This window comes from Emys orbicularis, chromosome 7, assembly GCF_028017835.1.
Source record: "Emys orbicularis isolate rEmyOrb1 chromosome 7, rEmyOrb1.hap1, whole genome shotgun sequence".
Classification (NCBI taxonomy): domain Eukaryota; kingdom Metazoa; phylum Chordata; order Testudines; family Emydidae; genus Emys; species Emys orbicularis.
The window spans coordinates 88,886,270-89,030,448 of NC_088689.1; the positions used below are offsets into that span (position 1 = coordinate 88,886,270).

Sequence of the window (144,179 nt, forward strand, 5' to 3'; positions counted from 1 at the left end):
CCTCTGCAGCTCCCCATCGACGGCGCTTACTCCTACCTCCCCTGGTGGAGTAAGCACGTCGATTCGGGGATTGATTGTCGCATTCCGACGAGACACGATAATTCGATCCCCGAGAGATCGATTTCTACCCGCCGATTCAGGCGGGTAGTGTAGACCTAGCCTAAGTATCTGTAGAATAAAGATGTGGTTTGCAGCTTTAAGAGGAATCCAACCTGACTTTAAGGGACTATATTGTTGGTCAAGCCATGTATTTTAATAGATATTACAAAAGAATTTGCAGTTACTGTAGTTAACATAGATGTCTATTAGTGTGGGTTGAGGGCTTCCGTTTTTCAGTGTGACTACCTCATAAAGTGTCTGAGTTGATTTTAAAATAGGCCTTCCTAAAGCAGTCATTGCTGTTTCAGCATTTTGTTTGATATAATATCTGGGCCACATGATTTCTTGACTTTGAGGAAAGTGGTGGCCTCATGTGGGGAAAATGTGCAATACATAGAAATAGAAAAACTGCAGCCAGCATATGCAGACATTTTCCTAACAAGCTCAGGGTCATAAATAGCTCAAATAAAAGGGACTCTAATGCCCAACAAGGGGGAAGGGAACTTATGGAAATGGCTTTCAGTTGTCTAGTTCAATGAATAATATACACTGTCCCCAAATCTTTCATGATTTCAAAAATCCAGGCATATAAACTTGAACTTCTCCTTGTGACCTGTTAAACTTTTAACCTTACCTCCGGCCTTACTCATTGCTGTGCATCACTGAGCACTAAACAATTAACAGTGAAGTGAAACATACATTATTTCACTGCTAGTGGCAACAGAACCATTTTAATAGCTTCTCTAAAGAAATTGGCACATAACTCATATGATCATCTTACATTAATTAGACTTAGTTTAACTATTTAAGCCCTAATGTGGCACTAGTTAAGAACTAAACATGACCAGTCATTACCAATGAATCACTGTTTTTATATAACAGAAAATCCTCAATCTTGCATTGAATGTACATGACACTAATAATAAAAAGCTAAGTACTCTAATGCGCCTTCTTACAATGTTACTTTTTATATAAATTTTGTAAAAGGTGAAACTTTAGAAGTGAGAGAGCATGAGTTGTATTGCCCTTTTCCAGTTTTAGTAGTGACCTTTATACCTTTCATCTACGCATGAAGGACTTCACAGGATTCTTCTATTCATGGACATGATCTGACTATGCTAGTCCCTTAATAGTGAATCTTTGAGCTGTCTTAAACTTCTATAAAATCTAAACTTTGAGGTCCATACTGATCCAGTCCCGTTAGGTGCTGAACTTCCTCAACTCGGAAACGAGGTTGTTTAGTGCCTCACAAGACTGGATTCTATGAGCTAAATTTTGATCTCTTAAATCAGGATTAACTCCACTAAAGTTAAGGGCAGGTGTAAAAATGGTTTGAGAAGAATCAAGTCCAGTGTAGGTAAACTGATGTCTCCTTGATAAAACTATCAGCTAGGTGCAACTGGGAGATGTTGAGATTCTGGACTTAGACTGAGCCTTGAAAGTGAGGTACCAAAACACATCCTGTCTACTTCAGCCACTAAATGGTGTTTCTCAGGATACATGATCACACACACGTCCACAGTTGATGATGGACCTCCCAGAAAAATTACTACTCATGTGCAGAAATGTATTTAATACTTAGTCTAATAAAAAAGGCCCTTGCTGGTCCCTGGAAGTAGTTGCAGAAGCTAGAACAATAAGCTGAAAAGACTGAGGGATACAGGACACGAGTCACCTATTGAGTAGGCTGTGTCAATTTCTCCTGCCAAGGAGAATCTAGAAAAGGCCCCCAGTCCTCCCTGAGGAGACCTCCCTTGTGCAGCGAGATCATCTTGAAGGACATGGACAGGGAAAAAAGGAAGGTAAAAATTCCATTACCATAATATAATTTTAAATACAATAGATTTAATGGATAGACAAAGGCTCATTTAGAGCACAAGCTATTTGGGGGCAAGGACTGACACTTTTTGTACAGTGCATGTTACAATGAGACAAGAACTCTTGGACAATACTGTAAAACCAAGTCTAAAAAGGCAAATTAAAAGTAGGCAGAAGCTAAAATACAATAATAGGTGAGAAAATAAAACCAAGAATAATACAATGAATCGAATTAAAGTAAGCAGACAATTTAAGAACAACTTTCAAGTTGTGTATTAGCTAGTCTAGCCAACCAAGTGATCTTATTACTGTTATCACTGGAACCCTTATTTTCTCCCAGTGCATGTTTAAACCCAACTGATCCATCTAATTTCAAATTAAATTGTAAACTTTTATGGGCAGGGAATATATATTGCTATATGTCTGCACTGCATGTAGCACAATGCAGCTCTAATCCTGGTGAAGACCTCAGGTGGTTGTTGTAATACAAACAAATTAGATGAGTATTTTGCTTTTATTGAATTTTATTAAATATTTGTAACTAAACACGTTGCTGGGCACTGCACATGTAAAAAATAATAATAATGATAAAAAATAATCCCATCTTGGTTCAATGGCCTAGCCACAGACATCCAACCCTTATCCTCTCCATGCATGTATAAGAAATTACTGATGTGGATTGGGTTAAATCTTGTTATGAGTCAGGTGTAAATGCTGTCGTTCATTTAAGATAGCTATGAGAGATGGTTAAGCAGCCCCTCATCTAAACAATGGCCTATGGGAGTCTGCCCAGGGATTTGAACTATGTGGATGGAGAGCTTTGGTTGGACATGGTTTGGGCAAGGGAGGGTGTGAGGGAAAGCAGACAAAGTCAAGCAGACAGTAACAGAAATGCTGATGATGTGGTCCTGACAGAAAGCTTTTTGGGTACAGAGTGCTGGATAGCAAGATAGACTTTTAACAGTAAGCAAAGAAACTGCCTCTTCCTGATTGATTCCTATTGTGTTCAGGGAAAGGGGACTTTATGTATAATCTTCTAAATAACAATGGATTTTTTTAAAATGGCTCTACAATGAATTTCTCATCCAAACTGGAACAACCAACACCCTGAATTTGGCTAACCACTTGGGTCCAAGGGGTAGCAGTATGATGGAAACAAGGGGGAGTTAAATGGTTGTTTGGGACAGTAGAATTAATTAGGACATGTTATGTAAACAGCACCAAAAATTCTACTGGAAAGTGACAGGATTCAGAAGAGTCCTGTAAATGAGGCCCAGCCTAAGAAAATGCCCTCTCCCTGACCCAATCTACATGGAAAATTTGGTATTCTGACCAAGCTGTTTGCTGCTGACTAGCAGGACACAGTACAAAAGATAGATTGTGGTTCTATCCAAACACTATCACACAATTCTCTCAAATTCCAATTTAGTGTTTTCTCTCTAGAATTATATTGTCCCTATAATAGCACAGGGTTTAAATTCAGCCAGAGCCCACCTGAGCAGAGCTCCAGTAAATATTTTCAAACCCGCAGGAGCCCTGGTGTCTCCCACGGGGTTTCAGCCCCGATGGGGAGTGGTGCCAGGGCTCAGGATTTCAGCCCTGCAAGGGGTGTTTGCCCCTCTCCATCCCCCCATGGGGCTAAAGTACAGATCCCCAAATTCGGGAGGAGGGGTGTTCCAGGATATAATTTTTGAGAATTTAAGTCCTGATAGTGCCAATCTACATATGTCTGCTATGTTGTGCCTTCCTACTCAATTGTCATGGTGCTCCCCACTTCTATATCATCTCCTTACGAGATATTTTTGCTCTCCCTCCTTATCATATTAAACACTGTTTCCTCCAGTGATATTGCTCTGGTTCTAACATTCGCAGCTTAATTTACTTGAAAGTTTCAATACCCTTTATTGTATTTAAATACCTCCTATCAGAAATGAATACCAGTACAACTCTATTAATTAGAAACACAAGTAGCCTATTGTCTTGATGAATCAGCTGCCCTGATTAAAGGCCATTACAAGAAGTCTGAAAATTCTGACAAAGTACTATACTGAGTAAAAATAATACTCGTTGCTCTTCATTTTCATTTGATCCTTCTTCCTGGGAGCTGCTGAACCACTTCAATAACTGGAAGATGCTCACCACCTTGCAGGACTGGGATTATTGTGAGGCTGGTGGAATGTATTGGGATTATGTCCATTAGGAAATTAGATCCTATTAGAACATGACCTGGGGGAGAAGGGGGTGTCATATGAAGTGCATAATGTTGAACAAGTCTTGAGGTTAGTGTTCTGTGAAGCTGTTTATCCTATCAGTTGGCTGCAGTTAACTCTCTGGTTCCAGGAGGGTTTACCCAGGATGAGCTGACAATGTTAAACATGGCAGTGTATACTGACTGCAATGTTTGTTTTACCTCATATTAATCAACACAATTTTGGCTGTGTTTTAACACTGCCTACTTCTCTAGAGAAGACAAGTAGGAAGAGGTTTGGGACTAAGGACTGGACTTGTAAACTTCATCTATTAACATCTGCCAGTTAACTAGTTGGTACTGGCTTGTTGGCTGCTCCTGTTAAATGAAGTTTAGCAAATGGTTTCCTTATTAGATATTGGTAACTGCTATTCATTATCACTAGGATAACTAGGTTCCATGGGAGATGTTCCAAATAAGCAAACATCCCAGTTAGTTTCAGCTCCTGCAAGGTGCTTAGTGTCTCCTTTACTACAGTAAAGGGAGGTGTAAGTGTTCAGCATCTTGGAGGATGCTCTCTGCCTTTTTCAGAATCATCCCTACTTGCATCCCATTTAGCTGAAGCACGCTGGGCTGTACCACTGGCTTCCTCAATATCCATGTATGCTTTGTTTCCTGATCTTGGTGTGAAATAGAAAATTTTAATGTAAAATCAAATATTCATTTAAATTTGAGCTGTGCACTGTTTTTAGTTAGGCCTTTTAACTGGGTAGGGGAATGATATATTCAATTAGTCATAATGTCTCTTGGTGGTTTCTTAAATGTATTGAATTAGTAATGCCACTACTTCCAAATGTTACTAGCAAATTTCAGATGTTTGTTATCCTTCTTTGATCATAGAGGTAGATAATGTAGCTACTAGACATTTGGGGTTTTTATCCTCTGTGGGCTGGCACTAGAGGATGGGATGCCTTGCCTGTAGGTTTTACAGACTTGTTGATGGCAGAGGAATGGTGAGACTTGGGGATCTTGGGTTCTATTCCATTCTCAAGGGGAGCATGCTATAGTGGACAGCTGTTCTGCCCAATCTCAATACTCTTCCCCGGACTTTCTCCTCATCTAGCAAGTCTCTGCTCCTCAGGCTTCTCATCCCAGTCTTCTTACCCAGCAAATCGGTCTTCCCCTCCAACTCCTACTTGCCCACTCATTCCCAGTCCTCCCCTCACTCTGCTCCCAGTCTTCTTGACCAACCAGTCAGTCTCTCCCAGCTCCTCATCCAGTCTGTCTCTCTACCACTCTACTAGCGTCCAGTCCCTCCCCCACCCCATTTCCCTGCCTGGCTCCCAGTCAGTTTTTCTCTTGCCCCCAGCCAGACTCAAATCTGTCTCCCTGCCCCTACCTCTTTGTACCAATCAACTCCCCGCCTGCCCTCTCCCTACTTCACCAGGTCCCTTCTGCACTAGAGTCAGGCAGCTCCCTTCTCCATGCTTAGGGTGACCAGATGTCCGGATTTTATAGGGACAGTCCTGATTTTTGGGTCTTTTTCTTATATAGGCTCCTATTACCCTCCACCCCCATCCTGATTTTTCACATTTGATGTCTGGTCACCCTATCCATGCTGCCTCAGTGTTAGCAGGGGGCCATTGAGAGCACAGGAGAAAAATGCTCCCTGCTCTCAGTTCTGGTGCCCAGCCACACCCTGTCCCAGCCAGAGCAACCATGACCGGGAAAGTCCAGTATCAACCTTGTAGCCTGGGGTTGGAGGAAGCGTGTTCAAATCCTCTGTGGGGATAGTGCATTTGCAATACTGTTACATGTGAGGCATAAGTGCGCTCAGTGTGCACACAATCTTTGGACACTTGAGCTGCCAAAATCTCTCTACTGAGTATGTACAGACTGTAATTTTTTAAAGGCTTATGTGGCAAAATTTGGTTAGATTGACACAGGAACAGCAGAAGTCATATCCCTGAAACAAAGGCCACCTCCTGCTTAATATAAAATACCTGCTCTGAAAGATGGAGGCACTAGAGTAAAGGTATCTAGAATTTCACATAGCAAAATTAATTTTTCTTAGCCTTATTCTTGGAAATGGCTGATGTTTTGGCTGATTTTTTTTTTTTTTTTTTTAAAAGCAGACTGTGGCAAAGATATAAACAACTGAAAGCAGGGTTTATAATGGGAAGTGTCAGGCAACCCTAATAGGTGGCAATACCAGCCCTGCCTGTAATGAGAAGCCATGTCTCCACTTTCACAAGATACAATAGAAAAGTGTAAAAACAGGCAAACTCTGATTGAAATATCTGAAATAAGCTTTTATAATACAACTGCTCCTTAATTTACTGTACAGCACTAGAGGGCAGCTCTCTAAAGTAGCTTCAGCTTTTGATATTGAATTGTTTGAAAGAGAACCAATGATCTTGTGCAGGAAAACCTAGATGATCTGGGTTTATTTATAATTCAAATGACCCACTGTACACTCGATACAGGAGGAAGTTGGCAAATGCTATATAGCAAGTAAGGGGCTAAGGACCAGACTGCCCATTGCCTTGCACTTCTACCAGAAGAGAATGATAGTGTTAGATTCACTCTGCTCAGATGTAAATGAATTCATAAGGCACAAGGCAGTGGAGCTTAAGGTCCAAACTCCACCCTGGTTTACACCCTGCGCAGGCCTAATTAAATTAATGGAGTTCCATGAGCTAAATTAGGGCTGTCTTTGACTATATATTTTAAAACTAAACAACTGAAGTTCTTGAGGGCTGGAGAGTATACCAACTCTTGGAAGATTAATTGTTTATCTGGCTATTCTATTACTTGTATTTTACCATAACTTACTAGAGTGGATTTTCACCCCCCCCATTAGTAAAAGCTGTATAATGCTTTACATCTGCAAACATCAACCCATGCATCTTGACTCTCCTGTGACATACCCTCACTCAGCACATGGGGAGAATGACTTGGCGGCTTTGTAAGTACATAAGAATGGCCATATTGGATAAGACCAATGGTCCACCTAGCTCAGTATCCTGCCTTCGAACAGGACCCAGTGCCAGAGCCTTCAGAGGGAATGAAGAGAACAGGGCAACTATCGAGTGATCCATCCCCTGTCGTTCAGTCCAGAATCTGCCAGTCAGAAGTATAGGGTCACCCAGAGCATGGGGTTGCATCCTGCACCATCTTGGCTAATGGTCTCCATGAGCTTATTTTATTCATTTTTTTAAACCCATTTATACTTCTGGCCTCCTTTAGTAAAGAATAAAATTGTCAGACACATAGAAGAACATAAATTGTTGGGCCAAAGTCAACATGGTTTCTGTAAAGAGAAATAGTGTCTTACTAATCTATTATAGTTCTTTGAAGGGGCCAACAAACATGTGGACAAGGGGGGATCCAGTGGACATAGTGTACTTAGATTTCCAGAAAGCCTTTGACAAGGCTCACCAAAGGCTCTTACGTAAATTAAGTTGTCATGGGATAAGAGGGAAGGTCCTTTCGTGGATTGAGAACTGGTTAAAGACAGGGAACAAAGGGTAGGAATAAATGGTAAATTCTCAGAATGGAGAGAGGTAACTAGTGGTGTTCCCCAAGGGTCAGTCCTAGGACCAATCCTATTCAACTTATTCATAAATGATCTGGAGAAAGGGGTAAAAAGTGAGGTGGCAAAGTTTGCAGATGATACTAAACTGCTCAAGGTAGTTAAGACCAAAGCAGACTGTGAAAAACTTCAAAAAGATCTCACAAAACTAAATGATTGGGCAACAAAATGGCAAATGAAATTTAATGTGGATAAATGTAAAGTAATGCACATTGGAAAAAATAACCCCAACTATACATACAATATGATGGGGGCTAATTTAGCTACAATGAATCAGGAAAAAGATCTTGGAGTTATCGTGGATAGTTCTCTGAAGACGTCCACGTAGTGTGCAGCGGCAGTCAAAAAAGCAAACAGGATGTTAGGAATCATTAAAAGGGATAGAGAATAAGACAGAGTATCTTATTGCCCTTATATAAATCGATGGTACGCCCACATCTTGAATACTGCATACAGATGTGGTCTCCTCATCTCAAAAAAGATATACTGGCATTAGAAAAGGTTCAGAGAAGGGCAACTAAAATGATTAGGGGTTTGGAATGGGTCCCATATGAGGAGAGATTAGAGGCTAGGGTTTTTCAGCTTGGAAAAGAGGAGATTAAGGGTGGATATGATAGAGGTATATAAAATCATGAGTGATGTGGAGAAAATAAATAAGGAAAAGTTATTTACTTGTTCCCATAATACAAGAACTAGGGGCCACCAAATGAAATTAATGGGCAGCAGGTTTAAAACAAATAAAAGGAAGTTCTTCACACAGCGCACAGTCAACTTGTGGAACTCCTTGCCTGAGGAGGTTGTGAAGGCTAGGACTATAACACCGTTTAAAAGAGAACTGGATAAATTCATGGAGGTTACGTCCATTAATTGCTATTAGCCAGGATGGGTAAGGAATGGTGTCCCTAGCCTTTGTTTGTCAGAGGGTGGAGATGGATGGCAGGAGAGAGATCACTTGATCATTACCTGTTAGGTTCACTCCCTCTGGGGCACCTGGCATTGGCCACTGTCGGCAGACAGGATACTGGGCTAGATGGACCTTTGGTCTGATCCAGTACGGCCGTTCTTATGTTCTAACATCCCCTGGCAACAAGTTAAACAGGCTGATGGTGCATTGTGTGAAGAAGTACTTCTTTAGATTTATTTTGAACCTGCTGCCTATTAATTTCATTGGGCGAGCCCTGGTTCTTGTTATGTGAAGGGATATATAACACTTCCTTATTCACTTTTTCCACACCATTCATCATTTTATAAATAATAAAATAAATTAATGGAGATATCCTATCTCCTAGAACTGGAAGGGACCTTGAAAGGTCAAGTCCAGCCCCCTGCCTTCACTAGCAGGACCAAGTACTGATTTTGCCCCAGATCCCTAAGTGGCCCCCTCAAAGATTGAACTCACAACCCTGGGTTTAGCAGGCCAATGCTCAAACCACTGGGCTATCCCTCCCTCTATTTTATCCCCCCCGCCCTTGTTAATCTCTTTTCTAAGATGAACAGTCCCAGTCTTTTTAATCTCTTCTCAAATAAGATGTTCCATACCCTAATCATTTTTGTTGCCCTTCTCAGTAACTTTTCCAATTCTAATATCTTTTTTGAGATTAAGCGACCTGAACCACACATAGTATTCAAGGTGTGGGCATATGCTTGTATGCTTTTCCTCTGAAATTCCCACTGACAGCACTGGTTCAGCTCCACTAGCGGTAGCAATGATTGGAGCACTAGTGCGGATGAGGCTCCAGGAGTCCTCCAGAATTCTAATGACCTTAGTCCCTTCTGCCACTCGGGTCTAGAGGTCATTTTGATAAAAATGTCAATGCCCTGTCTATGCCAGCTCTCCTGCCAGTGGAGCTGCACAGATGAGCTCAACAGGGAAGATGCCCAAAAAAGGCTAATCAGAAGTAGCAGTGAGGGATAATACAGATAGTAACAACCAAAGGTTAAGTAGCTTTCTTGAAGCCAGTACTCTAGGTAGAGGAGCAACTAACCCTGATGAAACTAATAAATGAAACTGCTTACTTTCTATTCATTACTGGCTGTACAGTGCAAAAACATCTAATGGTTAGAAGAAAGGACTAGGGATCACAAATTGAGTTAAACTCTCTCCATTCTACCAACAAATAGCTGTGACTAGGGCAAATTGCTTAACTGTGCCTCACTTTCCCCTTCTATAAAGTGGAGTAACATTCCTCCTGAGGGTGCTGAGGATTAGGTGTTTGATATCCCCAGCTGAAAGATGCTATACCTGTGCAGAGCACTGTTAGAAATGCTGTATTACTGTTAAAGTACTCCAGGAAGAATATTTGTCTGGAGCTCTGGTGTGGATGAAAGCTTACAGATAGTAAGATACTGTCACTGACCTGAAGGGCTTATAATCAAGAAGACTACAAAAATATTCCATGGGGTGTGGAGTAGATCAGTGGTAGGGATATTCTGAGAGTGTAATTTTCTGGGGTAGAGAGGACAGTTCATGCATATTTGAAAAAGCTTCACATAAGAAGGATGTTCTAAGGACAGTTTGAGAAAAAGGCCTGAACTGGCCTTATCTATCTTCAGCTGCCTTCCCCCCCCCCCCCCCCCCCCCCCCGTACATCCATTTGAAAATCAATTACACTTGCTGGAATCCTGCATCACTGCAGAGACAGGGTTTAATTATTCAGTTGCAATCCTTATGAGACAAGTGGCACAGCTCCTGTTTCACTGTTAAGTTCAGAGGGTAGCTTGACTGAAGGTTGGCGCATACTCTATCCCTGTCTCCGAGCAGAGCTCCCAGTGATATCTGGGAAATTCTGCAGAAATACTGAATGGCGAATAAGGGCCACTAGTGCCTAATCTTGCAAAGAATTGAGTACCCTCAGCCCTGCTGGTGTCAGTGGGAGTTGGCTATTGAGGCCCAAATCAGGCCCATAATCCACTCCCTGAGGGTAGTAGTGGAGAGGATATTTAATCTGAAACCCAAGAGTGATAATTACTTTGAGATCTGCTGGGTTTCATGAATGCCATAAGTGTCAGTACTGATTTTTGTATGGTTCCCTCTTGCTCCCAACTGTATTTAGCAATGCTATATGGTAACAAGAATGGCCAACAAAATTCCATGTTCTCTAGTACACCAGACTTTTGGCATAGACAAAGCCTGAATCACTTTTATTAATCCTCTACCATGCCTGTAATGTTGTCCTCAATGGTGCTTTGGCCACCACTGTGATGGTACATGCTCTAAGACTAACCATGTTTGTCCACCACTATATCAATATGTTCCAGTGGACTAACAGTGTAGATAGGAAGAAGTAGTATAGCAGCTACACTGGTTCAACTAGTCCTCCCAGTGGAATCCCACAAAACTCTTGGCCACGCTTCAGGCACTACTTTATAACTTAAAAATGCTTGGTTACCTGTCAAACTGGCTGCTACAGGCCTGAGACAGCTGTGGCTGCTCAGCTCTGCCTCCTCCTAACACTGTTCACGATGAGTCTAATCTGAGTGCTGCCCACGTATCAGGCTGAAGTCAGCTGCCCTGGGCAGCTGTCTCATCCTTCCCTGACACCTCAACCCAAAAATCAATAAAACAAATAAGCATAATAAACACAGCTTGGACATCTACCTTTTAAAAAACACATTAAAAATCTCTTCTCCTTTGAGATTGCACCAGAAAAAGCCAGGATGAAAATCAATGGCTGATAAGCAAACAAGACAGCCACTTACTCATGCACTCATTTCACTGGGGATTGCTGTAGCTGTCTAGGCCCACTGCCCCAGCAGTGTCTCACTTCTGAAATCTGAAAGTGAACACAACAGCATTGTCATCAAACATGGCACAAAGTCACTTAAATTTACCCTGCCTCCCAACTTTCCTCCTGAGAAGCAGTACATCCCCTGCTGCTCTATTGCATTATGTGGTGAAGGAGACAGTGACACTCCACTAGTTGATGGAGGTATGTGGAGCAATATCACCTGGAATCACACCATTCCAGTCTTTTCCTTAAAGAGAAACACTGGAGAAAGAAACTACTGGTATAGCAACAAAATAAAACACAACCTTCTCCACAAATAAAATAAAACCCAATTATTTTGGGGGGAAGAAATGAATTAAATCAAGCACTACACTTCAAAAACCAAGACCAAAAGTTGTCAGTGCTTGCAATGATCTACACTGGACCTCATGGCCCACAAGCAATCTAGCAAGTGGTCCAGAGGGAGCTGATGAGTTTTTTTTTCTATGGCATCTACTCTGCTGCATGCTTGTGCTTGTGCTTGCATAGTGGCTGACCCTGATGACACACATGTACTTTTTTTTTTCCTTCAGGAAAACTGACATGTTCAATGTAACAAACAATTGGCAAGAAGTCTAAATAGATAGTGGATATAATGTACACCCAACAGTGCTTCTGTATGTGGATGTGGTGCACTGTGCATCTGAAACAAAATGGTTAGTGTGGATGCTCTGCATAACTGCTGTTTGCAGTGGTTCAGTTAGTGTAGATGCCTGTTCCAGACACTCTTTAGTGTTACCTTTCTGATTGACATGCACAATGGTGGTGTTGAAGAGTTTGCCCATGTTGTTGTAGTTTAGATTTTGTGGCCCCCCCACCCCTTTTTTTTTTTTCTTGACTTGTGTAACTTTCTCCTTAGTCTCACTTGGCGAAAAACTTCTGGAGGGCTAGAGCAGGTGGATCCTAGGTGTTATGACTCAGACTCCTGGCTTCCTTGAACAGTATTATGCTTTTATCTCAACAAAATGTGTTTTATCCTTGGCTTAGTGGCTGGGTTGTAGTAAGTTCACACAGTTATCTTGATGCTATGAATTATTTTAATTAGAATACTTCCTTTAACACAATTTTATGCATGGGAGGTGCACTTACTTGTCCTGAGATGCAAATACCTTTTACATACTACTTGGAGGGGGGTGGAGGAAAAATAATCATGCTGACTTGCAGTAAATGAGCTTGTTACCCCCAACTACTGCTGGCAAGTGTAAATTCCACTTCCTGACCCAGTGGGGATGTGCTCCTAAAGGAAGATCAGGAATTTTTGCCTTCACACCCCTTAAGGATAGTGCTAGGTTGAACAGTCCTGAAGTGTGGTTGGAACATTGCAAGTGGAGGCTGCCTAGGCCATTACCCAAGCTAAGGTTGTTAAAAGCCCACTGTTGGATGGGTGGGTTGCAGGTGCCATGCACTGTCATTACAACCCCCCTTTCAGGAGGACATTCTACCACAAGGGGCCCTGGATCATGTTTGCAGAAACTGGTGAAAACTAAAGCTGAATCTAGCCCATTACATGAAATTTTGGCCCTTGTACTGCCACCCTGCCAAAGTACTTTTGCCCCAGTTCCAAAATCCTATAGACATGCTTTTGTGTATAGGCACCATTATTTTAGCATCTTTTAAAGGAAAACTGTTAGAAAATGTAGGTGCAATACTGCAATGCATGCAAGCTAAAGAATAACTTCACGTTTTGCTTCCTCTTCTATTCCCTTCCCCTATTCTATGCAGAATCTACTGGAAACATGAAACTTCTTAAATGCTATGCCAACCAAATCACTGCTGCCATAGTTGGTGTTCCTCACCCTTGGGATGGCCTAGGAATTCAACCACAGGCTCAAATGTGTGGGAGCGGTTGTGTGGAAGGACTGGATTCCACTCCACATTATCTTTTTTCATTTATGGGCTTGGAAATTGGTTTGGAATCTAGTTTACACCAACTCATTCTCTGCTTATTTTATTTCAGTAGACTTTAACTCATTATTGTTAATGTTGTATTTAATTTTCTTTGAGTTAACCACACTGATGACACAGGTGCGGCTTGTTCACCTGCACATCTACCAATGTGATATATGCCATCATAGAATCATAGAACATCAGGGTTGGAAGGGACCTCAGGAGGTCATCTAGTCCAACCCCCTGCTCAAAGCAGGACCAATCCCCAGACAGATTTTTACCCCAGTTCCCTAAGTGGCCCCCTCAAGGATTGAACTCACAACCCTGGGTTTAGCAGGCCAATGCTCAAACCACTGAGCTATCCCTCCCCCCCCCCCCTGTGCCAGCAATGTCCCTCTGCCATGTACATTGGCCAAACCGGACAGTCTCTACGCAAAAGAATAAATGGACACAAAACAGACGTCCAGAATTATAACATTCAAAAACCAGTCGGAGAACCCTTCAACCTCACTGGTCACTCAATTACTGATCTCAGACGCAATACTCCAACAAAAAAACTTCAAAAACAGACTCCAACAAGAAACTGCAGAATTGGAATTAATTTGCAAACTAGACACCATTAAATTAGGCTTGAACAAAGACTGGGAGTGGTGGGTCATTACACAAAGTAAAACTGTTTTCCCATGCTAATTTCCCCCCCTACCGTTACTCACACCTTCTTGTCCGCAGTTGGAAATGGGCCATCCTAATTATCACTACAGAAGTTTTTTTTCTTCTGCTGATAATAGCTCACCTAATAGCTCACCTTAATTAATTACCTTTGTTACAGTTGCTATGGCAACACCCATTTTTTCATGTTCTCTGTGTGTGTGTGTGTGTGTGTGTGTGTGTGTGTGTGTGTGTGTGTATATATATATCTTCCTACTGTATCTTCCACTGCATGCATCCGATGAAGTGGGTTATAGCCCATGAAAGATTATGCTCAAATAAATTTGTTAGTCTCTAATGTGCCACAAGTACTCCTTGTTGTTTTTGCTGATACAGACTAACACGGCTACCACCTGAAATATGTAAATTCTGCTACTTTGATTCAGCTAATCATGGTACTACTGTGTTTTAAAAATACACTTAGAGTAAAAGGGCCTGTTATCACTTCATTTAATGACACCACATTGGTATTATCCTTTCTAACCGTCAAATTAATCAGGATATTATATTTTGTTGTAGTTTGAGATTATTATGGTTCCACATCCAAAATGTCACTGCTTTGTGTGTACAGCATCCAAAAATCCCCATTTTAAAGAGAACTTGTAAATCTGAGGGCTTCTTTCCCTGTTTTTATGTAGCAATGTAAACTACAATATCCTGAGTAAAGGAAGTCTGTATTTTAAGTAACTCAGTTATCTTCCCTGCTCCACTAGGGCAGGGCATAAATAGAGCAATAGTTGACATTGCATCAGTGTTGCCTTCTGCACAGATGGCTAGGGACCTGAGAGTTCAGGAAAAGGGCAGCAGGATCTGAAACTTCCCAAACCACAAAACTACAGTAAGGTTCAGACAGGGAATAAAGATCTTTTTTTTTTTTTTTTAGAAATACAACTACAAAAAGAACAAAAAGCATTTAAAGCTGCTGCCATACTTTTCTCTCCTAGAGAAAAGGGTAAAAAAAGGAAGGGAAAGAGGCTGGGCTGGTGGAGGGGAAGAGCCCTCTCTGCCCACTTCATCTTCAAGGTTTGCAACAACTATAACTCTTCAAAAATCTGTCTAGAAACAACATCGCTCTACACCAAAGTCACTGCAACCTGGTAAATGGTATACATGTATCTTTGTAGAAACAAAGCAATTAATGCCCATTCAGTATTATGGAACCTACTTACTGAAATGAATCTACAAAAAAGGCATTCATTTGATAAAATCAATATACATTTGCAAAATACTAAAATAAGCAAATCATTGCATGAAAATCTTTGCAGCTGTAAAGAACACCAATAGAACTGTTGGACCCACCTGCCATATAGAAGCAGGCAGTGCAGATACCCATAGCACATGGGTTCCCAAACTTGGTTCGCGGCTTGTTCAGGGTAAGCCCCTGGCAGGCCGCAAGACACTTTATTTACCTGAGCGTCTGCAGGTACGGCTGCTCGCAGCTCCCAGTGGCCACAGTTTGCCTTTCCCGGCCAATAGGAGCTGCGGGAATTTCTTTTTTGGTGGTTCAGTTTCTGTAGTTTCTGCATCGGAGTGTTGCTCTTTTAAGATTTCTGAAAGATTTCATGAAAGCATGCTCCACACCTCGTCCCTCTCAGCTTTTGGAAGGCACTTCAGATTCTTAAACCTTGGATCGAGTGCTGTAACTATCTTTAGAAATCTCACATTGGTACCTTCTTTGCGTTTTGTCAAATCTACAGTGAAAGTGTTCTTAAAACGAACAACATGCTAGGTCATCATCGGAGACTGCTATAACATGAAATGTATGGCAGAATGTGGGTAAAAGAGAGCAGGAGATGTACAATTCTCCCCCAAGGAGTTCAGTCACAAATTTAATTAACAGATTATTTTTTTTACAAGCGTCATCAGCATGGAAGCATGTCCTCCAAAATAGTGGCCAAAGCATGAAGGGGCATACAAATGTTTAGCATATCTGGCGCGTAAATACCTTGCAATGATAGTTACAAAAGTGCCATGTGAATGCCTATTCTCACTTTCTGGTGACATTGTAAATAAGAAGTGGGCAGCATTATCTCCTGCACATGTAAACAAACTTAGTGATTGGCTAAACAAGAAGTAGGGCTGAGTGGACTTGTAGGCTCTAAAGTTTTACATTGTTTTGTTTTCGAGTGCAGTTATATAATCAAAAAAATCTACAGTTGTAAATTGCACTTTCACAATAGAGATTGCACTACAGTAACTGTATGAAGTGAATTGAAAAATACTATTTGTTTTTCACCATGCAAATATTTGTAATATAAATAATATAAAGTGAGCACTGTACATGTTGTATTCCGTGTTGCAATTGAAATCAATATATTTGAAAATGTAGAAAAACATCCACAATATTTAATAAACAATAAAATACCAATTGAAATTTAACAGTGTGATTAAAACCGATTAATCAGGATTAATTTTTTTAGTTAATTGCATGAGTTAACTTCAATTAACTGTATGAGGTGAATTGAAAAATACTACTTGCTTTTTACCATGCAAATATTTGTAATATAAATAATATAAAGTGAGCACTGGAATGGGTTACCTATGGAGGTGGTGTAATCTCCTTCCTTAGAGGTTTTTAAGGTCAGGCTTGACAAAGCCCTGGCTGGGATGATTTAGTTGGGAATTGGTCCTGCTTTGAGCAGGGGGTTGGACCAGATGACCTCCTGGGGTCCCTTCCAACCCTGATATTCTTCTATTCTAATCAATAGCCCTAATAAAAACCTTACATGCATTTTAAACCTTATTTTAAGTCTGTTTTGTGGTGGTTTGTTTGTTTATTGAGGATCTGCTGATCTTTGGATACTGAGGATTGGCAATATTGGAAATGTGATAAGATTCTATTTATCACAGATACATTCGAGCTAAATATTTTCCAAACCACAACTTAGGGGTGAGCTATTTACACAGCTATGTAAATCTCTTCATACAGTGTTACTTGCTAATAAATGTTTGAGTTTATATTAATATTTGCCCTAACAAATAAGAGTAAATGGACAGAAGGTAACTTGAAACCTTGTATTACCGTGGTAATCCCTAAATTTATACTAGCATTTGATAGAGTTTCTGTAAGTCACTAATTTACATACACAATGTAAACCTGACCATTTTTATACAGTGTTTGGGGTCCGAGAAAGATATGTTCTCCCTCCATTGCTTTCTTGTGAACAGTAACTTTCTACACAACCCAGAAGACTGCAGGGGTGGGTGATAATTAACTAATCTTGTTTGGTCAAGATGAAGGAGTGAGTAACTCTAGTTAACACATTTACCTTTAAAATGACAGCTTAGATGAAATATTACTTTTCAAAATGAAACGTTTGCATGGATTTAAATGAATAAAACAAAGTGTGTGAGTGTGTGTGTGTGTGTGTGTGTGCACTCACTCTCTCTCTCAACACAAGGCAGCAAGCCCAGAACTCCTTCACTAAAACACTGGTTCTGACAATGACTCCATCTACGGTCTTGACCCACTCACTTATGTTTTCTGCCTCAGTTTCCCCATCAAAATAATTCATAATTATCTACATAATCCAGCAGCTATGAGGATTAGTTCATGTTTAGAGTGTTTATAGTGGTCATCTTTGTTTTCTGCATTTCTTTCCGTAGACAAGGACGTTCTACTGTTTCTCATCTGCTTCTAGTCATTTTCATAGGGGTGTCTCATGTACAAGTTGCACAACTGCCATTAGTGGTTTACACACGGCAGGAGGAAGTTAAACTTAAAAATCCCCTTGAAACAAATCACACAGACTTCCATTGATCTATTGGATCAAATTGTGTTTTGAATGATCTAAATTCTTAAATAGCCCTCCCTATAATGTGGGAGAATCTTCCAAGCCTCAATTCGTCAATATAAAGACCCTCTGAGGTAGCAAAGTACTCCTCATTTTGCAGAGGTTGAGCTCGGCTAAAGCTATTAAATTGTCACAGAATCAGTTATGCCAGAAGTCTAATGGTGCTTTTCAAACCCAACTTAGTCCCGTTATACACAAACTTGCTACTAACTATTACCTACTTATTTCCACAAGGGGGCAAAGTCTTTGTTTTCCAAGGCTAGGTCTGTTTTTGGCAAAGCTTTACTTCACCCATATTCAATCTAGCAGCACCTATGTGAACTTAGTCTGCAAATATTTATTATTTGAAGGATTGACCCATGTTTACTTGATTCCTATATACTAAACTCCATGATAAATAATAAAACCACCCTAGTTATTGCGGCACCAGGGGAAACTAAAAAGAAAAGTGTCCACACTGGAACCCCTACAGCTGAAGCCCTTTGAATTCTGGGGCTGGGAAGAGCTAGCTCTTTCTGAGGTCCCTACTATACCATTCTGGGAATGTAGCCCTTTGACGGAGGGGAGTGTTACGATCCCTCTCTCCTCATGTTTTAAACACTGCCAGTGTGCAGCCTCCAGCTCAAAAGGGCACCTGACCAAAGGGGCCAGTTCTATACTTTGCCTCAATCCGCAGCTAAAGTTGCAGCCTGGATCTCCCGGCTTCCTTGAGGGGGAGGCTTGCCTTGGCGAAGGTCCCAAGGCACGGAGGGATCTGTGGCAGAGAGGGGAATGAACCCAGGTATCCCGGTGACCAAGTGGGTCGGGGCAGGGCTTCTGGTGCCGCCCGCGGCGCCTCAGTCTACATGCGGGAGGTGTGTGGGCCGCCGCCACAATAGGAGGCGAAGGGGGCGCTGAACTGGGGAGACCGCCAGGCGCTGGTTACTCCTCCCCTCAGCCAGGCAGGGGGAGTCTCTGGCGGACTGAGGCCGGGGCTCTTGGGCGGGCTCCCGGCCGCAGGGGGCGCTCCGCCCGCCTCGCTTGGAAAACAGTCACACATCGACCCACCACCGAGCTGCGGCTGCCGTCTGTTCCCCGGACGGACGATCCATGGTTCCCGCCGGTGGTTGTGGCCGCTTGGCCCTCAGCGTCCTGCTTCTGCTGGCCGGCGGTGAGTGCCGAGCGGGGGGTGGCTGGGCTGGGCAGAGCCCGCACACCAGGGCTTGGGGTGGCCCAGTGAGGGCTGCTCCTGGTGAACTGGGGCGCGGAGGTGTTGCTTCCCGAGGCGCTTGGCAGGGGCCGAGCGTGGGTGGGTGTCGACAGTCTCCAGGACAGACACCACGGGGGATGGGGGGGGGGAGAGGGAGACCAGGAGCCCCCCTCAGGCATCTTGTTGGGAATCCCCCTTTCAAACGCCACCATCCCAGCGAGGGAGCCCTCCCTAGCGCCTCGCTGGGGCTGGGCGCGGGGGAGCTAATTTCAGTGCTGCCGGGGGCTTGGTTTCGTTCTCTTCAAATGTCCCCGTCAGGGATACACTCTTCAGTCTCCCATAAGTATAGGAGAGGCAGTGACGGCAAGGCTCCAGCTACTGGCACCGCTGTAAAGGGGAATTGGGGGAGGTAACGGGGGAGAATCGTAAATACTCAGTATTTACTCAGCAGGAGGGACTAAATAAACTTTGTCTAGATACTGGAAAACACTTTCTCGACAGCGAGATCCATTAGATCATGGAATAGATTCCGTAGGAGAGAGCAATGAACACTCTAATAGCTGAGTCATTTAAAACTAGATGAAGCTTTGGAGAGTATCATTGGAAACAATCTTGCCTTGGCCGACAGGCTGAGAAGGAATGACTAGATGACTTATCAGGAATAGTAATGAACATATGTGTTCCTGTTTCAGGGGGATAGCCCTGTTAGTCTGTATCCACAAAAACAACAAGGAAGGACGGTGGCACCTTAAAGACTAACAGATTTATTTTTGTATGTGTTCCTGATTGATTTCTTAACAATATTGAATATTACATCTTCTCATTCTGAATTCATGTTGTGGCATGTTTGGTCCCAAACATTTAGGCATTAACATTAGATACAATTCCACCCCTCCCCCCAAACTGCTACTAATGTAAAAACCCTCTCCTGTCCATCCAGTCCAGTTTCCTGTCTGTCCGAATACATAGGAAGCTCAAATAGACCAGAAGCATATTTGCAAGTGGCCCTGGGGCTCTTCAAAAAATATACTAGCTGCTGTTGAGCAGGGGTACTTGCTCAAGATGGCTTGAGGCCCCTTTACCACGAGAATTAGAAAAACAAACAAAAATGTTCAGAACATCAAACAACTCTCTTTTTCAAAACTAAAAAGCAGCTGTCCGGTAGAAGGCTATGATTTCCCAAGAGAATGTTTTAGTAATATCATTGATCTTGGGGTGTAATAGTTTTCACATGATAAACCAAGATGCGCTTTACCTTGTGCTACCTTGTTACAGTGTTTTTTGGTTTGGGGTTTTATTTTATTTTTTTACAATGGTGGCATGTTCTGAGTAAACTACTGAGCTAAAAAAGTCACAAGGCTGTTAATGTCCTACCATGATCATATTAATTTGGATGAACTTCACAGTCACAAATAACACTGGTGACTAAAGCTGCTCTGGACTTTCTTGTTAAGATTTTCAAACATGACTAGTGATTTATGGGGCCCCATTTTTATTTTATTATTTTTGTTAGTACCTAGAAATCTTTAAAGGAACCCTTTTTCTTTAAAAAAGCGGGTGCTCAGCGCTTATGGAAATTGAGCATTTTCAAGGTAACGAAGATTGGGCATCCAAAAAAGTCAACGCATAAATGTCAAGGTTTACAAAATTGGTTTTAAATTTTTCATACAGCTCTAATAACAACCTGTTTCATGCAAAGAAAACTTTTGATCAAAGACATCAGGCATAAGTGGAAAATATTTACAGGAAAGGAGCTTAATTAGGAAGACTAGCTGGCTTGGAGCTCAGGAAAAAGTCAAAGCTAAAGGAGCCTCAGCTTTTCCTTTACATCAAGGTCGTCACTCTCAGTGCAAGTTAGTTCCGTTCATTTGAGGGGGGAGGGAGAGAGAGGAATATTCATAGATATGTTTTGAAGTTTATTAATCAAGTTAGCTATGACTTATGTCCATATTGACTTACTGACAGTATAATAAAACGTCTGTTGGGGTGGTCCTGGAGGAGTTATGGTAACAATTATGAATACTATACTGACATGAATCTGTTCTTGAACAGTAGCAATTGGTGATGGGACAATTCCCTGATAAGGAGTTTACCAATCAAGTAACTCAACTAAATTAGCTGATTGTTAGGTAAGAACATTTGGGGATAGTTGATGCAATTCTAAAAAGGAGAACTACCAATAGGCTTCCTAGCAGACATGCCAAACCCATGAAAAAAACACAGCAATTGGGCTTGTTTTTGGCTTAATTGGCTTCTGAGTTGCGTGTTGGCTAGTTTTTGGCTTGTAGCTTGTTGCTTCTTTGGTGTGTAGCTTGTTGCTTCTTTTTTTTGATAGGCTCCCGGCAAGCAGGAGCAAGGGTGGGAGAGAGTCAGGGGTGCACAGCGGGCCCACCACAGTCCCAAACTGCACGCTGGGGGGATCTAGTCACATAGAGTGTTGGGGTTCTTAGGGATTGGCTTGTTGTGGCCTTGTTTTGAAATGGGATTAACTTGATTTTTGGCTTATTGTGAAAGTCGCAGTGCTTATTTACCATGTGAAAGTTGGCAACTGTGCTTCCTAGCTGTTACGTTGACCACTTTATTACATCCCTTCTCTTCCCTCCCACCCTCACCTGATTTTAAGCTTTTCAGAGCAGGAACTGTCTTATATTTTAAAGAACACCTAGCACAATCTAGATTGTGGGCATTAGTGTGGTCTAAATAATTAGTAATGAAGTTGAGGACATTATCATTGACAGCTTAGTTTATCTAAACTCATTTGTCAATTAAATTAATAGGGCCTTGGGGATAACAGGGAGTTGAAAATAAATGAGGCTCATATGTAGTTTATTATACCTTGCAGTAAAAATAAACAATAAATTTACATTTTTATAGTAGTCCTTCCTGCAAATATGTTTCTTGTCTATTTTAACTTAGTATAGATTAGAATGTGCCTCTTCTGCCTTTATTTTAATACCCTACAATTTGTTTGCCTCTGTGCTCGGGCCTGTGGTAAGCCTGGATAAACGCTTTTGTTTTTGTCTTTGTGCAACACAGAAGTAATATATCTGGAAGCATCTTAATTGCTTTGCACTTCCTTATTTTAGATAGAGGAAGCAGAACAGTTTGTGATTTTGCTTCCTACACAAACATATTTCTTTATTTCATAAGAAAACTGTTATACCAGTAGGGAGATCATATGGGCACAATTTGCAGAACCACTGTGGAAGGCATTAGTAAACCAGAATTTCCTGTTATCTTTTGAATATATTTGAGTCTTCATATCTGGGTGGTGGTTTTATTTTTTGTGTTGGTACAGTGAACATAGTTATTTTTCAGAATTAGAGATGGATAAAATATTCAGATGAAGATTAGTATTGGAGAACCATGCAATGAGGGAAACAGAGAGAGGAGAGATTATTTAAACTACAGCAGAATCAGTTTAAAATACAACCGAAATAACTTCTTAATCTCTTAATAAAATATGTTAATTGAATATTTTAATATACAATAACTCAACATCCTTATTCAGAAGGTACAGACTGTCAGAGAAACAATAACACATGAAATAATTTGAGATCCTCAGATAAAAAGGTGCTTTAAGGGCAAAGTTTTCTACCATCATTGGTTAATTCACAATATGATATTACCCTTGGTTTGCAGATGGTAAACTGAGGCACATAATTTGTGATGTGCACATGGTTAAACAGTGAGTAAACACAAGTGTCAGGCAGGGAATAGAAAGCAGGAAATATTGTTCTCAGTTCCGTGTTGCAACAATGAGTCTGGTTACTCTCGTTTCATAGGTAATCTCTAAATCCCAAATCCAATCCAAAGGAGACAAACCTAAAACCATAAAAGTCCAATAAGGGGTTAGTCCCTACCATCTCATTTATTGCCATATTAAGTTGAGTGAAATGGGATAGCCACAGTTTCAATCTTTCAGTTATATTGTTCGCGTAGGTTTTTTTGTTTTTAACTACATTTATTTTAAATAACAGATCCTGACGTGGTTATACTGGATGCTTTAAAATATGGCTAATGAAAGTGTCAAAACCTTATAGACTATTAACAGAAATAAATCTTGAAACAAAAAAAATAGTTCAGTAACAAGGAGTTTTCTCCTCTGCCCACAAAATGTGCATCCCTGGTCTTCACACTAATACTTAACTCTAAAGTATGCTGTGGAACCTGATAAATTGTAAAGCTTCTTGAAATCCTCAGATGCAAGGAGTGAAGTATTATCAGCCTCCAGAATTTTATGCGCCAAAATATTAAAGATGACCTTAAAATGGGAAGGATGAACTGAACTGCCTTTTATGTATAAAAATGCGTAAAATGTGTGCAACTTTTTTTTTTTTTAAACAGTAGGTATGCAGGTCTCTTCTATCTAACTGTGAAATTGACTTCACAAGAGACCAGACTTAAAATCCCTTGCCTTCTCAAATACTTGACTTTAAGTTGGATCACATAAATTGCCTACCTAGCTCCAATGCTAAAAATTGGAGAGAAGTGATGACTTGGTTAAAGCTGAATCACCCCAAGCCTTCAGTTAAGCTATGAAAGCTCACAGCACACCTCTGAGACCCCCTAGCCAAAAGAGAGACCAGATGATGTCTTTATTATATTTCTAAAGTTAACATGCAGGAAAAAACATAAAATAAACCTTTCCTTCTTTATACATGATAGGGAGAAAAAGGAACAACATCAAACAAAACATAATATAAAATTCTTGCAGATCACCTTGAAAACTGGGGGGACCAAACACTGGATTCATTGAAGTCAATGAAAGATCTTTGTCATTGAATTCTGTAGGATTGGGATTTGCCCCAGTTCTTTAAAAGATACAGATCCATGTGGGCATCTGAATCTTTAGTACATGTTACTCTGATGCATCTTGTGCATCAAATCAAATACCTGGAAAAAATTTATTAAAAGTTTTTCTTTTAACACTGATTTTTAGAAGAGCGCTGATTGGCTGATAAATTTGGTACCATGATCCTTGAAAGTCATTGCTATATTTGCTAGCAGCCATTGTGATGAAAATAACACCACAAGGAATGTCTATAACTTTATTTTCAAGCAGTTTTATCCTTTATGTGCCTGGGAGAATGCTTGGAGAGAGCTAACCTATCTTGGGGCTTGTCTATACTTACGCGCTGGTTCGGCGGCAGGCAATCGAACTTCTGGGTTCGATTTATCGCGTCTTGTCTGGACGCGATAAATCGAACCCAGAAGTGCTCGCCGTCGACTCCGGTAATCCTGCTCGGCGCGAGGAGTACGCGGAGTCAACGGGGGAGCCTGCCTGCCGCGTCTGGACCGTGGTAAGTTCGAACTAAGGTACGTCGACTTCAGCTACGTTATTCACGTAGCTGAAGTTGCATACCTTAGTTCGAATTGCGGGGTTAGTGTAGACCAGGCCTTGGTTGGAGACAGCATATTATAAATGGAAAGACTGAAGGCTAAGAACTCACCTTAGCTCTGATGGAAATCATTAATTTAGAAGAAACAACTGAAATAGTATTTATTACATTCTGATATGATGTTGTGGATGACACTAAGCTGGGGGGAGAGGTAGATACGCTGGGTAGAGTTGGGGTCCAGAGTGACTTAGACAAATTGGAGGCTTGGGCCAAAAGAAATCTGATGAGGTTCAACAAGGACAAGTGCAGAGTTCTGCATTTAGGACGGAGGAATCCCATGCACCGCTACAGGCTGGGGACCGACTGGCTAAGCAGCACTTCTGCAGGAAATGACGAGGGGATTATATTGGAGGAGAAGCTGGATATGAGTCAGCAATGTGCCCTTGTTGCCAATAAGGCTAATGGCTGCATTAGTAGGAGCATTGCCAGCAGATCGAGGGAAATGATTATTCCCCTTTATTCGGCACTAGTGAGGCCACATCTGGAGTATTGCATCCAGTTTTGGGCCCCCCACTACAGAAAGGATGTGGACAAATTGGAGAGAGTCCAACGGAGGGCAACGAAAATGATCAGAGGGCTGGGGCACATGATTTACGAGGGGAGGGTGAGGAAGCTGGGCTTGTTTAGTCTAGAGAAGAGTGAGGGGGGATTTGATAGCAGCCTTCAAGTACCTCAAGGGGGGTTCCAAAGAGGACAGATGATGGCAGATGACAGAACAAGGAGCAATGGTCTCAAGTTGCAGTGGGGGAGGTCTAGGTTGGATATTAGGAAACACTATTTCACTAGGAGGGTGGTGAAGCACTGGAATGGGTTACCTAGGGAGGTGGTGGAATCTCCATCCTTAAAGGTTTTTAAGGCCCGGCTTGACAAAGCCCTGGCTGGGATGATTTAGTTGGTGTTGGTCCTGCTTTGAGTAGGGGGTTGGACTAGATGACCTCCTGAGGTCTCTTCCAACCCTAATCTTTTGTGATTCTGTGATACGACACTAGATGAGATGACAGTTAATGTAGATACATCTAAACGTGTTTGATTTTTTAATGTCTGTCTGTTGGTTATTTCCTTATTTTCAGCTTTAGGTGAATATTGTAGGGCATACACAGATTCTGATGGACGCACGTATTCTGAAAAATCCTGCCCACAGTTCTGCTGTGGAAACTGCATCAGCCGATATTGCTGCTTGGATAGGTCATATAAATTTGGAGAAGATGAACAATTTATGTGTAATGTGCTGGACGACAGGTATGTGACAAACTTCAGTGTGTGAGCTAGTACAACATTTTTTTCAGCATACCAAAAGATGATAGATAAGGGTATATGGTTTTGTGGTTAGAACAGAGAATTTGAACTAGGTCCCAGAACTGTAACTAAGCATTTTAGCGCTCAGGGCAAGCAAGCACGTTTGCACCCCCTACTGTTTTTCCACCCCATTTTTCCACCCTTGCGGCTTTGCGCCCTGGGCGGCTGCCCCACTCGCCCCGTACTGGTTACGGCCATGGTAGGTCCTTCAGGTTTTATTCCTAGCCATGTCACTGAATCATGGACTTCAGTAAGCCTTATTTCCTTAACAGCATTTGGTAGATGGGTAAACTGAGGCATAAACTCTTGCCTCCCTGACAGGATTGTAGAATTTGTTGAATGTTTGTTTGCAAGACTTATTGAGATCCTCAGATGAAAGCAGTGGAGAATTAGTCTTTTTGCAGTATAAACTAGTTGCATAATACTTTTCAAACATGGAGAAACTGGATGCTTAAATTTAAATTGTGACCTAGTGTATAATGTTTGTTGTAATGATGGCATAAAACAAAAAAAGAGAAATAAGCCATCGCTTTGCCAAGATCATTTTTAGGACTTTCCAGCCATTAAAAAAAATTAAGCTTGATTAATTGTAGAATTAAAAAATTAATCGTGCGATTAATTGCACTGTTAAAGAATAATGAATACCATTTATATAAATATTTTTGGATGTTTTCCACATTTTCAAATATATTGATTTCAATTACAACACAGAATACAAAGTGTACAGTGCTCTCTTTATATTTATTTTTATTATAAACATTTGCACTGTAAAAATAAAATAGTATTTTTCAATTCACCTAATACAAGTACGGTAGTGCAATCTCTTTATCATGAAAGTTGAACTTACAAATGTAGAATTATGTACAAAAATAACTGCATTCAAAAACAAAACAATGTAAAACTTTAGAACCTACAAGTCCACTCAGTCCTACTTCTTGTTCAGCCAATCACTCAGACAAACAAGTTTGTTTACATTTGCAGGAGATATTGTAAACAAGAAGTGGGCAGCATTGTCACCTGAAAGTGAGAACAGGCGTTGCAAGATATTTATGTGCCAGATGTGCTAAAGATTCATATGTCTTTTCATACTTCAACCACCATTCCAGAGGACATGCGTCCATGCTGATGATGGGTTCTGCTCCATAACTATCCAAAGCGGTGCAGACCAAGGCATGTTTATTTTCATCATCTGAGTCAGATGTCACTAGCAGAAGGTTGATTTTATTTTTTGGTGATTCGGGTTCTGTAATTTCCACATCGGAATGTTGCTCTTTTAAAACTTCTGAACGCATGCGCCACACACTTCAGATTCTTAAATCTTGGGTCGAGTGCTGTAGCTGTCTTTTTAGAAATCTCACATTTGGTACCTTCTTTGCGTTTTGTCAAATCTGCTGTGAAAGTGTTCTTAAAACGAACATGTGCTGGGACATCATCTGAGACTGCTATAACATGAAATTTATGGCAGAATGTGCGTAAAACAGAGAGCAGAAGACATACAATTCTCAGTCACAAATTTAATTAACACTTTTTTTAACGACCGTCATCAGCATGGAAGCATGTCCTTTGGAATGGTACCTAAAGCATGAAGGGGCATATGAATGTTTAGCATATCTGGCATGTAAATACCTTGCAATGCTGGCTACAAAAGTGCTATGCAAATGTCTGTTTTCACTTTCAGGTGATGTAAATAAGAAGTGGGCAGCATTATCTCGCATAAATGCAAACAAACTTGTTTGTCTTACCGAGTGGCTGAACAAGAAGTAGGACTGAGTGGACTTGTAGACTCTAAATTTTTACATTGTTTTGTTTTTGAGTGCAGTTATGTAACAAAAGAAAATCTACATTTGTAAGTTGCGTTTTCACGATTAAGAGATTGCACTACAGTACTAGTATGAAGTGAATTGAAAAATACTATTTATTTTGTTTATTATTTTTATAGTGCAAATATTTGTAATAAAAATAATGCAAAGTGAGCACTGTACACTTTGTATTCTGTCTTGTAATTGAAATAAATATATTTGAAAATGTAGAAAAACATCCAAAATATTTAATAAATTTCAGTTGGTATTCTATTGTTTAACAGTGCAATTAAAACTGAGATGAATCGTGATTAATTTTTTTGAGTTAATCGTGTGAGTTAACTGCGATTAATTGACCACCCTAATCATTTTGTTACTCCGTGCCAGTGTTTACTGCATGTGAGAGACTGCAAAAGATTAAGAATTAAAATAAGTAGACTTTTAATGTCGTGGCAAGGATGAAGATGGGTGCTATTGGTTTCATTTCCCTGATTCAGCTTTCAAAAGTTTGGGGAACAACTGCTTGGGACTATCCAGATTAATATGCACATCGCTGTGGCTTTTCACCATGAAAAGGATGATGCCTTTGAGAACAAGAATGCAATACTTCGTATCCGTCTGGCATTACATTAAAGTAACGTCTATCTCTGTTAACCAAGCCAGATCAAACTGAACTTGAAAATGAGAATGGCAGTTGTTAACTGGATTTCATCTGGCTTTATATTTTTTTTCCTGTTAGTGAGCTCAAGATATTCTCTTGAGCTATAGTACTCATGGGAGTAGGCATACGGTTTTTCATGTGTACTAGGAATTCCAGAGATAATACACTGACTTCTGAAGAGTGGAAACAAGTGTAGTTTTGGTTGGATTGGCCTTTCCCCTGTGAACAAAATGTCATTGAGAAGGCATGGAGTACTTGGTAAAAAGAACTTAAATTCCACTTTTGAGACATGTATTTGTCTTATTACAGGACATATCAACCCATCAAGGAAGAAACGTTGAAGTTGCGTTCACACTTCGATGATGACTGGGAACCTAGACCCAGGTAAATAACTTAAGGCTTAAACCTGTTTTTATCAAAGATACTTTATTAATGTGGTGTATACAACACATGCAAAATGAAAATACTAACAAGTCACACCACAACATTCTCAAGATTACTGTATATTTTAGTTTATATGAAGAAGTAGGAACTTGGAGATAAAAATTGTGTAATGTTAGTTTAGGCCATAATCTCAACAGTATGTAATTTTCCATCTTGTTTAGTGAATGAGAGTTTTTCTAAACCATTGTTATTCTTGTACTATATTTCTTTAAACATTGGCAGACTTTTTTAGCATATAGTGGCTAAATTTCAAATGCTTCTTTTGTTTTAAGAGTCTAATTATTTCTGACATTCTCTGTATATGGAATAGAGAACACTGATAAAACTGGTAATACTTCTCAAACTGGTAAAAGCTTTAAGAACACCTGCCTTAATAAATAGTTGTTTTTTTGCTTTAGGTTTATTTATTACAGTGCCCATAAGAATGTTAGGTATTGTGTGGTACAAATAAAAGACTACATTCTTGCACTGAAGCAACTAAAACTTAATTTTGGATATGATGACTAAAGGAGATAGAGGAAGAACAAAGGTTACGCTAATTTAGTGATGAGGACAGTGATGTCTGCCTTATACAACTATATCATGTGGTTTTCTAGTTTAAGTATGTGCACACCTTCATGGCTCCACTAAGTTTATCTAATATTACTTAAAATTGACTCTTTTTGCTTATGAGCATCATGGAAAAAAGAAGGGATTTGAATGAGTTAGGGTCAGTGATGAGGCCAGCAAGAAACTAGAAAGCCCAGAATTGGGAGGGCATTCCATGTACACCTCTACCCTGATATAACGCTGTCCTCGGGAGCCAAAAAATCTTACCACGTTATAGGTGAAACCGCGTTATATCGAACTTGCTTTGATCCACCGGAGTGTGCAGCCCCGCCTCCCCGGAGCGCTGCTTTACCGCGTTATATCCGAATTCGTGTTATATCGGGTTGCGTTATATCGGGGTAGAGGTGTATATGGAAGTGTGAAAAATAGCACAGAAATGATTCTGGGAAGAGTAGGCAAATGTACAAGAAAGCTGACATAGGTGGTGGGTGGGGACAACCATAATAAGAATCAGCTGGATATGTAGGCAGGGTGGAGTTAAAGGACTTGAAGATGAGGATGAAGATTACATTTGATGTGGTAGTGAAAGGCAAGCTAAAAAGGTGATGACATGGTGTGTTGGTTTAGGGAATCTGTCTGTATTTAACTTACAAATTCTGTTTGATATTGGGGACTCAGTTTGTCAGTGTTGGGCTGCAAGTTCCATTCTGAATGTAGGGCTAGTTGTGGTCCCTGTCTTTTTAGCTCTGTGTTGGATTGCAAGTCCCAGGGGTGGTGACACAAGGAAGGGCAGTCTACAAGTCTGTCTTTGAAAGGGTCAACCTTTAGCCCAGAAAGAGCAATGGGATAGCTGAAGTCTAGGGGGAAACCAGTTGTCACCAGCTTCTCAGTTTGGGCTGGGGTTTGGCGAATGGAAAATCCCCAGCCACAGAACAAAGTAACTAGGTATTGGTGGTAGAACTTACAAACTTATAGAGCAGAGGAGAGAAAGAGAGGGGCATGCTTTTGTAGCAGTGGGGGTCCTGTTTAACCATTAGCTCTTCTATACTAAATAACTCTGCTGCCCTATTGTACTAGTTTTCCTCTATTGCACCAAGTATTCAGTGCTCCTTAAAACCCACTCATGTGACTATAAGACTGTTGTAGAGTTGTGGAGTATATTTTGAGTGATATAATAAGTATAAACAAATAATTGATACTCAGCTCTATTAGTATTGAAAAAGAACTTAACATTTTTTTAAAAAGTCAAGGTTGCTAAATGGCAATTAATTTTACCCCTCATGTAGTTTATAGAACTTAAGCTCTCTATAAAAAGCCCCCCCAGAATTAAACTTAGAGCACTAAATCTTCCATTACCCATGTTATTAATTTAAACATTTATGCTTTCAAGGTACAAATAAATCCTTAATTCATCCCATGGTTTCTTAAATTCTGACCCGTAGGCTTTTTGGAAAGGGAGGTGCAGGGCTGGCTCCAGCATTTCTGCCACCCCAAGCAAAAAAAAAACCAAAAGCTGCGATCGGCGGCGGCAATTGGGGAAAAAAAAAAAAAGCTGCGATCGGCGGCGGCAGTTCAGCGGCAGGTCCTTCGCTCCTAGAGGGAGTGAGGGACCTGCCGCCCCTGAATTGCCGCAGGTGCCGCCCATCTCCCTTGGCCGCCCCAAGCACCTGCTTGTTAAGCTGGTGCCTGGAGCCGGCCCTGGGGAGGTGGAGATGGAGAAAGAGGGCCATGTTTTGTTCATATATCTTATTACCTTGATTTTGCTATCAATATTTTCTTAAAAGATACTGTTTAGTGGGGAATAAAGTTAATATATTAACTTACTTCACTAATATTTTGTAATTTATAATTCTAATGCGTTCAGAACAACTTCCTACCTGAACATTATTAGGAAAAATATATAACACTGATTTTAAAATATAGCTTTATGATGGAAGTTGGGTGCCATCTTACCTACAGAGAGGCTATTGCATCTCCATAATGATGCTTTGCTTTATTAGATGTCTGAACGCTTTGGAAAACATATCTTTTAAGGGTTCCAGCTCTACTGTATATATTTTTTTCTGTCACTATGTGCTATGATTCATAAAGCTAGTGTTAGTTACTCTGTGCAAGCCTCCTATTTTCAGCAAAAGAAAGTAAATAACTTGGAGGAAGTGTGCACAAAGCAGGAGCTAAAGCATTGTGGTTTGTTCTGAGCAGCTGCTGTATTGGAAAAGCAACAGTAAACTGATCAGCAAGATTAATGACCAAATGAGATGGCATATCCATAATTTCAGGGAAGCACTTTATATATTTCTTACATCTAAGGAGTGAACAGGGCTTTTGCTTCAAAAGATATAAAATGGAAGATGTTAACAGGATATTCAAGGGTTATTTTTTTTTCTTCTGTTTGTGATTTGTGTTGGGGTTAAGACTGAGTGATACTCATCCCGTGGCTTTGAGTGCTCTGTATCTAACAAGAAGGTGTGCTATATAGACTTCTGTTCTATTTGATTTTGTGTTCTTATATTCACAGTTCAGCTTTACAGTCTGTCTTCTAAGTTTGACCCATGAGCTAACTGAAATGAAGAAATTAGCTAGGGCTGATAACATTTTATATCAGGGATCGGCAACCTTTGGCACGCGGCTCGCCAGGGTAAGCACCCTGGTGGGCCGGGCCGGTTTGTTTACCTGCTGCATCCACAGGTTCGGCCGATCGCGGCTCCCACTGGCCGCGGTTCACCGTTCCAAGCCAGTGGGGGCAGCGGAAAGCGGTGGCCAGCACATCCCTCGGCCCACGCCGTTTCCTGCAGCCCCCATTGGCCTGGGACAGCAAACCGCGGCCAGTGGGAGTCGCGATCGGCCGAACCTGGGGACGCGGCAGGTAAACAAACCGGCCCAGCCCGCCAGGGTGCTTATCCTGGTGGGCTGCGTGCCAAAGGTTGCCGATCCCTGTTTTATATACTTAACTCTGAGCAGTACTTGCACAAAGTGGGGGTGTGGTGGTGATGGTGGAGGGAATGAAAATGCCAAATGCCATACTCCAACATCTACACCCGACTGTCTAGTACAGCTAGCAACTGTTTCAGAATAGCCTTAAAGCAGGAGGAAGTGTGCAGTGCATGAGCAGTATGAATGCTGTTAATCTGTGTTTAAAGGAACAACAAAAAGTTCACAAGAAACACTGCAAAGTTAAGTGGGGAAAGGAAGGCCAGGGACTTTGCACGTTTGTTTTCTCTCCATGGAAGCTTTAAGGATAAGATCTCTCTCCCATTAAAATAAATGGCAACACTCCCACTGGCTCAAAGTTCAGCATTTTGCCTTTCCTCACCTCAATTACTCCAAGATGCTAGGTGAAGGGATGAACCCTAGTTGTTTGCAATTCCATCTGGGCTTCTGTGAGCTTGATTTGTGGCTGGCTTGTAGACTAGGAGGCAATCCATTACCAGTTAAACCTTTTCCATGTCAGTGAGAGTTGGTTAAAGGTATTGGAATGGATTCCAAAGTTTTGAAAATTGGAAGAAACAACTTTTTTGCCTAATAAAATTCTTTCTGTGGATTTAATTTACATGATTCCTCTATAAATTAGGAGAGATCTGAACTATTCATTTTGGATGTAACTTTTGGCAATTGCTAACAGTCACATATGGCTATCAGATCAGAATTTGAATGAACAAGTATTTAAGGAAATTTCTTAAAGCAAATGGAATCTAATTTTAATCTTATGTCCACCAATCAGTCACAGAAATGGACATGTTCTCTACTAGTGAAACAAATGTCAGTTACAAGGCTGACTTGTTAAATGGCCACCCCCTCACAAGCTCTTCCTGAAATGTCTTAGATGGCAATACAAAAATATATTAGAACAAACAGATGCTGAACTTCAAATACTTAATACTAATAACCTGTAATAACGTATTAGCTCTCTTAAAAAAAAATTCTTAAATCCAGATTGGTGGACATGTAATTCAGAGAAAAATACGTTATTTGGCAAGATTAATCCCTTTCTTTTAGGATCCACCAATATGTGTTGTAAAAGAAGTGCCCTACCAGATGGCTTCCCCCCCTCCCCCCCCCCAACATTTGTTGGTATAAGGTACAGCACACAGAGCACTTCGCCAGTAAATTTTGTCTCGAATTGTCTGCAAATCTCAAAGTTGTGTATTTTTGACAACATAGCTGTATAACAGTATCTGTGATTGAATATGGCAAGGGTACTAGTACTGCAGAAACCATGTGGGAGGGAAGTTTAGTGTTCACCAGAGCCCCTAGCATGAAAATGCAAAATCTTGTGCTTTCCCCATGTTTCACTGTAGCAAAACTCAACAGGATAGATTAAAGGAAAAAGTAAACTGTACATGCCCAAGACATTTTTAACTTTTATTATTTCATAGCAACCATTTTTTCAAGCATGACAGACATTAGTTTTCATTTAGGACTACATACATGCTCAATTCTAAGACAAAGCCACTCTGTATATCTAGGGTTTTGAGTCAAAAAAAATATAAAAAATAAAAAAATCAGGAATTTGTTAAATAAAAATTACTCTTTACTAACTCTGTTTTTAGTGGAAAAATGTCAAAGAAAATGCATATGAAATTCATTTGGGTTGAAATGAAGCATTAAAAAATTCAGTCCTGAAAGTAACTAAGAATAAGTGTTCAGAATGTGTGTCTTACGTCATCATTAGCTATAAATGTCACTACTGTAATGGCATAAGGAAAAAATTATTCGTGTTCTAGTGCTATCACACAGGTTACTCCAGTTCACGATTTTGTGCAATCATCTCTCTTTCCTCAAAATTCTACTAGGTAAATTCTAAAAATTGAAGCATGTTTTATGAAGATTTCCAGTTCCTTCTGAAGAATTGAATCTTTAGCTTTGGTATTTGGGGTAATGGATTCAGGAATCCCAAAGTTTAATGCCTGTACCAGTAATCTCTCTAGTCACAATTATTATTCTACTTTGGTATAAATTGCCAGTGACATGTTTTCTATTACAAGTTCAGTTCTTAAAGGATAATATCTCCATGACTGTCATTCTTGAGTCTCAAGCCTCCAGTATAAAATTGGCAAAAACTCCCATAGCTGAAGAGTTTTGGAGGATGACACCTTTCACACCCATACATGACTATGTAGAACACTCTGATCCTGCTGTGTGAAAGGTGTATCCCAACAGTGCCCTTACTTGTTAGTTCCACAGTCACAGAAGTGGTGATGCACACAATGTTTCTGGCTATGTATACCCCAAATTAAAAAACATAGTAAGAGAAGCAAAAAAGAGCCACAATGGCTAAACAACAAAGTAAAAGAAGCAGTGAGAGGCAAAAAGGCATCCTTTAAACAGTGGAAATTAAGTCTTAGTGAAGAAAATAGAAAGGCGCATAAATACTGGCAAATGAAGTGTAAAAATACAATTAGGAAAGCCAAAAAAGAATTTGAGCCAAAGAATCTCAGTTAGCCAAAGACTCAAAAAAGTAATAACAATTTTTTTTCAGTACGTCAGAAGCAGGAAGCCTGCTAAACAACCAGTGGGGCCACTGGATGATCCCGGTGCTAAAGGAGCACTCAAGGACGATAAGGCTATTGCGGAGAAACTAAATGAATTCTTTGCATCGGTCTTCACAGCTGAGGATGTGAGGGAGATTCCCAAACCTGAGCCATTCTTTTTAGGTGACAGATCTGAGGAACTGTCCTACATTGAGGTATCATTAGAGGAGGTTTTGGAACAAATTGATAAATTAAACAGCAATAAGTCACCAGGAGCAGATGGTATTCATCCAAGAGTTCTGAAGGAACTCATATGTGAAATTGCAGAACTACTAACTGTAGTCTGTAACCTATCATTTCAATCAGCTTCTGTACCAGATGACTGGAGGATAGCTAATGTGACGCCAATTTTTAAAAAGGGCTCTTGAGGTGATCCCGGCAATTACAGGCCTATAAGCCTGACTTCAGTATCAGGCAAACTGGTTAAAACTATAATAAAGAACAGTATTGTCAGAAATATAGATGAACATAATTTGTTGAGAGGAAGAATCAACATGGTTTTAGTAAAGGGAAATCATGCCTCACCAATCTACTAGAATTCTTTGAGGGGGTCAACAAGCATGTGGACCAAGGGGATCCAGTGGATACAGTGTACTTAGATTTTCAGAAAGCCTTTAACAAGGTCCCTCACCAAAGGCTCTTATGCAAAGTAAGCTGCCTCGGGATAAGAGGGAAGGTGCTCTCATGGATTGGGGTAACTGGTAATAATGGTAATAGAACGTTTATTTATTTTAATCATAAGTTCCGCGTACAAAATCAACTAATACATATATGGTGTGCATCATAGTGCATGTAACATACTACACTGCTACCTCGATATAACGCGCCCCGATATAACACGAATTCAGATATAACGCGGTAAAGCAGTGTTTCGGGGGGGGCGGGGCTGCACACTCCGGTGGATCAAAGCAAGTTCAATATAACGCGGTTTCACCTATAACACGGTTAAGATTTTTTGGCTCCCGAGGACAGCGTTATATCGAGGTAGCGGTGTATTTAAATAATCACAAATAAAATTTAGCTGTAGAACCATATCAGATATGATTAACGATTATTTTTCAAAATTGTACTTTTTGCGCTTTTAATGAGGCAAATTCATCAATAATTGCATCAAAATTAATATTATTCACTACTTCATGTTCTATTGACAAGATGGACATATTTGTTAATCTCTCCTGACCTGTGGTTGCTCGAAGGTAGTTTTTAATTAATTTGAGCTTACTGAAGCTTCTTTCGCAAGAAGCCACAGTTACTGGCAAGCAGAGAAATATTCTTAATGCAATTTCTAAATTTGGATAAGATTCGGCCAAATTATATTCATGAATTAACTGGAGAAGGTCCAAACTACTTGCACATGAAACGTTTGGAAACAACGCTAACGCCTGTCATATTTGAGACTTAAATCCACTGCTGCTTTTTGAAGATTAGTAGTGTCCATTTTAACAAGCGAATCACCCGAAAGAAAATCGAAATCAGAAGATATCTCATTTAAAGTTTCATATCTCCAATTTAACTCAACTATTATGGTGTCAAATATGGTTTTTATTTGTACTTTGAAAGATTGTTCAGCTGATAAATTAGAAGATACATCTGCACACTCATAAAGTTGCTGCCTTTTTACTTTTCGCTTTCTGGATTCAATAAATTCTGCTGGTATTTCTATATTTTCAGCCGTTTTTTTACAATCTGTAAAAATATTGACCATATCGTTATTGCTTTCACGCATCTCTTGTAAAATATTTCATAATCCGTTGATCATTTTACAAGTCTGAGAAACAGTGATGCCTTTTGCTTGTAGGGCTTTATTCACTCTGTCAATATGAGTTATGATAATCCCAACAATACGTATAAAATGATGGGGTCTAAATTAGCTGTTACCATTCAAGAGAAAGATCTTGGAGTCATTGTGGATAGTTCTCTGAAAACATCCACTCAGTGTGCAGCGGCAGTCAAGAAAGCGAACAGACTGCTGGGAATAATTAAGAAAGGGATAGATAATAGGACCAAAAATACCATGTTGCCTCTCTATAAATCCATGGTACGCCCACATCTTGAATACTGTGGTTGCCCCATCTCAAAAAAGATATACTGGAATTGGAAAAGGTTCAGAAAAGGGCAACAAAAATGATTAAGGGTATTGAATGGCTTCCATATGAGGAGAGATTGATAAGACTGGGACTTTTGAGCTTAGAAAAGAGAAAGCTAAGGGGAGATATGATTGAGGTCTATTCAATCATGACTAGTGTAGAGAAACTAGATAAGGAAGTGTTGTTTACAACTTCTCATAACACAAGAACTAGGGGTCACCAAATGAAATTAATAGGCAGCAGGTTTAAAACAAATAACAGGAAGTATTTCTTCACACAACACACAGTCAACCTGTGGAACTCCTTGCCAGAGGATGCTGTGAAGGCCAAGACCATAACAGGGTTCAAAAAAGAACTAGATAAATTCATAGAGGATAGGTCCATCAATGGCTATTAGCCAGGATGGGCTGGCATGGTGTCCCTAGCCTCTGTTTGCCAGAAGCTGGGCATGAGCGACGGGATGAATCACTTGATGATTACCTATTCTGTTCATTCCCTCTGGGGCACCTGGCACTCGCCACTGTCAGAAGACAGGATACTGGGCTAGATGGACCTTTTGGTCTGACCCAGTAGGGCCGTTCTTATGCTTTCAGTTAGACCAGGTTCAGCTGTACCTATTTCTGATACTCTTTGATGGCAACTGATGGCTTTTGTGCACAGAGCTTATGTCCACAGAAGCCAGCTCCTCTCTGAGACTCCATACAGACAAAAGTGTGCCTAACCCCCACAGTACTATTAAACCCCTGTCCAGGTATGGTTACTGTAGTCAGCCTTGATGGTGCTAATTGAGCAGTAAGTACTTCTCTCAAGCCCTTTCCATGGTGAGTTGCATGCAGAGTACTTAATTTTTAACATGAATTACTTTTACACTTTACCTTTTGGTATGCTTTAAATGTTTTGCTTTTTGACAGGTGCTTTTAATATGTAGGTTAGCAGGTTAAATGTGAATGTCTGTCTGAATTTGCAATTGTTTTAATATCATCCATACTACTTGGGTTAACAGACTGAGATGTAATTATTGGAAAACAGTGGACAAATTGGAAGAGTCATGTTGTCTTCGATGTGTGTGCATAAACAGAGTTACCCCTGAACTAAGAGAGAGGCACTGTGCCTTTAAGAAGGCTTTTTCTAAGCATTGAGCGAGGTGTGTCTTTCAGCTGATGTCACTGAACAAAATCTGGAGGCATTTCAAGAAATGCAGTTCAGTTTCATTTCTCAGTGAGAGGGGAGACAGCCTGAAGACTTGCAAAGGAAGAATTTCAGGGAAAGACTTTGGATCAGAAGCTCTTAATTTAAATTAAAATGGGGTAAGCTTGAATCTTCCTGTGCACAGACACGATATGAAATGAGCCATGTGGATTTGCTGTATAACAACTGAGAAAGCAATCATACAGAGTTGTGTCATAGTAGCTAACCCATTATTTCAAAATTTCCAGCTGAAATTGATTCAACAAAAACAAAGCAAGGTCCGTGTATAAACATCAAACTTTTAACTTTTAAAATGGAAATATTTTTGAAGTGGGTTACTTAAGGATTCTTGAACAATGACATAGGGATTTTAACCCTTGCATAATGTTTAGGTTTAATGTAGATGGAGATAAGATTTCTTAAACAGTAACTTGTTTCCTGTCCAGAGTAAAGAGCACAAGTGCTCACCGGTATGACACACATGGGGGATTTATTTTCCTGTACTATCCATATATATTTGGAATCTCTAAATAGCTTAAATTGAAAAATGCAGAGTATGAAATTCTAATCTGTATGTACAATAGCTATGATAATTCAAGTATTGAACTCATAGAAATGAAGTTTGTGTTGTTTCATTAGTAAAGGTGTATATGTGTCAGGAATAAACTGTTCTGAATTTGGAGATTCAAATAATTACCTATTCTTGCCAATAATTACATTTACTGTGGGATATAATGTTTGAGTAGTCCCATTGAAATAAGAAATGTTCAAAGGTTGAAGTCAATGGGACTGGCACTAAGCATTACAACCCGCAGTAAATATTTGCAGGATTGGTCCATAATTTGAATTTGTTGCCAAGAAAATTGTCCCAAATTATTTTCATATGGCAGATCTTGTATGTCAAACAGATTTTTTTAGTCCTATTTTTATTCCCCATATACAACAGACAGAAATATTGTCTAAATATTTTAAGGCATGACATACCATACAGGGGATAACCATAACCTTTGGAAAAAAGTAAATGCTTTGTTAAATGTTGTTACTATTAGCTCTTCTCTTTTTCATTGCTTTGAGCCTGACTTTGCAGACCGATGTAGGGCCATACCCATTAGTATAAGTCAGTGGTTCCCAAACTGGGGTTCTCGGGGGGGGAATTCCCTAATGGCGGACAGAGCTGTCCCTAGGGACCCTGGGCAGCATGGGGCCAGCAGCCCGGAGCCCCTGGACTTCCAAGAGCTAAGCAGATCAAAGCAAGCATATCAGTCACACTGAGGAGATTTAAACTTCAAGACTCCTTATAAGAAATGGAAAGGGAGGTGGATATTTTTTGCTGTTTTTAAAATTAAATAGGCAGCTAGTATTTTTAAAATTATTATGAAGAACACGTTTAAGCTTTGTTGCAATGTGCGTTGTTTGCCTGGACTGCTCAAGACCTGAATGCTTGTGTAGGAGGAACTCTTTGAGTTGGCTTCTTACAACCTTCATGCTGTTTCACATCTGATACTCCTTGATGAAACATAGGAGCCTTGTCTTATAACAGGCTTATTCAAAGTGATACAAGCTACAAAAGTGAGATTATTGGAAGAGTGTTGCTGTTTTCATAATGTAATAAAAATACTGTAATGATAAATAATAATAATAAATAGTATGTAATAAGCATGTCATAAAAACAAATTTTATATTTCCAAGACCACTGCTTTTATAATTTATACTCAGGTAAAGGAGAAAATCCCTGGAAATATTAATTTTTAGGAGGGGGTTTGCGAGACTTGACATTTTAGTGAAAGGGGTTCACAGGTTGTTAAAGTTTGGGAACCACTGGTATAAGTAAACAAAAAGGAAAAAAGGAGCTTTTGGGGAAAAAAAGTCCTCTAAAGACACCCAGGGATAATATAAACATAACACATATCCCAGTTTACACCCGATTCTGATAACTGCTTGGAGTCCCTTACTTCCATGGACCCAGGAATCCTATCTGCCTGTCATGAGATAAAAAAAATAGTATGGGATATGCAACAGGTAACTTGAAGCAGATCTTCCTGTGCCCCACTTTGCAGTTATGGCTAATGCATCAATGGGCCTGATAAATCAAGATGCCATGAGCATTATTGCTATGGGGCATTTTTCTTGCAGTCAGAGTTATTACTTGATGGACACTCTTGGCTCAGAGTTGACAAACTGATCTGTGGACTACTGTTTGTCTGCAATGCCCTTACTCTTGCTGTCAGTCGTCAGAGATTGGCTGTTTACAAAATACTGATGCTCTTTCCAGCTGCTAAATTGGAGTATGACACACAAAAATAAACTTGCTTAGTAGCACCTCTCCAAGGAAGCAAGTGGCTGTACTTGCGAAAGGGAAGCTAGAGGATGGGAGAGGGAAGGTGTCCAAGACCACCTCTGTATTGAAAATATGGCCCACCCTATGAAATTCAGAACTCCTTTCACAGTATTGAGGTAGAATTATCAAAGTGACTATTAAGTAAATTAGATTAAAGAATCGCTTAACTGATCTGATCCCACTTTTCTCAGTTGTGTTTTTTCCCCCCAAGGCTTGGAAGGTGAATCTGCCTTAGGAAAATGGATTACTAGTGACTCTTCCAGTCTCTTTTCCTTTGTGTCATAATGGTTTTAAAACTTGACTCATGTCCAAATGACTTAGTATTTGTATCAAGCTGTTGTCCTGTTGAGTGTCTTTAACAGTGCCGGATGCCATCACAATTCCCAGAAATTATTTTTCATTTAATAAACATTACAGAAGCCTAAATTAGGCTGTGGGTGCTCTGCCATCAATTAAAACTATATACCAAGATTTTCAGAAATTACTAGTGAATTTTGGGTACCTGATTTGAGACTTCTTAAAGGGCCTGACTATCAGAGGATGGGTGTATCGCTGTCTGGAGTGGCTCACGACGATGAGTGCCAACCTCAGGGCAGACTATCAAAAGGCAGGGCAGAAATCCCAAACAGGTTGTATGTTCTATAATTAGATTTCACCAACCCTTTAAGTGTGAACTCCCAAAGCTCTGTAACAGCCTTGCCATGCAGTCACAAGACCATTCCCTGGGGCGTTGAGTCTATCTTGCCATCCTGGCAAGTTGGACTTAATGAGGGTCCCTTACACCCAAAATCACAATAATATTCAGGTTCTCAGTCCCAAAGGATCAGTCATTTACCCCAGGTCAATTGGACTCAGATCTCAGACCAAACACAACGCTTCTAGCCAATCCTGCAATAAACTAACTGTTGGTGTATTAACTAGGAAAAAGAAATAAGAGTTATTTACAAACATACATACACACAATTGAGTTAGTCTTAGATTTGAAAAGGTAATATAAGCTTTTATAATAAGCAGATGTGTATATATGCTTTAGAGCTGACCTGTGCCAAGCAATCTGGATATCTATTGCTTATGTTTTGGAATCTTTGTCCCTCAGAGTCCAGGCAGCATAAAGAACCCAGTTTCTCCTTGTCAGGGATTTTTACCCCCCTCCCTCCATAATCCAAGCCGATGGGATGAGTTCATGCATAGGTCTTCCCTTCCTGGAGGGAGTAAGGAATGTAATCAACAAGGCCTCTGTCCTTTGATGCTACCCAATGCTTCATTTGCCTTCATTGGGCCATCTTGTATGCAGTTCTGAGCATTTTACTTTAATGAATGCTTCTTTTCCTGTTTGAATTACACAATTGCAGAGGCCTACAATGTAAACACTCAATATAACTATACAGATGATATAAGTAGGATTAATACATGCAGCATCCTACAAGCATCCATAAAGTCTAAACACAGTCTTACAACACTAATATCTATTTTAACTATACTAAAGCACAGGTGAGTCAGACTGGTTCCCAACTATGCATTTGTCAGCGTTCAGTGAAGCCCTGGGCCGTGGTATGAGCTGGCACATGGTCTGCCAACATCATAGGGTGCCCAGCACTTCTTGAACATTAGGCTCTTTTAAAGTGTCAAGTTGGGCACCCAAAAGCACACGTCATAACAAAACTAAACTGAATCAAGGTTTTCAAAAAAGCTGCAAAATGCACCTGCATAAAACAACCAGTCAGGAAAACAAAGTGTATTATCTCCATGCCTTTAGCCTAACACAGATGTGTGTTAAAGGTGGGCTTTGCAGTGTGCTCTGATAGTTTATATACAAAAAAAGGCATTTTGTGCAGGGAGAGGGAGGTTTGACATTAGTTTAGGCATTCGGGTTGGAACTTCCTTTTTTGTACTGAGCAGGTTTCTGCCTGAGTGTATGTGCTGATCTTAATTTCAGTAGTTTAGCATAGGGGGAAGATGTGTCAAAGGCCAGCTTTCACACAGCTTAAACTAGCCGCTTTTACAAAATTCAGTCCAGAAAAGAGCCTCTCCCTGCTCCTTTCTCCCCCCAATCCCATGGGTGTCTCATGTTGTAGTGCTCTTCACAAACTACCAACGCTCCCTGGTCAAAATATTTTTGCCATGATACTGTCCCTGAGAAGGGAGAAAGGATGCTTTCCATTGGGTACAAACATTGAGACAGAGTGAATGCCTCGTTCCTCACCCCTTTATGGGACTCAGTCTCTCACCCAATTTTGCCCAGTCTGGCAAATTGTTCATAATTGGTCAAAATGCCACCCCACGTGATATAGTTGAATGTGTTGCTGCTTCCACAATTCATTCATTGTGATAATGTTACTTTCATATTGGGGATCGTCACAAATTGCAACAGGCTGGCCTGGACCATGAAGAGAACTAAATCAACCACTCTTTTTAGTACTTCAGAAGAGTAAAGTGGTCCAAGTAACCAAAACAAAAGAAGAGTCCTATAAAGACTCCATCCTCAGACAGATTCCCCCTCATTCCTGTAGCGGCAACTCCATTTCAGTGGCTTCATCAATAGTAAAAAGGAGAAGTACATAAATCTGAAGCACTGCCACTGCTGTATTTAGTCCTCTTATTTTTGGATGTGTCTGGGGAGGAAGGGTTCCATCTGTTAGTCCCTATATTTTAAGCAAGTCTTCTACCAACTGGAGGTTTTCCGTTTTTGCAATTATGATGTTCTTGACACTCCTTGCCATATTTGGTATTTTAACTTGATCAAAAGACAAGCTAGGAAATGATCCAATTTATTGTTATTACAAAATTTAAATTTTAAACATCATGGAGTTGAGGAGGAAGAGGCTTTCGGAGTTATGCATTTACAGAAATTCCATTGAAGTTGGCAGTGTTGCTCAGGATGTACAGATTTAATATCCCTTTATTTTGAGTGCCTCCATTTATTCTATATAAGGGTTTGGAAGGGTGCATTTCTGGGGACTCTTCCTTGGGAATGCATTATCTTAGTGATCTGGTTTCAGGTTTTGGAAAGTCTTGCACTTTCCAGGATGTGGAAGGTTGAAGTGTGTATAGGTATTAACCTTCAATTTGAGGGGAAAAAAGTTTTTCTCCCTTGCTGCTTGTTCCTGTGACTCAAAGATCATTTTGGATTTTCAGAAAAATTTTAGTCCTTGGGGTATTGCTTTGATATAGATGAATGTGTTGCTGCTTCCACTACTCATTCTTGGGATATAATACTGTTGTACAGAACTTTATCAGCTCAAGCTGTGGATCTAAACATAAAAAGGGTGACTTCTTACCTGAAGATCTGGTTATTATGACTGATCGACCTATCTTGAGACGCTCCTTTAGTATATTATGCTTTTTGAGGGTGAAATATGGACCTGTTGGTTAATATACTTTCCTTTCTCCCTCACTTCACATTACTTAGTGAATCATCACATGGGACATTGTGGGTAAGTGGAAGTCAACTGGAAGTCAAAAAGTCTACCTGAGTCAAAATTGTAACCGTCATAGTAATTTGCTTCAATGACTGGTTACATGCCCATAATTTATCACTTACCTATAAAAAGTTGTCATTTGTATTGGAAAACTTTTCTCTGTTCATAAGAGTGAGGTATCCTTTAAAATGCTTGTCTTAAATATTTTACATAATCCATAATTATGAGTTAAACCAAACTGCATACTTCTTAATTCTAGCTCTGTACTTATTTTGCTTGCATTCAGTCATGCACTCTCTAATCTCAGTAAGGGATTTCAGTTTGCACACTAGGTTGAACTAGCATGGTGACAGATTTCAGAGTGGTAGCTGTGTTAGTCTGTATCAGCAAAAAGAACGAGGAGTACTTGTGGCACCTTAGAGACTAACAAATTTATTTGGGCGTAAGCTTTCGTGGGCTAAAACCCACTTCCTTGGATGCATGCAGTGGAAAATACAGTAGGAAGATATATATATACACAGAGAACATTAAAAAATGGGTGTTGCCATACCAACTCTAACGAGACTAATCAATTAAGGTGGGCTATTATCAGCAGGAGAAAAAAAACGTTTGTAGTGATAATCAGGATGGCCCATTTCCAACAGCTGACAAGAAGGTGTGAGTAACAGTAGGGGGAAAATTAGCATGGGGATATAGTTTTTACTTTGTGTAATGACCCATCCACTCCCAGTCTTTATTCAAGCCTAATTTAATGGTGTCCAGTTTGCAAATTAATTAATTCTGCAGTTTCTCGTTGGAGTCTGTTTTTGAAGTTTTTTTGTTGGAGTATTGCGACTTTGAGATCAGTAATTGAGTGACCAGGGAGATTGAAGTGTTCTCCGACTGGTTTTTGAATGTTATAATTCTTGACGTCTGATTTGTGTCCATTTATTCTTTTGCATAGAGACCGTCCAGTTTGGCCAATGTACATGGCAGAGGGGCATTGCTGGCACATGATGGCATATATCACATTGGTAGATGTGCAGGTGAACGAGCCTCTGATGGTGTGGCTGATGTGATTAGGTCCTATGATGGTGTCTGTTAGAGGGCTTATTCCTTCACCCGCTCACTTCCCTGGTCCTTCTTGCATGAACAGAGAGTAACAATATCCGAAGGTGCAAACAATTCGATGTTTATTGGGGTGAACTTCCAGCAAGCATGATTCCAGTTTCCTTCCTCAGAGTCCCCCTTCCCAGCTCTGACAGCCTTGCCTGTGTCCCTGTTCCGATTTCCCCCCCCCTTAGCAAAACATGATTCCAATTCCCCCTCCCCCATTCCCTGTTCCCATTCCCCCCACCCCCTTACTTCCTGATTGACTGCAGACTATATAGTAAAACTTGAGTTCTGCTTAGCTATACCTTAACCAATCATTTTACTGAAATTTAACTAACCAATCCTAACACATTGTAACGTAATTTAACCAATTATATCCCACCACCTTAATTGGTTTACACCCAACAAAATTAATTATACAGAGACAGAAACAATCACAGAACCAGACAGAGATTATACAGACAAACAATAGGGAAGTGGAGACTACAGTGATAGAACAATACAGAAATGAGGATTTCACATCCCAGCTATTGATAAGTGACTTCTTGTCAGACAGGATGCTATCAAACTAAGTTTCCTTTTACATCTTCTAGGCTCTTCCCTTTATCTGGAGGTCATAGATCGGATCACCTTTCTAACAGCCCCAGATTGCCTTATTTCAATGTGACTAGTTTGGAATGGGAGGATGTGGCCGTTCACTTCCCAGTTTATGGCTGCCTCTGCTGCTTAGCCAAAGGCTTAGCCTAAGAACAGGGCCTCAGACTGTCACAGTAAGAGAAGGCCCTTACACCGGCAGACAGTGATTTTGATTCTTTTATACCTCTATATCTAAGAATTTAGGTGTATTCTTATCACTTAGCTAAAGTATAGGCCTTTGCAAGCAGGCCTGAATATCTATATCCTAACAGCGTCCCTTGAATAGATATGTGGACAGAGTTGGCAACGGGCTTTGTTGCGAGGATAGGGTTCCTGGGTTAGTGTTTTTGTTGTGTGGTGTGTAGTTGCTGGTGAGTATTTGCTTCAGGTTGGGGGGCTGTCTGTAAGCGAGGACTGGCCTGTCTCCCAAGATCTGGGAGAGTGAGGGATCATCCTTCAGGATAGGTTGTAGATCCTTGATGATGCGCTGGAGAGGTTTTAGTTGGGGGCTGAAGGTGACGGCTAGTGGCATTCTGTTACTTTCTTTGTTGGGCCTGTCCTGGAGTAGGTGACTTCTGGGTACTCTTCTGGCTCTGTCAATCTGTTTCTTCACTTCAGCAGGTGGGTACTGTAGTTTTTAGAACGCTTAATAGAGATCTTGTAGGTGTTTGTCTCTGAGGGATTGGAGCAAATGCGGTTGTATCTTAGAGCTTGGCTGTAGACAATGGATCGTGTAATGTGGTCTGGATGAAAGCTGGAGGCGTGTAGGTAAGTATAGCGGTCAGTAGGTTTCTGGTATAGGGTGGTGTTTGTGACCATCGCTTATTAGCACTGTAGTGTCCAGGAAGTGGATCTTTTGTGTGGACTGGTCCAGGCTGAGGTTGATGGTAGGATGTAAATTGTTGAAATCATGGTGGAATTCCTCAAGGGCTTCTTTTCCATGGGTCCAGATGATGATGTCATCAATGTAGTGCAAGTAGAATAGGGGCATTAGGGGACGAGAGCTGAGGAAGTGTTGTTCTAAGTCAGCCATAAAAATATTGGCATACTGTGGGGCCATGCTGGTACCCATAGCAGTGCTGCTGACTTGAAGGTATACATTGTCCCTAAATGTGAAATAGTTGTGGGTGTAGACAAAGTCACTAAGTTCAGCCACCAGGTTTGCCGTGACATTATCGGGGATACTGTTCCTGACGGCTTGTAGTCCATCTTTGTGTGGAATGTTGGTGTAGAGGGCTTCTACATCCATAGTGGCCAGGATGGTGTTTTCTGGAAGATCATCAATGGATTGTAGTTTCCTCAGGAAGTCAGTGGTGTCTCGAAGATAGCTAGGAGTGCTGGTACTGTAGGGCCTGAGGAGAGAGTCTACGTAGCCAGACAGTCCTGCTGTCAGGGTAGCAATGCCTGAGATGATGGGGCGTCCAGGATTTCCAGGTTTATGGATCTTGGGAAGCAGATAGAATACCCCTTTATCAGCCTTTTTGATTATGATATCAAAGTTGTTCCTGAGGCTGTGGATGTCGTTGTGTCCTGCACGGCTGAGGTTATGGGGCAAGTGATGCTGCTTTTCCACAATTTCAGCCCGTGCACGTCGGCGGAAGCACTCTATGTAGAAGTCCAGTCTGTTTCGATCTTCAGGAGGAGTCCACGCGGAATCCTTCTTTTTGTAGTGTTGGTAGGAAGCTTCCTGTGGATTAATGGGCTGTTCAGAGGTGTGTGGGAAATATTCCTTGAGTCGGAGACATGGAAAGTAGGATTTCAGGTCACTGCAGAACTGTATCATGTTCTTGGGGGTGGAGGGGCATCCGATGAAGTGGGTTTTAGCCCACGAAAGCTTATGCCCAAATAAATTTTTTGGTCTCTAAAGTGCCACAAGTACACCTTGTTCTTTTTGGGCTGAATTAGTTATTGATAACTTAAAATGCAGGACTGGTCTTAAGTAGACTCATACTACAACTATTGGATTATGTTACATTTGAGTAACACTTTTTTTATATATAACTTGCTTGATATTGATGAGTTAATTTTTCCTTGCTGTATAAAAGGTTAACTTTTAAAAAGTTGTAGTATAATTTTTGGGAAAAATTCCAAGGATCAAGAATCAACAGCAAAACAGAGTTGAATTCTGAGACCTGTATTAATGGTGGGTATATTTCATAAGGTAGGAAGCAACAAAGACTTTAAACAATCCACATCTCATTATCAAAAGTGAAGCTGCAATGTAAACATAGCAAGTAAGAACATATTTTACAATCAGGAGTGTTTAAAAAGAGGTCATTTTTATTGTAATACACATTTGACAACTCACCATGTAACTTCTTAAGTTTCAGGCATTATCAATGTTCAAAAAAAACCACTGAGATCTGAGTCTTTTACTTACTGTTACAAGTAGAAGTAAGATTACTACAGATTTATTTTTTTTAAATTTGATATACCTTGTGCTTTTGACAGCACTGCCTGTATCTGAAAATCTTAAGATGAGATTGACAACACAGTTACCCTTCCTTCTGGGTTGTTCACACAGTCAAAGCTGGGAGAGAAATACTTGTTTAAATCAAAATGTGGTTGCAGTATTTTAAAAAATTGGCAAGGAGTCTAGAAAGTAAGGTGGGCTTAGTCCCTGAAGCTACTTGAACTTTCTTTTATGGACCAAACAGAAAGTTCATGTCTAGGAACAATTCACATCTGAATTTCACTTAGAAAAACCTGCTTTATTTCAAATTAATCTGCATTAGAACTATCAGGCATGTCAGGACCATCTGGGGATATTCCTGTCAAATTGTGAACCATTTTGTTTTCACTACTTCTGACCTTTTTTGACTTTCATTGTGGATTAGGGCATCCATTTTGTAGCAGAGGCTTGACACCTATTGAACAGGCTATGTCTGAGAAGCTGTGACAGAGCAATCAAAGGCCACCAACATTGAATTGCTCTTCCCTACTGGGAAATGGGTTTTCTCTCAGCAGAGCCACTGACTTTAAATGTCTCTCTGGGCAGAAGCTGGTGCTTGGATCTCCCTGCAGCTTACAACGCTGGGGAAACGCGACTGAGTTGGCCTTAAAATGCATGCTTTTCTCAGCAAGGGAGGCCATTCCATTGCCAGAAGCAAGACTACCAGGCCAGAAGAGCTGCTGGGCCTAAAGATTGGGGCCAAACCCAGGACTCACAGTAGTGGTGAGGTCAGATGAGGGGATTGCATTCAGTTGTTTTCCGTAGATCTGTAATTCATGTCTATTTAAGAGTAAAGTGTTTGTGGATGAGAAATTGTTTTGCTAACCCTGTGTGCTTTGTTTTATTGCCATGTTGTCCTTGAAGAGCGTAACTAGGAAATCAGATCTCTGACAGCCAGGTGCATTCTCGGGGGAACATGTCTAAGCAACTGGGAGCTCAGAAGGAGAATTGCACTGGTTCCAGAGTCTTGGCAGCTGGACTATGGGGTCCCACTTCCCAAGACGTGTCAGACACTGGATCTGCACCTGGGAGTGTGCCTGATAGACCCAGAAGTAGAAACAGTGATCATTTGCTACTCAGACCCAGGGGGCTTAAAAGCACATGGGATTCAGCCACTAGAGCCAATCACAACAAACTGTTGTCCATCCAAAGAGTGGGTCTGGGTCAGGTTGTAACAGGTAAAGTCTAATTTCTTTGAATGTTGAGTTGTGAAGAAAAACAAAACTTTTCTGCTTTGTTTTATTTTTGTATTTTGAATCCTTTGAGGTACACCAGAAATAACTTCTTGTTTTTCATCTGGAGTTCAGAGAAACTACTTTGTGCCAGTGCAGAAGCTTGTTAGGTCTTTTTAGATACCTTAAATGTTGTAGCTGGGGTGTGCTCTCCAGAACTTAGTTGTCCGTACAAATGGTTGTGGTGTTGGTTTTTCTCATTTTACATTGGATTTAAGAGCATTTTGGATGATTAGGTGTAACAGACTCTCACTGCTTGCCTGGAACACTCCCCCTGTGAGCAGATGACTATCCTGCTGAAGAATGTATGGTTAGTCACTCATTTTTGGCAGGTGGCTTATTGCCCCACCTTGAAATAAGGGAAGTGGGAGTGCCTCTGTAGAGAAGGGACCTAAGGAATTGATTGAGCAGGCTTCAGAAAGGAATGCTAGAGAGAGAGAGACACTTTGGGGAGGAGGTTTAGTCTGGATTTCGTTCCATTTTGAGTTTTTTGGAAAAACAAAATCCCAAAAGGTATACTTTTTTCTGACCTATTTGTGTGAACTATATGGCGCAACCTTAGTGAGGAAACCACCTCTTCACATTAACACTTGAAGATGCAGACTTTTCTGACATGTACACGAGAGGTGACTCTATTTGGATATACATTCTTCTTCTTTTTTTTTTTTTTTTTTTTTTTTTTTATTAAATACTCACCCACTTACGCAGGTCACAATCTTAGTTTCTCTATGCATTTTCCTTCTGAATTGCTTTCTGCCTTTCTACAGGCCCATACTTATTGCCATCTTAATCCATGTTTTTGTCTGAATCCATAATTATGTGTAATCTCTATCATTCCATTAAAGTGTGGAATCATATATAGATCTATTAACTCTGTATTGTCCAAGCTGCACCTGTTAATGTCCATTCAAGACAGACTTCATGTTGCTTTATGAATATATCAAGGATAGAGAGAGTCTGCAAGTTAGAAATGTACCAGAAGATATCTGTGCGTAACATTCATTATCAATGTGAAAAGCATGTATCAGTTAAGATGCACTACACATGAAAAGTCATGTTTAATAGCTTCAGATAAAAATTGATTATGCTTCTGCAGTACATTAACTGCCTTATTAATCCTGCCTTGTCTGGAAATTATGCTTTTTGACATACCTGTTTACCATTAAAATTGAGTTTTAAAGCACTTTAGTGACAATTGCTAGGAAATAGGGCTCTATTTCCATTTATTAGTAAACGGTTCTATGGATGAAAGAAATACAGTAGAACTTCAGAGTTGCGAACACCTCAGGAATGGAGTCTGTTCATAACGCTGAAATGTTAGTAACTATGAACAAAACGTTATGGTGATTCTTTCAAAAGTTTACAACTGAACATTGACTTAATATAATACAGCTTTGAAACTTCATACAGAAGAAAAATGCTTGTTTCGCTTTATTTTTTTTGTAGTTTGTTTAACACAGTACTGTACTGTATTTGCTTCCACCAAACTTCCCTCATTGCTAACCGGTTACCCAGAAAATCAGTGTGTCCTTCCTGCATTGCCAAAAACTTGGTTTCCTTCAGATAATTCAGTAAATTATTGGCCACTTCCAAATTTGCTCTTTGTATAAAAGTTCCAGAAAAAGGTGACTGCAGCCCAATTGCAGAAAAACTTGTTGATTGTTCGTTCTTTTAAATACATGGATTAATTTATTTAGTCAAGTCTTAAATTGACAGCACTGGCTGCAGCCTGGGATGGTGGACAAAAGCACTGAACAAATTTTCACAAACTTTGTGAATACACTTCAAGTCTGAACTGCAACTCCCCTGCTATGCTATTAAGGAGCTCTTTTTTATAAGAATTTTTTAAGTGTAACTGCATAAATTCACCACCTTAATTCCACCTCACCATTAGGAAGTGGTGGAACATTTGCTAACATCTGAAAGTCTGAAGTTATTCTCATCTTTTTAAATTTAAGTTAATGTCTGCCTACTCCTCTGTGGGCTCAAACCCACTCTTCTTAATGCAATGAGTCCTGTCAGAATGAGTGTAGCATAAAGCTCTATATGTCGAATGCAGCTGCTAATACTTCCCCTTTTGTGTATTGTGTATATTTTTCCATAGCTTAGAAGTACGATATTAATTATCTGATCCACCAGCGTGTATATTGGGAGTATTCCTGGACACTGTCCTGAGAATGATAAATCTATTCACATCCACAAAAGAGTTCATGTAAACAGATGTATTTAGTTTCAGTTTTCCCTTTATAGACAAAAAAAGAAAAATATTTGTCTACCACGGAATGTGTACTTGCTGAGGTTCTGTACCAAACCTGCTGCCTCTTGATGTTCAACTTCCTGATAGAGTAAAACCACAAACTTCAAGAAATACCCCTTCCTACCCAGTTAATTGTCTTTGACGTAAAATAAATTGTTGTGCTGCACATGTTAAACATTATTTTATATAGTGTTACAAACATTTTAAAGAAATGAGTCTCTCTCTAAAATAGTAAAGTGTGTTATGAATTGGGCTTTTCTTTGTGTATATGAAAGTGAAGTCTACTATTTTGGAGGTTTAAATCTGGATAAAGTTACCCATATTTACTTCTCCTATATTTGTTCAAATAGCACACATTTAGTACATTATGTCATAGTGCTCATTTTGCACAGCCGGTTTGGGTTTGTTTGTGTGAGTGATACTGGCTCCTTTGCAATTGCAGCGTGTGTGTGTGTGTGGGGGGGGGGGGGTCCAATGTGTATGTTTCTGAAATAGCAAATCTGGTCGGTATATAATAATTTCCTTCTGAGTCCACATAGTCAAAAGTAATGGCTCCAAACTTGCTATGGGAGCTGCTCACAGTTAGGCAGCAGCAGGATGTTGTCTATTAAGATATGTAACTTTGCATCATATTCTCCCTGTATATCAATTAGTTCACTGCCTTGTTTCAATTTCTTGCTGCTACAAATTCTGTACTCTGTCAAACTACAGATCATGTGCAGATTATCTGAGTCTACCAGCCACAGACAATTCCAACATACAGATCGAGAAGGCCATTGTTCATACAAGATGCTTACCTAGAAACACATGGAATAAAATTTAATAGGATATGTCTAACTGCAGAGTTAATAAAAGAGGTAACTGAAGTGTAGGTAATCTCTAAGGTAGCATTGTTTGAGTGACAACAGTGACTGCAAAATAACACTTGGGCTGCTGTGTCCACACAGGTGCTGTGCTTGCACACCTGTGGCACTAAGACTTCCAGGGGCATACCCAACTGTTCTTTTTGCTGCAGTAAGCTGAGATACTCTCTAAAGTCTTTTCCAGTGAATTGTGGGACAGTGTCTGTCCTTTCTGGGTGCACAGAGAATTGTGGGAAGGCACTGAAGGACTATTGGCACTCCAGTGGCCTGCGGTCACACGCTGGAGTGGTTGTCTTACCAGCTGACTGTTACATTCTGGGATGCAATGCAGACCAATGAGGGGTTGTCACCACCTGCCCTGCAACCTTGGGTGCCTCACAATGCTCTGCTGTTGTGGCTCCCACCTGTGTTGCTCACAAACAACTTAACAGCATGCAGGTCACACATTGAGTATCTGTGTATAGCTACAGCCTGGGTCCAGCAACTCTGATCCCAGCAGCCTCTCAGCAACACACCAGCCATACTCTGGCTTCCAGCAGCCTGGATTACTACCTGCAGGGTGTTCCAACACAGTGTGTTGTGCATTGTGCAGCCCTCTCCTGGGCAGTTCAGATATTAAAGGTCCATTGCCCCATAAGAGGTCAATATGCAACAGCTTGCCACTTTACCTGGAGTTACCCAACAGTTCAGTTTAAACACAACAGTAGAATAGTTTTGATTTAAAAAAAAAAACAAGTTTATTTAACTACAAAGAGAGATTAAGTGGAGTACAAGTATAGGGTATTAAAGTCAGAAATGGTTACAAGAGAAATAAAACGCTTTCTAGTAACTAAAACTTAACAGTCTAGACTTGTTTCAAGGTAAAATCCTTAACATGCTCCTAGCAACATTGCTGACCAAAATCTCAAGACAGGAATCCTCCCACCCCCAAAGTCAAAATGCTGATTCCTTTGTCATCTTAGCTGAAGGGGGGGGGGGGGAAGGAAGATCCTGGGGTGTTTCTGCCCCTCACTTTTATAGTCCAGTTATCCTTTGAAATGCATTTTTCTGAGAGTTACCCCTAGATAAAGTTCCTTCCAGTTGTGAGGACAGAGACATAGGGTCTTGTGGTGAAAAAAGTTCCATGTTGTTGCTTACTAAAATGCAGATCGATCTATTACTGCCCCCCTTCATTGCCAAAGAATGGCCACTTGACAGGCAATTGCCAATCAACTTTGATGACACCTGGCTAGAAGCAATAGCTTGTCCTTGTGATGGGTTTCCCCCCGGGTGCCACTTGGAACTGGGGCACCACTGAGCCTGCCTGACCCACCAGCCTGGGCTCCCTTTACACTGTATTGCTGAGGCGAGGCAAGCCAGCCAAGCCTTCCCCCAGGCTTCAGACTGCACTTTACTGGCACACAGGTAGGGACACACCCAGCTGCAGCTATACACATAGATGCTGAGATCAGCTCTGCATGGGAAGGCTTAGCTAAGGAACTACCCAGTTAAAATGCACAACCCCTCTGGAGTGTACCATCTTGTGCTGCACAGAGAACTGTACAGCGTAAGTTCAGGAAATTCACCCCCTCCCTCAGTGTGGAGGGGAATATACACAGCTTTCTGCCCCAAGTTATGATCCCCCCCCCCCCCCACTGGTTTTAGACAAAACAAAAACAAGTTTATTAACTAGAAAAGATAGATTTTAAGTGATAGCAAACAGATCAAAGTAGATTACCTGAGTAAATAAACAAAACCACAAACTGAGCTTAACACACTAAATAGGTGGGATATGAATTAGCAAATTCTCACCCTGAGTGATAAACAGGCTCGCAGATTCTTAAGGCACAAGTTGCCTTGGCTTTCCCAGTTTTTCATATACAGGCTAAAAATTCTTCTAGCCTGGGACCATCACTTCCCACAGTTCAGTTTTTGTTCCTTGAGTGTTTCCAGATGTTAGGGGGAGTGAGGTACCATCATGATGTCATTTCCCCCCTTTTATATCTTCTTCCCACTTGCTGGAAAGCTTTTTTGCTGTGACCTGGGTCAAACAGTTCCCATTGTGTAGTGCTATGTCTGAGAGGTTTCTGTAGTACACAGTTCCTGGGGTAATCCTTGTGCTTGTGCGCATTTCCTCAATGAGCCATTAACATTGTTTGGCCTTTTTACTGTTGTACCTGAAAGGCTCCTTGTGGGTGTTGTTCAACCTCACAACATGTTTTAGTAACACATACATAGCCAAACTTCATAACTTCACACACAATAATAGCACTTACAATCTAATGAGATGTTAATGTCTAGCATATGAAGACTTTTAGAATGATACCTCGCAAGGCGTACTTTGTACAAAACACATCCTAATTACATGACAGTGGTGAATATTGGGGTGCCAGGGTGTCACAGTCCTTTCCTTGTTTACCTTTTCGCCAGACTTGTTTGGTAATCACATTTCAGTCATAATTTCATCTTATGATAATAATTTTATAAATAATGTTGCTACACATATTACACCATATTATTGACCAGTGAATTATTAGTTTTCAAATGATACCTCACAAAGCATATTTTGTCAAAGATTATTCTGATAGTGTGTGAATACAGAGGTGCATTCGGTGACACTGACTAGTTGTGTTAACTTGAACTTTAGCCTGAGCCACTGATTGGCCAGCCGACTTGAGTTAAAAGCACCATTATACTTGAGTGTGAGTTTTGTGTTTAGGGCTGGACTCACATTAGGGGTTATACTTAACCTGAGTTAGCTTTGCAGTAAAGACAAGCCCAGAGATGGGCAAATCCAGTAAAACAATGTGTTCTACTGTATTGCATGTTGTAGCATGATTTAAAAATTACTCAAGTATACACACCCTAATTTTCTTCCAGTAATGATTCTTTAGAGCAATTCCCAAGAACACTTTGATTGGAATACTTAGAAGTTAAGGACTGTGTGTCAAATCTACCACTTGTTTTGCCAACTGTTTCCTGCTGCTGCAGTGATGAATCTTGAGATACACTTTTCTAAACTGCAGTGAAAAATTGGGGAACCTTGAAATTTACAGCAGATGAATTAAGAAGATGGACAGTTGTTTGGTATTTATACAAGAGTAAAACTTGTATGTGGTACCTGGAAATGTGACTCCATTCAATTTTGAATCTCCCTGCCCCCAGAATAGTATTTAACTACTGGGAAGCACATTACTCTAAAACTGCAAAATCCGATGCTCCATCTGAAAGATCCTGGCTTGCAAGCAGTCCAAAATCATATTGTTTTATCCAAAAATTGTTCTAAATTGCTCCAGTTCAGTTTCCCAGTGGGTATTGAGACAATGTTCATTTGTCTGAATCCTGCAAGTCCATTTGTACACTGTTCTCAAGATTATACCTTGAGAAACTGGACAAAAATTATATCAAAACTTATTTCATTTTGCTCTTTGTTTTTAGCAACCGTACCCTCTTCTGGGCAAAATTAATTGAGAAAGTAGTAACCACCAAGCTCCAAATAACATGTCACATCAGCCAACATCCTGGATGCCTCACAATCAGGTTTCAGGCCAGGGCACAGCAGAGACTGCTCTACTAGCACTAAAAGACTGCATCTTCATTGCCATGGACAAGGGTAAGATCTCCAGGCTCGTACTACAGGATCACTTCAGCTTTTGGCACAGTGTGACCGCAAGATACTATTAACACACCTACATGACATAGCAGAAGTCAATGGCCCAGCACTGCAGTGGCTTCAGTTGTTCCTCTCTAGCAGAACTCAGAGGTGATAGATAACTGCTCTTCCACTCTAAAAGCCCTAACCTGCAGTGTCCCACAGAGATCCAGACTATCCCCTCTTCTCGTCAATGTCTCCATGAAACCACTGGGAGAGAGAGTGAGACTTCATGGGCTTTGACACTCAACTGATGCAACCACCACCACTACTACTAAAATGTCAGAATGCCTATAACAACTTGGATGAAAACCAGTTGGCTCAAACTGAACCCAGCCAAGACCAAAGTGATATTGGTCAGAAAAGAGAAGCGCTTTAAAGTGTTGGCCAAGATTTTGTATGCCCAGTGGAAAGTGTTGACAGCCCCTTTTGTCAAAGTGGTACAAAGCCTTGGGGTCCTGTGACTCCTTGCTTCACTTGGATAATGAGGTAACATCTATTTCCAAAAATGCATTTTCACTTCCAGCTTGCTCAGAAACTTTGTGCCTTCATCCTAGAGGAGAAATTTGGCACATTAAGCTATGCATTTGCCACCTCCAGGCTGGATTACTGTAATCCATTGTATCTGAAGGTGAATATGAAGATGTTGCAGAGGCACCAGCTGGTTCAGAATATTGTTGCAAAGCTTCTCCATGTTTCATGCTGTTGTGAGTGCAGAAGGCCTGCGTTCAAGTTCCTCCACTGGCTTCCAGTCAGCTTCTGACACCAGCTTAAGGCCTTGTTACTAATTTTCAAAGCCACTGATGGATCAAGCTCCAGCTACATCCATAGACAGTATTTTGATCTATGAATCCTTGTGACCGCTGCACTCCTCTGGGACCATGTAATTCACAAAGCCTGGAAAGAAGCATGTGAAAACTGGGACAAAGCATTCTCTGTCAAGGGGATCTAGCTATGGACAATCTTCCAGAGGAGAAGATGCAAATCTAGAGTGTGACCATCTTTAGGACATATTGCAAAACCTTCCTCTTTGAGAGAGTCTTTCCACCATAAGTGACCTTCACAAATCCAAGCCTGCACTGCCTCCCCCTCTCCCCGCAAAAAACCTACCCCAGAGTTCTGTCCTTGTAAAGGGGAAGAGAGTCAGAGATTCCATGAATTCCACTTGGGACTCTGCTATTGATTTTTACGAGGCAGGTGATCAGCCTATGCTTCTGGGCTGCAACATAAAACACTAAGATAGATAACAGCAAAATGAAGTTGCTCAGAAGCTCCCTGCTATTGAGAAAGCTGAGTGGATCATTACTATAACTGTTCTTGTATTCGTTTTACTGACTTACTGATGAGGGAGGGGACCTCCAAACACTTCTGGATCACTCTTGATGCTATTAAATGTGAATATTCATGAAGCACCTTGGTAAGGGACATTGTCAACACATTCCTTACAAAACAGAACAGATCCCAGAATAATTCAAGAACTACTTTTAGAAATTAGTAGTCTTGTTAGATGATTTTTTGCTGAATAACTATGGGTTTTTTTCCTTTTAAGGGCCAACTTGCAGTGTACACTATTGCAAATAAACTCCGCATGTGCATGATGGAGAAAACAGGTATACGCAGTTGGCTTTTATAGCAGGGGCTGTAATAAGCCAGTAAAAAAGGTGGAAAAGTCATTGATGGAATCCTTAAAGATAAGATCTGCCTTGCAAGAAAACTTGTAAACTGCCTTGCATTTCTATAGAATAATAGAAATATAGGGCTGAAAGGGACCTTTAGAAGTCATCAAGTCCAGCCCTCTGTGCTGAAGCAAAATCAAGTACATTTAAACCATTCCTGACCAGTGTTTGTCCAACCTGTTCTTAAACAATCCAATGATGGGGATTCCACAGCCTCCCTTGGAAGCCTATTCCAGAGTTTAACTCTCCTTATAGTTAGACATTTTTACTAATATGTAACCTAAATCTCCCTTGCTGCAGATTAAGTCCTTTGTTCTTGTCCTACCTTCAGTGAACATGGAGAACAATTGATCATACCCCTCTTTATAACAGCCTTTAACATATTTGAAGACTTATCAGATTTCCCCTCCACTCCACTTTTCTTTTCTCAAGACTAAACATGCCTAGTTTCTTTAATCTTTTCTCATAGGTCATGTTTTTCTAAATCTTTTATTATTTTTGTTGCTCTGCTCTAGATTCTCCAATTTAGCCACATCGTTCCTAAAGTGTGGCACTCAGAATTGGACACACTACTCCAGTTGAGGCCTCACTAGTGCCGAGTAGAGCAGGACAGTTACCTCCCATGTCTTAAATAAGACATCTCAGATTTATATTCGCATTTTCCACAAGTACATAACATTGTTGACTCTTAATTAATTTGTGATCCACTATAACCCCTAAATCCTTTTCAGCAGTCGTGCATTTGATTTTTTTTCCTTCCTAAGTGTAGTACTTTTCACTTGTCTTTATTGGATTTCATGTTGACTTCAGACCAGTTTTCCAATTTGTCAAGGTTGTTTTGAATTCTAATCCTGTCCTCCAAAGTGCTTGCAACCCCTCCCAGCTTGGTGTCATCCGCAGATTTTATAAGCATACTCTTCGTACCATGTTCCAAGTCATTAATGAAAATACTGAATAGTACTGGACCCAGGACACCCCTGTGGACCCCACTAGATATGCCCTCCAAGTTTGACAGTGAACCATTGATAATTACTCTTTTGAGTAAGGCCTTTCAACCACTTGTGCACCCACCTTATAGTAGTTTCATCTAGACCATATTTCTCTAGTTTGCTTTTGAGAATGTCATGTGAAACTGTGTCAAAAGCCTTATTAAAATCAAGCTATATCATGTCTACTGCTTCCCCTATCCACTAGGCCTGTAGCCCCATCAAAGAAGGAAATTAGGTTGGTTTGGCATGATTTGTTCTTGACCAATCTATGCGGGCTATTCCTTGTAGCCCTATTATCCTGTAAGTGATTACAAACTGATTGTTTAATAACTTGTTCTAGTATTTTCCCAGGTATTGAAATTAGGATGACTGGTCTATAATTCCACAGGTCCTCTGTTTCCTTCTATCAAATTTTAAAATGCCTAACAGTTTTGAGACTTTTTTTTTTTTTTACATGCCCATTTTCTCATCTTCAGTATTGAGACTGGTGTAATAGGCTCTAATTCATAATTTGTCCTTTTAAATAAATTCCTAAACACATTTTGAATAAAAAAATCAGTTTACCTTAATATTAAATGTAAACTACAACTATAGTTTAAGCTTGCCATATGTATAATGTTAGCCTGGAGAGACCCACAGGGTACACCAGTATTTCAAATTTATTTTTCCTTACTTGGTGCTATTGATCAAATTTTCCCATTGCCTCAGTAAAAGTGGCTATTAGTTTGTGTTCTGCTTTTAATTTTCCTTACTGGCAAACTGAGCACTTGTTTCTTGTCTGAAGGGAAAGAAACAGGAAATGGCAATGAATGAGGTCAAACTGTTCATAACAGTGTGAGGTTTATTTTTATACTTGAGCATGTGTTGCAAGAGACCATACATTAGTGTTTTAACTTAAAGATGGTTTACCTTACTCTGGCCATCCTGAATTTCTGAGTCAAAAGTCTTTGTTTGGAGAACTCACAGAACTAAAAAAAGAACAGGAGTACTTGTGGCACCTTAGAGACTAACAAATTTATTAAAGCATAAGCTTTCGTGGGCTACAGCCCACTTCTTCGGATGCTGTAGCCCACGAAAGCTTATGCTCTAATAAATTTGTTAGTCTCTAAGGTGCCACAAGTACTCCTGTTCTTTTTGCGGATACAAACTAACACGGCTGTTACTCTGAAACCTGTCACAGAACTAAGTTTTTGCTTGGCTAACCTTGCAGTGGAAATAACCTTAGTTAAGATAAAAAATTCACATTTGGCTTTTCTCCTATTCATAAAGCAGCTTAAAGAAACTCTGGATGGAAATTCTATTTAATAGAGACTTCTCCCTCCCCCCACCTATCATAATTCAAGAGGTGGAAACTAGACCTGAGCAAAACAGTAGCTTCAGTTTTCAGAGGCTTGAAGACGTCTTTATCTTTTTGGTCATGTGAATTATAATCATTAGCATTTCAGGTTTTAAACTCAGAAATGTGAGTGAAAACTCAGCCAAAAAATGCCAAGTTTGGTTTTGGGTAGAAACATTGTGAAGCCACCAGTTGTCTCATAGTTTTTGCCCAAACACTAAATTGACCTAGATCCACTCAGGGATTTGCAGATTTTGACAAACAGTTTGAGTTGTTTCAAGTTAATCAAGTAAGTTGCTCACCGTAATGGTAAAAATTCCTGTTCCCTAAAGAAAAAAGTAGTGTGTTTGGAAAATTATTTTAAACTACAATTTCCACTTTCAACCTTTAAGCTGGAACTGGCTGATTTACTAACAAGTTGCATGATTTGCGAATGTGGGGGGAAGAAAGATGGTCTTTTAAGACATTTGACTAGGAAATGCAAGAGCTGTTTTGATCTTGCTCTGCTTATGTTTTCCGGGTGACTTACCACAAGTCACGTGACTTCTTTGGTTTGCCCCATCTCACAGGAGGGTTGTGAAACTTAATTCTTGAATATTTATAAAGCTGTTTGAGATCTTCAAATGGAAGCAGCTATATTTTTTTAAGTGTATTTAGGCCCCTACAGTTCATGAGACTTTTTTAAGTTAAGATGTATTAAAACTAAAAACTCTTCTGACAAAGCAAATAGATACTCGGATAAAGCATCTCTGAAATATTTTAGCTTGGGACACCCATTCTGATAACATTGGGAATAGTTGGCACTACAAGTAGTAAACTCTGAAATACAATACTTAATTTTCTTAAACTGTTAGCCTATTGAGCTAAGAAAGTGGCATTTTTACTGTTAATTGAACACAACAATACATTTAATTAACTATAAAGATTTTGGGGAATGGTAAATCCAGCACTAAGTGTTTCTGACCCCAATTTATACCTTTTTTATGTCATGAGGAAAACCATTCTTAAAAGCTATTCCTGACAACTGTCGTGCCAGGGGTCTGGACAGGCCATACATTTTTTTTAAACAAAACAAAAACTTGACCTTGATTGCAAGGAGGATTTAAAAAATCAGCTTCTGCAGTTATGCCACATACATACTATCAAAACAGTATGAGGTTTATCATAAATTACTTTTAGTATTGGCAGACTGGGTTTATGCCAAATATTTAAGAGTCATTTGAGGTTAAAGGTGAGTGCATGGAGAGAGCCAATGTGAGTTTGGTATTCATAAGGGACTGAACACAAGTAACAGAAAAATAATTCTGGCACTGGATTAAGATGGCCAGGTTGTGCTGCAATTCTTACTACTAAACTAGTACAAAAATAGTACAGGAAGGCAACCAGAACTCTAGGGATTCGAATAATTAATTACTCTGAAAGCTTAGCAAAAAGTGGTGCATGAGTTACTTGAAAAAGGAAACTAGATGTTCAGAGTCATGCAAGTCCCTGATAACACTGCTCTACAGCCAAAATGCTTCTGAAATAAATGTAGTCAAACTTTACTAATTCTGGGTCACTGTGAACGAAAATGATGCTTAAAATTGTTGATTGGCTCTAGTTTTCAAGATATGCTATTGGGTCACTATATACAACTCTTGACTTGGGAATGGCGGAGGATAAGTGAGTTATAAAGGGAAGGGATCTCAATTTAAACCAGAAATGACTAAAATACATCTTTGACTGGATCTATGAATAAATCTATGACTGGGTTTGGACAGTACTTGCTTTTTAGGCAAAACAATGAATGATGCAATTTGAAGCTGGTATTGCGTCATACATGATATGAATTGCATCATGTTATTCCTAGAAGTCATGGATGATGCAATCATAACGAAGCTTACATCACTCTGCTGAACAAATTGCCCTATATCAGCTCTAGAAATCATACAGTGTCGTGCTCTCTTATTTGTCAGTGTTTGATTTTGCAAAGGGACACATTTCTGTTTAGCCAAAGTGAGCAGAGATGCCTCGTACTTGTGTGAACAGTGCAGATAACTTCTGCTATGTTTGTGGTGAAGTGACTTTTGCATCACAAAAGCGCAGTATAACCACTATGGTTAAGAAAGCCTATCACCTTTATTTTGGCTGCAAAATTGGAGATCAGGACAAGAGGTGGGCCCCACACATATGCTGCAACACTTGTGCAACAAATCTTCGCCAGTGGTTGAACAGGAAAAGGAAATCTATGCCTTTTGCAGTGCCAATGATTTGGAGAGAGCCAACAGATCATACCAGCAATTGTTACTTCTGCATGGTGCCTCCAGTTGGGAAAGGTGTGTCAAAGAAGAAAAAGTGGACTGTGCATTATCCAAACATTCCATCAGCTATATGCCCAGTACCCCACGGAGAAGGACTGCCGGTTCCTGATGCACCACAATCATTCTCACTTGAGTCAGACGAGGAAGAGGAAGAGGATGAAACTTCTGGTCCTGAACCATCAATGTCACAGGACCCACATTTTCTCCCATCCTCCTCCTCTGAACCACACCCCATAACACAAAGTGAACTGAATGACCTTGTCAGGGATTTGGAACTACCCAAGAGTAAGGCAGAGCTGTTGGGCTCCAGACTACAGCAGTGGAATCTCCTGGCAGGTGATGTTAGGGTTTCCATGTTCCGTGACCGTCAAAAGGATCTTGTCCCATTCTTCTTCATGGAAGGTGATCTTGTAGCCTGCAACAACATCGATGGTGTGATGGCAGCCCTCAACATCGTTCACGATCCAGATGAGTGGAGACTGTTCATTGATTCATCGAAGACGAGTCTTAAAGCTGTTTTACTGCATAATGGCAATGTTTTGCCATCAATTCCAGTTGGTCATGCAGTCCATATGAAGGAAACCTATGACAACATGAAACAACTTTTGAGGTGCATAAACTATGACCAACATCAGTGGCAGCTTTGTGGCGATTTGAAGGTTGTTGCTCTCTTGCTTGGTCTGCAGACTGGATACACAAAGTACTGCTGTTTTCTCTGCGAATGGGATAGTCGTGCAAGAGATTCCCACTACATCAAGAAAGACTGGCCACTCCGACAGTCATTGGAGCCTGGGAGGAAAAGTGTTCAGCATCCACCACTTGTTGAATCAAGAAAGATTTTGTTACCACCCTTACACATCAAGCTGGGTCTGATGAAGAACTTTGTCAAGGCCATTGACAAAACACAAGCAGCTTTCAAGTACCTCCGTGGAAAATTTCCAAGGTTAAGTGAAGCTAAGATAAAGGAAGGTGTCTTTGTTGGTCCTCAGATTTGTGAACTTCTTCGAGATGATGCATTTGACCATGCACTGCGTGGCAAGGAAAAGACGGCATGGAAAGCCTTCCAGTTAGTGGCAATAAATTTTCTCGGAAACAACAAGGCAGACAACTACAGGTTGTTGGTGGAAAACCTCCTCAAGGCATACAAAAGCCTTGGTTGCAACATGTCACTAAAGATACATTTTTTGCACTCTCATCTAGATTTTTTTCCACCGAACTGCGGAGCAGTGAGCGACGAGCACGGCGAGCGATTTCACCAGGACATTGCAACAATGGAGAAACGCTATCAGGGCAAATGGAGCCCATCAATGCTTGCAGACTATTGCTGGACAGTGACAAGAGATGCTCCATTTAATGAATACAAGAGACAAGCCAAGAAGCGCCGAGTAGACACTGAATAGGACTAAACTATGTACAGAATAGTTTTTTGCCTTTTGTTTCATAATAAATTTTATTTATATAACCCTTTTGCTGATTTTTAAAGTGTTACATAAACAGGACAGGTGAAATATTCTCATGTAAAGCAACCATAAACACATGAAAAGACCTAGGTTTACAATTTATGATTAAAACTCTACTATCTACACAATATACATAGATATAAAATGTAAAAACTTAAATATCTTAGAAACAGTAGCCAATCAGTTGTTTTAATTGTCATATTTGAATTCAGCACATCAAAATACATAATAAATAGCACATTTTATCTCTGAAGCAGACGACTTCTCAAAAATTGTAGACCAGTGTAACAGCCAGAGGATAAATGTTAAAAATTCATCTAAGCCAGTGTCCAGTGATAAAGAAATTTATGCCAAAATTCTGAAAAGAGCTAGCAGTAGGAATAACTCGAAAATGGGTTTTGGTTTTTTTTTTAAGAGAGATGGTATTTGACGGATAAATATTCATAGCAGAAATTTAGGCTGGTGGGTTTCCTACACTAAAATATATAATACTTTTTTATTTAAAAGCAATAGTTCAATGAGCCTACCTGCTGACATTGAATCTGCGAGTGGACTTCTTCTAAAGTGGAAAATAAAAATTACTACAGTATTTTTTTCTCACAAAATAAAAGAAAATGCTCATTTCTTGCACCCTCAACTGTTGTACAATTATCAAGACCAAAATTAAAAGCTTACAATATTTCAAAGTACACAACAGAATCGTATTGTTTCTCTTCACGTGCAAAAGTAGTGCAGTATTGTGAAATATGTAATTATCGGTAATTAGCTCACAGTTAAATAGAAGTGTTTGGCTTCATTACCTCTTAAACTGCCACATCTAAATCTGTATCATGCAACAGCACCTTTATTTTTCAATGAAGATGCTAGCAGACAACAGTAAGAATATACAAAGTATTTCATGGAGCCTGGTTCCTTCTGGACTTTGCTGGTTTTCTTTCAGTTACTTAGAAGTGGTCAGTGGTATAGAGCAATGGGGCATGTGCTACCTTCAGGAGCAGTGTATGCTGTTGCCAGGGCTGGATTAACTCTCCTGTGGGCCCAGGGTATTAAATTTTGTGGAGCCCCTGTATACAAGTCTTTTTCCTAATTTAAAACAAAATGATCACAATTATGGCATCAAGGCTATTAAATGCTACACTAAACTTGTCTTTTAATTAACATAAAGCCATTCTGTGGTTACATTTCAGTCTTAAAACATATAGAATATAGTTAAGTTAATTCAAAATAGCCTACTTCTTACCTTAGAACAGCTGTTATATTATTTTCTTTCTGGGATGGAGTTTGGGTGCAAGAGGGGGCTCCAGGCTGGGGCAGAATGTTGAGGTGCAGGAGAGGGTGTGGGCTGTGAGGGAGTTTGGTGCAAGAGGGGATGCGAGGTGCAGGCTCCAGCCGGGAGGTACAGCAGGGCTCAGGCAGGCTGCCTGCCTTCATGCCATGGCCCCACACTGCTCCCGGAACCAGCTGGCTGCTGGCACGTCTCTGTGCGCCCCTGGGGGCAGGGGGACAGCGTGTCTCTGTGTGCAGCCCGCGCCTGCAAGCGCTGCCCCTGCAGCTTCTATTGGCTGGTTCACGGCCAATGGGAGCTGCAGAGACGGTGCTGGGGGCAGGGGCAGCGTGCAGAGCCGCCTCTCCACTATCTGTATTCAGTTTCTTAATGTATTAGGCTTAGACTTGTGTGTTTTTGTTTTATTTTGCTTGTTAACTTACTTTGTTCTGTCTGTTATTACTTGAAACCACTTAAATCCTACTTTTTATACTTAATAAAATGACTTTTGTTTATTAATTAACCCGGAGTAAGTGATTAATACCTGGGGGAGCAAACAGCTGTGCATATCTCTCTATCAGTGTTATAGATGGCGGACAATTTGAGTTTACCCTGTATAAGCTTTATACAGAGTAAAATGGATTTATTTGGGGTTTGGATCCCATTGGGAGCTGGGTGTTTGGATGCTGGAGACTGGAATACCTGCTGTGTGGTTTTTGGTTAAAGCCTGGAGCATTGGGGGCATGTTTCAGACCTGGGTCTGTGTTGCAGCAGACTAGCGTTGTCTGGCCCAATAAGGCAGAGTTCTGGAGTCCCAAGCCATCAGGAAAAACGGGCTCAGAGGTAGTTTCAGCACATCAGGTGACAGTCCCAAGGGGTCTCTGTGACTGAACCTGTCACAGAGGCCTTTGCTGCTTCTGCAGAACATGGTTTCCTTTGCAATGTACCACTGCTGAAATTCACACAGTTTGGTGGGCAATGGATGTGTAAAAAATGCTAGCCTCCCCTCTGAGTCCCTTCTCTTCCTTTGCCACACGGCAAACCTCTTCCAGCATCAGTAAATGATTTTGTTTGTGCTTCTGCTCCTTTACTGACAACACACTCTGGGAGGATTCATCAGGAACATCAGTCATTTCCACTCTGTTGCTGTTTCTGACAGTGCAGGAATTCCAGAATAGTAAAAACAGTTACTACTTGCCATCCATAGATAACACAGTGCTTTATAATGGGAATTAATTATTAACCCAGCTTTATGCATGGGGAAACTGGCAAGTAACTTCATCTCTCTGCCTATGTCATGTACCAGGTTGTTGGCAGAGCCTTGGGTCTCCTAACTCCCATTCCAGTGTCTTACCTGTTGGAGAGAGTATGTGGTGCATACAAAGAATAGAGAAGGGAGTGGGTGAGAAACACAGGATTCCCACAATGAATTTAGAATCTCTAATGTGAATAATATTAGTTGCTTTTGTGATTGAAATGACAAAAATGCTTGACTGGCAGATAAGTCCACACTCAGGCTTTAAACTGTATGAGAAAGTTGGCATAAATTCTACATGTACCCCTTAAGAAACAGACTTCACATGTAACTTATACACCGGACCCTCGCTAGAACGCGAGATTTGGGATCCATGCCAAGTACCGCGTTATAGCGGGGACCGCGTTAAAATGAAATTACTGTATACAGTAAATGTCACATCCATAAAGTATAGAAACCCTTAGAAAATAAACTCCTACTTGAAGGAAACAATAAACGAGAAAAAAAAGTGTTGCTTTATTAGAGATTTAAAGTAGACATTACAATAAACTAGTCTAGTTTTTCTTAGTCAGTGAGTTGCTTTTGCTTCTTGCCGCTGTGTTGCTTCCGCTTAGCAAACTGCAAAAGACTACGTACTGTATATGCCATCTGTCTAAGATTTTGCAGTGTAGGGCATATCAGAGCAATTTTATATGCAGAGGAAAAACATCCACATCATTCTTTATCAGAGTGAATCAGTTCTTGTTCTTTGAAAGCTTCTATCTGAAGCACCATAGTACAGCACTAACATTCAGGCTGGTATTTCTGCATTGTTGGTTGAAAGATATTAGAAAGATATATCACTCAGCAGTGTTGGAAAAGATTGATTGTGTGAGCACCACAAGAGAATATGTGTAAGGGCATGTTTATATTGTGAGATTAGAACATAGCTGTTGCTGCATGTTTGCTAATATCTTTGTAAATACTTTTTGCAGAACTTAGGGAGACAAGGTAGGTGAGGCAACTTCCGTTGGTGAAAAAGACAAGCTTTCTAGCTTGCGCAGAACTTTTCTTCAGGTCTGGGAGAGCTATTCAGTGTCACAGCTAAATACAAGTTGGAACAGATTATTTAGCTTAAGGAGGTAACACATATTGCAAGAGACTTTTTAAGGGGACGTAGGTAGTTAACACCTCTGCAGTCATAGGACAAAGGAGGGTTAATGGGTTATAGATTGTTGTAATGAATCGTAAATCCAGTGTCTTTGTGTCCATGATTTGTAGTGTCTAGTAAAGTTATGAATTTAAGCTTCCAGTCTCGACTTCTGAAGGCATTGTGCAGGTTTCCATTGAGGATGAGGACTGAGAGGTCAGGAAGAGTGATCACTTTGTCAAATGTGTTTGCAGGTGATATAGTGTTGTCTTTTGTCGTTTTTCTATGTGAGTTCATTTGAGAGGGTAATGGGTGTATTGTATTCCTCCACATAGTTGTTACTGAGGCATTTAGTGCACTGGATGAGGTATACCACACGTTGTGATGGGCATGTGTAGGACCAATGGATCTTGAAAGGTGTATTGTGGGATGTATTGATTATCATAGCAGTGGAGAGGTGTCTGCAGGTTTTGCATCTGATGTTCTGGCAGGGTCTGGTGCCACTTCGATTTGGTGGGCCCTGAACTGTGGGGAGCTTGCTTCTGATGATGAGCATGGCAAGATTGGGGGGTTGTTCAAAGGCCAGTGGAGGGGGTATGGGAAAGATTTCTTTCAGGATGTGGTCCCCATTGAGTATGGGTCGTAATTATTTAATGATACCCCATATGGGTTGCAAAGTGGGGTGGTAGGTGACAACTAGAGATGTGTGATCAGAGGGGTTTTTTCTGTATTGAAGCATGTTCTCTGAATATTTGGGTGTTCCATTCCAGGATGCAATCTCTACTCTGGTGGAGTATCCTTCCTTGGTGAAGGCAGTTTTAAGTGTGTTAAGGTGTATATCTTAGAGTTTCTTTTCTGTGTGCCTGACTATAGATGAGATTGCTTTGTGTGTCTGGGGTTGTTGCTGGATTTGTGAGGGTACATGTGGTGGTCTGAAGGTTTCTTGTATATAGTTGTCTGTAGAGTTCCATTAAGTTGTGTCCAGGAAGTTGATGCTAGTGTAGCAGTTTTCTAGAGAGAATTTAAAGGTTGAGTAGTGGTTGTTGAAGTTGTGGTGGAAATCTGTTAAGGAGTTTAGGTTGTCTGTCCAGAGGATGAAAATATCAACATATCTCAGGGTTTGGACAAAGTGTTTGTTGAATGTAAAATTATGGGTGAGGATGAATTGGATGAGTTTGGCAATGTATTTCGGGTGGATATCTGAGTGTTATCTGTTGTCTTGTAGATATTTAAGGCAGGCAGTGATGCTGTCATTGTGAAGGATGTTGGTGTATAGGGAGGTGACATCCATGGTGGCAAGACGGTTAATCTGAAGGAGGTTGTTGATGTTAGTTGTATTTTTGGAGGAAACTGGCCCTTTGTGTGGGGAATGGTTTGAAGATGGTTTCTAGAAGTCCCAAAATGTTTGAATACATAATTTTTTGTGTGTGTTTTGTATGCGTGACTTCTGTCTGGAATGTCTACCAAAGTCTTGATAACACCGAGAAAAGTGATCCTACTTAATATGGGGAAAAGAGTTGCTCCCAACAAAACACTTTGACAGAAATAGCTTAAGTCCTGTGTTGTTGTTTGGCTGATTATTAGCACACCTGTTACGCAGTTACCTAAGTGACCAGGATGCTACAGCTAGTACTCTGTCAAAAAAATTGGACAAAAAGTTTATTACCTAGTTATTTGGCAATAGAACTTTGTAAATTAGCTAGTTGATCAAGTAAGGAAACTAACTTCAACTTAGTCTTCACAAACAGCAGCACATAGCAAACCAGCGTTTTATAAAAACAAATGTAATTTCCTTTTACAGTTAAGAGAAGCGACCATACAAGAATTTGTCACTTTTTTTTCTCCTTGGATTGGTCTGAGATACTACAATGTTAAGTTCAGTACAAGAATAGGCATATAAAAAGGAATCAAGATGTCGGGGGCAATCACAGGCAGGCTGCAACTTAGGTCTTGTCTTCAACACTAAAAAGGTGTGTGTTTCATGTTTTGTTTTGTTTTGTTTTGTTTTTAACTTCATGATAACCAAAACAGATGAGGTAAAAACATTGTGAAGACCTGGCCACTTCAGTTTTACCATGATGTAAACTTGTTGAGATCAACCTATGGAGGAAATATGGAGCTGTTTACCTTATGATAAAACTGAAGTGTCTGTTCTTTACTGTAGTTTTTACCTCAGGATAGTTCATTCATGTTAGTTACCCTGAGGTAAAAAACACACCTTTTTTAGCAGTGAAGACAAGGCCTTAGTTTAAGTACTATAATATGATGGTTTGGTGGGCAATGCAGCTGAACTGTGAGATATATCTATATCACAATGCTGGTAAGAAAGGCCATTGTAAGTCATATAAGCAAAGAGGACAACTAGACACAAGGGCATAATTTCGTCAGTGAAGACAATCTGTAAAATAAGAGCCAGAAATGTCTTTATTTTAAAGTAAGTTAGTTTCTTAAAAACATAAAACATGTAGCAAGACCATATGTGAAGTACTTAAATCTTCTTGTGCTGTGATTTGTGTGACTATTTCTGTATGTCCACAAACAAAATTATTCTCATGTATGAATCTTTGTGCACTTGACTCCTTTCCCTCTTGTTCCTTTGAGTATGTGCTTAAAGTACCTTGTAATGGGTCTGTGTGGCCCAGTCTTAATTTGCACTGGCCATTCACTTAATAAATAACAGTACAGAGCCTTTACTTCTAATTTCACTAGTGTTTATTGGCTGCCAGCCTATTAGGCTACTGGAAGACTGAGACATGAGGCCTCAAGAATTGGTAATAGGAGCACAGAGCCTCTCAAATTCAGGTCAGTCATTCAATTTGCCTGGGTTGTCAGTAGTGAAAACTAATCACCATCTGATAGCTATTCAGTTGCCAATGTGAAAATGGTTGTAGGCATACATATGTTTTATTTAAAACTGTGACAGGAAACAAGACAGGAAGAAGTCTGGGAAATACTTTAGGCAGAAGCTCAGCAATGAAGCAGAGGGCAGGATAATTCTAAACATAATCTTGTGTTCCTTATTAAAGTTCATTGTTAAAAAAAAGTGATTTCCTGTTATTGTTTTTTACCATTGTTGGATGATTATGTGCCAGAACTTCATTCATTTTGAACTAGCATAAAGAAGAAATATAAATGCCAAATTTAACTGTCCACAAGATTTTCAATCTAATTCCACAAAATAGCCTGAATGGAAGAAGTGCTTCATTAGATTTCATATCACAGAAAACAATAGCAGATCGGCTAAATGCATACATTTGAGCTACTTTATAATTAAAGCATAAAAAGCCTTTGCTTGAACAACCCAGGCATTGTGATGTATGTATCAGTAAAGAAGACTACGTAGGAAGTCTAAACAATGATCTTTCAGAAAAGCTTGAGGACCTGGCATGGCAGTAAAAAGGTCTGCAGAAAATGGGAGATGTCCACTAAGTATCTAACTCTCTAGACTGAAAAGGTAAATAATCAGGGGTAATAAAAAAAAGTTCTGAGACCCTATCACCATGTACTGTCTCCTTGGTTTGGTACTACTGAAAAAAAAGAAAACGCCAAAGCAATCCTTGGTTCGCCTATGTTGAGACTGCCAACAAGGGTGCTATCTGTGATGAGTATTCCTGTCTCTCAGAAATTGCACTAAAACCAGATGATCTAATGCAAACTACTAGATAGTCATTGGATAGTGTAATAACTTCTGGTTACATCCAAACTGCACAAGATCCAGATCTGGCAAGACCTGCATAACACAGGGTCTAAGACCATTGTCTGCAATCACCAAGAGGTCTGTGAAGACTTTGGAGTGGGAGAAGGCTTGGAAAAAACAAACAGTGAACACCTGGATTCTCACTGATTCAAGCATTCCATGTTTAATGGGGGATCCATAAATTTATTAATGAAAAAAGTGGTCTTGGGCTTCTGAACATTTGAGAACCACTGTCCAAAAATAGAAGATGTGACTAAAATGAGTTTGAAGCTTTATATCTCTGGTCTTGAAAGTACATACACACACACTAGAAGTCTGAAGGAATGCCTAACATAGTGAATGCTAATGGGAAGGGGGTAGGTTTAGCAGATAAAATAAAAAAAGAACAAGTTAAAAATCACTTAGAAAAGTTAGATGCCTGCAAGTCACCAGGGCCTGATGAAATGCATCCTAGAATACTCAAGGAGCTAATAGAGGAGGTATCTGAGCCTCTAGCTATTATCTTTGGAAAATCATGGGAGACGGGAGAGATTCCAGAAGACTGGAAAAGGGCAAATATAGTGCCCATCTATAAGAAGGGAAATAAAAACAACCCAGGAAACTACAGACCAGTTAGTTTAACTTCTGTGCCAGGGAAGATAATGGAGCAAGTAATTAAGGAAATCATCTGCAAACACTTGGAAGGGGGTAAGGTGATAGGGAACAGCCAGCATGGATTTGTAAAGAACAAATCATGTCAAACCAATCTGATAGCTTTCTTTGATAGGATAACGAGCCTTGTGGATAAGGGTGAAGCTGTGGATGTGGTATACCTAGACTTTAGTAAGGCATTTGATACGGTCTCGCATGATATTCTTATCAATAAACTAGGCAAATACAATTTAGATGGGGCTACTATAAGGTGGGTGCATAACTGGCTGGATAACCGTACTCAGAGAGTTGTTGTTAATGGTTCCCAATCCTGCTGGAAAGGCATAACGAGTGGGGTACCGCAGGGGTCTGTTTTGGGACCGGCTCTGTTCAATATCTTCATCAACGACTTAGATATTGGCATAGAAAGTACGCTTATTAAGTTTGCGGATGATACCAAACTGGGAGGGATTGCAACGGCTTTGGAGGACAGGGTCATAATTCAAAATGATCTGGACAAATTGGAGAAATGGTCTGAGTTAAACAGGATGAAGTTTAACAAAGACAAATGCAAAGTGCTCCACTTAGGAAGAAAAAATCAGTTTCACACATACAGAATGGGAAGAGACTGTCTAGGAAGGAGTACGGCAGAAAGGGATCTAGGGGTTATAGTGGACCACAAGCTAAATATGAGTCAACAGTGTGATGCTGTTGCAAAAAAAGCAAACATGATTCTGGGATGTATTAACAGGTGTGTTGTGAGCAAGACACGAGAAGTCATTCTTCCGCTCTACTCTGCTCTGGTTAGGCCTCAGCTGGAGTATTGTGTCCAGTTCTGGGCACCGCATTTCAAGAAAGATGTGGAGAAATTGGAAAGGGTCCAGCGAAGAGCAACAAGAATGATTAAAGGTCTTGAGAACATGACCTATGAAGGAAGGCTGAAAGAATTGGGTTTGTTTAGTTTGGAAAAGAGAAGACTGAGAGGGGACATGATAGCAGTTTTCAGGTATCTAAAAGGGTGTCATAAGGAGGAGGGAGAAAACTTGTTCACCTTAGCCTCTGAGGATAGAACAAGAAGCAATGGGCTTAAACTGCAGCAAGGGAGGTCTAGGTTGGACATTAGGAAAAAGTTCCTAACTTTCAGGGTGGTTAAACACTGGAATATATTGCCTAGGGAGGTTGTGGAATCTCCATCTCTGGAGATATTTAAGAGTAGGTTAGATAAATGTCTAACAGGGATGGTCTAGACAGTATTTGGTCCTGCCATGCGGGCAGGGGACTGGACTCTATGACCTCTCGAGGTCCCTTCCAGTCCTAGAATCTATGAATCACAATAGAAAAGATTAAACTATCCATGTTAGGGTTCAATCATGCAAAACATTTAATGCTTCCTAGGAGGTGCTGAGCAGCTTTCTGCTTGCATTGTCTTTCAGTAGATTTGAGTTCACTCAGGACTGGACCCTTAAACAGCTGTTTACTGTTCAAATATTTGATAGTGAACAATAAATGGTAATAAAAATAGAACTGGAACGACACACAGACTCCTAAGCATTTTTGCATAGCTGAAGAATGTTACTGTAGGTGTGTGGTAATGAAGCTGCATGAAAACCAGTGTGACTTTCAAGTGCCTCTTCTTTTTCAGTTTTGGGACCTTTGTTGCTATAGGGGTCACCCTCTTCGTGGTATTCGTAGTCACTGTCATTCTGTGCTTCACCTGTTCATGCTGCTGCTTGTATAAAACGTGTCGGAGGCCACGGCGTGAGTATTTGTTTATGTTTTTGTTAACTTTTATCTCTTTTCAGTGAAGTTTTGTTTTTAGTAAATAGCATCGTCAAACTAGCACAACTCCTCCTCTCCCCGTCCTTCCCACACACCATCCCGCAGAATACCAGAGGTAAGCATTTTGAGACACTTCAAACTCTGATGTAGTTATAGGAATCTCTGAATATTTTTGGACATAATTGTTTTTTCCTGTTTTCAAATGTTTTTTCTTTAGTGAGCAAAAGTTGGAATAATTGATTCCTTTAAAAATTCCTCCCTGTGGCAGTCTTCGCAAGAGAGGGGCCATGGGAACTATACCAAGGTTCAAACAGTGCAACAGTAACTGTGGTTGCAATTACTGAAAGGTCATCAGTGCCCGGAGATTAAACAAATCTTCAGAGAATGAGACTTCTTCCTCTCCATCTCATGCTACATTAAAACAAGGAATCTTGATGATTTGTCTTTTGGATTATCACTGAAGAACAGATTATCTAAATCATTTCCTGAGCTAGTCATATTAGGTCAATTAAAACAGGAAATTTTTGTTAATGGACAAGCTGTGTTGTGATGGCTATGACTCAAAGCGTACTGTACCACTCTATAAGTCTTAACTCCTAATTTTCTATCTAGACATCCCACTAGAATTCAGTTTGAAATGGGAATTATTTTAATAATTTTCCAGAACCTAAACTTTTAAAAACCAGAATGACATGAAGTCAAAAGAATGTTTGGAATGTCTGTATTTATATTGAAAATCTGTACTATTTTAAATACATCTATTTTACATATTAAAAGAAAAAACCCACACTTGGACCAACATGTGTGAAACTACTAGTATTGTTGACCAACTAGACAAGGGAACATTTTAATTAGAAATCTATTTTGTATTTAGTTTTGACTACATTAACAAGACCACTTTAAAATCTTTAATTGTTACCTGATTCCAGCCCCGCTACAGTGCTGCTTATCAAAAACTTGAATGTTTGCAGGTTATGAGGATAAAGTGGACTAAAAGTAGGTATGGTGGACTAAATCCTATGCTTAAAGAGGTCTTGAGTGGTATCCATGCTTCTTGAGTGGGGGGGCGGGAGGGGAGGAGGTAAAACAGGAAACAAAATGGTTGTAGTTGCTCAATTTAAAAAACAAACACGCCATTTAACTGTTGGCTATAGAGAGGAATGTATTTTACTGTGTGTAACAGGTCAGTCTCATAGCAAGCTGGCCTAGTGGTCAGGTGGTGACTCCACAGTTCTCTTCCCTCCGCTCATTCTAGATGGAACTCTGTTGGGTCGTATATGGCAGGCATCTCCCTCCTATTCATCCCTTCTTATCCACCTTAGGATTCTGTCATGACAGAAGGGAGGGGAAGTAGAAGAGGGGGGACCCAGGCCCTCCCATTCCACTGAGTTCTGATCCAGGGCTATAAAGGGGTGTTACAGTGTTCTGGACCACTCTTTATGCCACCCTAAGTTACAGTTCCCCTGAGTCACTCCCTACCAGACTGTGGCTCCTCTGTTTGGAGCATGGTCACAGTCTTTGCAGTATCAGCATAGTTCTGCTGCGGAGACAACATCCCCTCCTTCAGGTCCTCTCTTGGTTTCCCAAGTCAGGAAAAAGGGGGGTAGAGTTTATGGATCACCATTTCCACAGTGGCCTTACCAATACTGTGGTAATGCTTTCCACAACTTCTGGTACAGCCTGTAACTCCTTCCCTGCTGCCCATGGACTACCCAGGGCCCTTTTAACTGTCCCTCCACCTGGACCATGCCCTGCATCTGCTGAGGGGCAGGGTCACTCTGGCCCAGTACTGCCCCATGCCTTGCTATGTTTTAGTATGTGGCCTGTAAAGACCATCACACAGGGTTTATGAAGTAGATGGTAAAGCTACAAGGCCAATATAAAGTGGTGGTAAGTGGCACAGTAGAGAATTCAGTCGAGTACCCTTCTTTAAGATAAATTGGGAGACAATTAATTAATGGAGTAATTGGCATATCATGTAACAAAAGCAGTGAAAATAAGTGCCTATTCAGCCAATATGCTGAGTAACAGAACTGTCTAACAAGGATCAAATGTTGTTAGTGTTAACCTATGCCAGTAATTTAGTAACAAACATGAACCATGTACTTTGCTACAAATCTCAGTTAGACAAATATGTGCCAGCATGCACTGAAGAAACAGATTTAAAAAAAAAAAAAAAAAAAAAAAAGTCTAATGAAGTACAATAGGAACCAGTGGAAAACAATGCTCACACACGGAATTAAAAACTATCTGCCTAAAGAGAATCTAGTTAATTTCTTTGTTACCTTCTCTGCCTTAAAGTCATATGATTGGATGATGATAATCTGTTTTACAGAGGTTTGTGAGTAACTTCTCAGATGAGCTCTCAGTTTCTGAAGAGTCAAAGAATATTTTTTTCAGGCTCCTTTGTGGAGTAAAAGGAGGCGGTAAATTAACCATTGTCCTGGCTCATGATGGCTCTACTCCCATGGAAGTTGATGGAAGTTTAGTCATGGACTTAAATGTGAGGGCTGGGGGTACTAGTCTCTGAATATGTTGGAGAACTCTGAACTGGGGTTTCTACCTGGTGTGAATTACAAAGGCAAATCAAACAGTGATTTCCCTTTTGGGAATAGGAAAGAACATTCAAAATATTCCATATCTTCATTACTTCTTCTGGATGTCTGCTTGACGCATCAGTAGTAAATGCATCTTACTTTTGTATGTTTATAGCTGTTGTGACCACCACAACTTCCACCACAGTGGTCCATGCACCATATCCCCAGCAGCCCGGGATACCACCTGGTTACCCAGTGACACCCTATCAAGGATATCATCCTGTACCAGTCCAGCCACAACACGGAATGCCAGCAGCACCCTACCCAACACAGTATCCTCCACCTTATCCAACGCAAGTTTCAGGACCACCAGCCTACCATGAGACAGTGGCAGGTAAGGCCATAGCAAGGAGGGCAAACCACAATTGAAGAGAAACATCATGTTTCTTCTTTCTTACACTAAGCGCACTAGGAAGACAAATGCATTTGTAACAAATCTGTGTTAATTATACACATGAGCACCACCAGTCTATTTGTTTAATTAATCGAATCAGAGGGGTAGCCGTGTTAGTCTGGATCTGTAAAAAGTGACAGAGTCCTGTGGCACCTTATAGACTAACAGACGTATTGGAGCATAAGCTTTCGTGGGTGAATACCCACTTCGTCAGACGCATGACTAACACTAATACTTCACAAAGGTGATCTGTTCATTTGTATTTATCCAAATGGGATTTTTAAGTAAAATAGATTAAAAATGTACCATTTGAATCCATTCTAAGGGCATGTCTACATGACAAAATTAAGTCCACCTAATTTGCAGCGGCATATAGCCACTGCACTAAGTACATCGCTTCTGTGTGTCTACAATTTGCTCCTTGTGTCGGCAGTGCATGTGCTCACCAGGAGCACTTGCACAGACTGACCTGTCAGTGTGGGGCATTGTGGGATCACTTTTGAAATCCAGCAACAGTCGACGTAAGCAATGCAGTGTCTACATTGACACTCCGTCGACCTAACCACATCGACATTGACTCTGCATCTCTCATGGAGGTGGAATTAAGTTAGTGTAGTGGGTGAGTTACGTCAGCGGGAGCGAAATTTTAGTGTAGACACTTATAAAGGTTAATGTAAGCTGCCTTGTGTCAACCTAACTCTGTAGTGTAGACCAGGGCTATAGCTCCATGTACTATATGCGTCTCTTGCCAGTCACCACTGTTAGGATCATTTACAAATGGAAAATTACAATTTTTCTATGGAAGAAGGTTCACAGATGGCTTACAAAGGGGGCTTCAGCTTGCTTAGAGTTTAGAGGACAGATGCTCATCTTGCAAAGTGCAATTAGGCTGAAAATTCACTATAAAATATCTGTGGACCTTCCAACTAGATGGAAAGACACTTTATGTAAGTATGGATATATTTTCCTATCCTGAGTAGCATGGAAAACAAGCACACTTAGTAGCTCTTTCAAAGTACAATATTTTTAATTCAGGATGCTCAGTAAATAAAATAATTAAAGAAAAACAGCAGAAACAAAAACATCAGGAAGTGTAGAGAAAGGAGAAGAGAGAACTTGTGCTGGAACTTAGAATCGATTGGGCAGAGCTCTACAGAAAAGATGTTTCAGATGACAGAATCAGCAAAAAGCAGATTCTTCTGTACCATTCACAATGAAGTCGAGAGAGGAGGCCAGTGCTTAAAAAGAGGGAGCAATGAGTAGGAGGAGGAGAGAAGGTTTGGGAACTAGAATTAGAGTCCAAAGAGGGTCTTGAAAACAAGGAAGCCAGCCTTGAACTGGATTGTAAAATACAAGTTCTTCCAGTGGAGATGAAAGACTGAGATACTATGGTTGTGCTGCTTTGTACATAAGAGGAAGTGGGCAGCATCATTGAGCACAAGTCGGGACTTGAGGAAGCTGTAACAAAGGAATTATGATAATCATAGCAAAGGGAAATTACCTGAAAGGTAATGTCTGCTCTATGCTCATCATATTTCACAATAGCTGTGTTTCCCTGGGACAATTAAACTGTTAATATTAAGGATGAGTCTGAGTGCTGGAGACAGCTTACTCAACAACTACCCCATTACTGTGGAAGCTGTTTCTGGAAGACTTCAGAATTCCCATGAACCTCAGCACCTTCTGATAAAATAGAATGTCCACGTTGACATAACTTTATATAACACCAGCCAAAAAAGATCCTGCTGACTGGGGGATGTTAGGATATAAATATTCAGGCCTGTTTGCAAAGGCCTATACTTTAAGAATTTAGTTGTATTTTTATCACTTAGCTAGTTATAGAGGTATAAAAGAAAGAATCAAAATCACTGTCTGCCGGTGTAAGGGCCTTCTCATACTGTGACAGTCTGAGGCCCTGTTCTTAAGCTAAGCCTTTGGCTAAGCAGCAGAGGCAGCCATAAACTGGGAAGTGAACGGCCACATCCTCCCATTCCAAACTAGTCACATTGAAATAAGGCAATCTGGGGCTGTTAGAAAGGTGATCCGATCTATGACCTCCAGATAAAGGGAAGAGCCTAAAAGTTTTAAAGAAAACTTAGTTTGATAGCATCCTGTCTGACAAGAAGTCACTTATCAATAGCTGAGATGTGAAATCCTCATTTCTGTATTGTTCTATCACTGTAGTCTTCACTTCCCTATTGTTTGTCTGTATAATCTCTGTCTGATTCTGTGATTGTTTCTGTCTGCTGTATAATTAATTTTGTTGGGTGTAAACCAATTAAGGTGGTGGGATATAATTGGTTAGATAATTATGTTACAATGTGTTAGGATTGGTTAGTTAAATTTCAGTAAAATGATTGGTTAAGGTATAGCTAAGCAGAACTCAAGTTTTACTATATAGTCTGCAGTCAATCAGGAAGTAAACCTTTTGGGAGTACATCCAGGAGATCTTTATGGAGATGTCCCTGGAGGATTTCCACTCCATCTCCAGACACATTAACAGACTTTTCCAGTAGCTGTACTGGCCGCGAATGCCAGGGCAAATTAATCATTAAACACGCTTGCTTTTAAACCATGTATAATATTTACAAATGTACACTCACCAGAGGTCCCTTCTCCGCCTGGTGGGTTCGGGAGGCAGCCTTGGGTGGATTCGGGGGGTACTGACTCCAAGTCCAGGGTGAGAAACAGTTCCTGGCTGTCGGGGAAAATGGTTTCTCCGCTTGCTTGCTGTGAGCTATCTTCCTCGTCCCCAAAACCCGCATCCCTGTTGCATGCTACTCCATTGACGAAGTCAAAGCACAGGGGTGGGGTAGTCGTAGGGGCACCTCCTAGAATGGCATCATAGAAGCGGCATGTCTGGGGCTCTGACCCGGAGCGGCCATTTGCCTCTCTGGTTTTTTGGTAGGCTTGCCTCAGCTCCTTAAGTTTCATGTGGCACTGCTGCGGTTCCCTGGTATAGCCTCTGTCCTTCATGCCCTTGGAGATTTTTTCAAATGTTTGGGCATTTCATCTTTTGGAACGGAGTTCTGATAGCATGGATTCGTCTCCCCATACAGTGATCAGATCTCATACCTCCCGTTCGGTCCATGCTGGGGCTCTTTTGCGATTCTGGGACTCCATCATGGTCACCTTTGCTGATGAGAGCTGCACTCACCTGCAGATTGCCACACTGGCCAAACAGGAAATGAGATTCAAAAGTTCGCGGGCCTTTTCCCGTCTACCTGGCCAGTGCATCTGAGTTGAGAGCGCTGTCCAGAGCGGTCAGAATGGAGCACTCTGGGATAGCCCCTGGAGGCCAATACCGTCGAATTGCGACCATACTATCCCACACTACCCCAAATTCGACCCGGCAAGGTCGATTTCAGCGCTAATCCCCTCGTCGGAGGAGGAGTACAGAAATCGATTTTAAGAGCCCTTTAAGTCAGAAAAAACGGCTTTGTCGTGTGGACGGGTGCAGGGTTAAATCGATATAACGCTGCTAAATTCAACCTAAACTCGTAGTGTAGACCAGGGCTAAGTGTGAATATTTCTCATGTTATCGCTAGTAAATTATTCTCCAACACAACTAAAATGCAACCTAAGCTGAATCTTTGACTTATGCAATAGGAACTAGAGCTATCATTGAAAAGTAAGTATAGAATGAGAACATTAATATATGATACCTGTGTTTTGTTTTGTTTTTTGCAGCTGGTGCTGGAGTGCCCTACCCAGTCAATCAACCCCCCTACAATCCTGCTTACATGGACCCTCAGAAGCCCATCTATTGAATGGATTTTCTATTATGCCTCTGTGCATAACTTTTTTGTAAAGTATAACATGCTGTTTATACCATACAGCTGTAGCACATTTTCTTAAAATGCAGCAGTCCCTTGTTTCTCTGTAAAGAGAGAAATCTAAATCAGTAGCTTTTTAAAATACACTGAGCTCAGCAAGCAAAAGAATTTATCACTTGAAGTTCACTCCATACCTCAAGCAAATACAATAGGAGAACTTGTTCAAATTCCAGTGACAAAAGGGTGAAAAGGGAATAGTTCAGATACAAGAAGCATGGTAATGTGTTTTGTGCAATAATTTGAAGGGTGTTAGAAAAGAATGATCAGAAATAAGTTAAACAGTCGTAAGCACCCAAAGCTGTAGCATTCATCTGCATATTATTAAAATATAAACCTAATTGTCAGAAAACTTTTACTAAAATTTGATCTTCCTGTTTTCAAGTTAACATGATGAATTAAGCTACACTTAACTTAGTGATTTTTAAAGGGAAATTTCCTTTGCTGGAATATAATTGTGTTCAGAAAGGGATAGTGGAACATGTTCTAATAGCTTTTTTCCACACTGGTTGCATTTATTTTGTGCCCAACAGGCAGGGGGTTGATCTATTCCTTTCCGATTTTAAAGCTAAAAACATGTCAAGTCACTAGGTGTCTTTTTACTTCCTTTATTTAATTCTCTCTTATCCCTGGCAAAAAACAAACCAACCCTCCACTGTTCAATTAAATAAACATGTCAAAAAGCTGAAAACCTAAGAATGCTGCATGAGAACAATTGGATGAGAATTTGTTTGCTTCATCATTGCAAGTTTTGACTACGTTTTGATATTGCAAAAAACATTTCACCTTGACAGAACCATGCATTGTCCCTGTGATGAAAACACTGCTTCTCAAACTTGCAGAAGAGCAGTCTGACCCAGTTATAAATCCTGCTCACTTACGTGTGCAGTAGCTAATTTTAAGAGAAATGGAGATGTACCCCATGTGCCTGCCAGCAAGATCAAGCCCTGGACATCCTGAGTGTGTTTTTACGCTAAGACAGGAACTTTATAAGGAAGATACCTCTTCCAATAAAATTAAATATTGACTTCAAAAATACTGGGGGGAAAAAATCTCAACATGCTGTACAGCAAAGACCAAATCCTGCTATCCTTCCAATTTCCACTGAGTGTAATGGGAGTTTGGACTAAGTAAAGATGGCAGGATTTGGACCCAGAGATGCAAAGGAGCTTACTTCGGGGAGAATTGCACATGTACAGGGGAAAAAATTGTCTATCATAAAAGCTTTGTGTTAAAATGTTGACCTTTATAACCCATTATAATTGTGACCAATCACGGCATTACTTTCCATTTTAAAGCTTGTATTTACCAAACTAGTCACGATTTTAGACACACTGCACAATCTGATTTTTAAAAACCCTCAACAACTCTTCTCTAAAATTGAAATAGGCTTTTATTGTCCAGTGATGAAGCTAATCAGTTAACTATTACTTCAGTGCAGCTGAACTGATGGAATATTATGACATTACTCTCATTCTGGTTTCATTTGTTTAGAGATGTTTACAAGCTGCTTGTTTTTGGGTCCTGTACTTGTGATAGGTTAAAAATATATATATATCTCAAGTTTGTTTGTACAGACATGATCTTGTCACTGATAGTGTTGTTTATCTTGCCTCTATCTGCAGAATGACCGTGACTGAAACTAACTTTCAAAAACAGCTTTGTCCATACTTCAACATAGTATCAGACAGTGGGAATAGAAATTAAAAGGCAGTCTGTGCCTGGATTTTTCAACCTTTGTTTGAGATGGTCTTCAGGGAATTTCACAAACTTTCAGCAGTTGTCCAGCATTCTGATAGGAGACCCAGTGTCTGTCTTGCTACATAGCACCAAGGGGAGCACTTGTGCTAATAACATTAAATGGGTCCATGAAACAGGCACAAAGGGGGAGTTGTTATATGGTGCACTTTCTTCCCTGCTTCACAACCAGAAGATGGGGTAGCACCTCACTGTAAATACTGCACTTTTGGAGCTGTGTGGGAACAGCTGGAGAGGGAGAGGTAGACCAGCTGAGGAGTTTCTGCTGTGGTATGTTCCCCTAGAAATCCTGTATGTCTTATTTTCTGAAGTGTTTTCTGGCATAATTCCTTTTCTGTAGCTTCTACCTGTGTGGGTGGCTGGACAATTAGGAGTGCAGAGGCGCAGTAGAGGGGACCAAGATCATCACAGCAACCAGATTAGACAGCTGCCAGGGTAGAGGCTGAACAGAAAGGGGCAGCTGTTCAGCACAGATGACCTGAGGTCCTCAGAGTTGGGGCTGGGATTTTCCATAGTAGTTTGGTTCTGTGTGATTACAAAGCTGTGGCATCTGCATTTTTAATTGTTAATGGTGGGTGTAATTAAGAGCAGAAATTGGCCCATGAAGTCTTATTTTATGCATTGATAACATGTTAGTCAAAAGTAGCTTATACATTGCATGTTTCAAAAGTTGTTTGTTTTTATAAACTCTAAGTGCCTTTATTTCGAAAACAGTCTAGTGATTTAAATACAGTAGAATATTCTGTTGTACTAATTTACCATATAATTCTTAGTTTTTTTTCTCAATTATAACCTTGCTTTGTAAGTAGTTTGTAGTTACACGTGAGAAGTATTCAGAAGAACTGGAATAAAGTCTGTACATCTATTTATAATAAATGGAAATGTCTGAAGTATAGTGTCCATTTTGTTTTCATATTACTTTGAAAGCTGTCACATTTAGAAGTATGCATGGTTAGCTACATGTTGCTCCAGTGTGTTTGACAGTTCTAACATTTGTATTTCTAGTCATCTTGTATGGTGAATATATTGCTCATGGTTGCTGCCACTTCAGACTTACCTTTTAGACAAAAATGGACATGGCGGGGCAGGCCAAACTTCTCTGCTACCTTGACAATATTGTTCAAACCTAATCTAAAAGGATCATCTGTAAAGCGTTATCTGGATTAGGATTAAAAAGTGTGATATTAGAATGCATTAGCCAACACATTCCAACACTTTGGGAAAGTCTAGTATAGACAATGGAGTATACACTTAAACACACATTAAACTGATTGATTAAAGCTGATGCACCCCCATGCTTCAACTTGACCAATGTAGCATGTGTCAAGAGCAGTGTGCTTTCTCTTCCATGTTAAAACATTTGAGCTAACACACCTTTTACTCTAGTGTAAACAAGGCATAGTAGTAAGCTTTTCTGATTCTGCCTAGAAGAGCATATATCTGTCCAAATGAGGTGGTGATTTTGTAATATGGATACGGTGTACTAAAAATTGAATTTAGACTTCCCACTCATTTCATATAGGTTACTGAGAAGTCTTGAGTTAATGGGACACAGAACCCTTCAGTTATTATTAGAATATTGAACTAGCAGGCTCCCCTAATCTCTAATTTTAAAAAATTTGCTTTTAGGTAGGCATTTATTTACCTTGGAATAATCAGGAGTATTACACTGATCTCATTCCACCTTGAATGTAGCAATCTTTTGTATATACACCTCTACCTCGATAGAACGCTGTCCTCGGGAGCCAAAAAATCTTACCGCGTTATAGGTGAAACCACGTTATATTGAACTTGCTTTGATCCACCGGAGTGCGCAGCCCCGCCCCCCACCGGAGCACTGCTTTACCGCGTTATATCCAAATTCGTGTTATATCGGGTAGAGGTGTAATTTGATAATTAGTGTACACATGAAGTGTAGAAACTTTATTTCACACTGTCCTCTCAACTAAATTGCTCTTGATGTATTAGACAGTCAGTAGATATGTACAGTCCAATCCCAAAATTAATCAGACTGCAGGTAGCTAGTGTCATTCTTGTTTTGTAAACTAATGTCTAGGCTGGAAACTGTATCTGGATCTACTGAGATTGTAATAAATCAGTAAATTCAACCAATTTTCTGTCAACCACTTACCTACCAAGTCATATCTGATGCTTTTCTTCCTAACTCCTTTCTTTCATCTATTTTTTTCATAATTTTACAGTGGTTTTCTCTTTTGCCACATGACCAAAATTTGAAAGGAACGGGTGCTACTCAGATGGCCTCCATGCATGGAACTAGGAGGCAGGACCTGGTCCTTGGTTTATAAACTCTCACTGTCTTCCCTGACAGCAGTTCATTGTTTCAAAGAACCGTGACCTTCTAAAATGGATAAGCAGAATATTGTATAAAGGAGGAACACCTTGCTTCCAAATATGTTAGCCTCAAATATTGAAGGAGAAAGGTGAGGCATGTTGCACTTTTCACCATGTTGAAAGAGAAAGGTGAGGCTCTCATAATTTTAAGCAACTGTTCCTTATATTACATTCTGCATTAATTTTCCCATGGAAGAAGTTGGCACACATCTCAAAATCCATGGATGGGGAGAATGGGACACTGAGGTGAAAAAATCAGAGAAGCTATGCCAAACAAGCAGTTCTCTCCTATTTTCCCCAATGTGGAAAGTTAGTATCAAAACTTGGTATGTAAAATAACTTGTCAGTTTAAATTAGGCTGTGAGCTAGAGTCTGTTCCTCTCAAATCACGTCTGTTAAGTAGGGATACACCCTACCTCACAAAGTCTTACTGTTTAAACAGTTTGAGTTCCTTGGAAAAAAAAGACACTAAAATTAAGCACACTGGAAACCAGCTAGTGCAGATAACAGGAGTAAAGGTCTGACACTGCACCCCATATTGTATGATACGGTAATTATGATGCATCTAGTACAAGATGCAGCTTGTGAGGTGTCATTGGAAAAGTTATGATTTGCTGAATATGATTCTTATTTGTGTGCATGTATCATTTTTGTATCAAGTTATGAATATTGACAATCAGTATTTCAAATGTAGTTACACCTGGGTAATACCCACTAGGCAAGATGCTTCCAGTCTAGACAGTGAAGGCTCTATTCAAGGTAATGGGCCATTAAGGGAAACAATAGGAGAAGCTTATCCCCCACCTGGTGAGCCTTCCTGAGAATGCTCCAGACAACCCCTGAGTAATTGGTTGCTGTGATTCAGCAAGTGCATGTGACCAGACCACATGACACTGAACTCCATTTTGGTACCTGTACTTTTCCACAAGCTGAACTTGGAACTAGCGTGACCATATGTCCTGATTTTATAGGGACAGTCCTGATTTTGGGGGTTTTGTTATATAGGCTCCTATTACCCCCCAACCCTGTCCTGATTTTTCACATTTGCTGTCTGGTCACCCTATTTGGAACAAAGGGTTCCCACCATCTGGAAAAGCTATATAAGGTGGGGTGTGATATCTCTGGGACTCACTCCCCACACAAAAAAAACTCCTGGAAACACCTGAGGAACAATAACTGAACTGGAGGAAGTGCTGGTTCTTTGCTAAAGGAATTTCTAGCCTGTGTATGGAAACTTGGTGGACTGCTTGTATCATGAGTCAGGGTGAGAAATTGCTAATTCAGATCCTATCCATCTAGTATGTTAGGCTTAGTTTGCGTTTTTGTTTAGTTGCTAGGTAATCTACTTTGCTCTGTTGGCTATCACTTAAAATCTACCTTTCTATAGTTAATAAACTTGTTTTAAGCTTTATCTAAACCAGTCTGCCTTTAAGTGAGATGTCTGGGGGAAATCTCAGCTCTGTGAGCAACGGTTGTTGCATATCTTTTCCACATTTAGGGGAAGGTGAACTTTATTAATGAACTTATCTTGTACAGCTCCCTGTGCAGTGTAAGATTATATAATTCTGGGTTTATACTCTAGCAGGGGGTACAAGCCTGGGGGGCTGGGAAATTGGCTTTGCCGGGCTTTGAGTGGCTTAGAGTAAAGCACTCAGGTAATGCAGTGGGGTGTGTGGTGCCACCTGCTGTCATGTTGGGTGATGAGGGCCTGGTGAGGCTGGCTGTATCTCCAACAAAGCAGTGTGAGCAGGGCCATCCCAGCTGGGTGGTTAAAGGGGCAAAGTGGTTCCTATGGCTCCCAGACTGCACCCTGGGGAGGACAACCCATCATGCTCTCCTACAGGGGTAAGAGCCTGCAAAACATAGAATAGGTCCTCTGCCTGGATCCCAACAATCTATTGCACAGTATGCACCTGCATGCTTGGTGTAAGAGCCCCTGGAGGATGCCCTCTAATATCTTAGTTTTGGTACCTGCATGTTTGGCCAAGGGTTACCAGCAGGATGTAAAACAATTTCAGGAACTAAATATTTGAATTTTGGTTTAAGGTACAAAACCCCTCCCTCCACAGCACTGCTAGGGCACGAGCATGCTGCTTGGCAGAGCCCAGCACACTGAGAAGCTGGGCTGTACTCAGAGGTGGCTTGGTGAGTGGAGGAGCTGAAACGGGGCCGCTCCAGCAAGTGTTTCCCTGCAGGAACAGCTCAAGCTGTGAGGACACGTTTCAAATCTGTCCATGGGGGACTGGAACACAATTTACTTCCCTGCTGAAATCAAAAGCTCTACAGCCCTTTGGCGTACTTGCCAGCCCATGCCCGGCCATGAGGAAGAGAAGCTGCTATGGGTAACGGGGGAACAATTAGAGAGGGGTAACTGCATGGCAGTAACCACCTCTGCTACATGTGGAGGAGTAAGGGACTACTAGTATCCAACCTCTAGCACTAATGTAAATACTAACTTTATACCATTACCCCACCGAAAGAGGGCAGCGATGAAGGCCTTTATTTAAAATGGAAGTTGTGCCCTTACTCTCAGTGCGCCCACCCAGCATTTTAGTGTTAGAATTAGACCATGTCCCCCTGACTCTACCACTACCTATCTTCATTGCCTGTTTTTGAATGACAGGGTATAAGTATGACAACATAAATACTACTAAAGGGGTCTCTCAGCTGATGGGCAAGAAGCACCTGCTGAGTGCAATGCACTTGTCCTGCATAAACCTTTCTCCATTACTTTTCCCCACACACATACACACATTGCCCCTCCTTCTACCACAAGAGGGGGTCTGTGAACTTGCTTACCCCCCCACCCATCCTTACCTCCACCCACAGCCACCTGATTCCCTCATCAGTACCCCTCACTTCAGGGGTTTGCAACTGCCAGTGGTAAGTCAACTTCATTAAAACCATAAGCCTAGCTCCCCCAGCACAGCTTCCTCAGTTCTTTACTCTGCCCCCTTGTTCCTTCCCCCACTTCCACTCTTCTTTCCTCTCCCTCTAGGTACCTGCTTTCCCTCTTTCACCAGCCATGATATAAAGGCCACCTTCTGTCTGTCAGAGACCAGGCTAGGAACACACTTCCTACCCCCACCAAGTTAAAAGGCAGCAAAGAGATTCCTCTATCTTTAGCACTTGCCCCAGGCAGGTAAATGGACCTGGTTTTCCACATGGAGCAGGCTTTTCCCACTTTAATCTCCACAAAAATCAACAGTGTTATGTCTGTTGCTACCTAGAATATTCCCTGAATTTTTGGAATCGAGAAGATAAGTCATTAATGCCGCATCACATTACAAACAGAGATATGCCATTAAGTTTGACCTTACATTGTTAGATACACACCTCCACTGATTTAGCCTTGAATACCTTTTCAATTCTGTGCATGTTAAAAGGACTGGTAATTTAACTGTAATTCTTCAGGGGGAAGAGACGCATTTATTTCATTTTCTAAGCTCCAGGCTTGTAGAAGCTCTTATTTAAACTTCTGAAAAACATTTGTAACTATTTTGAGTTACAAAAACCACCTTATTCCATACAGTTTAAATTAAACAAATATATTCTAGCTCTAGGAAGATATACAGAATAAAAGCTGTATCAGAAATCTCATCTTTAAAGCATGTTTGGCACAGGTGATGCTACCACAATAGCATAAACCCTTTCCCTCCTCCCCCCCCCCCCCCAGTAAAGGTACAGTGGATTTGTACTGATTATAGCCACTGAATGGCTTCAGCACATATAAAAAGTTAAACAATGTTCCATTGCCCCACTAAGTGTTGCTAGATCATAGGATGAAGACTTAACACACACTTACTGCTGCAGATAGTATCAAATGTTGCAAAAGAAGCAATGCACACACATGATGAATCCACGAGAGAAATCATTCTTCTGCAAAGTAGGAAAGAAGGATTTTTCCCAAATCTACTGCCTCATATTTGCACCCTCAAACAAGAGGACATACTGTTTTTTGTTTTTAAAAGGTTTGAGATTCACTGGTTTCACCTTGCCACGTCCGTGTTCCTAGATTTTGCCCGTTACGAAGTTCAGAAACATTGATGACTATTAGTCATAGTTGCAGGGGCAGAGTAGGTTTTAATACCTTTTTTCAAGGCAAAAGTTGTCAACTATGTAAATGCAATACATATATTTTAAAATCAGAGTACTAAAGTCATCTACCAATATCAGAATGAGCAAATTCTTGAAGTCTGTCAAACCCAAAATAGAGTAATTTAGACAAAACATTGAATAAAAATATGAGAAAAAACACACTTTTAAAAAAATGTCTTGTGTTAAAAAGTTACAATGATCTTGGGACTCAGTACATTCAACACCATAATGACTTAATTAGAGTTAAGTGGAAAGTGTTGTGACAGTTTGAAGTTTTGACTTCATTCACAGCATGTTTGTGCCAATTTTAGTTCCATGTTACTTATAAGTATTTTCAAACTGCAAAAATACATAATAAAACAAAATTAAGTTTAATTCTCTTCTTAGTATCAAAAGATTTTTGATATAAAAATATTTTATAATGCTAAATTTAGCTGGCAATTAAGTAAAATGAGCCATGCTACACTTAAGTGACAGTAATTGATCTTTAGCACAACATTAATTTAAAAGTTTACCACAACACAGGTTATATTTCACATGTATATTGGCAACAAAGCTGAGAAACAAGAATTCAGAGGGGGGTGGATTATTGCTGAATTACTAGCTGCAGTCCATTTCTTGATCATCTACTTCTGGCTCAGGAGGATACAACTCATCCAAAGCCAACTCTGAAACAGAATATCATTTTACAAATGAATGTCAGAACATAATTTTAAACATCAGATTCCTCAGTTAATATATTTAAACATAACCAAAATTAATATGGTTAAGAACACAAATACGAGCATTACATATTCAAGGAAACAAGAATACTCTGCTCTGGAAGTCCCCTCCTCCCACTCCAAGAACACCTTTTAAAGGACTGCTATCCTGGCAGAGTTCAGAATGTTTGATCCAGTAAAGGGGGGGAGGGGGGTGTAAACTCAACCTGAGGCAAGAACCATTAGTTACCTGTTGAAAATACTACCTATTTATATAGTATCTACAGTATTTTAGGGCTAATTTTCATAGTTTACAAAATAAAACACAGTTACACCTTCTAAAAGCCACTACCCTGGCAGCAGAGAAAACAACAACAGACAACAACAAAAACACAACTTTAGTTTCTGCCAGGACCTTACCTTCAGAGGCCTTCAAATTTAGAGTTTTTTTGAGGATGGCTCTGACACCAGGCATGGCTTCATCATATTGATGGAGAACTTCCAGGCAATGTTCATGAAACAGTTTATCTTTTTGAGATAGACTATGCAAGAGCAAAACAGTGTCCCGTAAAAACTGAACAATTCGTTCTCTATACGCACTCAAGTTGCTCTCAGATCTTCTAACCTTCACCCATTGTCTATGCAACATTATAATAAGCGCCTTGACTACCTGCAGAAGAAAAAAAGAGAGAGTCATATAGGAGATTTACATATTAGAAAACATTTTGTTTTTCTATTATTTTGTTATGACTTTTACTGGAGTCAGTCATAGAAAGTGTCCAAGTTTCAGGACACAGTCTAGCAGAAAAGAGTCCTGTGGCACCTTATAGACTAACAGATGTATTGGAGCATGAGCTTTCGTGGGTGAATACCCACATCGTCACCCACGAAAGCTCATGCTCCAATACATCTGTTAGTCTATAAGGTGCCACAGGACTCTTTGCTGCTTTTACAGATCCAGACTAACACGGCTACCCCTCTGATACTAGTCTAGCAGAGAAATTCAAGCTTCATATTAGAAGGCATCTTTTAAACACTCCTAAATCACAATGTATGTTGTTACTATAACAATGTTAAGTGGAACTTGTCTTCTTTAATATGTTTAATTGAACAGCTCTAGTTACATACCTCGAGGCTGCACTGGCAATCTGTACCAAGTAGTAAAATTGATGGACTGGAGCAGCGCACACACTTAGTCAGGAATCTAACAGTCTAATAAAAAAACATGCAGATTGTGTTACACTGAGAACTAGGATTCTGGAGATTAAGCAAACATGATTATACTGCAAATAAAATGGGAATGGCATTTCATTACTAGTTTCAAAGATTCCTGAGTTTTTTTATAACTAATGTTGTGTAGATTTTTTTATACAAATCTAATATAAACAGTTTTCCAATGCTACTTTACATTTTGATCCTCCTTCTGACTAGCAAGCAAAACTTCTCCAACACTTCAGAGAAAGGGTGCCAATGTTTGTAAGTAGTGGTAAAACAGAATATATTCTATCTTCACAGTGCACAAAACCCAAACCCCAGCTGCCTTGAAAATTAATGTTAAAGCTACATTGACAGCAGTACAATCAAAAAATAAGTAAGGACATGCTGAAGTTTAAGAACAGGGTTCAAAGTTAACTGTTTTATCTCAAAGAAATGCCAAGAATTTACAATGCTAAAGGAATGAGGAACAGTAGCCTACAGAGCAAGCCATTACTGTACATCAGTACAGCAAGTGCTTCAGCAACAAATCAGAGGCCAGCTTTTCCATATTAGTATTTGTACTATTATGAACAAGTTTGTTTTTCACTTTTCTGTACGGGGAACTGTTTGTCTGGCACAGACTGATTCTATTATATATAATTGCATAATAAAATATAAGGTTAGACTCCAATAATCTGAACTCATACCACAGTGAATAACATTCTGTAAGAACTTAAACAGAATAGAAAAAAAAAAATCAGTCATTGACACACACTGAGGAAAAGGCAAGTATTTTCTGAAGCAGTTACAGATCACTATGAAACTCATTTCTCTAGCAGAATAAAGTTCCTGAATGCATACAGCTGTTTTAAAAACTTTCCTACTCACACTAATAGGCCAACAAGAACACGACTGAGTACAGCTGTAAAAATAGTTACAGCTTAATTAAAAGTTTCAAATAGCTCTGCCTGAAAACAAAAGTTTAGTTTCTTAATACAAGGGCAGATAACTTCAGTGTCACAACCAAATCAGCTACAAGGCTGATTCTTGGGCAGTACTGGACACCTTCTCCATTATCAGGAAACAAGCAAGCATGTGTGAAAAGAAAGTCTTTGTTTACCTCTTGTTCCAGCTGAAGCCAAAGCATTTCAGATGCAGATTTATCTGGTCTTGAAGTAATATACATATACAGTGCAAGAAGAAGACAGCTTTCTGAAATAATATTTAACAAATTTCATTAATTCTTCTATTAAGTAGTTTGTTTGTTGATACAAATCTTTTCTCCTGGGCAGGGAGGATAGCCCAGTGGTTTGAGTGCTCCTGGGGACTTGTGGGCTGGGACGTGGGTTCAATTCCTGCATCCTTTATGATTTTCTGATGGATTAATCTTAACTGGAGGTCTAAGAAGCAGTTCAGAGCATTAGTTAAACCTGCTTCCATTGGTTAGCAGAGAATAACTGGCCTAGTTCCACCCTCCCCCCACAACCCCTCAATTGTGTTTACTTTTTTCTGGGTAAGAAAAAAAAGCATTTTGGGTGGGCCTGGGGCAGTGCATGCGTTGGGGTCAACCTAAAGGGAGATGGCGTGTTTAATTTGGATATATTGTCACTCAGTTTCTAGATTGACCAACGGCCAATTTACTGGTAAAATGATACCTTCCTCCCTTTGAACCTCTCTTTTAATATTATAAATCTCCCTTTTCTAAGATGTGGGTTTTTAAGAGACAGCTTCATTTCGCGTCAAACCAAGGATGTTTGTTATTTGTCTGTTGCCTTTTTAGCTAGTCCATTACAAATTGCTCACCAAGCCAGCAGTTCCATGAATTCTAGTCCAAAGCTAGACTAAAGGGCGGATAAAAATCTACAATTAAAAAAATTGGATTTTTTGACATTTAAAATTAATTTTTTTTTTATTTATATTAAATGCAAGGGTTTTTTTAAATGTAATATTAAATTTGAAATTGACAATCTGCTAACACAAGCTTATTATAATTCTATTACAAGAATTTAAATTAAATATAAATATAACGTTAAGCAGCACATGTTTGCGGCTGAATTTTAAAGAAGGTCAAGCCACTAAACTGGTGACAGTGATTCCAGGGGCTTAGCCAGTAAGAGTTTGTTGATGTGCTAAATCAGCTTTTGATAGCAGTAGCCTCTTCTGCAGGTGCAGAGAGAATATTTTCTTCATTTCAATTTATTAAACTAGTTTAGTGCAATGACTAGATCATTCAAAGTTAAGAAATCAACTAGGAGTTGAAAAAGTAGGAAAGCTTGTTTTCCCTCTTCCAATCCATGAATACAAACTAGGTGTTTGAGGATGAGATCTACTAGTTCTAATATCTTGAAGTACATGGAGACAAGAAACAATCAATTCAATTCACTAACTACAGATAATAATTTTTGTTTAATAAATCAGTTAGTTTTAAATGCAAAACACGCTTTGATAAACATTTTTCTTAGGCATCCAGCACATTAAAGATCATTTTAATTAAAAAATGAAAATGTTTTTGCATTTTTAATTGAATTTGAACTTCCATCCAAATAGAGCTTGATCAAAATTGGAAGTAAAGTAGCAGCCATCTTGTAAATAAGAAATGTATCATTCACCAATTTTCTAACATAATAAAAGATGGAAAAATTAAGAATCTGAGTAGATTTAAGTTAAGCTACGTAATTGCTTAAATAAATGTGTATAGGTATAGTGCAACCTCCTAGTTAGGAAAAAAGCACCTAGTTTACCATAAAGGCTACATTTAGTTGCAAATCAGTATGTTTTAATGGTTACCAACCAATGAGAACCAACTTTTCTTTCGGGAAAAATAAATATATCAATGCAAAACACAATTAAAAATAGATTTAAACTGAGGTTTCCTGCTTGGTTTTAATCATGATTAAAATCAGTCATTTAAATCAATCCACTCTGATACAGCTACCTTTACTAAGCATTACATAAGAAATACTAGTTCAGTACATTATGCATTCGACCATATATGTCTGTTGTAGTTTTCAATAGTTAATTTATGTGGCTTTGGGGAACTGCTATTCAGAATCCCACTATCAGGTAGACTCTTAGAAAAAGACCTTCTACTTGACATTGTGATGTGTCTAGAGTCCCAAAGCCCCAGAGACCAACAGTGTCATTTAAGGTCAGGTACCAATTAGAGGGAAATTGATTTTTTACTTCTCAGTAGCACTTTTCCATATTAGACTGTTAACATCTTGAAAGTAGGCCTGGAAAATAGCCAAGAGAAATCCACATGGTTATTAAAATTTCAGATTGTTGAAAACTAGCACCAGCTGGCAAGTTCTCAGGTAATACTGCATAGTTTGCTTTTCTGAGTTAATAACTGGCGCAAGACTTATGCATAACACCCATAATTCACACCTATAAAAATACTAACATTTTCCACTAAGCTTCATAAATAGGTTGTTTAAGAATGATGATGATTAGTAATTTCTCTCTTACCTGAATGACAACAAAGTTGAGCAGCTAGCTTCTGGTGATGTATAAGCATGGCCAACAGCCGCACAGTCAGATGGACAGCAGACAAAGGGGTCTCAGGACACACACAGCGAAGCAGCATCTGGCTAGTTAGCAAGTGCCAAAAACTTTTAAAAGGAAATCAGAGTTAGAAATTGGAAACACGATGACTTTAGGAAGCAAATCATTTTACTCAGGATTTTAAAAACATTAATGTGGACAGGAGACTCTAGCCTAGGGGTGGGCAACCTGCAGCCCGCGGGCCGCAGGTTGCCCACCACTGCTCTAGCCAGACAAAACACAGGTCTGCTATGCAGCTATTCCTCAAGTTTGGGAGAAAAGCTATTTGTCAGAAAAAAGAAAAACACTCGAAGTAAATATACTGACTCAGTCAGGTACATTTTCAAAGGGGCCTCTAATCCACCCTCTAAAACTGAACCTGCAGTTATGCATACAATCACTTGCAGGTCAAAAGGTCTTTTAGAGGTTTACTACATTTATTAAGTGGGATTTTGTTCACAAATCACATAGCAAGATGTCCTCGTTCTGTACATACTTACCAGTGACTCTGATCATACAATGGAACACATTTAGGGGCATTATGACTATAACAAAAGCTTGAAATTTTTTCACTTGCCAGTGACAAATGGGATAATTTCCTCCTGCGGCAACAGCAGCTGTGAAGTGTAAGCTTAGCGGAATCAGTTCAGTTTTACTGCTTGTGGGCACCTATCATGTTCATGAGTAATGGAGGCACTGGTGTGATCCTCAGTTGCTATTAGAGGTACCTGCAGAGAGGAATCTGTGATCCTCTCACATACATAACACATTTTGCTGTAATCCGTGTGAATCACAGTTTTGAAGAGGAAAATAGGAATTGTTTGGGAATGTAAAACAAAAGGCATGGAATAAATTTTTTAACATTCTCGAGCCGTCTTTTACCTTATTAGTAACTCAACTGTTGAATTCTCAGCTAGTTTCACCAAAACCTTTAGGCTTTGATTCATGATACTGTCGGTCTGGGAACCTGTTGCTGTAGAAGACAAAGCTAACAGCTGAAGCAATTTTTTGAACAAAGAATGTTGGGATTGGTCATTATTAGCAGCATCTTGTGGTTCTACAGTTTGGCCTTGTGGTCTGGAATTTTCTTTTTTATCATCAGATTGATGATTGCACACCATGTTCTTCTCCATCTCAGACACACTTTTCACTTCAGAAGATAGTAATATATAAACAACATCCCAGCTGTAATATACCAAGTAATAAAGAACACCTAGAGATGTAATTGTAGTCTCTTGCAGAGTAGATCTAAAATCCTCGGTACTTGATATTATACTTGAGTTAGTTCTAGAAGAACTAACTGATTGATTTTCAGGACTGTTTCTCGACTTTGCTGACAACTGCAGAGCTTGACAGTATGCACTGATATGGTATTCCACTAGAGGTAGAAGATGCACTGCACCTGGGATCTTAAAGCGTTTAAGAAGGAATAGTCCTCTCTCACTTTCTGTCAGGTCTCCCTTGGATGATCCTTCATCCATAGCAATCAAGTTCAATCCCGTTATTGCAAGTTTTTGAGCTTCTCTTAAAGCAGCAAGAGAAGAAGGAGTTCCATCCTGAGAATAAGTTGTCCTGATGCTGGATATTCCTGTAGATCCTCTAGTAAAAAACAAAATGAAATAGTTCAATACATGCAATGTACCAAAGACAGCAAAATGACCATGTATATCCTTTGATCCTCTGGCTACTCATGTTCTGTACGTAATATGAAAAATGAATTGTGTTAAGATGTCCAATTTCAAAATAAGACAGTTAAGTCACTGTTTTATGCACATGTGGGAGAAAGAATGCTCTACTAGAGCACCCTTCCCTACCATGCAAGCAGCATAACTTGACAGTTGACCTTACCTTTAATCCTCCCAGTAGAATTGCTGCTGGAAGGCCATTTTTTCATTGTCTCAGTCAGCTACATGGTGAATAAATGCAAGTCTGTTTTATTTAAATTGCAAAACAGAAAATAGAATATTCTGAAAGATCCCTTACTACTTTAGGCATTTAAAAAAAAAAAAAAATCTACTATTACTGTTTTATCACTTGCATCCTTAATCTGTTGACACTGGCAATGGGACTTTGAGACATTTCCCCCCCACTGATTATGTGGGGAATTAGCGTGTACATTTATTTTATATATAACTCTCTCTATTGTACATTTTTTTTAAAGTATGGTAAATGTTCATTAGATAAACTATTTAGCAGGATTGCCGGTGAAGCTCAGTAAAATTAAATGGCTGCATTGCTCATTTATTTCCATTGTCTTTGGCAGAGGAACAATTTACATTTAAACTCTATGTAGGTGTCTCCTGGCTTTAGGAGATATGGTAACATATGTAACCAACTAGTCATTTTCATTATTGCACACACACAGAGTTTTCTTAAAGTGTAAAATACACCTTAGAGAGTCATTTTTGTACTTTTAAATCTATAGTACTTCCTGTCCCAAGTTTGTCCTGACCAGATGATGATGCATACCAGTACTATGATACTGTCATGCCCTCTCTTCAGAATGATCGGGTGGCGGACAACGCAATGGATGCTAACATACTATGAAACCTGAAATTCCATACAAGCATTTGCATGGTTTCAGCTGCTGGAGTACTTCAATTGTACAAAAACTGAAGAGCCTTAAAAAAAAAAGCTCTGCAATAATGAGTGTAACATGGAGATAATTTCTTAAAAGGAAGAGGAGGAAGTCTGGACTATCACACAAATTAATTGCACAAGGAGTAAGAAAGCACTCCTGGAAAAGTTTTATTTATTGAGGAAGTGGTGACCAGTCAGAAAAAGAATCTGGGATACAAGATAACATGGATTTTTCCCAGGTTTTTGTTTTTTGGCCATAAGGAACAGCACAAATGGAACATGGATACTTGGCTTGTGCATGAAGAACCCTAGTCTTCCCTCCAGATACACATCATAGCATTAATACGATTGGAGTCATGCGGTTTTCATCCATCCGAGCTATAATCCTCAGCAACCTTTTATGAGCTATATATGCTTAATGCCCTGATCTAATTTTACGTAAACGCACACACAAACCACCACCAGTTACCATTTCAATAGAAGTAAATAAATGAGAGAAGCAACAGCTCATCTGCGACAGTGAATAATTAAAGATAAGTATCACAATGCAATTGTTTAAGAGGCTCTTGCTGCCTGGAAACAAATGAGACATTTAGTGACGAGACTATGTTAGCTTTAGTTATAGGGCAAGTCACCAAGTGATGAAAGGGTTTAAGACGACATCAAAGCCCACATTGATTTAGAGGAATCCAGCACGATTTCTGGGAAGAAAGGTCTTGTAATATTTAGAAGCCATAAGTGAAGGGCTAAACACACGCAAACAATACATATTTTCCAAACAATCTAAGAGGCAGAATTATGGTATTGTAGGCAATCTGATGCAATGGAGAGAAAACTGGTCACAGGAAATGTAGTAGGTAAGAACGAACAATGGCGAGGCTGGGGGGAAGCAACAACAATGGCGGCTCATAGAAATCAGTTGCACAGCCTTTACTTATGTAAATAGTTAGGACTATGGTATTGAAGACAACTTGGCTTGGAACACTATATCTGAAAAGAGACAAAGCACTAGTACTTTTAGAGCAAGATATCCAAGATTAAGATACTTTAGAAGCTAATCTAAGTACAGGAGAAATTGATTTCTATACAATTAAAAGTCAGAGTGATGAAAAACCAAAAAAGGTGTTAAAAAAAATTAATTTCAAGATATGCCCCCAAAATACAACTGGATGTAAAATGATCAGTCCTTTCAGATCCAGAGATACAATACACATCAAAGAATTACTGTAGATCCTTTAAAGTTGAAAATGTATAGGTCATTAAGTACTTATATGGCATCTAGTTATAGTATTAACATTTTAGAACTTATATAACTGCTTTGACAGTTGCAGTGCAGAGAAGGCTCTTAGGCCTGGTCTACACTAGGAGTTTATGTCGAATTTAGCGCCGTTACATCGAATTAACTCTGCACCCGTCCACACCACGAAGCTATTTAGTTCGACATAGAGGTCTCTTAAATTCGACTTCTGTACTCCTCCCCAACGAGGGGAGTAGCGCTAAATTCGACATGGCCATGTCGAATTAGGCTAGGTGTGAATGGAAATCGACGCTAATAGCTCCGGGAGCTATCCCACAGTGCACCACTCTGTTGACGCTCTGGACAGCAGTCCGAGCTCGGATGCTCTGACCAGCCACACAGGAAAAGCCCCGGGAAAATTTGAATTCCTTTTCCTGTCTGGGCAGTTTGAATCTCATTTCCTGTTTGGACATCGTGGCGAGCTCAGCAGCACTGGCAACGATGCAGAGCTCTCCAGCAGAGATGGCCGTGCAATCTCAGAATAGAAAGAGGGCCCCAGCATGGACTGATCGGGAAGTGTTGGATCTGATCGCTGTGTGGGGCGATGAGTCAGTGCTTTCCGAGCTGCGCTCCAAAAGACAGAATGCAAAGATCTATGAGAAGATCTCTAAAGCCATGGCAGAGAGAGGATACAGCCGGGATGCAACGCAGTGCCGCGTGAAAATCAAGGAGCTGAGACAAGGCTACCAGAAGACCAAAGAGGCAAACGGACGCTCCGGATCCCAGCCCCAGACATCCCGTTTCTACGAGGCACTGCATTCCATCCTAGGTGCGGCCGCCACCACTACCCCACCACTGACCGTGGACTCTGAGGATGGGATATTGTCGACGGCCGCTTCCTCGGACATGTTAGCGGACAGGGAAGATGAGGAAGAAGATGAGGAGGACGAGGCAGTCGACAGCGCTTACAAGGCTGATTTCCCCGACAGCCAGGATCTCTTCATCACCCTTACAGAGATCCCCTACCAACCGTCCCCAGCTGTTAACCCGGACACGGAATCAGGGGAAGGATCAGTCAGTAAGTGTTTAAAACATCTAAACATTTATTTTTTACAGAACAGGAATATTAACAATATTAACAATGGGTTTTGCATGATTACTTTGCCCTAGGCGCTTAACGGTTCAGTCCCTGGCAGTGCAACTACAAAAAAAAAAAAAAAAAATCTAACAATGTCCGGTTTAGCATGATTGTTCTGCCCAAGCCGCTCTACTGTTTAGTCCCTGCCAGTGCAGCTACAGTAAAATCCTGTCTATATGTCCGGGGATAGAGCAGAAATCCTCCATGGACATCTCCACGAAGCTCTCCTGGAGGTAACTGGAAAGCCTTTGCATCAGGTTCCTGGGGAGAGCGGCCTTATTGGGTCCTCCGTAGTAGCAAACATTTCCGCGCCAGGAGACAAGCAAGTACTCCGGGATCATTGCCCTGCAGAGCATGGCGGCATACGGCCCTGGTCTTTGCAGGCTTTCGCGAAGCATACTTTCTTTTTCCGTCTCTGAAATCCTCATCAGAGTGATGTCGCTCATGGTGACCTGCTTTGAATTAGGTAGGGGAATGTTAGTATTGGGACTGCTTGCCTGTTCCTTTACAGAACTGTAACCAGCAGTTTACAGCCACGCGGTGGAGACGGGAGAGAGGCAGCATACAGGGATCTTTCCCTGGGACAGCCGCGAGGGGGTGGGACAGGGGCAGAGTTCATGCTTGCCGGATTGCTGGCAGCACGGACTGGCATTGCTTTCAATGTGAAAGGAGGCCAGTGCTACTATTAAAGTTTTAAGCAGCCACAAGTCTACGGCTTACCATGTCGGCCTGCTACACAAATTCCGGTGTCCTGCCCCGCTTCTCTGATGTGCACTGCAAGACCCCAGGCACTGAATGCGAAGGCCAAAAATTCGACCTTGTCCTGAGTGCGCATGTGATAGGTGCTGTGCATGGTCTTGTTCACAGAGAAAGACTATGTTCTTTGTTCACAACTAAATTTATCTTTCTGAGGAATTCACTCCCTTTTTCCCATTCCCACAGCTGCGACTGTCTCCCAACCCAGCCTGGCATCACACTCCCAGAGGCTAACGCAGATTAGGCGGAGGAAGAAGAGGACACGGGAGGACATGTTCTCGGAACTTATGGGCTGCTCCCGAGCCCAGGCAGCCCAGCAGACCCAGTGGAGGGAGAACTTGTCCCAAATGCACCGATCACACATGGAACGGGAGGAGAGGTGGCAGCAGGAAGACCAGCAGGCGACTCAAACGCTGGTTGGACTAATGAGGGAGCAAACGGACACGCTCCGGCGCCTTGTGGATGTTCTGCAGGACCGGTGGCAGGAGGACAGAGCCCCGCTGCAGTCTCTCTAACCGCCCTCCCCAGCCACCAAGTCCCATACCCCCCTCACCCAAAGTCCAAAGAAGGAGGGGCGGCAGAGTCCGGGAAAACTCTCACTCCACCCCTGCAGACTGCTCTACTACTAGAAGGCTCTCATTCCCCAAAATTTGACAAGTCCTTTCCTTCCCGCCTCACCCAAGCCCCCGTCCAAGTTTCACCCCCCAGTTTCATGTGTAGTTGCTAATAAAAAATACGTTTCTGTTAATTACGGTTTCCATCATGTTCTTTTAGAGGAGAGTCTGTCTGAAGGGGGGGGAAGGGGGTTGGTAATTGGACAGGACAGTCACCTTTACCAGGGTACAGAGGCGGGGGCAGGTTCAGCAGCAGGGCACACACACATTGCAGTCACTAGTTACCCTGGTCAGTCTGGGAGGTGGTTTTAGTGTTCTGTGGTGGGTGGAGGGTGCTCTGTGACTTTGTGGCGGGGGAGGGCAGTTACTGATCTTATGCAGCTGTCCTTATCCTGGATCACAGAGCCACGCAGCAGGGGATCTGTAACCGTCCTCCCCCTGCCACAAAGTCACATAGCCCCCCCACACACGGAGTCCCTAACAGGAGGGGTGGCAGGCTCCGTTGAAACCACCAGTCCACCACTGCGGAGCCTGTCATTCCTGGAGTTTAGAAGCGTCATTTGCATCACTACACTACACCCGCTCCCCACCACAGTCTGCGTCCCAGTTTCACCACTTTCCCACAAAAACAGTAATAAAGAAAACGGTGTTCATTAACAAAATTCAAGTGATTTTATTTTTAAACGTGGGTTGTAAGGGGGGGAACGGGGTATGTAACTGGAGAGGATACTGAACATTTAGTGGGTAAAGAAACGGGGGCAGGTTCAGCTTCTCTGTACACAAACTGAAAAGTCACAGGTTACCCTGCTCACTCAGGAACCTAGCTTTCAAAGCCTCCCGGATGCACAGCGCGTCCTGCTGGGCTCTTCTAATCGCCCGGCTGTCTGGCTGGGCGTAATCAGCAGCCAGGCTATTTGCCTCAACCTCCCACCCCGCCATAAAGGTCTCCCCCTTGCTCTCACAGAGATTGTGGAGCACACAGCAAGCTGCAATAACAATGGGGATATTGGTTTCGCTGAGATCACAGCGAGTCAGTAAGCTTCTCCATCTCCCCTTGAGACATCCAAAAGCACACTCCACCACCATTCTGCCCTTGCTCAGCCGGTAGTTGAAGAGTTCTTTTTCAGTGTCCAGGGTGCCAGTATAGGGCTTCATGAACCAGGGCATTAGCGGGTAGGCTGGGTCCCCGAGGATGACTATAGGCATCTCCACATCCCCAAGAGTTATTTTGTGGTCCGGGAAGTAAATACCTTCCTGCAGCAGTCGAAACAGACCAGAGTTCCTGAAAACACGAGCGTCATGAACCTTGCCCGGCCATCCGACGTTGATGTTTGTAAAACGTCCCCTATGGTCCACCAGTGCTTGCAGCACCATTGAAAAGTAGCCCTTTCGGTTGATGTACTGGCTGGCCTGGTGGTCCGGTCCCAGGATAGGGATGTGAGTTCCATCTATAGCCCCACCGCAGTTTGGGAATCCCATCTCGGCGAAGCCATCTATGATGACCTCCACGTTTCCGAGGGTCACTACCTTTGAGAGCAGTAGCTCAACCATTGCGTTGGCTACTTGCATCACAACAACCCCCACTGTAGATTTGCCCACGCCAAAGTGGTTCGCGACTGACCGGTAGCTGTCTGGCGTTGCAAGCTTCCAGAGGGCTATGGCTACTCGCTTCTGGACAGTCAGGGCTGCTCGCATCCGGGTGTCATTGCGCTTCAGGGCAGGGGACAGCAACTCACACAGTTCTAGGAAAGTCCTCTTCCGCATGCGAAAGTTTCGCAGCCACTGGGATTCATCCCAGACCTGCAGCACTATGCAGTCCCACCAGTCCGTGCTTGTTTCCCGGGCCCAGAATCGCCGTTCCACAACATCAACATGACCCATTGCCACCGTGATGTCCTCGGCGCTGGGTCCCATGCTTTCTGACAGGTCTGTGCTACTCTCAGACTTCAGGTCCTCACCGCGGTGCCGTAGCCTCCTCGCCTGATTTCTCTGCATCTGCCTCTGGGAAAGGTGGATGATAAGCTGCGAGGTGTTGATAACGGCCATAACTGCAGCGATGGTCGCAGCGGGCTCCATGCTCGCAGTGCTGTGGCGTCCGCGCTGTCACTGACCAGAAAAGTGCGCGAACTGATTTCCCGCCGGCGCTTTCAGGGAGGGAGGGCGGTAGTGACGGACGGATGACGACAGTTACCCAAAAGCACCCTCGACACATTTTTTTCCCCAGAAGGCATTGGCGGCTCGACCCAGAATTCCAATGGGCAGCGGGGACTGCGGGAACTGTGGGATAGCTGCCCACAGTGCACCGCTTCCTATGTCGACGCTTTCCCCGTTAGTGTGGGCTCACAAAGTCGAATTACTGTCCTTAGTGTGGACACACACGTTCGACTTTGCAATATCGATTCCACATATTCGATTTAAGTAAAATCGAACTACTCTCGTAGTGTAGACATACCCTTAGATAAATTTCCTCCATTATAAGCAATATTGATTAGAAGCATAATTTGACAAGACTTTTATGGTGACTCAATTTTATATGTACTAAGAGACCTCTCAATAATTACATCAAAGAAAACATTTGCAAGGTACAAAAAACCGCAAATATCAGCAAGATCTAGAGATTGTGAGCAAACATGTTTGGCAAGACACTTAACAAGAGTAACACACAGGATTGTTTACCAGAATAATTAAGCATAGGATAAATTATTTTGAGACATCAAGTGAAAAGAGATCGATCTACAAAAAGCAATTAGGCAAACAGAAATGAGCAAAACACTCTCGTAAGCCATGCCGCAAGGCCTATGCACGTAGGATTTTGTCCCACATTCGTATTTAAATAAACTTAAAATGTACTGTAAATGTACTCCCTGTAAAGAGTACAATTTATCTCTAAAGAGATAAATTATTACCATTATCAGCCTTTTACAGTTAAAAACTTACGTGTTGAAAAAGTTAGGCTGCAAGACAGACCCAGGTAGCACTTCAGAGTTACTGCTAAGAAGATGACAGAGTCCTAGTAATGACCCAGGGGCAATCGGCTGTTTCATCAGTGCATTTAGTAAGACGGAACCTGCAAAGATATATAAATGCCTTAGGATGTTCTTTTCTATCCATTGGAATGTGAAACTAAAAGAGACTCACTGAAACAAGGAATCTAAACTCCAAACAGACTTCACAGTATTTGTGGTACACCTAACAAAAATGTGAATTTAAGATTTATCTAGAATTTTTTTTTCACCTTAATTAGGGAAACAGATCTCCAAACATGAATTACATTTTTATGTCAATAGTCATCACCACAGAAACATATCCATAGATTCCCTATCACATCTCAATTTAGTAAAATGCCTTATCCAAAGGCCTAGTAACACACCTACTCTATCTATAAATGGAGATATCCTATCTCCTAGAACTGGAGGGGACCTTGGAAGGTCATCAAGTCCAGCCCCCTGCCTTCACAAGCAGGACCAAGTACTGATTTTTGCCCCAGATCCCCAAGTGGCCCCCTCAAGGATTGAACTCACAACCCTGGGTTTAGCAGGCCAATGCTCAAACCACTGAGCTATCCCTCCCCCCAAATAAGTAATCTAGTTACTTATTTGGCCCCCAGGACAGTATCCAAGAGCCAAACTAGGTGTTAGCAGATATAATGCCACTCTGACCTCAGAATAAAATAGTGTACTGGTAGCTTCCTAGTGTTGAAGGCTTGGAGATGCTGCTATACTCTTACTGCATGTACTTATATTTTAAAACAAACAAACAAACAAACTATTCTTTCCTCTCTTCTACATCTTTTTACAGTGAAAAGCAATCATAACATCAATTGATTTAGAGTCAAAGAAGGAAAGAGGTGGCCATATAATTACACCACAGAAATTCTTCAACCCATATCTTTCCACTGGTGCCAAAGTAAATATTTTTTTGAGAAAGGTTATAGTAATATAGGATAACAATATCTTCCTACAAGTTCTAGATTAAGATCTCAGTCCTAATAATGAAAGCATTATTCCATCACCACCTTCCTGAACAATAATATTGTACTTTGTACACTACATAATAATGTTGCTTAATAGAAGCATACCCAGTGGTCCTTCGACAACTTCTGGCTCTGGTGCCACCTAATTTCTCAATTAAGAAGATGGAGTTACCTTGGGTGTTTTGTCTTTGAACAAAACTGTAAGACACATTTCTCTCCAACAGTTCTTGCTTCACAAGTTCGATTTCAGGACAGGGGGTCTTACTGTCTGAAACAAAAAGGGTACAGTGATGCAAGAAGTAAAACCAGCTCCTTATACATTTGTAACTGTATTTAATCGGCATGCATATTCAATCAGATAACAGGTGTGATATAGCTAGTAAGTACCTGGAAAAAAAGTGTGATTATGGATTACGTTTCTTTGCCTTAACTCAGTTATTTCAAACAGAGTCTCAAGAGTTAATGCTGATGTGGCAACCTTAATTCATCCCTCTGCATTAGACAGTGAGAAAGTCAACAGAAAAAGTGTGCCTTTGCTCTACAGCAGTGGTTCCCAAACTTTAACAACCTATGAACCCCTTTCACTAAAATGTCAAGTCTTGCAAACCCTCTTTCTTAAAAATGAATATTTCCAGGGATTTTCTCCTTTACCTGAGTATAAATTATAAAAGCAGTGATCTTGGAAATATAAAATTTGTTTCTGTGACATGCTTATTACACACTATTTATTATTATTATTTATCATTACAGTATTTTTATTATGTTATGAAAATGGCAACACTCTTCCAAGATCCAAGATTTCGTAGATTGTATCACTTTGAATAAGCCTGTTATAAGACAAGGTTCCTATGTTTCATCAAGGAATATCAGATGTGAAACAGCATGAAGGTATGTAAGAAGTCAACTCAAAAGAGTTTCTCCTACACAAGCATTCAGGTCTTGAGCAGTCTAGGCAAACAACTCACGTTACAACAAAGTTTAAACTTGTTCTTCATAGTAATTTTAAAAACAATACTAGCTGCCTATTTAATTTTAAGAACAGCAAAAAAAAATATCCACCTCCCTTTCCATGTCTTATAAGGAGTCTTGAAGTTTAAATCTCCTCAGTGTGATAGATATGTTTGCTTTGATCTGCTTAGCTCTTGGAAGTCTAGGGGCTCCGGGCTGCTGGCCCCGTACTGCCCAGGGTCCTTAGGAACAGCTCTGTCTGCCATAAGGTAATTTTTTCCCCGAGAACCCCCTGTAACATTTCGCAAACCCCCAGGGGTTCACAAACTCCAGTTTGGGAACCACTGCTCTACAGTTTAGTCATAGGCTAGTTCAACATTACCATTCCACAGTGATTTTTTGAAAAAAAAAAAAAAAAAAAAAAAAAAAAATTTGTTAGACAGTCAACATTAGTTGTCAAGGAATGAGGATATAAGTGAACTTAGATTTTCAGAGTGACCATGCAGTCCTCAACAATACTTAACATTTTAATAGTTCTTTCCACTTGAGGATGTCAAAGTACTTTACTATGTAATCAATGACACTCCTGGAACTCCTTGCCCAAAGTTACAATTAAGACCAAAACCTTAGCCAGATTAAAAAAAAGATATTAGCCATTTATATAGATAACAATATTGAGTGTTGAAACAGTAATTGCTAAAAATCCAGTGTTTTGAAATGGATGTGTAAGTATTTATACTTCACAGCTATTGCGAGGTTTCTTGCACTTTTCTTCTAAAGCAGCCGGTATTGCCCACTGTTTGTGACAGGATACTAGACTAGATGGACAACTGCTCTGATTCAGCATAGTTGTTCCTATAAAGGTTAGTTGATCGTTTGGCCATTTGCAGATCTAAGCAGATGTCTGAGCTTTATTGTTTCCTAGCATTAATCTGTGACTCTGCCACATGTGCATTACTTCACTTTACACCACTGTATTTGTTTTCCCAGCTTCAAATTGCCTTTTAAAGTATTCTTTATTTATCCACATCATTTTTAAAATATTTATTTTTGAGAGATAGATGAACTATTACACCCTTTTGGCAGACTTTTGCAATATTACCAACCTTCTAGAAGAGATGAAATTTTAATTGCTGTTTGGGTGTATGGACCTGATCCTGGACCCCTTACTCTCAAAGAATCTAATGAGTAATTCCATTTACTTCATTGAGAGAATCTTGCAGTCAGACATCTCAAAGAAGGGTTCTCCAATAGTCATGTACTCTTCCAGTGTCCAACAACTGAAACAATTTTATTAATGGTATTTAATCCCCAAATCCATTCAAAAGTAATAACTGTGTAAACAGTTTTCCAAATCCTTCATTAAGGGTAAACACATAGAATACGTACATCCCTTCCTTTTCGAAGGGAAAGAAATATTAGGCTATTAAATGACAAGAGGTACTAATCCAAAAATCCAGAAAGAGATGTTAAATAAGGTAATTATTCAAGAGGAAAGAACTTGGTTTTTTTTGGCAAGAAACAGAAAATGTGGGGTTTTTTTTAAAAAAGCTAAAAATTACTAAAACAGCACAGAAAGCTTTTATGCAACGTGCACATTTAAATCCATGCCTTTCAATATAAAACTCCCACTAGTGCTAAAAGAAGTTTCATAGTTGACTGAGAGCAATATACATGCTCCTGAGACTGTACATGAGGGCTAAAGCAAATTTCAGCCAAAGGGAGTTAATACAACTAGCTGCAAAGGAGAAGAGAATTTTTGAGTGGAAAGCCAGAGTATGTTACTGTGGTAAGTGAAGAAAGGCCATACAAACTGTTCAGACATACAGTACAAGATGAATACAAGCAACAGTGAAACCCAAAGCTTTACATCTAGCTACTTTTTGGATGCTATAAGAACAGTGCCTTACCCTCCTTGTTGAAAGAAGTCTCAGAAGGCAAATTTGCTACAGAACAGGATACTTTAAGGGACATGTCAGCGCTGAAAGTCTCTTTTGTAGGAAAAGATCTTTTTCCAGTCTGAAGAGAACATGCTTCCAATTTTACAATTCTGGAGGGACTCTTCCTAGGGCTAAAAGATTAAATCAAATGCTTGGATAAAGGACTACTTGTGTTGTGCTAATTTCTGAATGTTACGAATAAGAAGTATCACACTTTTTTTTTTTTAATATACATCAGTTTCCATTAATTCTGATGTGCCAAAGGTATTGCATTATGTACTAATTTACTCAAAGACAAAATTGCACATTTTGAAGTGTTTGCTAACTGTCTGTGAAATCAAAACAAGTTATTTGACAAAATACAAGAACATACTATATTTCCACCTGTATTTACAGTATTGTTAGTGTATGTTATTTACACCTGAATTACTTAACTAGCTAGGGCATGATCCAGCTCAAAATACATATAGCTTTTGGGGCAATGCAAGATGCAGAGGCTGGCTGAAAAAGTCAAACTTATTTTGTTGGGGAAGAGGTCAGCTTATCACAAATCAACAGAAAAAAAAAATCTGTTATGACAGGCACAGTGGAAGAGTTCACAGGAAAGCGTCTCGTCTTCTGTGCTCTACAACTTCCTGTTATGGATCCACTGTCTCACCAGTTATGGCTGTACAGGCATGTAGTATACTACAAGATTAAGGTTAAAATAACCCCCCTCAAGCAGATCCAAGAGGTAAAACATGTGGGTCCTGGTCCAGCTCTCAATTTAAGAACCAAACAAGGCACAGGGAACTTTAAAATCCCATCGTACAAGTATCTGGGACTGGTGGGGGCCAGAGCAAAAACGAGACACATCCTCCTAGGCTAATGGAGGACAAAGGAACCATGTTAGGTGAACTTCTGCAACATAGAATCATAGGACTGGAAGGGACCTCGAGAGATCATCTATTCCAGTCCCTGAACTCATGGCAGGACTAAGTATTATCTAGACCAGGGGTCTCCAACGCGGTGCCCGCGGGCAGCATGGCGCCCGCTGGGGCGTCTAAGTGCACCCGCATACTGGCTGGCGGACGAGCATCCGCCGAAATGCCAAGAAGCAGCGTCATCCAGAGGCGTCGCTGCCAAAATGCCACCAAACGCCTCTGGATGACGCTGCTTGTCGGCGGCGACACCGATTGCCATTGCCACTTGTCGGCGGATGCTTGTCCACCACCACGGTCCTCCGTAGCTCATCCTCTGGCGCCCGCCTGACGAAAAAGGTTGGGGACCACTGATCTAGACCATTTCTGCTCTTAAAAATCTCCAATGGTGGAGATTCCACAACCTCCCTAGGCAATTTATTCCCGTTCTTAACCACCCCGACAGGAAGTTTTTCCTAATGTCCAACCTAAACCTCCTTTGCTGCAATTTAAGCACATCTTGTCCTATCCTCAGAGGTTAAGAAGAACAATTTTTCTCCCTCCCCTTGTAACAACCTTTTATGTACTTGAAAACTGTTATCAAGTCCCCTCTTAGTCTTCTCTTCTCCAGACTAAACAAACCCAATTTTTTCAATCTTTCCTCATAGGTCATGTTTTCTAGACCTTTAATGATTAGAGTTATCAGTGCATGCACTATGCTAAGAGTTTGAACCCAAAACATTGAAGAAATTTTCCATGCGTTAAGTGAAAGAGTTCTCTTTGATCTTACGAAAGACCCTGGAGAACTGAACAGTTTTTAATCTGAGTAATAAATATTTTAGAGCTGTATCAAAACTATGCTTTGAATAAACCTGAAACACAAATGTCAATAAATCTAACACTTTAAAATTCACAGTAAAGGACACATTTTAGCTAGAAGCAACTTTACAATGAAAAGAGTCTAAATCAGAGGTTTACACCTCAGTCTTTAGCTTTGTTATTTTATACCCTGGGAAACTAATTTTCACACACTTTATTTGTTCATATGATGTTTGTGCTGCATTTGACAAAAGAATGCTAGTGTACTGCAATTTTCAACAACCTTTGATCTTTGCATTTGTATATGAAGAGAGACATGGTCAGATTCTCTCCCAGCATAAGTTCACTGACACCAATGGAGTTATGCCAGTAGAGAAGTTGGTCTGCAATGTTTAATGAAATTTGAATTTTCTGTCTTTCAAAACTATTTGGTACCTGGCGTTTGTAACTGACGGAGTAATAGGCTTAGTTCTTTCACAGTTCTGAAGTTTTGCTCTCAATTCATTCATTTCAGCATCTTTAAACTGCAACTCTGACTGTAATGACTGTAACTGAAAAAGGAATACAAGTAATTTTACATTAAACACTATATAAATTGGAAGAGTAACAAAACACAGAATCATAGAAATAGAGGGCTGGCAGGAACCACAACAGGTCATCTAGTCCATTCCATCCCCTGCTTCCCTCCTCCCAGTGGTGTGGCAGAATTAAGTATACTTAAACCATCCTGACAGTGTTTGACTAATGTATCCTTTAAAACCTTCAATGATTGGGATGGTATAGCATAAGTTTGTTGACCTTTGACGCATGACTTGAGCTCAGATCAGGAATAATCATTTCTATCTTAACTCTTTCTAAGATGTTTGCTAAATTAGTGCAAATGAAACTAATGCTATAATGCAGACAGGAATAAACAAAGAAACAAACATTTTGCAGTGAGTCAGATTCCTAGTATTTAGCTTATGGCCTACTGGTATTAGCATAAGGCCACATTAGGCCTAATACAAGTTAGCATTAGTAAGTAACCTTGGTCATAAAATTTAACAATATATTTTACAGTTAAATTGACTAGACAGCAAAGGTTTATTTAGCCAGGCTTCCTTAATGGAACTGCATACAGAACATTCTATCGGTGCAAATGCTTACAACAGTTGTCCCAAAAATGAATAGCAGGAATGGCAAATATAAACAAAAAGACAAGACTTAATCAAATATGGTCTTGGAAATAGGTGGATGTAAGGAATACGTGGCTAAAAAGGGAATCATACCCAGCCCTCAGCAGGACCTTGGGATAACAGATTGGTGACCACCTTAACGCTAAATCTCATTTTAAGGGGAACCCACAGATTTGCAGATTCATGAGTATACATGATGTGGATTCTGCTGTCGTTCTTGTTTTTCTAGTTCTGTGATTTTGCTTATCTTGATCATGCTATTAATAAAACTAATGTCTCTATGTGTGCATCTCACCAATCTTCTTAATCTATAAGTAGTCACCAAGGAGCAAACCTATGAAATGACAAGTGCATTCTGTACCTCCAAATTAATCATAAAGTTTCAACTGCTACTGAGAAGCTTTAAGATAACCTTCCCTTTCAAGTCAGTGTCAAAAGAAAAGGGCTTTGCTATAGAGATACTTGTTTATCCTAATAATTTACCTTTTGCTCAGCTACCACCAACCTTCTCACACTTACATATAGATTACCATATTACTATGCCAAAACTACAATTATTAACTCAATGCAACCTAAGCCAAACACTCAGTTCACTTGTACGCTATCCCAGCTGAGAATCAGATACCATACAACACAACCAAACATTGGTACAATAAGGCAAACTCATCATGATAGTTACAGCAGTTAGTTGCTACTCAAGGGAGGATTGCACTAGAGGACCTGAGTAATGGAGTAAGCAGCAGTAGCAGCAGCAACCTTTCACAGTGCTTTGGGGGAAAACTGAAGATACAGGAAGTTGGAGTTTGGCTGTAAAAACAGAGATACAATGCTTTTTAAGTTTTCAGTTATGGGGCTGTAATTCTAGTTTGAACGTTCCAGGTTCTTCCAAAAGCCACCTGTGCAACACTCCTATAATTTGTTAGAAGAACATCACCACTATCCCCTATGAGGAAATTATACCATAATTTGGTAGCCTGTTTTTTCCTATATGTAACTTTGCTGGATAAAAAATTAGAGGAAAGTTTGCTTTAAGTGCTCTTCTCTTGATTAGGTAATGATTGTGACTTAAGCAAAATAGTAATCAATTGAGCTTTTCCACATAAGGAGTTAGACAGCTGTCAGGGAAAAAAAAAAAAAAAAAAACCCACACACACGCTACCTTTTTGGAGAACTCCTTTTCTTTTTCACTTAGTGTCTGATCTTTTTCCTTTTCCAGTAGCATGTATGATCTTCTCTGTTCCTCCAAAGTGCATTCCATCTGCAGCATTGAGTCCCGCAAAATTTTAATTTCTCCATTTTTAACAAGGATTTCATCCTGTATTTCTTTCAGCTGTAAGCAGAGCATACCTTTAAGAACTGTGGATTTACACCACTGATATTATGGATTCAATCCACCCAAAACCAACAGAAATCACAATTTGGCCTAGAGTTGTTCTCCTGAAGAGTAAACTGCTTTGTTTTTTAAGCAGACTGACCTTCTGCAGATCCAGGTATCATAAGCAAGGTGATTAAAGATACCTTAAACTGGACTTAATCCAAAGGTCACAACTAAAACCACCACCAAAAATTGCTATAATAAACAGTACACCAGCAGATTAAAAAAAAGAAAGAGGCAATTAACCTTTTGCTTAACTTCTTCATGTTGTGTTTGCAGTACTTCAAATCCAAATGTGTCTTTAATTCGAATATCTTCAGTGCCATTTCCTGGTGAAAAGAGGGAATTCTGATACCAACTCCACTTTGAAGTATGTAACTAGTTATTATTGATAACATTTCAACATCTCACCACATATATTCTAGTTTCTAAGGATTATATTTTTATTGGTAAATGTCAGTAAATGTCCATTTCACTGTATACTTGCAAACCAATGAAAAAATACTTCTGTAAATCAAAATTTACAGACCGGGAAAATGAGAAAAATGTTGTTTGGGAACTCAGTTTGATTTAAGCATATTTTCTTTGTATAGTTTGAAATGTGATGTTGACAATTTGTGTTTTAATAGTTATAAAGCTTTAACTTTTTGAAGGTCAACATCTATTGTCATTAAATAATTGTCTGACCTCACCCCCACAGTTTCCCACAACTGTGAAAATTTAAATCGATTAAAATTGAAAAAATGCTTTAAAATAATCTGTCATCCACTGAAAATTATAAAACAAATAAAAATCAAATTCTGCCAAGCCTCTATATACACACAGTATTTTGGCACCAAGTCAGGAAATTGATACTTCTATTTCCACAATAACTTTACTATAATGAATCCATTAGGATTTTTTTACTCAAAAAACAAAAACCCAGCCAAAAAATTTGTAATGAGGGTGGATAAAATCAACTTTGTAACAATTTAAGATTTTTATTTTGTCATTTAAATTATGAGTGTTTCTTTAAAAAAAGTAAGCCTATTTAAAATGAAATCTTAATTTAATACAGAATATGTTAAGGCCTAAATTTATTATAATCTCAAAACATTTAAATAAAATCGCTGAATCCAGAAGCCTCTATCAAATATTTGAGTCCAAGTGTGCTTTTTTCTACATAAAGAAAAAAAATCAGGGGGAAAAACGTCAAGTTTTCAAGGTCAAGCTTTATAAATATGGCACAACAGGTTATGTAATGTATTAAGGACTTGTTTGGTTTAATAAGAATTAAATGTATGTGTTTTGTGTGTTTAATTAAATTCCATTTACCATCCTAATGCAGCTTGACAAATCATGAGCACAAAGTTAATTATCTGCTAAATAAGCAATGTATCATTCATTTTCTAACATACTAAAATGTACAATTAATAAAGAAGAATCTGAAAATATTAAGGTATATCACTGCTTAAAATAATGTATATTATAGTGTACCCTCCTAGGGAGCAAAAAGATGCATCAAATCTAGGGTAAAGGCTCTTAGTTGTAAATCAACATGTTTTAATGGTTATATCAACCAATAAGAATGCACCTTTCTTTAGAAAATAACTAAAGTACAAATGGAAAAGTTGATTAAAATCAATTATTTAAATCAAGGTTTTCCACTAGGAGATTTAAATCAATCCACCCTATTTGCAGTACCTTAGACTACTGAAATAATTGGCCACAGGTTGATTCTCCACCACCAAGAACTTTTAAATCAAAATTGCATCTTTTTCTAAAAGATATGCTGTAGAAATTATTTTGGGAAGTTCTATGGTTTGTTTTATACAAGAGGTCAGACTAGATCAGGGGTGGGCAAACTACGGCCCGCCGGCCGGATCCGGCCCACCAGTCATTTTAATCCTGCCCTCAACCTCCTCAGACCCCGCTCCCCCGTCGGCTTGCCCCGCTCCAGCGCTCAAGCCAGGGAGCAGGGTCAGGGGCTGCTCCACGCGGCTCTGGAAAGCAGCAGCATGGCCTCCCTCTGGCTCCTAGGCGTTGGGGCAGTCAGGGGGATCTGCTCCGCACACTGCCCCCACCCCAAGAGTCGCCCCCACAGCTCTCATTGTCCGAGAACCACGGCCAATGGGAGCAGCAGGGGAGGTGCCTGCGGACAGCGCAGCGCGCAGCAGAGCCACCTGCCCACGCCTCCGCATAGGAGCCGGAGGGGGGCCATGCCGCTGCTTCCAGGAGCCACTTGAGGTAAGCACCACCTGAAGCCTGCATCCCTGTGACACCCCCCCGGACCCCAACCCCTGCCCCAGCCTTGATCCCCCTCCCGCCCTCCGAACCCCTTGGTCCCAGCTCAGAGCACCCTCCTGAACCCCAAACCCCTCATCTACAGCCCCACCCCAGAGCCTGCACCCCAGCTGGAGCCCCCACCTTCCTCACACCCCACCCTCCTGCCCCAGCCTGGAGCCCCCTCCTGCACCCCAACCTCCTCATTTCTGGCCCCACCCCAGAGCCCGCGCCCCCAGCCAGAGCCCTCACCCCCTCCCATACCCCAACCCCCATTTTGTGAGCATTCATGGTCCGCCATACTATTTCTATACCCAGATGTGGCTCTCGGGCCAAAAAGTTTGTCCACCCCGGACTAGATGATCATAATGGTCACTTCTGGCCTTGGAAACTATGAAATTAGAAGAATTTAAACATCTAGTTTACTTTTTGATATTTATCTTGATCGTTTGCTTTTTGAATTCGTCCTCAATGAAAGTTGACTAAAAACAAACAAACAAAGATTCTATTTTTCTTTTATGTTCCTTTCCACTTTGACTTGTCTGGGTTATAAATATTACTGGATTTCTAATTTATGCAATCACTTCTATTGGTCTTAAGTTAGTAGAAGATTCTTTTCTCCTACCCCATTCTCAGACACGCCACATGGATTTTAAGCCAAATTTAACAGAAAGTGTCCTTTAAGCGTACACATTGTTATCACAGATAAGCAATGAGCTCAGAACACCGGGTATTCTCCAGTGCCCACCCATCAAATCTTAAACTAGCATAAACCTGGGCTCTGAACTTGTGACTAGCTCCACGGACCAGCACAGAATTTTGCCCACAAAACAGAAGCTTCAGGGTTAAGGATCAATTTAGCTTTTATAAATTCAGACACTGACTAGTTAAGGCTAAATTCCTAACAATTAAAAAAAAAATTCTTTTCCATTACAGCTTACTAGGACTCAACTGGCAGACACTCATACTTGAGATATTTTTCTTTTGTTTGTAAGGTGCTATGTAAACTATGCATATAGCACCGATCAAACACAGCCACATTCAGCATGCTGTACAGCTTTCTGGGGGGGGGGGGGAATTGGGAAGAGAGGGAGCATTTTGGCCAGGGAACGGGCAAACTTCTACTTACACAAATGCTACAGGACCTTTCACATACTGGCCGAAGAATCAGGAACATGGATATTCCTGTCTTATCTGAAAGACTCCATATACAATCAAGTCGCACAAAATTCAATTTACGTACTCCAAAAGGATGTAAAGCTGATTTAAACCCTGCTAGGATTTAAAAAGTGATGTTTCAGGGAAGTGAGGTATTTCATAACCAGTGCTTAGACCACTAGTAGATTCTCATTAAATTACAAATGTTATAAACAGTAGTGCAGATAACAATTGAGGTTTGTTTTGGCCAGAAAAAGTTATTGATCAACGTTTACAATGAGTAGAAGATCCTATCCATTCAGAGGATTCAAGTTTGTTGCATGATATTTATGAACAGGTCACCTTCCCTTCTCTCCCAAAAGGGAATTTAAAAATCACTTGTGGGTATGACAGATACACCTCTACCTCGATATAACACTGTCCTCGGGAGCCAAAAAATCTTACCGCGTTATAGGTGAAACCGCATTCTATCAAACTTGCTTTGATCCACCGGAGTGCGCAGCCCCGCCCCCCCCGGAGCACTGCTTTACTGCGTTATACCCGAATTCGTGTTATATCAGGTCGCGTTATATCAGGGTAGAGGTGTATTACACAATCACATGTGTAGCCTAGTGGTTAGAACTGAAGTCTGGGAAGCCAGGTCTCCTGCTTTCTAATTCCATTTCTGCCTCACATTTGCTGCTTGTCCTTCAGCAAGCTACTTCACCTTATTGTACCTCAGTTTAACCGTCTGTAAAATGGGTACAGTAGAACTTGGTTCAGAGCCATTATGTGACTGAGTTAAAGCTTGCTAAATTGGCTTACTTTCCTTAGATAAAGCGTTGCACACACATAAAAAACAGTGCTATCATATCAAAGTGTGATCTTTCCAAATGATCACACCTATTTGGAGCACAGCTTCTGGGTACTTCTTACTTAATGCTATTTTATCACATGTAGTCATACTATTTGCCAAGCTCTATAGCTAGTTCTTTAAGACATGTCATTAGATGTACATACCAACTCTGAAATGTTGACAGTTAAGTTATCCAGGAACTAAGATTCCCCTGACGATTAGAACAATTTCCCCCACTAATTCTGGTAACTCAAGATAGCTTCAAGAACCTAAATGAACATTTCAGCAACAGTGAAATTTACTTTGGAGCTGAGATTAAAGAATCTACTCAAAAGATAATTACTTTAGACATTTTTCTAGGAAGAACAAGTTCAGCATGTCAATCCCCTGATCTGAAAAATAAGGAGACACCAAAGCAATCACATCCCCAATTATACTCCCATATTCCAAGACTACACATACCGAATTGGTCTTTCATATTTCTTTCTGCACTAGAGGCAACACTCCATTGTTCAATATTCGAAGACTTTTGATTGGTGTTGTTTGGGGTTAAGGATGGTCTGGCATTCTGTTCAGGTTTCTGGACGTGTGTTGTTCTAGAAAGAGTATTTGAGTCTAGAACTTGTGATAAAGCCTGTGAAGCAATTATATCTATTTCTTCCAAGTCATCAGCTGTGAAGTCATCATTGTCTCCAAAAGGATCTTCTGTTTGCTTGGACTTTGACTCAAAGCTTTTGTAACGCTTGTTTGGGGGGAAGCCATCGCCGTGGTTCCCAATACATCCTCGACTAGTGGATTCTCGATAAACAGAAGATGAAGCCATAATCTGTGCCTGATCCACACCATATAATATGGAGTTATTTCTCTTCTTATTCCCAAATAATGAGTTCACTGACATTCTGTATAAATATTTACCCTGTGAAACAAAACAAAACATTTTAATGCTCAAAGGACCTTTTTCCAAATTAAATTTATTCCACAAAATACAAACAATTGAATTTATGAAGAAACAAGTGTGCTACCACACAGTGATCTGGGTTCAAGAGTCTCCAGCACAGTCCTTCACTAACTGACTGGAAAAGATGAAGTGATATTGCAAGCTCCAGAGTTTCCCATCCATTTGGAAAGGGATTTTGGATCATTTAATGTAGAGCACCATAGAAACGTAAGTTTTTCGTGCCATCAGAAATGAACAAAAGAAACAATTGTAGTTTTGTTTATATCCGTAAGAAAAATGTCATTCTACAGATTATTATTTAACACCATGGAAATTTAACTATAGGACTCCAAGAGGAGCCTATCCATGAATCAGAAGGGCCAAACACACTTTCAAAAACTGCTCTGGAGAAGGCGAGAAAAAGGAGGAGACATGCCCCTGTTCATGCCCTTGAAATTCTGCACTTCAAGTTTTCCAAGAGCAAGACACAACATGGTCTTATTTTTAGGGTCTCTGTATAAGTTAAACAAGAACATAAAACTGTCACAGTAAGCTTAAAAACAGCAACATATTTTTTGAAGTTGCATTAGATTCTAGAGCAATCTTGTGTAAAAACTAGCTGATACATAGGATCAGCTAACAATCTGAACAAAAGAATGCCTTATAACACCATTACAGTTTTATTTTAATTCCCCCAATTAGAAAAGCAGCTTTCTGACATATGCATAGTAAAATACTATCTGTATATTACTCTGATAAAGTTTAGAACACACTAAAGATGTTTAGTTTCTTGATAGTTGTCCCCTTGGCATCAAAGTACCCATATATGACATACATCGAGTGGTACAGACTTCTGCCAGTCCTGCCAAGATCTGTTTTAGAAAGCAACATTTAACTCTAAGGCCTGATTTACAGTAGGAAAATAGGTCGGTATAACTATGTCGCTCAGAGGTGTGAAAAATCCACAATCCTGAGTTACGCGGTTAAACCAACCTAACCCGTGGTGTAGACAGCACTAGGTCAAGGGATTAATTTTCCCATCAACCTAGTTACCACCTCTCAAGGAGGCCGGTTGATGCAAATAGTGTCTTCACTGAAACACTACAGCGGTGCAGCATTTTAACTGTAGACAAGCCATAATCATCACATGTTCTTTAAAAGGTTTGTAAAAGTTGGGGGCCTAAGTCATTCTCCAGTGTCTCATTAAATAAAGAACTACAAAATTAGTCTGAGTATCAAAATATTTCTATAAAAACTATAAAATTGGGTCTCCTAAAGGAAATGCTAGAAACCTCATTCTGTTTGGGACATTCAAAAGTACCCCTCCACCCAAAAAAAAACCCACAAACCCACCACTATAGACAAGAGTGTTTTTAAGTAGATAACCTAAAAGGTTTTTAACATCTCTGAGTTGAAAATAAAGTACTACTCAGATAATAGACATATAATTAAACTGTCTTTGACATAAGTTTTGCTTTGATACTTTCTTGATTGCTTTTACATTAACACAAGTCAGATCATATCAAGATTATGTTATGCTCTCTAATGCAGGGCAGTAAAGGTGCATTACTCAATTCCGTTACATTACACAGAAAAGTAATTCAGGTAGAAATTAAGACGACACCTGTCGCCATAAACAATATATTTCTAACCACAATCACTGGTTTTGAATTAACTCCGATTATCTCCAGCCGGAGTCCGCTCTGATGCCATATGAGACAAACCAAACAGAAACACTCCTGCAGCTCTGACGGATGCCAAAACAAGCTAACTGGGGAAGCAAAACCCCGGCTGGGCGCTGGGGTCCGTCTGTCCATATTCAAGGATCAGATCCTCTATGACCACGCAGGGCTCTTGTCCTACAGCTCTTCCTTGGACATGCTAGCGGGATGGGGACCCTCATGAACAGCGAGCAGAGCTTAGCGTAGCTTGCACGGTGTCCCGAGGTACCTGTGCGCACAGCCCCGCCCCTCGCACCCCCTGGCCCGGCGGTTTGTGGCTCCCACCCCCGGACAGTCTCGAGAGCAAAAGCTCCGAGCACAGTCCCCCCAGCAGGGGGCTAACGCTGTCCGATCCCAGCTGCCCGCACTGCCTCCCCAAGGCAGCCCCTGCGCCCCCGCGGGGCGACAGGCGGGTCCGTTACCGCGCTAGCTTCCGCTTCCTCGCCGCTCACACAAGGGCCAGGAACGAAATTCCGCCTCACCGCTGTGGTCCTGGCATCACGGCCTTCCCGAAAGGGTGCGCACCCCCACCACCTGCCTTCCCACCCTCTCTAGCCCCGCCAGCCAGCGCAGCCAATCGGCGGCGAGCAGTTATTCCCACTACCCAATCAGAGCACGGCCGGCTAGCATAACTCGCGACGGCAAACCTGGAGGATCAGATAGAGAGGGGCGTAGAGCTGCTGGATGTAAGAGTCTCAGCGATTGGCCAGCTCTGTAAATTTGTCAGTGGTTGGTCACGCGCCCGCGTGAGGGATAAGGCCTAGAACAGCAGGCCCCATTTCCTGCCTCAGCGCCCCGTTGTTTCTACGCCCTAGTCCGGACCCCTGAAGCGACCCGGTACCAGCTGCGGTATCTGGAGGCTCCTTCGTGGGAGAATGACATGGATAAAATGTGGGGATAAAGAACAAAGCCACCCACCTCCGGAACAGTGTGGCCCCTGACAGAGTGTAGCCTGTTAACCTCACAGCCTTACCCGGTGACATCACAGCATATGACATGGCCTGGCCTGCTGACATCACAGCTTGGCACATGACATGGCCTGGTGATATCATAGCACATCACAGTACCTTGCTTGGTGACACCACAGCACATGACAGGATCTGACTGAGTAGCATCACAGTGCTCTGGGTTGAAGCACCATGGTGCAGCATGGCATGTCATAGCTTGATTTCTTGGTACAAAGACATAGCTTGACCTGATCTGGCAGCATTATGGTGTCATGACACACCAGGGCCTAGACTGACAGTATCATGGCATTATGACATCGTTTGGTAAAGCAGAAGCACCATAATGGGTTCTGGCATTGTTTGCCAATGTTGTGGTGCCATGACACTGTGACAACATCACAGTGCCATAATACATCATAGTGTTACATGTCTGTATTGTGATGTCTTGGTGTTTTGTACACACATTCCACCCTTATTTGATTATATGTTCTTTCTATGGTGGCTAATGCCCTGTATCAATTCAATAATATATGGGAGTGTACACTTTATACTGTATTTCAGCAATAATTGTGCAAAGAAGTATACATGTTATGAATTTAAGATTGTGCAGGAAACATGATTTGTGTCCCACAAATGGCACATTGCTCTTTAAAATTGTTATCCTGTATTTTTCATATAGTTTTTCATTATTCATTATTTCCATTAAACATAGATGGTCACCCTCTTTGTGACTCCTAGCTCGATTGTTGTGGAGGATCACCTTGAGACTATCTAGATGATTACAGAAACATTGGGTCTTGTGGTCATCCTAGCAGAGCAATTTTCATTTCTATGACTTCAAAACTGAGGGTGTAAGGCCTTTGTTTGGTTGGGTTTTTTTGGTTAGAATAAACTGCAGAAAAAATAGGTGAACATGATGCAGCACAGAATAACACTTTGATACTAGCCATTGGTATTGTTATTGCATCAGCAGCATAATATGAAGGGTGTTAATCATACTGTCGTCATATTTTTCAGTTCCCTCTCATTTTTTTTTCTGAAAGAAGAATGCAAGATTAACAATTGAAAGCATACACAATAGAGACATGACTGCAAGTGGTTCAAGAGAAACCGGCTAGTCTAATGTTTAAAGCAGGGGAATAGGAATCAGAACTGGGTTCTTTTCAGAGTTTTTTCAATGATTTCCTGGGTGCCCCTGGGCAAGACATTCAGGTCAGATCTACACTATAAACTTTTGTCAATGTGGTGATGTTGGTTAGGGGTGTGATTTTTGGCTACATTTCTGTACCTGCAAAAATCCTTGTGTAGACGCATTTATACTGGCATAAAAGTGTATTTACTGGTATAGATTATTTTGCTTGGGGAACCAATATAAACTAGATCGGCCAAAAGCATTTTGCCGGTAGAAGCTGCATCTACACTAGGAGGGTTTCCTGGTATGGCTATATTGCCACAGCTATATCAGCAAATGTTTTCTAGTAAGAACTAGGCTTCATCCTTTGTGTATCTCAGTTTCCCTTGTGTAAAATGTGGATAATAACACTTACCAATCTTTGTAAAACACTTGGAGATCTCTGGGTGACAAGTGTAAAGTGTCATTCTCAGTATCATTCTCAGTATCATTGCAACTCTGTTAATTTAGTCAATGACTTTAACTGTAGCCTCCATGCAGCTAAATTGATCCATCCTTAAAATGGCTTCTATAACAGATCATTTCTTTTCACTTGCTTACTGCCTAATTTTGCTCATAATCTGTATTGGTGATATACACCCTACAGGATCCAAAAGGCGGCGCTTAAAGCCCTTGTGACACACCGTCCCCAAAATTCCAATTTCTCTAATGAAGCAACATAATGTCTTCATGATGGAGAGGGGTGGTGCAAGGACCCAGAAGTGGTCCCTGGAAATTAAAGAGGAGACCAGACAGCTGCCCTTAATTTTCAAAAGGCTCATATAAAGAGGGCAGTCTCATAGGAAAGTAGGCATTACTGAGAAAAATTTTAAAAAATTCTGAGGGAATAGGATGAGCAACTTTTTTATGTTTACTTACTTTGTGTTATGAATTGTATTTGATTAGGTAGTCGAAAATAAAAAACAACTGAAGAGAGTTGTTATTTTTGTGTTGGCTCTCCAAAAATGGATAGTTAGATCTCTCTTCTAAAAAGAGGTTTTCTTTTCTGATCAAAAAATCTCTTATTGCTTGTGGGAAGTATACTGGACTAGGTCTTGGCCATGTAGTCCAAGTAATAGAGAAACTTACTTGTTATTTCTACTTAAGGTATGGCTGTTTTGTCTTTAAGCACATTTCATAGAATCATAGAATATCAGGGTTGGAAGGGACCTCAGGAGGTCATCTAGTCCAACCCCCTGCTCAAAGCAGGACCAAGATTAATTTTTACAAAGCTCATCTGAGAAGTGTGGTGTCTTTCAGTCAAACCTATTTTGCAAGTCCTGTGTATCCATTATTTCAGTTGTTCCTAATTACACTGTGGAAATTGTCTAGCTCACCTACACATAATCCAGTGTGAGGAGTTTGAATTGCTTTATCTGACTTGGGTACTCAGATTTTAACATTCAGAGGCATATGTCAAGGCACTAGCACCAAGGGAATTACGTTTTTGCTCTCTTAACTTTGTAGTTAAATGTGCTTATTTTATATCCTACTATGCATAAAACAAAGACACAAAAAATGTATAAATATGCACAGTATGCTTTATAATAATTTTTTTAAAAAGCCTCCACTTGACCCTAAAAACTACGTTCACACTGTAGTGGATGTGACATGTTAGCATGGAATTTGCAGGGTGTCACACAAAGCTGGTTCTGGGATCTGATTTGCAAGGAAACTGAAATACAAGAGAAAGGGAAACTTTAAAATAACTAGTTTGAGGGAAATAGTCCAATAACTTTGTTGCTAGTGTTGTTGTAGCCATGTTAGTCCCAAAATATTAGACACACCAGGTGTGTGAGTTAATATCTTTTATTGGACCAACTTCTGTTGTTAAAAGAGATAAGCTTTCAAGCTATCCAAGCTTAGAGTGCAATGTTAACACAGCTATTTTTAGCATGCTAGCAGTAGTTCTGCTATCACAAGTCTGTCTGTCCAGGCTGGAAGGCTCACTTCCAGCTTCAGTGTAGCCATATCCTGAGTGGCTGAGTATGTTGTCTCTGAAACATTCCCATCCTCTGACAAGCCAGGGACTGAAAGATGGAGAATTTAAAAAAAGATTTGATTTATAAAAACAACTGTCAAGAGAATAAAATGTATTGGCAGCAAATTATGGCAGTGATACATACTTTACAAACCTTATGTTGATATTAAAATATTGTAGACTAAAAGCAAATGTAGTAACAAAAATACCTGTCATGAAAACCTCTCAAAGCTCTCTACAAATATGGATATATTTAAGCCTCACAACCACTCTCCCTGTGTGATGGGTAAATATTTTAATACCTGTGTTACAAATGGGGGATGAATGTCGGTAACAGAGAGATCCTATTTCAGGGGACTTGTTACCTGCACACAATTCTCTGTCACACACACCCTAGAGCACCCACCTTTACCTTTCCCTGGGCTCAAGGCATAACCCTGTTAATTTAGGCACCCCCACCCTTTCCAAGTTCCTCGGGCTCCGAGCAAAAGGCACCCATCCTTACCCAGTTACTAGGGCTTCTGCGGATTTGCAGGACTTTTTACCAGTGAAAGAGCCTTACACAGTAATATCCTTATCCTCTATTTATTAACAATTACCAAACAATACACATGCTAAGCATACAATGCTATGCTCACCAATCCTGATTATGCAGGCGGACTTTCCCTGTTGGCCAGGCAAGGTTGGTCTCATCTGGGTTCTGGTTGCTGCACATCGTGGTTGTGCAGAGGATTCTTAGCAGCTCTGATCTTAGGCTGTGTCTTAGAGTTGAGTTATTCTTCTTCCAGGTCTTTCCTTCTTCTTTTTCTTTTGCTGATCTCCTTCTTGGACCCCAGTTTATATAGTGAAACTTGAGTCCTGCTTAGCTATACCTTAACCAATCATTTTATTAAAATATTACTAAACAAATCTCTAACCAGTCCTAATATGTTGTAAAACAATTCTTTAACCAATCATACCCCACCACCTACATTAATTTACACCTAGCAAAATTAATTATGTAACAGATAGAAACATCAAAGAACCAGACAGAGACCATACAGATAAACACCAGAGAAGTGGGGACCATAAAGACAAAAAAAAATAAAGAAATGGGGATTTCACAACCACAACTATTGATAAGTGATTTCTTGCCAGACAAAATGCTATCAAACAAAGTTTTCTTTAACAATGTTAAGATCTGTTTCTTTATCTGGTGATGGTGGGTACTGTTAGGGCAGGATCATCTTCTTAACAGCCCGATATTACATTATTTTAATGTAATTTAGATGGAATGTGAGGATGTGATGTTCTGCTTCTTGGCTCATGGCTGCTGCTCTCCCAATATGGCTTCAGACAAAGGCCTCAGACCTTACAATATGACTACAGAAAAAGGCCTTATCCTTACAAACTACGTACTCAATGGCAAAGCTTATACCCTGGATCCTAGGATACGTAATAGGTAAGAAGTTAGAAGTGGAAGGCCTATCTCATGGGGAGCTATTAGGCTGAGTTCATTGTAAAGTAGTTTGATAGCCTTGGATACGTTCTATAGATGTGAAAATATTAAAGAAGCAAAGTCCTTCAAATATTTAACCATGTGCTTAATTTAAGTGCACAAGCTATGTAGGCAATGGAACTACTTTTGTATTTAATATTAAGCATTAAAGAATAATAGTGAAAAACAATGCTAAGAGGTATCAGATTTATTTAATTCAAAGAGCAGCTTGAAGAAAATTGCTATATTTTCCTTTTCAATGTTTTATGAAGTGCACAGAATTTTACTTTAAAACTTTTATCTTTAGGCTTCAACAGTAGCATACATTATCAACTGGTGATGGATCTAGTGTAACAAACTTAATAGTGAATATTGTTTTTGTTTTTCCTTAGAGTATAATGGTCTTACTATTTCTTTATCTCAGTGTCTCAGGCTATGTCTACACTACAAAATTAGGTCGAATTTATAGAAGCCGGTTTTATAGAAATCGGTTGTATGCAGCCGATTGTGTGTGTCCCCACATAAAATGCTCTAAGTGCATGAAGTCGGCGGACCGCGTCCACAGTACCGAGGCTAGCGTCGACTTCCGGCGCATTGCACTATGGGTAGCTATCCCACAGTTCCCGCAGTCTCCGGCGCCCATTGGAATTATGGGTTGAGATCGCAATGCCCGAATGATGCAAAACAGTGCCGCGGGGGGTTCTGGGTACATTGCGTCAGGCCCCTCCCCCTCCGTCACAGCAACGGCAGACAATAGATTCGCGCCTTTTTACCTGGGTTACCTGTGCAGACAACATACCACGGCAAGCATGGAGCCCGCTCAGCTCAGCTCACCGTCACCATATGTCATCCGGGTGCCGGCAGACGTGGGACTGCATTGCTACACAGCAGCAGCAGCTAACTGCCTTTTGGCGGTAGACGGTGCAGCATGACTGGTAGCCTTCATCGGCGATCGGGATGCTGGTAGCTGTGGGGCTGGCAGCCGTAGGGCTGCATTGCACCAGCCCCTTGCCTTTTGGCAGTAGATGGTTTATTACGACTGGTAACCGTCCTCGTCGGACAATGATGGCTATCAGTCATAGTATATTATTTTCTGCCAAGTATTGTCTGCTAAGCACCCAGAAGAGGCCGAGGGCGATCTGGGTGCTGGCAGACATGTGGCTGGCAAACGTGGGGCTACATTGCTACACAGCAGCAACCCCTTGCCTTTTGGCAGTAAATAGTATATTATGATTGGTATCCGTCATCATCATACTGGCAAGCGCCCAGTATTTGCTGCCAAGCACCCAGAAAATGCCGAGGGCTATCAGTCATGCTGCACTGTCATCTTAAGATGTAAAAAATAGATTTGTTCTGTATTCATTTCCTTCCCCCCTCCCTCCGTGAAATCAACGGCCCACTAAACCCAGGCTTAGGAGTTCAATCTCGGGGGGGGGCATTCTGTGTGACAGTTGTTTGTATTTCTCCCTGATGCACAGCCACCTTTCTTGATTTTAATTCCCTGTACCTGTACGCCATGTCATCACTCGCCCCTCCCTCCCTCCCTCCCTCCTTCCCCTGGTCTTTCAGATACTAGTTTCGCGCCTTTTTTCAGACCAGACGCCATAGCTAGCACTGGGATCATGGAGCCCGCTCAGATCACCGCGGCAATTATGAGCACTATGAACACCACGCGCATTGTCCTGGAGTATATGCAGAGCCAGGACATGCCAAAGCAAAACCAGGACCAGCCGAGGAGGAGGCGATTGCAGCGCAGCGACGAGAGTGATGAGGAAATGGACATGGACCTAGACCTCTCACAAGGCACAGGCCCCAGCAATGTGGAAATCATGGTGTTACTGGGGCAGGTTCATGCCGTGGAAAGCCGATTCTGGGCCCGGGAAACAAGCACAGACTGGTGGGACCGCATCGTGTTGCAGGTCTGGGACGATGCCCAGTGGCTGCGAAACTTTCGCATGCGTAAGGGCACTTTCATGGAACTTTGTGACTTGCTTTCCCCTGCCCTGAAGCGCCAGAATACCAGGATGAGAGCAGCCCTCACAGTTGAGAAGCGAGTGGCGATAGCCCTGTGGAAGCTTGCAACGCCAGACAGCTACCGGTCAGTCGGGAATCAATTTGGAGTGGGCAAATCTACTGTGGGGGCTGCTGTGATCCAAGTTGCCAGGGCAATGAGAGACCTGGTGATATCAAGGGTAGTGACTCTGGGAAACGTGCAGGACATAGTGGATGGCTTTGCTGCAATGGGATTCCCAAACTGTGGTGGGGCGATAGACGGAACCCATATCCCTATCTTGGCACCGGCGCACCAAGCCACCGAGTACATAAACCGCAAGGGGTACTTTTCAATGCTGCTGCAAGCCCTGGTGGATCACAAGGGACGTTTCACCGACATCAACGTGGGCTGGCCGGGAAAGGTACATGATGCTCGCGTCTTCAGGCACTCTGTTCTGTTTCGAAAGCTGGAGGAAGGGACTTTCTTCCCGGACCAGAAAATAACCGTTGGGGATGTTGAAATGCCTATCGTGATCCTTGGGGACCCAGCCTACCCCTTAATGCCATGGCTCATGAAGCCGTACACAGGCAGCCTGGACAGGAGTCAGGACCTGTTCAACTACAGGCTGAGCAAGTGCCGAATGGTGGTGGAATGTGCATTTGGGCGTTTAAAAGCGCGCTGGCGCAGCTTACTGACTCGCTCAGACCTTAGCGAAAAGAATATCCCCATTGTTATTGCTGCTTGCTGTGCGCTCCACAATATCTGTGAGAGTAAGGGGGAGACATTTATGGCGGGGTGGGAGGGAGAGGCAAATCGCCTGGCCGCTGATTACGCGCAGCCAGACACCAGGTCGGTTAGAGCAGCACAGCAGGGCGCGGTGCGCATCAGAGAAGCTTTGAAAACTAGTTTTGTGACTGGCCAGGCTACGGTGTGAAACTTCTGTTTGTTTCTCCTTGATGAAATCTCCGGCAACCCACCCACCCGGTTAACTCTACTTCCCTGTAAACCAACCACCCCACCCTCCCCTACCCTCCCCCGTTCAAACACCACTTGCAGAGGCAATAAAGTCATTGTTACTTCACATTCATGCATTCTTTATTAATTCAGCACACAACTAGGGGGATAATTGCAAAGGTAGCCCGGGATGGGTGGGGGAGGAGGGAAGGAAAAGGACACACTGCAGTTTAAAACTTTAAAACTTTAACACTTATTGCTCGGGAAATCATCTAGGGTGGAGTGACTGGGTGGCCGGAGGCCCCCCCACCGTGTTCTTGGGCGTCTGGGTGAGGAGGCAATGGGACTTGGGGAGGAGGGCTGTTGGTTACACAGGGGCTGTAGCGGCGGTCTCTGCTCCTGCTGCCTTTCCTGCAGCTCAACCATACGCAGGAGCATATCAGTTTGATGCTCCAGCAGCCGGAGCATCGACTCTTGCCTTCTGTGTGCAAGCTGACGCCACCTATCATCTTCAGCCTGCAACTTGCTCTGTTCATCCCGCGATTCAGCACGCCACCTCTCCTCTCGCTCATATTGGGCTTTTCTAAAATCAGTAATTGACTGCCTCCACGCATTCTGCTGTGCTCTGTCAGCGTGGGAGGCAGTCTGTAGTTCAGTAAACATTTCATCACGCGTCCTTTGCTTCCGCTTTCGAATATTCACTAGCCTCTGTGAAGGAGAAACATTTGCAGCTGGTGGAGGAGAAGGGAGAGGTGGTTAAAAAAGATACATTTTAGAGAACAATGGGTACACTCTTTCACGTTAGATTTTGCTGTTCACATCAAAAAGCACATGTGCTTTCGTTACAAGGTCGCATTTTTCCTCTTATATTGAGAGCCTGCAGGTTTGGTGTGAGAGATCACTCACGCAGTGCCAGGCCACAGATTTCAGCTTGCAGGCAGCCATGGTAAGACACAGTCTTTTGGCTTTTTTAACCTTGTTAACAAGTGGGGATGGTTTAAAACAGTACTGCTCTCATTAACCATACCAAGCACCCGTTGGGTTGGCCATTTAAAATGGGTTTGCAATGTAAAAGGAGGGGCTGCGGTTTCAGGGTTAACATGCAGCACAAACCCAACTAACTCCCCTCCCCCACACACCCAATTCCCTGGGATGGTCACTTCACCCCTCCCCCCCCACCGCATGGTTAACAGCGGGGAATATTTCTGTTCAGCAGAGCAGGAAGGGGCACCTCTGAATGTCCCCTTAATAAAATCGCCCCATTTCAACCAGGTGACCGTGAATGATATCACTCTCCTGAGGATAACAAAGAGCGATAAGGAATGGATGTTGTCTGCATGCCAGCAAACACCGGGACCATATGCTGCCATGCTTTGTTATGCAATGATTCCAGACTACGTGCTACTGGCCTGGCGTGGTAAAGTGTCCTACCATGGCGGACGGGATAAGGCAGCCCTCCCCAGAAACCTTTTGCAAAGGCTTTGGGAGTACATGAAGGAGAGCTTTCTGGAGATGTCCCTGGAGGATTTCCGCTCCATCCCCATACACGTTAACAGACTTTTCCAGTAGCTGTACTGGCCGCAATTGCCAGGGCAAATTAATCATTAATCATTAAACACGCTTGCTTTTAAACCATGTGTAATATTTACAAAGGTACACTCACCAGAGGTCCCCTGTGTGCCCACAGGGTCTTGGGTGAGTTCGGGGGTTACTGGTTCCAGGTCCAGGGTGATAAACATATCCTGGCTGTTGGGGAAACCGGTTTCTCCGCTTCCTGGCTGCTGTGAGCTATCTATATTATCTCCATCCTCATCTTCCTCGTACCCCGAACCCGCTTCCCTGTGTGATTCTCCAGTGAGGGACTCATAGCACACAGTTGGGGTAGTGGTGGCTGCACCCCCTAGAATGGCATGCAGCTCCGCGTAGAAGCGGCATGTTTGCAGCTCAGCCCCGGACCTTCCGTTTGCTTCTCTGGATTTGTGGTAGGCTTGCCTTAGCTCCTTAATTTTTACGCGGCACTGCTGTGCGTCCCTGTTATGGCCTCTGTCCTTCATGGCCTTGGAGACCTTTTCTAATATTTTGCCATTTCGTTTACTGCTTCGGAGTTCGGCCAGCACAGATTCATCTCCCCATATGGCGAGCAGATCCCGTACCTCCCGTTCGGTCCAGGCTGGAGCTCTTTTGCGATCCTGGGACTCCATCACGGTTACCTGTGCTGATGAGCTCTGCGTGGTCACCTGTGCTCTCCACGCTGAGCAAACAGGAAATGAAATTCAAACGTTCGCGGGGCTTTTCCTGTCTACCTGGCCAGTGCATCTGAGTTGAGAGTGCTGTCCAGAGCGGTCACAATGAAGCACTGTGGGATAGCTCCCGGAGGCCAATAACGTCGAATTCCGTCCACACTAACCCAATTCCGACCCCCTAAGGCCGATTTTATCGCTAATCCCCTCGTCGGAGGTGGTGTAAAGAAACCGGTTTAAAGGGCCCTTTAAGTCGAAAGAAAGGGCTTCGTTGTGTGAACGTGTCCAGGCTTAATTCGATTTAACGCGGCTAAAGTCGACCTAAACTCGTAGTGTAGACCAGGCCTCAGTAAGAAGTTTTATTCCTACTTATACTCACAAGGGTGCTGAAAAGTCTGATATTTAGTATATCCAAAATACACTCCAGGGATGAGTAGATGACATGAAATGAAGAATTACTTTAGGAATCATCAGAGATGAAGTGTCGTTCTCAATCCCCAGGGTAAGAGCACAGCATTGTTCTCTCCATGCTTTCCAGTGCTTGGTTGTGGAGTGATACAGCCTTGAAAGAAACTGCCTGCCCTTTGAACTGTGTTAATATGGATCTAAGAGTTCATGCCTTAGTGGCAGTTTTTCCTTATTAAAGGGAATGGTTAGGGGAAGGTTCAGGTTTCATTTGGTAAAGTCAGTTTGCTTTTAATGGTACAATGGCAAAAAGAAAACACACAGCACCATCAAGTTGTGCACATAGCTAGTCATTTTAACTGTGAAGCCCTACTAATCTTACCCTTTCCTCTGCTCCGCCTTCCCTCTTATGGATTGACCTTTACTTTTAATGTCATATTTCACATTCGATTTTAAACTCCTTATACACTTGTTTGTATAGCACGATGGACCACTGACTTTGATTAGGGCCTATGTGCCCTAGAAAAGTGCAGGTGTTAAAGCTATAAACACAAATACTCTGACTGGCACAAAAGATGCTATAAGGACATTTTGATAGGCCAGGATAAAACCCTAGAAACTAACTTTTCCCTAGCAGTGAATAACAGCAGCTTCTCCCTATAACCTGTTAAGTACCATATATACTCATTCATAAGCTGAATATTTTTGGTAAAAAGGTGACGCATCAAAGAGCGGGGGTCGGCTTATAAATGGGTCTACACCAAAATTTGATGATTTTAAACTCTATGGAATCATTGAATTGAATATCTAATACATTGTCGTTTTGTTTACCTGGAGCATCCGCAGGCATGGAGCCCCTCAGCTCCCTGTGGCCGTGGTTCGCCGTTCCCAGCCAATGGGAGCTGCGGAAAGTGGCGCGCCACTTCCCACAGCTCCTATTGGCTGGGAACGGCAAACCACGGCCACAGGGAGCTGAGGGGCTCCATGCCTGCGGATGCTTCAGGTAAACAAAACGTCCAGGCCCGCTAGAGGCTTACCCTAATGGGCCAGGAGCCAAAGTTTGCCAACCCCTAAAATATAGGATCAGCTTATGAAAGGGTCATACAATTTTTGCTATTTTTACCTAACCATCTTGGGGGGTCGGCTTATAAACGAATGGGCTAATGAACGAATATATACGGTAACTCAACTTCTTAACGAGAGCTTCTTTCCATGTGGTCCTGTTAGCCCTCTTATAGCCTGACCCCTATCAAAATGGGCCCAGGGCCTCCCACAGAAGCATCCATATAAGAAGACAGCAAACCACTTTCTTTTGAGGGTTCTAGGTGCCAGATAAGCTTGGATAGGTTTTAACTTCAGTGAAATCGTGTTCTCAGGTAAACACCAAACTAAGGAAATTTCAATACAGTTTGTAGGTGGATAAACCAGAATGACTGTCCTGTACTGGAAGAAGGAAGTTGTACAAGAAAAGTAGAGATAAAAAAGCCTTCCCTGCAGCTCTTTGTTTAGTCCTTAAATTAATTCTGACTTACTTTTCTTTAGGAAGACGAGGTCCCTTGCATGCAATCTAGGTGGAAAGATCAGAAAGAATCTATTGTTGCATGTAAGGACCTCTTCTTGATTGTCAAGAGTGTTTTTGTCTTGTTTTTAAAAGAACCTCAATTTGTTAGTACTGTATTGGGCAGGTGGGGTAGCTGATTAACTTAATTTCTGTCAGAATCTTCTTTGTGTACTGCTCTCCAGCCCACATGCCAAGGAGAAGCGAAGATGACAGCCAGCTTATTTTTACCCCTCTTTGAGATATTCCTTATTAATTGTAGAAGATGTGTAGTAGTGTTTCAGTAATTTGAAATATCTTAGAACACATTAGTGTCCTGGAGCTTGAGTTTATAAGCAGATGCTATACTACGTTTGCATCTAATTAAATAACTGACTTATAAATAGTTGATACTGAACAACTTCTGTTCTGGAAGTTCATTCCTGGTACTATGTTAGATTACAGCTGAGTGAGATGACTTAAATCAGTGTTGTTCTAGCAGAGTACTGTAATCTTCTGAGACTTTTTTTTTTCACAGAAATACTTACTAAGTATTAAATTAAGTAATTAGTTTTTTATCTGAACTTCACAAATATCAGCAAGTATTATCCCCATTTCACATACAGTATGTATAATGAGCTCTGCCTACAAAACAATTAAGTGTATGACCCTCTAGTTAATAGTCATCAACTGATGCTGCCAACAGTTCAGTTTCTGACAATGTAAAAGCTCTTTTAATTAAACTTTAACGTACATCAGAGTTGGAGTTGGAGTATATTCATTTTTGGAGTGGCCTTTGAATTTCTGTAGTCAGAAACATAATTGTATCCCCTTTGAGAGTGGCTAGGAAGGGGTATAATGTGGACAAGTTTTCTTCTTAAACGGCAGAGACTGCTTTCAAGAGTCATCAAACCCTTCTATATTTTGGGCCATAGCCCTTATTGGGATGGACGCAGGAGGCCTGAATTCTCAAAGTAAGCCCTTAGTGGCTATATAGGCAGGAAAACAAGCCCATTAGTCTCTTTAGTCTCGATTTTATTGCTCTGGGATTTTTTTTCATGCTTTGATTTCAGAGGAAGCAGATTGACTCCGCTCCATTACTGCATTTCTGTGACCTATCTGACTATTAAGTTTTGGATTTAACTTGTTACCTCAGTAACTGAAGTTTTGCCGACGCTAGAAAAGGTTTCCTGGTGTAGCTAGTGGAAACACAGCTTATATAAGCAAAAAAATACCAGTAAATAAGCTATACCAGTAAAAGGATATTTTTGCCAGTGGAACTGCATCTACACCAGATCTTTTGCCAGCATAGTTATGTTGGTTAGGAGTGGGGAGGGGAAATCACACCCCTAACCAACCAACATACCTATGCAAAACCTATGCTGGCAAAACTTAAGTGTAAACTAGGTCTAAATCCATGGGCATTGCCAGAGTAAGGCCAAGTCTACACTACGGACGTATGCTGGCATAGCACTGTTGGTCAGGAGTATGAAGAAGTGTGATCTCTGACCAACATAGCTGTGCCACCAGAAGCCCCTAGTGTATATGCAGTTAAACAGGCAAAACTGGGCTTTTCCCAATACAGCTTCTTTTGCTCATGTGTGTGTGGAGGATGGTTTTACTGTATCAATAAAGAAGTACAGCTTTGTTGATATAGCTGCATCCACTCTAAAAGCACTTTCCTGGAATAATATAGTCATAGTGGTATTCCTACACTACTACAGTGCTCTTAGTGTAAAGGCCTAAGAAGTAAATCTGCCAGAGTTTAATTTGATGTCAACACTTGGACAATGATTTTGAATTGCTGAAACCTAAGTTTGACTCTAGAATAGATTTGGTGCACTATTTTAATCAAGTGTAACATTTCTCATTCATGAGACGTGCAATTCCATTAGGACAGGAAGTGGTCACTGTCACTGAGGTAGTTTTCAAAACAAAAAAGGCTTAAATGACTGTAGTACAATAGTTTTTGGGTCATCCGTTTTTAGTCCTGTTGCTTGTATACAGTATCAGTCACAGTGGATGGGTTGGGCAGTATTGACCTTTATAATGGAGTAAGACAAAGTGGAGGAGAACATTGCATTCCCATGTGGTTACAAATATTCATTTTGCTCAGTTTCAAAGCGACTAGGAGTTTGTCCCATTAAAGGAAGGAAGCATGTTGTCTGTACAAACAGAACCAGGGTGAAGAGATTTTAACTGCAAACAGTGCAATGTGGATGTAATAATTTCAATATCTCAGAAGGCAGAGTGGCAGAAGCTAGCAAAAATAAACTGAGATTAGGCCAGAATTCAGTTACAGTTTAGTGAGGAAATATTTGACTTATGCTACAAAGGACTCAAAAAGACACCTGCTCTCTTCCAGTACATAGTGGAATTGTGGTTGTGTCTTAATGTTATAAGACTTTCCTTTTGATTCCCTGTGCCTTACACACTTGATGAAACAACCTATTTGGGCCTGAAATTTCACATCAGTCCTAGGTCAGAAGAGAGCTTTTTTCCCAAAAAATTTCAGTTAATTGAGCAACATGTTCTGAAGTGAAGGAATGTGGGAAAATCAGCAGCTTTTCTCTTCTTGAAAAATTAATCTAACATTTGTTCCCAAAATTCGCTTCCTGTAAAGATTCTAAACTTATTACATATTGATAACCAGTAAATTAATGTAGTGACCTGGCTAAAATTTTGTTGGAGTCACTATTTTTAGTTCTCAGTGAATACTATAACTTCTGTTTTGTAATTTTATATGTCCATGTTTAGCTGTACCTCTAGGCTTTTATGATTTGTAGCAATAATCTTCTATAAAATCCACAGATGCAAATCTTGCAAGACTTAAGTACCATGACACGCATAGCTAGATGTGATGTGCAAGATCTATACACCACTAGGACAGGCAAAGAAGAGGTGAAGAGATTAGGAAAGGAAAGAAAACCTCCTGTACTCTGAAGAAATTGCTACCACTTTCATTATTATGGTAGGGCCCTCCAGCTGGGTCTCATTAGCCAGCATGATAAAATAAAGCAGTAGCAGGCAGTCTTTCTTCCAGAGAGGAAAAATAATACCCTCTTTCCATTCTCTCTAGGAGAGAACTTAAGGTAGGAAGCCCATGAAACACAAGGCCATACACAGTCTGTGAGGAGAAACAAAATATCTCTCCAAATGAGGCTCTGTTAAGGGCTGAAGCCTGTGAATGAAGAGATGGTCTAGAAGCAGTAGCTTTTGCTGGGCCCTGGGAACAAAAAGGCCAGTAGCTGTCTGAATTTAGGAAGAAGACAGACTGTTTCTAGAACTACTGCATTTCCCCAAGGACAAGGTTTAGAGGACCTGTTTAGTTTCCACTTCCATGAGCACAAGGAACTCTGGTAATCCCAGATATAAGGTCCTAACTTCATTGAAATAAGTGACTAGATGGATTATTTCCACATACAAAGAACTTTAATTATGAGCCTTTGAAGACCCTTGCGTTAACCAACAGGAGCAGCTAACTGGGGAGTTTTGCGAGGGAGTTTAGAGGAAGAGTGTGAGAGGGGGCTACATACACTTAACATTCTTTAAATTTACAACCAAAAACACCCCTTGATAAAAACAAAACATCAACAAAGGAATGAGCTGCAGGAGAAAAAAGAAAATGAAGGCAGAAGTCTAGCAACAGAGTGGGGGCTATCCCAATGCAACATTGGGCAGGTGGAGTGTGTGTGCATTTGGTGCAAGTTGCTCCTAGCTCTCAGAGACCATGTATGGGCTTTGGAGATCAGAGTGGCTGAACTGGAGGAGCTAAGAGAGACACAGAGGTACATAGATGAGACTTTCTGGAACACAGTAGAACGGTCCCACCCCCAGTCTGACAGCCTCTGTGCTGTTGAGGAGGATGTAAGTCTCAGGGAAGGAGAACATCCAACTGGAGCAGAGGGAAATGATCCCATAGTTGGGACTCTCCTTCCAGATGATGTTGTGGTATCATCTCGCACTGAGGATACCTCTCCAGGGGAGGGAACTCCAGTTATTAGGAAGAGATGGCGATTCGATCATTGGAAACGTAGATAGCTGAGTTTGAGATGACCGGGAGAACCGCATTGTGACTTGCCTGCCTAGTGTGAAGGTTACGGATCTCTTGAGACATCTAGATAGACTTATGTGTAATGCAGGGGAGGAGCCGGTGGTCGTGGTACATGTAGGTACCAATGACATAGGGAAGGATAGGAGAGAGATCCTGGAGGCCAAAGTTATGCTGCTAGATAAGAGGATAAAGTCCAGGACCTCCATGGTAGCATTCTCTGAAATGCTTTCAGTTCCGCACACAGAGCCAGTTAGGTAGTACTGCAGGTTCTCAATGTGTAGATGAGACAGTGGTGCGGGGAGGAGAGGTTTTGATTTATTAGGAACTAGGGAAACTTTTGGGGAAAGGGGAGTTTATACAGGAAGGATGGGCTCCACCTAAACCAAAATTTCAGAACTACTAACTGTAGTCTGTAACCTCTCATTTAAATCAGCTTCTGTACCAAATGACTGGAGGATAGCTAATGTGAGGCCAATTTTTTAAAAGGGCTCTTGAGGTGATCCTGGCAATTACAGGCCCGTAAGCCTGACTTCAGTACCGGGCAAACTGATTGAAACTATAGTCAAGAACAAAATTGTCAGACACATAGGTGAACATAATTTGTTGGGGAAAAGTCCACATGGATTTTGTAAAGGGAAATCATGCCTCACCAATCTACTAGAATTCTTTGAGGGGGTCAACAAGCATGTGGACAAGGGGGATCCAGTGAATATAGTGTACTTAGATTTTCAGAAAGCCTTTGACAAGGTCCCTCACCAAAGGCTCTTAAGCAAAGTAAGCTGTCATTGGATAAGAGGGAAGGTCCTCTCATGGATAAGTAACTGGTTAAAAGATAGGAAACAAAGGGTAGGAATAAATGGTCAGTTTTCAGAATGGAGAGAGGTAAATAGTGGTATCCAGCAGGGGTCTGTACTGGGCCCAGTCCTATTTAACATATTCATAAATGATTGTGAAAAAGGGGTAAACGGTGAGGTGGGGAAATTTGCAGATGATACAAAACTACTCAAGATAGTTAAGTCCCAGGCAGACTGCGAAGAGCTACAAAAGGACCTCACAAAACTGGGTGACTAGGCAACAAAATGGATGATGAAATTCCATGTTGATAAATACAAAGTAATGCACATTGGAAAGCATAATCCCAACTATACAAATAAAATGATAGGGTCTAAATTAGCTGTTACCACTCAAAAAGAGATCTTGGAGTCATTTTGGATAGTTTTCTGTAAACATCCACTCACTGTGCAGCGGCAGTCAAAAAAACAAACAGAATGTTGGGAATCACTAAGAAAGAGAGATAATGAGACAGTGTATTACCTCTATATAAATCCATGGTACGCCCATACCTTGAATACTGCGTGCAGATGTGGTTGCCCCATCTCAAAAAAGATGTATTGGAATTGGGAAAGGTTCAGAAAAGGGCAAAAAAAATTATTAGGAGTATGGAACGGATGCCATATGAGGAGAGATTCATAAGACTGGGACTTTTCAGCTTGAAAAAGAGACAACTAAGGGGGGATATGATAGAGGTCTATAAAATCATGACTGGTGTGGAGAAAGTAAATAAGGAAGTGTTATTTACTTCTTCTCATAACACAAGAACTAGGAGTCACCAAATGAAATTAATAGGCAGAAGGTTTAAAACAAACAAAAGGAAGTATTTCTTCACACAGTGTACTCTCAACCTATGGAAATCTTTTCCAGAGGATGTTGTGAAGGCCAAGACTATAAAACAGTTCAAAAAAAGAACTTGATAAATTCTGTTTGCCAGAAGCTGGGAATGGGTGACAGGGGATGGATCACTTGATGATTACCTGTTCTGTTCATTCCCTCGAAGCACCTGGCATTGGCCACTGTTAGAAGACAGGATACTAGGTTAGATGGACCTTTGGTCTGACCCAGTATGGCTATTCTTATGTTCTTAATTTTCTTCTGTTTATATCACACTAAAGAAAGCTTGCCTATCCAAATGTTGCTAGGATTTCTGTTTTTTGTTTTGTTTTGTTTTGTTTTTACATTATTGCTCATGCTTCTGAACCTTCACTGCTAGGGCAAACCTCTTAAGTGACATTTGAATCCAAATTGGAGGGACTTATTTTTAACTTGCACACCAAATAACAGATACCTTTGAGGTGAATAAGGGTATGTCTACACTACGAAATTAGGTCGAATTTATAGAAGCCGGTTTTATAGAAATCGGTTGTATACAGCCGATTGTGTGTGTCCCCACATAAAATGCTCTAAGTGCTCTAGTCGGCGGACCGTGTCCACAGTACCGAGGCTAGCGTCGACTTCCGGAGCATTGCACTATGGGTAGCTATCCCACAGTCTCCGCCGCCCATTGGAATTCTGGGTTGAGATCCCAATGCCTGAATGATGCAAAACAGTGTCGCGGGGGGTTCTGGGTACATGTCGTCAGGCCCCTCCCCCTCCGTCAGAGCAACGGCAGACAATAGATTCGCGCCTTTTTACCTGGGTTACCTGTGCAGACAACATACCACGGCAAGCAAGGAGCCCGCTCAGCTCAGCTCACCGTCACCATATGTCATCTGAGTGCCGGCAGACGTGGTACTGCATTGCTACACAGCAGCAGCAGCTAACTGCCTTTTGGTGGTAGACGGTGCAGCATGACTGGTAGCCTTCATCGGCGATCTGGGTGCTGGCAGCCATGGGGCTGGCAGCCGTAGGGCTGCATTGCACCAGCCCCTTGCCTTTTGGTAGAAGATGGTATATTACGACTGGTATCCGTCGTCATCGTACTGCAGTGGCTGTCGATCATGGGCACCTGGGCAGACATGCTCAGTCCTATCGAACTGTCTTGATGATGATGGCTATCAGTCGTAGTATGCTATTTTCTGCCAATCGCCCAGTATTTTCTGCTAAGCACCCAGAAGAGGCTGAGGGCGATCTGGGTGCTGGCAGACGTGGGGCTGGCAGACGTGGGGCTGCATTGCACACAGCAGCAGCCCCTTGCCTTTTGGTAGAAGATGGTATATTACGACTGGTATCCATCATCGTCATATTGCAGTGGCTGTCAATCATGGGCACCTGGGCAGACATGCTCAGTCCTATCGAACTGTCTTGATGATGATGGCTATCAGTCGTAGTATGCTATTTTCTGCCAATCGCCCAGTATTTTCTGCTAAGCACCCAGAAGAGGCCGAGGGCGATCTGGGTGCTGGCAGACGTGGGGCTGGCAGACGTGGGGCTGCATTGCACACAGCAGCAGCCCCTTGCCTTTTGGTAGAAGATGGTATATTACGACTGGTATCCGTCGTCATCGTACTGCAGTGGCTGCCAATCATGGGCACCTGGGCAGACATGCTCAGTCCTATAGAACTGTCTTGATGATGATGGCTATCAGTCGTAGTATGCTATTTTCTGCCAAGCGCCCAGTATTTTCTGCCAAGCACCCAGAAGATGCCGAGGGCTATCAGTCATGCTGCACCGTCGTCTGCCAGCTTAAGATGTAAAAAATAGATTTGTTCTGTATTCATTTGCTTCCCCCTCCCTCCGTGAAATCAACGGCCTGCTAAACCCAGGCTTTTGAGTTCAATCTTTGGGGGGGGCCATTCTGTGTGACAGTTGTGTTTCTCCCTGATGCACAGCCACCTTTGTTGATTTTAATTCCCTGTACCTGTACGCCATGTCGTCACTCGCCCCTCCCTCCCTCCCTCCCTCCTTCCCCTGGTCCGTCAGATACTAGTTTCGCGCCTTTTTTCAGACCAGACGCCATAGCTAGCACTGGGATCATGGAGCCCGCTCAGATCACCGCGGCAATTATGAGCACTATGAACACCACGCACATTGTCCTCGAGTATATGCAGAGCCAGGACATGCCAAAGCAAAACCAGGATCAGCCGAGGAGCCGATTGCAGCGCGGCGACGAGAGTGATGAGGAAATTGACATGGACATAGACCTCTCACAAGGCACAGGCCCCAGCAATGTGCAAATCATGGTGTTACTGGGGCAGGTTCATGCCGTGGAACGCCAATTCTGGGCACGGGAAACAAGCACAGACTGGTGGGACCGCATCGTGCTGCAGGTGTGGGACGATTCCCAGTGGCTGCGAAACTTTCGCATGCGTAAGGGCACTTTCATGGAACTTTGTGACTTGCTTTCCCCTGCCCTGAAGCGCCAGAATACCAGGATGAGAGCAGCCCTCACAGTTGAGAAGCGAGTGGCAATAGCCCTGTGGAAGCTTGCAATGCCAGACAGCTACCGGTCAGTCGGGAATCAATTTGGAGTGGGCAAATCTCCTGTGGGGGCTGCTGTGATCCAAGTTGCCAGGGCAATGAAAGACCTGGTGATATCAAGGGTAGTGACTCTGGGAAACGTGCAGGCCATAGTGGATGGCTTTGCTGCAATGGGATTCCCAAACTGTGGTGGGGCCATAGACGGAACCCATATCCCTATCTTGTCACCGGAGCACCAAGCCACCGAGTACATAAACCGCAAGGGGTACTTTTCAATGCTGCTGCAAGCCCTGGTGGATGACAAGGGACGTTTCACCAACATCAACGTGGGATGGCCGGGAAAGGTACATGATGCTCGCATCTTCAGGCCCTCTGCTCTGTTTCGAAAGCTGGAGGAAGGGACTTTCTTCCCGGACCAGAAAGTAACCGTTGGGGATGTTGAAATGCCTATCGTGATCCTTGGGGACCCAGCCTACCCCTTAATGCCATGGCTCATGAAGCCGTATACAGGCAGCCTGGACAGGAGTCAGGACCTGTTCAACTACAGGCTGAGCAAGTGCCGAATGGTGGTGGAATGTGCATTTGGACGTTTAAAAGCGCGCTGGCGCAGCTTACTGACTCGCTCAGACCTCAGCGAAAAGAATATCCCCATTGTTATTGCTGCTTGCTGTGCGCTCCACAATATCTGTGAGAGTAAGGGGGAGACATTTATGGCGGGGTGGGAGGTTGAGGCAAATCACCTGGCCGCTGATTACGTGCAGCCAGACACCAGGGCGGTTAGAGGAGCACAGCAGGGTGCGGTGCGCATCAGAGAAGCTTTGAAAACGAGTTTTGTGACTGGCCAGGCTACGGTGTGAAACTTCTGTTTGTTTCTCCTTGATGAACCCTCCGCCCGCCCCCCCCCAACCCGGTTCAGTCTACTTCCCTGTAAACCAACCACCCCACCCTCCCCTCCTCCCTTCGAGCACCGCTTGCAGAGGCAATAAAGTCATTGTTACTTCACATTCATGCATTCTTTATTAATTCATCACACAACTAGGGGGATAATTGCCACGGTAGCCCGGGATGGGTGGGGGAGGAGGGAAGGAAAACGACACACTGCAGTTTAAAACTTTAACTCTTATTGAAGGCCAGCCTTCTGATGCTCGGGCAATCATCTGGGGTGGAGTGACTGGGTGGCCGGAGGCCCCCCCACCGTGTTCTTGAGTGTCTGGGTGAGGAGGTTATGGAACTTGGGGAGGAGGGCTGTTGGTTACACAGGGGCTGTAGCGGTGGTCTCTGCTCCTGCTGCCTTTCCTGCAGCTCAACCATACACTGGAGCATATCAGTTTGATGCTCCAGCAGCCGGAGCATCGACTCTTGCCTTCTGTCTGCAAGCTGACGCCACCTATCATCTTCAGCCCACCACTTGCTCTGTTCATCCTACGACTCAGCCCGCCACCTCTCCTCTCGTTCATATTGTGCTTTTCTGTAGTCTGACATTGACTGCCTCCACGCATTCTGCTGTGCTCTGTCAGCGTGGGAGGACATCTGGAGCTCCGTGAACATATCGTCCCGCGTCCTCCGTTTTCTCCTTCTAATCTTCACTAGCCTCTGTGAAGGAGAAACATTTGCAGCTGGTGGAGGAGAAGGGAGAGGTGGTTAAAAAAGACACATTTTAGAGAACAATGGGTACACTCTTTCACGTTAAATTTTGCTGTTCACATTACACAGCACATGTGCTTTCGTTACAAGGTCGCATTTTTCCTCTTATATTGAGGGCCTGCCGGTTTGGTGTGAGAGATCACTCACGCAGTGCCAGGCAACAGATTTCGGCTTGCAGGCAGCCATGGTAAGCCACAGTCTTTTGGCTTTTTTAACCTTGTTAACATGTAGCGCTCTCATTTCCCATACCAAGCACCCGTTGGGCTGGCCATTTAAAATGGGTTTGCAATGTAAAAGGAGGGGCTGCGGTTTCCGGGTTAACATGCAGCACAAACCCAACTAACTCCCCTCCCCCCCACACCCAATTCTCTGGGATGATCACTTCACCCCTCCCCCCCCACTGCGTGGCTAACAGCAGGGAATATTTCTGTTCAGTAGAGCATGAAGGGGCACCTCTGAATGTCCCCTTAATAAAATCGCCCCATTTCAACCAGGTGACCGTGAATGATATCACTCTCCTGAGGATAACAAAGAGCGATAAGGAATGGATGTTGTCTGCATGCCAGCAAATACCGGGACCATACGCTGCCATGCTTTGTTATGCAATGATTCCAGACTACGTGCTACTGGCCTGGCGTGGTAAAGTGTCCTACCATGGCGGACGGGATAAGGCAGCCTTCCCCAGAAACCTTTTGCAAAGGCTTTGGGAGTACATGAAGGAGAGTTTTCTGGAGATGTCCCTGGAGGATTTCCGCTCCATCCCCATACACGTTAACAGACTTTTCCAGTAGCTGTACTGGCCGCGATTGCCAGGGCAAATTAATCATTAATCATTAAACACACTTGCTTTTAAACCATGTGTAATATTTACAAAGGTACACTCACCAGAGGTCCCCTGTGTGCCCTCAGGGTCTGGGAGCACGCCTTGGGTGAGTTCGGGGGTTACTGGTTCCAGGTCCAGGGTGATAAACATATCCTGGCTGTTGGGGAAACCGGTTTCTCCGCTTCGTTGCTGCTGTGAGCTATCTACATTATCTCCATTCTCATCTTCCTCGTACCCAGAACCCGCTTCCCTGTGTGTTTCTCCAGTGAGGGAGTCATAGCACACGATTGGGGTAGTGGTGGCTGCACCCCCTAGAATGGCATGCAGCTCTGCGTAGAAGCGGCATGTTTGCGGCTCTGCCCTGGACCTTCCGTTTGCTTCTCTGGCTTTGTGGTAGGCTTGCCGTAGCTCCTTAATTTTCACGCGGCACTGCTGTGCATCCCTGTTATGGCCTCTGTCCTTCGTGGCCTTGGAGACCTTTTCTAATATTTTGCCATTTCGTTTACTGCTTCGGAGTTCAGCTAGCACTGATTCATCTCCCCATATGGCGAGCAGATCCCGTACCTCCCGTTCTGTCCATGCTGGAGCTCTTTTGCGATCCTGGGACTCCATCATGGTTACCTGTGCTGATGAGCTCTGCGTGGTCACCTGTGCTCTCCACGCTGAGCAAACAGGAAATGAAATTCAAACGTTCGTGGGCCTTTTCCTATCTACCTGGTCAGTGCATCTGAGTTGACAGTGCTGTCCAGAGCGGTCACAATGAAGCACTGTGGGATAGCTCCCGGAGGCCAATAACGTCGAATTCCGTCCACACTACCCCAATTCCGACCTGCTAAGACCGATTTTATCGCTAATCCCCTCGTCGGAGGTGGAGTAAAGAAACCGGTTTAAAGGGCCCTTTAAGTCAAAAGAAAGGGCTTCGTCGTGTGAACGTGTCTAGGCTTAATTCGATTTAACGCTGCTAAAGTCGACCTAAACTCGTAATGTAGACCAGGCCTGAGTCTTAAATCTCATTGTTGTGGGTTCATCTGCAGCTGACCCCAAAATCTGCCTCTAGGGTGTGATTAATACTTGGATGGAAGATGTTTCCCTATTAAGTTGAAAACACGATTTTTCTTCCCACCCCTAGATAAAAATCACATCAATCCCAGTAATACTGATTTCAGTGTTTGCAGTTAGGAAACTCAAGAATGACTGTAAATGTGATTCACTCTGATCAATACCCAGCTCCATGACTCCCTAAGGCTCTCTCAAACTGGCTTTTGTCTGAGGCTGAAAAGAATGAAAAATGTGGAGAAGGGGAGAAACAGTCGGACACCATCACACTTAATCTCTAAAATTCATGTTTGGTCATTTGGGGTGTATATTAAAGCAGGCTTCTTAAATTAACATTCCCAAGGACTCTGCAATCTCCCCGCTGCTAACACACAAAGGGAAAGCCCAGTACAGTCCCTAACTGTGTGTGTAATGGATAACCCCAGTCTCCTCCTCCTCTCACCAGCAGGCCGCAGGCACAGCACCCGGCAGGTGGGGGCACAGCCTCTCCCCCTCTATGCGGCCTGCACAAGAGGTGCATGTTTTCACGTCAGCCTCGCTGGTCGGGGCAGAGGAGGAACCTCTCACTCCAGTTACCCCGTTCCAGCCCGTGTGTTTCTCCAGCCCCGTCGCCTGACACGACAGTGCTCCGGGGAGGGGGGGAGTGCGCCCCTCTCACTCAGTCGGCTGGCACGGCTCCCCCTGCCCCAGCCAGTCCCTCGGGGGTTGACACCTCTCGCTGTCATTCTCGCTCGTGGGGTTTACCTCCTAGCCAATCCTCTTGCCGGAGTTCAGGTTGCCCCCGCCCTCTTCAAACAGCCCTTTGCTCGGGCTCCAACCCCTCCTCCCACAGATATACACAAACGGCGCTTCTATTTCCGTCAGCTCACGGCAAATCAGGACGGGAGGGTGCTCTCGGGTCCTCCCCGACTGCCAGCCAATCGGGGTGCAGAGGCCGTTGGCGTGTCTTGGGGCTTGGAGGCCGTTCTCTGTGACGCAGTGGGTGCGGGGCGGTGTCATTGGTCCTGATGGGCCCCGCCCCACGCAGAGAGGGTCCCTCACTGTTTACTCGAGCTCCTTCCCCAGCGGTCGCTGTAGTAGCGTCGAGTGGGTGGCGGGGGCCGGCCGCGCGTCCCGCACCACCCAGCGGCTGAGCCCTGCGCTGGCAGAGGGCCAGGCGCGGATCGTGCGCGGGGCGGGCGCCGGACCACTTGGTCACTGGTGTGGGGCGCTGAGGAGGCGGACAGCGGGGCCGGGGGCCATGAAGACGGAGATCTCCACTGCCGCGGGCTTCATCACCCGCCTGCTGCGCACCCCCGGCGGCATCGGCGACGAGCAGCTGCGCTGCTTCAGCGAGTCACTGCAGGAGGCGCTGCGAGGTGTGGGCGGGCGGGGGCAGCCCCGAATGCCGGGATCGCCCTGAGCCCCTCTAGGGGCAGCAAAGTTC

General features: G+C 41.5%; 3 protein-coding genes and 1 long non-coding RNA gene across 4 annotated transcripts in view; 2 read left to right on the forward strand and 2 right to left on the reverse strand.

Moving 5' to 3' along the window:
* Positions 1–18,866: 18,866 nt before the first annotated feature.
* On the forward strand, positions 18,867–82,909 carry SHISA5 (shisa family member 5). Its single transcript, XM_065407131.1, has 6 exons — positions 18,867–19,006; positions 25,518–25,686; positions 28,513–28,587; positions 73,301–73,416; positions 76,150–76,368; positions 80,119–82,909. Exons 1-6 carry the CDS (start codon positions 18,946–18,948, stop codon positions 80,196–80,198), a joined length of 720 nt encoding a protein of 239 aa, XP_065263203.1. The 5' UTR covers positions 18,867–18,945; the 3' UTR covers positions 80,199–82,909.
* Positions 82,910–88,434: 5,525 nt separating this feature from the next.
* Positions 88,435–118,373, reverse strand: ATRIP (ATR interacting protein). Its single transcript, XM_065407130.1, has 14 exons — positions 118,209–118,373; positions 116,082–116,535; positions 111,611–111,693; positions 111,149–111,319; positions 109,250–109,365; positions 107,067–107,227; positions 104,381–104,476; positions 103,173–103,302; positions 94,793–95,509; positions 93,836–93,978; positions 91,488–91,579; positions 90,299–90,382; positions 89,591–89,840; positions 88,435–89,137 (listed from the first exon to the last, which is right to left on the reverse strand). The coding sequence occupies exons 1-14, from the start codon at positions 118,371–118,373 to the stop codon at positions 89,070–89,072; spliced, it is 2,730 nt and encodes a 909-aa protein (XP_065263202.1). The 3' UTR covers positions 88,435–89,069.
* A 21,855-nt stretch (positions 118,374–140,228) lies between these two features.
* Positions 140,229–141,794, reverse strand: LOC135881912 (uncharacterized). The gene is made up of 2 exons (XR_010561550.1): positions 141,760–141,794; positions 140,229–140,846 (listed from the first exon to the last, which is right to left on the reverse strand). It is a non-coding gene; the product is annotated as an uncharacterized LOC135881912 (long non-coding RNA).
* A 2,130-nt stretch (positions 141,795–143,924) lies between these two features.
* The window catches only part of LOC135881264 (protein BTG1-like), a 1,269-nt gene continuing 1,014 nt past the window's right edge, over positions 143,925–144,179 (forward strand). The window contains exon 1 of the mRNA XM_065407854.1: positions 143,925–144,111. Within this exon, the coding sequence (XP_065263926.1) occupies positions 143,994–144,111 (118 nt within the window). The 5' untranslated portion in view covers positions 143,925–143,993. The remainder of the gene's footprint in view (positions 144,112–144,179) is intronic.

What these genes read in the sequence shown, in the direction of transcription:
- ATRIP (XM_065407130.1), bottom strand. Translation starts at nt 118,373, where the DNA reads ATGGACAGACGGACCCCAGCGCCCAGCCGGGGTTTTGCTTCCCCAGTT. An exon ending in AAAAGGAGTTCTCCAAAAAG is followed by an intron (nt 109,366 to 111,148) that starts GTAGCGTGTGTG and finishes TTCCTTTTTCAG; the next exon opens with TTACAGTCATTACAGTCAGA. An exon ending in ACAGTTGAGTTACTAATAAG is followed by an intron (nt 93,979 to 94,792) that starts GTAAAAGACGGC and finishes TCCTTTTAAAAG; the next exon opens with TTTTTGGCACTTGCTAACTA.
- SHISA5 (XM_065407131.1), top strand. Translation starts at nt 18,946, where the DNA reads ATGGTTCCCGCCGGTGGTTGTGGCCGCTTGGCCCTCAGCGTCCTGCTT. An exon ending in GACTGGGAACCTAGACCCAG is followed by an intron (nt 28,588 to 73,300) that starts GTAAATAACTTA and finishes CTTCTTTTTCAG; the next exon opens with TTTTGGGACCTTTGTTGCTA. An exon ending in CTACCATGAGACAGTGGCAG is followed by an intron (nt 76,369 to 80,118) that starts GTAAGGCCATAG and finishes TGTTTTTTGCAG; the next exon opens with CTGGTGCTGGAGTGCCCTAC.